The sequence below is a fragment of the Fundulus heteroclitus genome, chromosome 2, assembly GCF_011125445.2.
Source record: "Fundulus heteroclitus isolate FHET01 chromosome 2, MU-UCD_Fhet_4.1, whole genome shotgun sequence".
In the NCBI taxonomy this organism is placed as follows: domain Eukaryota; kingdom Metazoa; phylum Chordata; class Actinopteri; order Cyprinodontiformes; family Fundulidae; genus Fundulus; species Fundulus heteroclitus.
Window position 1 is genome coordinate 10950507 of NC_046362.1, and position 142390 is coordinate 11092896.

Consider the following 142390-nt stretch of genomic DNA (forward strand, 5'->3'; position numbering starts at 1 on the left):
CCGAACATAACAGCTGGACAACAGCTGGGCCGGTTTTTAGCATAAAACGGGCCAAAAGTTGCCTTTTAAAACCAGAGCAATGACAGCCGGCCGTTTTGGTAGCAGCAGGGAGCCGCTCTTTAAGTACAGAGAAGCTGTCTCCATTGTTGGCATGCAGGCTAAAGAATAAACAAAAACATTAATAAATATACATATATATATAAATATATCAAGATGGATTGATGGATGGATATTAAATTAGCCTAATCTTGCTATAAAATGTCAGAGAAATTCTACCATTTTTTCAGGATATATATATGTATATCTATCTAAGATAGATAGATAGATAGATAGATAGATAGATAGATAGATAGATAGATAGATAGATAGATAGATAGATAGATAGATAGATAGATAGATAGATAGATAGATAGATAGATAGATAGATAGATAGATAGATGTAGCCACGTACATTTTCCTCCTCCTCGTCGTTTTTCTTTCTACTTCTCAGTAGTTTGGCATTTGATCAGGGTCTGTGTCACTACTGGTAGCATGAGGCGATACCTTGACCCTACAGAGGTGGCACAGGCTGTCAGTCAAACTCCACCAGGATGGCACATCTATATGTGTCATTACCAGAAGGTTTGCTGTGTCTGCCAGCACGGTCTAAAAAGCATGGAGGAGATTCCCGGAGACAGGCAAGTATTCTAGTGGAGCTAGACAGGGCCGTCGGAGGTTCTTAACCCATCAGCAGGACCGGTATCAGGTCCTTTGAGCAAGAAGGAACAGGATAAGTACTGCCAGATTCCTACAAAGTGACCTCCTGTTGGCTACTGGTGAGAATGACTCTGACAAAACCATTTGAAACAGACTTAATTGGGGTGGCCTGAGAGGGTCCGATGTCTTCTTGTGCTCACTGCCCCACACCATGAGAGGAGGTTCACTCTGAGCTCATATGCCTGACCTGAAAGGGTCTGGACAAGCTGCTGTGAACTTTGGGCTGCCAGTAACATTGTTCAGTGGGCTCAGTTTGTTGGTGAGTTTGGGGAGGCATATCTATTGAAAGACACACAGACCTGTACAGGATAAGCTATGGTATCCTGACTGCCATTGGCTAGTGAGATGAAACCCTTAGAACCATTGTCAGACCCTTCACTGGTGCAGTGAGTCCTGGGTTCCTCCTGGTGCATGACAACACCTGGCCTCATGTGGCAGTTCCTGACCTAAATCCAAAATAGCATCTCTTGAACATCGTGTTTAGGTCCAACGCCACCGGGTTACGGTTCAGTGATGCCCTGGTCAGAATCTGAGGGGGGGATACTCCAGGAAATTCTCTGTTATCTCATAAGGAGAATGCCCAACGTCGTCTGGCATGCATACAAGCACATGGGGTCATACAAACTACCGAGTACCATTTTGAGTTGCCAGTTGTTCAGTTTCTCTTTCTCTATGACTTTGGATTAAGTCCTCTATGGGTTAATACATTTAATTTTCATCAAATTATCTGTCATCCTTCTGTTCCTAACACACTATGTCATGGTCCCCAGGGGTGTGATTGCTTAGATTAGATCCTCTGGGGATTCCTTATTATGTTTATTCTTCACCCCTAGATCCTATTGTTTGCCACCTGTTTAGCTTCCTGTTAGTTGTTAGATTTAGTTGTTCTGTTAGACCTTTATTTTATGTTTGCCTTCCTTCATTCAAATCCTGTCAACATTAGGTTTTAGACCTTCTTGATTATAAGATTCAGCTCCTGTTTTTGGTTACTCCTGTCTCTAGATCCTCATTTGTGTTACCTGTTTAATTATCTGTTTCCGATTTAGGTTTATAAGATTCTTATCTGTTATCTGGCTTCTGATTGGTCATGTCTTAATATTTCTGTAGTTCTGTTCTTAGTTTAGTAATATTCTTCCCCATGTCTGGTCCATTCTTGATCCTCCCTGCACCTGCCAGTTCACCACCCCTCCTTTCCTTCAGCCTGATTGTATCCCTCGGTTCACCTGTGCCTAATTACCACCCTATTGTTTCCCTTCTTGTCTTCCCCTTTATATTCAGCCCACGCAGTCAAACACATTGACAAAGTGAGACCATTTTGTCATGTTTTATAGGTTGAGTTGAACCAAATCACAGGCACGAACTTGGAAAGAGCATGTTGAAGATTTTGATTAAGAAAACTAAATTAAAAGGCTTGAAAGAGGAGATCAGACATGAAGCACCTGCAGAGCAATGGGAGGAAGCAGTGAGGAACTGTCACTGTCACTAGATTGTGATGCTGGGTGCAGGTGAGCTAATCAGGGGCATCTGGAAAAGCTGTGGAGGAGAACAAAAAAGGGATACTGAGGAAAGGTGATTAATGAACGCAAGGGGAACTAAACTACAGACAAAGACAGAAAAGGAAGGTGTGGGGGTGGTAAGTTAAGCTAACACTTATTTAGAGGATAAACAAAAATACACAGAGAACAGAATAAAGAACTAAGAAACCAAACCTCAAGGAATTACCTTATATGGCAACACCTAACCAAGGATCATAACGTATTTACTTAGCTAGCACTGTTCATGGATAAGATAAGATAAGATAGGCTTTATTGATCTCAAATTGGAGAAATTCATATGTCACATGAAAATTACAAAGTGCTTCACTAAAAAAGCCCATAAACATTAAAACACGATTAAAAAGCCAATAAAGGTAAACGAATGGGCTGATAAAAAAATCATAGTTTTTAAAAGTACCGTAATGAAGACACAGTCACCAGGTGCTTGATCATTTTTGCATTCAGCAATAAACATAACTTACAGATAATGATCCTTTGGGCTTTGGCTTTGTGGCACGTGCTTATCTCGTGTTTGCTTTTGTACTTCAACTCCTTGTTGAGATAGACTTTATTGATCTGACAGTGGAGAAATTCACTTGTCACATCAGCTCAGTAATCAAAAGAAGGAGGAAAAGGTGCATGAGGTATATACAGTGCGTCCACATGTATACAGTGGATCGAAAAAAATAAAATAGAAAAAGGAAATAAAGCAGATATTTAGGATGACTTATGTACATTCAAAGTGACTTATATACATATGGATTTGACGTTGTACATTAAAGTGGTACCAGGTAACAAACAACAGTGAGGTAGTCACTTTTTTACAGGATTATTGCACAGGTTATTGCACAGGGTATTAAATAGTAATTGCACATTAGTTATTGCACAAGTTATTACAGTTATAGTGCAGCTTTGCAAAATCTGATAGCAGCAGGAATGAATGACCTGCGGTAGCGCTCCTTTTTACAGACAGGATGTCTAAGTCTGGCACTAAAGGAGCTGCTCAGCTCCTCTACAGTCTGGTGCAGTGGGTGAAAGGTGTTGTCCAAGTTTACATACATCATGGGCCTGATGTATGTAGCCTCCTGAGCCTCCTCTCAGCCACTTCCTCCACCCAGTTGAGTTGTTTAAAACTATTTAGCTGAGTTTTTGTCTTTCTCCGTCAGCCTCAGTTCTTGTTTAAGTTTGGTTATCAGAGTTTTATTCTCATATTTTAGTTTATTGTTTGTCTTTTTTTTCATTGATATTGTTTTCTCTGTGTTTCACCAGGCATTAGTCTTGCAGCTTTCCTCAGTTGTCTCTTGATCCCTGCTTGTCTCATAGCAGCAGCCCGGTGGTCCTTTCGCATGTTTGCATTCCAGTAATCGATCTCTCTCTTGAGCCCCACAGGCACCAATTTTTGGGAAGGAATTGAACCCTTTTTTAAAAAACTATTTTTCTAAATTCATTACTGTAAGTTCCCTTAGTTAAAGATAGAAGAAATTGGTATCCACAAATCCTCCAGATTTAAGCATGTTATTTTGAACTCAAATAATAAAAAAAGGGGGTCTTTGGGGTTAATGGTTTCAAGAATTTTCTGCCTGCAGTGTACGCCTCCCTCGTACACCCTGTTTTTCTTAATTTAATTTAAGAATTTAATTAATTAAATTTAATTTTGTCTGCCTGTCTGCATTTGTGTCCTCATCACACTAGGAATATTACAAATTGATCATAATGTTCATGCATACACATGACGACCACGTGCGGATGCATTATCTTCCCCTACGGGTCGAGTATTTCCTATAAGCGGGCTCACTAAAGTAAACACCCTCTAGGGATGACTCAAACTCAGAAATAGACTTTAATGCTTTAATCTAATGAAGGCAGAGATATAATTTCAAGATTCCAGCAATGGGCACCCCTTGCTGGAAACCACATGACTTCCAGGAGCAAAAAGAGGAAGAACAAAGGATTTATCTCCTCATCCCCATTCTCCTTCTTCTCCTCAGGTTCCTGGTCGACCCCTAAAATTAGGCAAACCCCCCAAAGGGGAGGGTGCCTCCTCACGTGACATTAGTAGGAAAAATGTGTCATCACTTTATCTGTTTATCTGTATTTGGCATATGAAGCCTTATGTGTGCCTTAAGCGTCTAAATAAATGCATGCATCTAATCCACACCATACAAATGATCAAATACACTTTTTCCCATGATCAGTTGAACCGATTCTTACTTTTAAAAGCCAAGTAATGCAAACATTTAATGAACAAAATATTAATATGACAGATTTGTTTGCTTTACGGTCACTTCGGTTGCTTCACACTATTTATAAAATCAACATAATCCTCACTTTTTCACATTTAATTTTCACTGTACTTTCAAAGTAAGTTTTCCTCAGCTCAAAAGATAACACTGGGTGCTGAAAATGGATGAAAATTATCATAGATCCTCTCTGTTCTTTGCTTTAATTTTCGGGAAAAGTTGTTTTTCCAAACGTTTAAGTAAAAAACAAAATGTGCAAATTATTATAATATTATAATTTACTTAATTTACTTCCTGAATATCAAAATGAGCAGCAAATTATTTAACAAAAGCTTTGTACTTCCGGATCTATTTACAAGCAGTTACCATGTGCAACCAATTTGGCCCTAGCTCAAGCAGTAAAAATGACTTTTATTAGGTTAAATTAATGTCTCTGTTATTAATTCAATAACGACTACCTTGGGTCATCCCTGGGTTGGAGCATACAGAGAAAGAGATCTCCAGGCATATTTAATAAATTAGAACATCCGTCCGATGAGGCTCGTTTGTCAGATCAAAAGTTCCTGAAGAAAATAACAACCTTTTAGCTGATATCAAAAGTAGTTTTCACTAAGCCCACATTTCTGTGCTAAAATGATTCTTGTTATAGATCTGAAGTAATAATCCAATCTTAATTGTTGTGTTTACCATAGTTGTAAGCAGAAAATCATCAAAATTAATAGGAATGAGGGCTTGAAAACATCTGTCTGTGGCTAATTAACCTGTATGATGTGTTTTCACTTAGTGAACTGAGTTCACTTTTCAGTGATGTTCTAATTAACTGAATTTATACATATGTTCCTCCTTTGCTCATCCAGAGTCCTGCATGGTACGGTGGCCATTGACAGGCACTATTTTTTTCAGCTTGTCCCACAGTTTATCTGTAGCAGCAGTCTCCATACTTTTCTATTTCAGTCGTGCAAAATAACAGCAGAACACAGAATAGATTCAAACTGTTGGTTGAGTTTCCAAGCCCTGCTGCTAAGTCGGAAAGCAAAAACATGCGGAAAATGCAAACACAAACAACAACCAGTATATTGTTCATATCTAATCATAAGCACTGCTTTTTTTTCCAATAACATTCATAACATAAATATCCATTTTGTTATTTAATTGCTTGTTGACAACCCCAATTGGGCTCCAGTTCTATAAGCTTTAGATCTGGGAACTGAGATGGTCATTGATTATGGTTGCTTTGTAATTTGTGTGTTGTTGTTTTTTTTCTTGCCATACATTTTGGATCATTGGCAACAAGCTCTTTTCAGATTATTTTACCTCCTGATATCCTACTTTCTCAATTACCTCATACAATCTAACAAGATTTTCAAGGCCGTTAAATTACAAAAACACCCAAAGCATCACAGATTCTCCACCGTATCCAGCAGTGGATATGAAGTGCTTATTATCCTTATATTCCTGCTTGGCTTTACATTAAAAAAAAAACACTTGGAGTGTTCGCTGCCTGCAGAAAAGCTTTAATCCCGGCCTCATCTGATCTGTTATGTTGTTAAAGTAACTGCAGTATTTTGCAAAATCTTTAAAACTCCAAGTATACAGTACAGTCGCACGAGGTCTCTCATCTCTCTCTCTCAAAACTGATTTCGCCTATGATAATTATATCAGCTCTCGCTGAGAGCATTTATAATCACATATCAGCCTCAGGGATCAGCCAGGTTCTGTTAGATCGGGTCACGTGACCTCGAAGGCATATGTTCCTTCTCCTAGTTAAATCAGCAAGCCGTCCCCTGTTCTTTTCCTGCCTGTGCCTCACACTCCTCCATTATCTCGGGCTCAGCGCAGGCAGCCGATAGCAGCCACGGCTTCAAACAGCGAGAGAGCAAGTGAGTCGGTTATAACTGCGAGGATAAGCCTGGTTTGGCATGGAAGCAGGGTCTGTGGTTTGAGATGCCTTGCAGTAGCTGGTTCCCCGAGATAAACAAATTAGGCCGAGATATGAAGCAAGAGGAGAAAGGGTTTATGTTCTGGATGATGATTCATCTGGGAGCAAGCAAAGGGCCGGATAACAAGACATCTTAAGGGCGATAAATTAGCTTCAAAAAGGCCCAACCTTTTCTACTCCTTTCCATTCTGTGACCTAAAGTACATGTTGTTATAATCCACATGTGGATTTTACTCTACATGAATCGAATAATGACGGAAAACCGAGGGAGAAAAAAAACAACCAGACCACAAAGTCGTGTTCTCAACCAGACCTCGGGCTTCTCTCATCATGTCTGCCTTCTCACCACCACACAGAGAGATGCTGCAAGTGTCCTCGCATCTGTTTTCAGTTTGCCCCTGAGAGAAATCCGAATGTGACTTGAATCCCATTAAACCATCCCCATAATTCTTCCTGTGCAAATGACCTGTAAAATACTCTGGGGGATTTTCTCGGGTTCAAGGATTTCAAGCACGGAGATTAAGTGCGGCGGTTTCCAAATTGCATACTGAATGTCATCAAGGCATTTTCTTGAAATGCAAAAAAAAAAAAAAAAAAAGCCATTTAGAGAGGACGGTGTCTTCACTTTGGTGCGTCGTCAATTGTGGGGGGCCCCTTATTGCACCCGGTGCTTCAAGTGCTCAGCGAGGTGCAAAAATGTTCTATATTACATGGTGAAGACATAAAACCGTCGTTTGGCATGTTTCCTCCTCCAGGTTTCTATGCTGCCACTTTTGGGAGAACTTGCTGACTATACTAAGCCATGAAGCCCATTAACTCTCGTTAAAAGTGATCATTAACTACAAACCACAGTCACATTCTGGATTTGTTTTGGCTGGCATAAAAACAAATTAAAAGTGAGGTTTAGGTTTCACAAAAAAAAAAAAAAAATACAGTGAGCAGTTCAGTCTAAAGGTTTGCTAAAGTTGTCATACCCCTTGTATTTTACATTGTATTACATGATTTTATCACAGAGTTCAATACAATTGACCTGGATTGGGTTGTAGTTCTGGATTTATGTCCTGCTGCACCATATCCAGTCTGTTGCAGCCTCTAACGGGAATTCATTCTTTGCTCCGTATTTAGCTTCATGCATCTTTCCATAACTTTGACCAGCTTCCTCCCACAGCATGATGCTGCCACAACCATGTTTCACAGAGTCTGTTCGAGTGGCGTGAAGCGCCGGTTGGGTTCGACAAGATCACCTTTTTTTCCACGTCTCTGCTTCCCCCTGGTTGAAATTTATCCCAACCTTCCTCTCTGACCCCTCAGTTGTGTTCCTTGGTTTTTTTTTCTCGTCGACGTTTACTGACAAACCTCCGAGGCCTTCATAGAACAGCTGGATTTATACTAAATTGCATATGGGGGGACTTGAGTTCTGAAGGTAATTGGCTGAACTGGTTTTGAATTTATGAAAGGTAAAGGGGGCTAAATACAAAGCCTCGGCACATTTTGTTTTGTTTTTATTTGTAAAAAAAAATAAAAAATTAAAAAAACATTTCTCCCTTTCTTTTCACTTCACAGTTCTGTTAATCTATCAAAACAAAACAAAAGAAAAACAACAAAGTCCATTTAAAGTAAAAGACAAGATGTGGAAAAGTTCACATGCTATGTATGAATAGGTCTGCAAAGCACTGTAAATTATGTTGCAGTAGCACTTTGGGAATGAAAGCTTTAATATATTATCTCATTATGAGTCGGTGCGCTCCAAAACCAATTACGTGGTAACTAGTTGGGTGTCTCTGCTGCCGTTAAACCTGAGCTGTAATTGAGGAGCAGCCAGCCTGAGGATAAGCGGCTGCGGCACGAAAACAAAGGCGAGAGAACGACTCCGTGACACGCACGGTCCCGAGCTTAAACCAAGGAGACGTGTTGGTGTTCGCAGAGTGGATGTTTTGCCGAAGGTGCAAAAGAAATGAAATTAGTGGCGTGATTACTGCTGGGGGACAGGTTCATGAGTCAAACCTGCTTACATCACAGGGCAGATGCATTTCCTTTCACAGGGTGGGGTCTGTAACTGCATTATGACTTCTTTATATTGAGTGGGGGCAGCCTTTAACGTCTAGATAACCATGTTAACCACAGGGGCGGCTAACCTGGACATAATTAATTTAAAAACAACCGATGGGCCACCTGTTTCTCTGTGATGGGTGGAAGATGTATACGTTTTAGCAGGAGTAATAGAAGCAGGGCCACATTTCAAAATGGGTTCTCCGTCTTTGACAAGGTTCTTGTACGTAGAAAAATGTAAAATCCAAAGAACTACAAAAGGACCCGTGTTGATTTACAGATCATTACGAAGCTCAATTAAAAGCATTCACATCATCATTGTCACACACTAATAGGATATACCTTCTGTCACTTTTTAATTGACGGATGATTTATGACCCTAATCATTTCCGGTCCCCCTTTGATTTCCGGCCCCTCCCCATTTCCGGTCCCCTCCCCCACTTCCGGTCCCCTCCCCCACTTCCGGAATCCATACCCCTCCCCATTTCCGGTCCCCTCCCCCACTTCCGGAATCCATACCCCTCCCCCACTTCCGGTCCCCTCCCCCACTTCCGGAATCCATACCCCTCCCCATTTCCGGTCCCCTTCCCCACTTCCGGAATCCATACCCCTCCCCCATTTCCGGTCCCTTCCCCCACTTCCGGAATCCATACCCCTCCCCCCATTTCCGGTCCCCTCCCCCACTTTAGGAATTCGAAACTGACACAGATTCAACAAATAGGATCTTCTCACCAACATGACAATCAAAAACGGGGCTTACCGGTCGATGGTTTCTTCCGCGCAACTCCGAGACAGGCTCAAGATAAAACAACTCCGGTTATTTTTCTGCTTAACGCATGGTGTGACAAGATGATAGCAGACCGGATGTCAACGCTGTTCTGCAACTGTTGCGACTGGAGAGACGTTTTGAGGATCAAGAAAGTGGTAGCTTTTTAGACCCGCCCTCCTCACAACACCCGATAACGCCCCCCTTCAACGTTAACCACACCCCTTCTCAGTATAAAAAAACAACCGGGCAGACCGATCGGAACATCCATGCAGCTTCAGTGACCAGACTTTTAGCATCTGAAACCATGAACAACTACGCGGTTGAAAGAACTACCGCTTCAACATCACCGCAGCATGGCTCCCCGGACAGCGACAAATTCTTTCCGGGACCGTACCACCCTCCTTCACCCTCGCCAACCCCTGAATCCTCTTCCGAACTCGACAGCGACAGCGAGAGTCTCCTCACATCGCTGCAGAGGCGTATCGACGACTGGGCCAATGCCCCTGGAGGTGTGAAACTACGGCCCGAGTACTTTGTTTTACGGGATGAGAATTCCATGCCGTCTCTGTCAGAGACCCAGGAGAAAGATTCACAAGTGCTGAATCTTCCACCCTCCCCGGACCCTTCTCAGTCTGAGTACTCACAGCTCCAGGACTCGCAACTTCCCTCCGGCCAAGGAGAATCAGCCTCCCCACCCCCATCACCGCGTGAGGACGTGCAGATTCCATCCGGGGAACCAGACGCTGACACCGGCGCCGATGAATACGACGGGTGGATCCGCTTCGGCTTCATCAAAGCGGTGAAAACTGTGGTGCACCATCTTTTGAGCACCGCCATCGAAAAGTACATGCGTGGAAAGTGCTACGGATGCATCAATGATCGTCCGAGTCAGAGAGACCATGAATGTTTGGAGCAGCTTGAGGACCGGTTCTTTGAAAGTAATTACTACGGTGTAATGCGAATGCTTTATAACGAGCGTTTCATCGATGCCGTTCAACGGTTTTTAGCCGCTCGCAACATCCATCAAGACAACGACACAGTCAATGCCGTCGCACAGGCCTATCTGTACGAATTGACGCTATCCAAGCGGGTGCATGACCACATCAGCGAGGTGTATAATCAGCTGGTTCAAGAAAACTATGACTTAAAAGATCAACTTGAAACCATCACGCAGTACTGGCAGGGGTCTTGAAACCAAAGCATGCATGTTTTGTCATATCTTTCTGTAATATATATATTATATGAGTGTTTTCTACAATGAGTCTGTGATATATGAAATGATTGTTTTCTACAACTAGATTGTGATATATGAAATGAGTGTTTCTTTTACATTGAGTTTGTGATATATTAAACTAGTATTTTCCGCAATTAGTTTATGACATTGTATTAAAAGAATGTCTTTCTTTTTATCTAACCAATGAGTGTTTTTTTACATTGAGTTTGTGATATATTAAAGTAGTATTTTCTGCAATTAGTTTGTGACATCGTAACAAAATTAATCTCTTTCTCTAAATATGAAATGAACTTTCTCTACAATTAGTTTGTGATATAATAAATGCATATTAATAATAAAATATATAAAAACCCAAATACAGACCTCTTTTCCTTCATTCAGCATCACTACGTGCGTGGGAAGGTATGGCTGAAGCAAAGTTAATGAAGCGTGTATATTACACACCTGCTCACCCAGGTTCTTTTGGTGGAGTAGATAGATTACAGAGGGCTATGCAGAGTGAAACCGGGAAAAAGGTTCCGATTGAAGTGGTCCGAGACTTTTTATCAGAACAAGATGCATATTCTTTACATAAACCGGCAAGAATAAGATTTCCTAGAAATAGAGTGTTTGTCACCAGGCCTCTGAGACAGTTTCAAGCAGATCTTTGTGATATGCAGAGTTTATCCGAAGAAAACGACGGCTACAATTATTTATTAACCGTTATTGACGTATTCTCCAAAAGAGCCTACGTCAGAGTTTTAAAAAGGAAAACAGCGTCCGATGTCGTAACAGCTTTCGAGTCTGTTTTAAGGGAGAGTGGGGTTCCAAAGAGGCTTCAAACTGATGACGGTAAAGAATTTTTCAACAAATCATTCAAAGCGTTAATGGATAAAAACGGAATTGAACATTTTTCCACGGCTAGTGAAATAAAAGCGTCGGTGGTTGAGAGGTTTAACCGTACATTAAAATCAAGAATGTGGAGATATTTCACAGCAAACAACACTCTCCGTTATGTAAACGTGCTTCAGGATCTGGTCAAAAGTTACAACCACTGCTATCATTCGAGTATTAAAATGACCCCTGTGGAAGTCACCGCTAGTAATGTTTTTCAGGTGTTTCAAAATTTGTACGGAACTAATTCCAAACGCTGCACAAAACTCAAGATGGCGTTTAAGCAGGGTGATCATGTCAGAATATCGAAAGTGCGAGGGGTGTTTGACAAAAAATATGAACAGAGTTTCACGGACGAAATCTTTACAGTTACAGAAGTTATACAACGATCTCCACCCGTCTTCAAGCTGAAAGATTTAGACGGAGAGCCCGTCCGAGGTTCTTTTTACGCAGAAGAGCTTCAAAAGGTGAAAATATCAAAAAACAAAATGTATCAAGTGGGTGACATATTAGACAAACGCACCGTGCGGGGGGTCAAACAGGTCTTAGTACGTTGGAAAAACTGGCCGGAGAAATTCAACAGCTGGGTGAGAGTCGACGACCTGCGAGACGTATAAAAGAAGACGCTGCTCTCTGACGGTTGACAGTGCAACATGGACCACTTAACTCAGGACGAAGGATTTTACCTGACGCTACCCTCCAACGCTAGCCTGGATGTCTTTAAGGATAATAACATATCGAGTTTCCGCGTGGATTTAGCCGAGCATATCAATTTACAAGGAGAATGGCAAGTGGCATTGACGGAGGTTTCTTATCCACACACATGGCATAACGTTCCTTCAGAAAATGCTTTTTTCGAATGGCGGAAAGCGAGCGAGGAACAAGTCCATCGCATACAGATTGGAAACGGATACTACAGTAATATGAATCAGCTTATCAAAGAGATCGAAGCCCATCTGAGAAAGATAGATTCAGATGTTTATTTCAAGGTTAACAAACTCGCAAACATACTCACCTACCAGGCCGGCGCTCAGTACCATCTACGTTTTCACGCTCCACTGGCCTACATGCTCGGCGCGGAACCCGGAGAATGGATCAAATTCGACCACTGGCACGCCCCTCACCCTATAGATTATAAAGCGGGTTTCTACCACCTCTATTTTTACAGCGACGTTGTTGCGCCGCAGATAGTGGGGGATGCATACGCGCCCCTCTTGCGAACAGTTCAGGTCCAGGGCGTTTTTGGAGATATTATCACGCAGACCTTTCATAACCCCTACTATCTCCCCGTTGCCAAGAAACATATTGAAAATATACAAGTTGAAATTAAAACGGATCAAAACACCCCGGTGAAATTTACATACGGAAAGTGCATCATGAAACTACATTTCAGACCCGTTGGTTCACGCAGAGCGTTCAGGTGAAACGGCTCATGCTTATAAAAACACACGATTGTGGCCAGAATCATTCATAGCTGTGCAACCAGTCACAACGACAACGTTGCAGCGTTCTAAAAACGTGAGGAAGAAGCGACGACAATCGTGAAAACATGGTTTTCTTGAGAGAGGATCCGCACCGTTTTATCCCTTACTACCAGAACCAGGTAGGGGGAGAATTACCCGGCTTCTATGGCGCCCCTGTTATGTACGGCCGTGGGATAGGATCCATATTTTCAAAATTATTTCGTTTCGTATCACCCTTATTTAAATCCGGCTTCGCTATTGCTAAACCGCATCTGAAAAAGGCTGCCACAAACATCGCCTCGGACGTCATAGGTAAAGCTATGACGAAAATAAGCGGCTCGCACGAGGGTGTGAATAACCAAGAGGGGTCGGGTGTTATGGTTTTGTCAAGAAGAGCTAAAAAGAGACCTCCGGGGCAACGTGTTGGTCGTTCACAAATAGTTCTGCAGCGCAAAAAGAAGAAATCAGTCAGCAGGAGCAAAGCAAGAGGGAGGAGGTCCGTTGCGAGCAAGGATATATTTAGCTGAATTATTATTTTTCAATAACAATAAAACATGGCTCTTTTACACCGGAAATCATCAGAATGTACGCTGGCGGAACTGGACTTGTTTTCCGCCCCCATGACACAACTTTCTATCGAAGATAAGCTCTACACAGAAATATTACCCGTGTCAGCGATTACAGACACCGGGCCTATCGAGTTCTTTATCCCCGGAGATGGAGAGAAATACTTGGATTTGAACGATACGTTACTTCATGTCCGTTTAAAGATCACCAACGCAGATGGAAGCGACCTGGCTAACGACGCCGCTGTCGGGTTGATAAATTACCCGTTGAATACAATGTTTAGTCAATGCGACGTTATTCTGGGGGACAGGTTAATTTCACAGAGTAGCGCAACTCACCCGTACAGAGCAATGATTGAAACTCTGCTCAACTATTCAGAAGACACGTTAAAGAGCCAATTTAGCGCGGGCCTCTTTTACAAAGACACAGCGGGAGCTATCGACTCTATTGTTACCACCGACGGTCCAAATTCGGGGATGAACAAGAGAGCCGCTTTCACCGCTAATTCCAGAGAGTTACACCTGATGGGGCCTCTTCACGCAGATATTTTCTTCTGCGAAAGACTCCTCTTGAATTCTGTCGATATGAGGGTTAAACTAACCAGAGCCAGCGACGCCTTCTCTCTCATGGGACCGCGTGATTCAACCTTCCGACTGAAAATTCTGGGGGCTTCGCTATTTATGAAAAAAGTTTCAGTCTCCCCGGCTATCCGACTAGGGCATGCCTCAGCATTAATGAGAGGAAACGCCCTCTATCCTCTTTCGCGCGTGAATGTGAAAACGTACTCTGTCCCTGAAAATTCCAGGATATGTACTCAGGAGAATCTCTTTTTGGGAACGATGCCGAAATATGTCGTTTTAGGTATGGTCAACCACGAGGCATTCACTGGAAGGAGAAGCATGTCGCCTTTCAACTTTAAGCATATGGATGTGGAATATTTCGCGCTCTGCAAAGACGGCAGACAGGTCCCCGCCAAAGCGTTTCAACCCCAATTCAACAACGGTATTTCAGTCAGGGAATATTACAACATGTTCACCTCTACAGGTCGTCATTTAAAAGACCTTCCTTTAAGCATCGCTCGTGAGGAATTTAACGAGGGTTATTCCCTGTTTGTCTTTAATCTCAATCCGAGCGAGGACGCAGACGCTCTGTCACCGGTGTGCAACGGCAATTTGAGACTGGAAATGAGATTCAGAGTTCCGCTGCCTCACACGACCACCCTGATTGTGTACGCGTGTTACGACTCAATTTTGGAAATCGATTCAAAAAGGCAGGTTCTGGTGGATTTTTATTAAAACATGAATAACCACGAGATCGAGAGTCTGATGCATCACCTGTTGGGGGACCTATTTTGCGGCGTTTGGGCTTGTGATCAGCTTCCATTACTCAAACGCACGTACAGTGGCCCGGCCTATTTTATCGTCAACACTCATCCTTCACACATGCCTGGTGAACACTGGCTAGCTCTGACTTTGGAAGAGAATGATAGAGCCACCTTTTTCGACTCTTACGGATTTCCTCCGGATTTCGAATTTTATCCCTCGAGCATAGTGACATTTTTGAAAGAGAGATCCTCGAAAATATTGTATCATAATCGTCAACTTCAAGACACTCTATCAGTCGTGTGCGGTCATCATTGTGTTTATTATCTTTGTCATAAAGCCTGCGGGCTATCGATGCATGACATATTGGCTACCTATGATGACAGTGTTTATAAAAATGATGTCATGGTATTTGATTTTGTGAAAAAATATCAGCGTTGTGTAAAAAATAGGGTCTCGTGCTCGTTTAATCACGGAACGTGTTCTTTACAAATGTTTAAAGATTGTTACAAGTTGTAACTTGTCTAGAAGAAAAACACTGTATACACGAATAATTTGAAACAATAAAAGTATCTTTATTACAAATTTATTTCTCCAGTTTTTTTTTCATACAGAGTTTTAAGGAGAAAATTTCAACCATGCAGGGTTCTTGACTCTTTTGCTCTTGACTCGTTCGTTGTAGGGGGTTGGATGCTCAAAGTCTATTCCGGAGAATTTAGGGGACAACACAATTTTTCCTTTTCGTTTTGCAAAAGGTTTAGGTCCGTTCTTCTCCGATACGTCCGTTTCTGCCATGCCTCTGTATTGGTCACGAGCTTGCGGATTGCTGACTGAGGACACAGGGATGTTTAGCTCCTTCAGGGCGGTCATGAACGGGGTCCAACCTACAGGTTCCTGGGTCTGTGTTTTCCGCTTAAATGGGAGCAGAAGGTTTTTCAGCAAATTGACCAGATGTGAGCCTCCCATCACACGATCCCGATAAACAAATTCCCCTTTCGACGTCCAACTCGTACCATGTAGGGACAACTTTTTCAATATGTATTCAGCATTTTTGCGATCTCTGTTTGGTAGAGCTTTTAGAACTTCGCTGGCGGTTTTATCCAATTCCATAGGAGAGGGTGTAGAAGCAGTAGAATCAGAGCCAGAGTCCGCCTCACCGTCATTATTGTCCGGGGTAGGGTTACGCTGCAAAGTTAAAGTCACTCTGGGTTCCTCCAGTTGACTTTGTTTGATCAGAGTCAGATATCTCTGAAGAAGAGCGTTGTACCTTTTAATTTTTTCATAAGAACTTAGTCCCTGTTCATTCAGTATCTCTCTCATTTTAGAATCCAAATCCTCTTCAGCCGTCTGTCTGATAGAAGGCTCTGACGGAGTCAAACGTTTGAACTGATGCGGAGAGACGAGATACATCTTTTGCGCCGTCCTAAGAGACATTTTCTCATCTCCTGATGAGACCTCCCACCAGCTCTCCGATTAAAGGAGCCACAACGCTTAGCAGGGGTAAAATAAACCCACCTGTTTGATTTTTCAGAGCCAGCTGCTTACGTTTTAAACCCGTTCTTTTATCAGCCAGCAATCTGATGATTTTTTTCTGCTTTTGCAGTTTTTTATGTTGAGCGGGAGATACTTTAACGTTACCTTTTAAGATGTTCAGAGCTATTTCACACAAGGCTTTGAGAAAATCCGGCGAGCAGTGAGCGAGAATGTCTTTCCGTTTCTGTGGGGTGGCATGATACAGAGCCCTAAAAAGAGGTATGTTCCTTTTTATGCGAGCTGACATGGTAAATTAATTTACTTGGGTACATACACAGCCGGCCACTGACCAGGGAGCATCCCCGTTCTCAGTCTGAAACGATCTGGGCAAGTGGGAGTCAGATCGACAATTAAATACCCGTGAGGTTCTCTGGTGGCGTCTTGAAAACTCTCCATAAAGAACGTTTTCTCTGACGGGAACATCTGACGGGCTAATATATTCAGCTGCAGTTTATCTCTGGGGTTCTTAAACAACACCATATAATTAGTATTTAAACTGATGGTGCGGCTGTACTTGCCTTGATGAAACACATTCTGAGTCAGCATCATCACGCTCATATTTCTGTGATGTCTGTATTGCGTAAAAATCTTGACCACTTCTGGATGCTCCGAAGCCTGGAAAATTACATCGTCCAATATAACCAGATGATTCTGATCAGGAGGAAACAGATTTTCATCATCAAAAGAATCAGGTAGTCCTTCGATGAATTTAATCTTTTTATTCATTCTCTGCAATTCAGCGTACATGGGTTGAAGAGATGTATAAATCCATACAATATTTACAGGTACAACATCCATAACATGGTTACAATTCTGCAAAACACGTTTAACAAAAAAAGATTTTCCACACCCGCTCGGACCCACTATCAGACATGAAAAAGGGGTTTTGAATCTAGGGTCAAATTCAATCTCCTGTGTTTCACCAGAGAGCGACATTGTTCTCGGTTAACCTTTTTAGTAACCAAAAGGGAGAGTTGTTCCGTCAGGAAAAAGCCTTCTTTTGTCATACACCAAGCGGAACTTTTTCTGAAATGTGGCATTTTTAAGTTGGAAGTTTCTTTTATCCCTCCTGATGGTATGCTGCGGAGCTTCTAACACACCCCCTGTAGACCCCTGCAGATAACTTTCTACCAACTCTTTCACACTGTCAAAATTCACCCTCTCACCTCATTCCTGAGTTTGAGTGATGCCTTTACAACGCATCACAACTTTTTTCTGGTTTCTTGTCTGGTAAGCGTAGCTTTTGGGGCCTGTTGAAACAAATTGCTGTATGGTATCACCTCCCAGCTCATCCGTTAAATCCCCCAAATAATTTCCCAGCTCGAGGGAGGTCTGACCCGGTTTAACCACGTAGATCAGGCTGTCTGTGTCAATGTACAAAACGCGCTCCTGAAGTGGTTCGAGACAGGTGAATAGTTTCAACCGTGCGTGTGCTGTGGTAAACGCCGCGATAAATACATTATTCACCTTGTTAGGCAGGGAGATGCATCGCTTGTTGTATTTCCACTGAATCATACACATGTCATCGTTCAGAAAGTGAAAGTAGCACACCGTGTATTTACCTGAAAACAGGAAGTTAAAAAACTCTGCTGAGTCTGTCACAATGGTAGTTTTAGCCAGATCATTTCTCTGGGCAAATTTTCCCCAAAAACTGTTCAAACACAGTTTAGCCACTTGCCTTTTAGCAGGATTGACCTCAATCTTCCGTACATCTAGCTGGATGCCTTGGTTCAGTTTGTAGTCTGCCACATACTTTAACCTGCTCTCCTCATCCGTCGCTTCAGCGGGGAAACCTGAAGCTTCCTGCTTACCCTTGAGAAAAGTGTTGATATACGGTTTAAAGATTGAACTGCTCTGGTTCTCAAAATGCCAAACCTCTGTGATTTCAGCGACGGTGTAACCGAGTTCCAGAGCTTTGTTGAATTCGAGGGTTACCCAGACCCCCGTCAACGCTCTCTCTCGGTCAGTGTGGCTGCATGGGCCTGCCTGGTAGTTCATTTCGGCGCAAGCACGGCAGAGAGTAAAAACAAGTTTACCGGTAGATGTCTTGTACGGCAAAACAGGAAAAAACAGACCGCGGGGTGGAAACACAGTCGCCCTGATGAACCCGAAATAGTTACATGGATCGTCAAAATCTTTGCAGATGATTTTGGGGTGGCCGAGAGGATAGGGACAGTTTGCGTTCACGTACGGGTACAATGAGGTAAAATCTACATAATGCACCGATTCCTCCTCCTCCGCCGTGTACCGGAGTCTGAGAGCACAAGTACGGCCGCCGTACAAAGCTTCTCGCGGGGAAAGAGGCTCTGGTGCGTTGAAAGACTGTAGAAACCTTTTGAGACCCGGGTGCGACTCCTTCATTAGGATCCAGTCGTGTTCCCATATAACTTCTAATTGCACGCCGTAAACCGATTGCAATAACCTCGCTCTCTCCATGGTAGCAGAGTGAAATGTTTCAAAGCAAACCCCCCTGAGAGGACAGGTCTGGTCGGGTGGAAAGCAAGTGGGACACCCATGAAAAAAACACCCGTTGAACTCAAATGCGATTTTCACCCGTTCAACCTCCGCGTATCCATCGATGTGATAAGGGCCGATTTTCTTTTCACCTTTATTGAGCGCATGCTGAATGAAAATGCCGCGTTCCTGAGCTACCCATTCTAACCATTGAATAGACGCGTTCGAAAATGTTTTACATTGACGTCGGTAATCCACCGGGGAGGGGATCGCGAGAGTGTTAGGAGGGAGGAAATTGGATGTGAAAACTTTCATACAAGCTGATGCAATGGTGATTGACTTTAAAGGATCCACGGTTGTCTCTTTAAAGAACTCTTCTCTGAATTTCACACAAGCCTTGAAAAGAATCTCCACATCATTTTGACAATAATAAAGAGCTTCTTTCTGAAAGTCAAAGGGATGTTTACAAGCCTCATTGTACCAAATGTAAAACCGTTCCTGTTCGGCGGGATTCATGCGGTCTACCGCGTAGAAGCAGGGGGGAGGAAGCGGACCCACGTAGTTTAAAGTCTTCTCAGAGGAGAACAAGTGAGGGAAAAACCCTTTACACTGATCGGTGAATCCTAATGCTTTTGGCATTTGGCTGAGTTTCATAGTAAGGAATGAAAGACTGTCGATGAATTTCAGAGTGTAATCAGGCTCGGTAAAACAGAGAACTTTACTTCCCTGTGTGATGAGGTACGGTTTAATGCCCAATTCAACCATTACACTCAGAACCAAGTAAGAGTCAAACCCACGACTGTTGTGAGCTAGGAAAGTGTAACCTTTATAACAAGGTTTTCTAAAATGGAGCAGAAAATCCCTAACGCAGTTCAGACCGTAAGAGTACCAAACATCTCCCGCCAAAGTTTTTGTGTAGACGAGGAATGGGATGTGTCTCCCGGTTTGATCTGTAAAAGTTTCAAAATCGTAAAAAAACAGTTTATTGCCGAGTTCAGGGTCTGTCAGTGTGGGTTGAATGTAACACTGATGCTCGTTTAACGTTACATCAACACCGCTAGGGAGTTTCTGACGACAGACTGTACATTTCATTGAACACTCGTGAGGCTTGCTGTCTCCGCTTGCTGCTAGATCATATAGCTTTTTACACACAGGACAGAGTTTAGTGGTTTCACAGTTACTCACATGCTTTCCGAGGTAAGGTCTCAATCTGGGCTGTTTGTGCCTATCGAGGCAGAATGAATTACGACAGATTCGGTTACAATCTGTGCATTGTACAGGGTTGTGCTGTTGCAGAGTACATCTCGGATCGAGACAAACTGAGCAATGACCTTCGCAGTTATGCCTGTTTATGTTTTGGAAACCGGTAAAACAGTAGTTGCAAATGTAGTTAGAACCGGTGAACCCTGCCAGGTTTTTAATGCCGTAATAATGGTTTTTGAACAGAAGCAGAAAAATAGGATTTGAACGATCGGAAAAGTCAGTCTGGAATTTACGAAGCATTGCGTCCTTACCGTCTTTATAGAAAACGAGAATTTTCCTGTTGACAATCTTTTCAAATTTTTGCACGTCGCTGAAAGTGACGGGGGTTTGCTCTGTGAGGCCCGCTGTGCGTTGCCAAAGTACAGCTTGCTGCACGGCTTGGGCATCTGTAAAAGCAGGGTTACACAGATGGGCAAGACTGATTGAAAAACAAAGCTGATCAGAACGATTGGCAACGATATACAAATGTTGACGTTTTTTACGAATCAGTTCACTGTCCAATGTTTTTTCGGCTTTACGTTTGCCACCTCCATGAGGGTTTCTTACAACCTGAACAATCATTTCTAAGTTGTTTGGATCCGGCAATTCCGCGTTTGACTGCGTTAAATCCTCTAAAAATTCCAGAAATGCAGGCAGAATTGAATCACGTTCATCATTTACCTGAACGATGGCGTGATGAGAAAATCCTTCTCCGCTCAATTCTAGTTGAATAATATCGCTACGAGAGGCAAGGCGAGCAGCTGACTCTGCGAGCTCGGTGAGAATATGATACACTTGTGTGTAAAATTCGGCGGGGTTGGGAGCGTCGCCGGCTCGCGAGGCAATGACGTTGAAAGGACGTCTTATTTCTGTAACATTGAAACCTTCTCGCTCTCTCTGAGTTTGTTGGGTATGTTCAGAGCTGTTTACAGCTGACTGTCCATGACTGGTGCAGGGTTGATCCGCTCGGTCGGGTGCAATGAGAGATGGCTGTTGAGGCTGGTTGGATGTGGGATTTGGCAAAGCAGTATTGGAAGAACCAGTGGGATTTTGTTCACCGTTTTCTACAAGACCCCCACCGTGTTGCACATACTGAGCGTTTGTAGGATTAGGGCTAAATGTTTGAGAGAGAGAAACGTTTAATTGATGGATCGCTTGTTCTAACCTGGACGGTGAATGTGGAGCTACATTGAAAGAACCAGGCACATGTTGAACAGGAAGATTTTGAAGGTCATTAACCATTTGTGTGATTTCGTGTAAAGCGTTTGTAACTTGCTGTTGAAACTCTAAGGAATTATTTTCAAGTGAGTATGGTTGAGAGAAAGAATCATTTAATCGTTCGATGGCTCGTTCTACAGATAGTAAACGTTCAAGATCCAAATCTGGACCCTGAGTTCTGAGGGGGGAATTTGGGGTTAGATTGAGAAATTCGGTTGCAGGGTATACAGGGAAATTACGGAGTTCATTCACAGCTTCAACAATTTCATACAATGCATTTCTCATTTGCTGGCCATCCATTTTAACAGAGGTCACAATTTAAAAGGTTAACTCTACTGTAGCGTTGAGATCTTGGCGATTTCGTCCATCAGACACTTGCAGCTTCTCAGAAGTTCAGAGCATTTCCGGCTGTGGAACCCTCCTTTGCGACCGGAAAGTGGAATTTTCTGAATACTCTCCACCGTTTCTGTAATATGAGAAAATAATTATAATTAGGAGAGAATACAACATTGATTTATTATACGAGAAACCAAATTGTAGAAAAATAATAATTATAATAATGATAATAATATTAAGTGATAATAAAAAAAGAAAACAGTCATTGATTTATTTCGTCATACACTAACTGTACATACAGGTTTTTAATAAAGAAGGAGGCTGTTTTTTTTTTATTCATTTTATTAAAGGAAACATAGTTCTTTGAAAGCTTTGAGATTCACATTTACCTGTGATAATCTTCCGGGCTTTAATTATTCTGGATAAGTTTTTGTTGATGGCTTCTTGAAACCTCAGGGTGGTAGAATGTAGCTTCACCAAACTGGATAGTTGCCTCTTACGTTTTAAAGAGGGTGTTCCCCGTCTGGCAGTTGGGGCTGCAAAATAAAAAATAAAAATAAAAAATAAATAAAAAATTATAATATATATATAAATAAGTAAATACAATTAAATAAATGAGTAAAAACCAGCATATAGGTGAAAAGTGAAGAGAGGCCGAGGAGCAGAGGTGTGATTCGAACACACACACACACACACACTCTCACACACACTTTAAGACTTTAAATAAAGAAAAAATGAATTAATTATTAAGTTAATTAATGAAAAAAAACTGTATTACTAACCCTGTGAAGAGGTTGCTGGCAGATCAGTTTGAGGTGCGTTCGCGGGTTGTATCTCTGCACCTTCAGCAGCGAAAGGGCCTGCTTCTGTTAAGAAAGAAAGACGGAGCTTTTTAATGGAGCGAATTACACGCATACAATGATTGCAGCAGAAATAAACACACACACACACACACACAATGAGAACATGAAACTGGGCTAATTCAGAAAAATAAAATCGATATATAGTTTCAGAGTTATAAAGAATGGTAAACTTACGAGGCGTTGGGTTTACTGGTGGAATCGTTCCTTGTGGTACAACCGTTTGGACCCTGTTGGTTTGCGAGGTGGGCAGTTTTGTTTTTTTTTATACTGAGAAGGGGTGTGGTTAACGTTGAAGGGGGGAGGTATTGGCTGTTGTGTGGAGGGCGGGTCTAAAAAGCAACCACTTTCTTGATCCTCAAAACGTCTCTCCAGTCGCAACAGTTGCAGAACAGCGTTGACATCCGGTCTGCTATCATCTTGTCACGCCATGCGTTAAGCAGAAAAATAACCGGAGTTGTTTTATCTTGAGCCTGTCTCGGAGTTGCGCGGAAGAAACCATCGACCGGTAAGCCCCGTTTTTGATTGTCATGTTGGTGAGAAGATCCTATTTGTTGAATCTGTGTCAGTTTCGAATTCCTAAAGTGGGGGAGGGGACCGGAAATGGGGGGAGGGGTATGGATTCCGGAAGTGGGGGAAGGGACCGGAAATGGGGGAGGGGTATGGATTCCGGAAGTGGGGGAGGGGACCGGAAATGGGGAGGGGTATGGATTCCGGAAGTGGGGGAGGGGACCGGAAGTGGGGGAGGGGACCGGAAATGGGGAGGGGCCGGAAATCAAAGGGGGACCGGAAATGATTAGGGTCATAAATCATCCGTCAATTAAAAAGTGACAGAAGGTATATCCTATTAGTGTGTATTGTCTCCTTAAATATGATGGCTTTTACATTTCAAGCCCAAAGACCATGACAAATTTCTCAAAGCAATTAGTTATTAATTGAGAGAACCAAAAAAAATTAAAATCAAGGCATCTAGACTGCCTTCAATTGACATTTTAGACTGGACCTGTGTGTGGTTTTAAAATTGAGTCTAGTTTAGAGGTTCAACAAAGCACTGAAACGATTCATATTTGAACATGTATAAGCAGCATAGTTGTGCCAGATATTTGAAACCGTGATCCAAAAATCTTTTCATAACGTGGAACAATTCAGTCCAGATCTAGCGCGGGAGGCAGAGTTGACTGAATTTGCCAGTCAGCAAACAAACCTGCACTTTACCAAAAGGATGAATTAGCCACAGCATTGTGTTGTTTCCTGCTTTATGGAACATAAAGAAAGTAAAACCTAAGTACGTCTTTGTTCGTTTGTGCATAAATGTTCAGAAAAATCTCTAGAATTTTGAAATTAAAATATGTAGAAACCACTGAGCTATATTATACACTGGAGTGCTGATTTTGCCAAAAAACTGAAGTCACTGGCCGCCATCTTACTACTCCCTACTCTCACAGAATTCCATAGGATTTGGTTGCAACAACAAACAGTTTTCTGGCTGTGTGAAAACGTTTCACTGGTAATTTTACAGTCAGTGGATGTACTAACACTATCAACTACTAGGACTTTAGGTGCTGAAATATTTTACATGTTATTCATATTAAATATATATGTATATAAGTATGTGTATATGTATATATGTATATATATGTATACACATATGTAAATATATGTTTTTGTATATTGTTATGTATATATTTATAAATGTTAAACATATATATTTAAATGAATTAAATGCAAAATATTTCAGCACATGACTTTCTCAGTACTTGATATTTTTAGAACATAACATAAAAGTATATGGCATTTGACATTTTAAAAGTCTTAAGCCCCCCCCTGAACTTGAGAAAATCCTCGTTATTCGATGCTGCAGCGCACATATTCCCTAGTTACTGAGGGGAAATAGGGAGTACCAATATGGCGGCTGGTGGCTTCAAAGTGACTCGTTCAAACAGACGGTGATTAGCACTCCAGTGTATTATATAGCTCAGTGGTAGAAACCCTGAAGGTTGGCTCTTAATTTGTTCTTGTGGATAGAGGTATGGATCGAGGCAGTTAACAGCACCGTGGCCTTGCAGCATGAAGGTCCAAGTTTGAATATTCTCTCTGTGCATTTGTGGTTTCTCTCTGGGTACTCTTGCTTTTTCCCACAGTCCGAAAACTCGATGGGTAGCTGGTCTCCCTAAACCGTCCTTGGGTTTGAGTGTGTGTCTGCATGGTTGTTTGTCCTGTGATGGACTAGCAATATTAAGTCCAGGATGTACTCCATGTCCAATGACTGCCGGCGCCAGCTCCCCGCCACGTGACCCTGCAAGGTTAAACAAGCATAAATCTAAAAGCACCAGAGTGTTCAAGGAACAGGTCAATAACAGCCCCCGCCAGTGCCGCTGGCCACGGAGGAAAGGAAAGGAAGTTGGATTACTTTTGGCGGACTAGCAAGGCGGGAAGGAAAGCATGGTAGGACGCAGCAAGAGAAGAAGAAAGGTAGGAGTGTAGAGGTTAGAGAAGGGACGTTGAATACAGGGACGGTGAAAGGTAAAGGCGGAGAGCTTGCAGGCATGACGGAGCGAATGAAGGTACATGCTCTATGTGTAGAGGACACCAGATGGAAGCAAAGATAGGCCAGGAGCGTCGCAGGCGGGTTCACTTTGTTCAAAGTTCACAAATCTGTTTTTTTTATAAGAAAATTTAACAACAGTTACTAATGTTAGAAAACTCCAAAGACAATGGAAGGAAGCCAGTTATTTAAGTTACACAGTAAAATTATTCATAGACATAAAACATCTCATGCTTACATGAAATTGAATAGGATGTTTTTTAACAACAAAACGTATGACGTTGTGTTAGCTGCAACCGTTCTAGCCACAGTGATAAATGGGATAAACTTGCCCCTCTAATCCCAAACAGCCTACAAAAGTAATGGATATTTTGATGCTGTTTTGTTCCTATTTGAAATGTATCTAATAACCTATGACTGTAGTTATAAAAATGAAAAGTTAGAGAGAATTATGTAGGTTGTTCAGACTAAGATACATTCTGTGACCGTGCTCACACAAAGTGCAGCGCCTCTCGTCACTTTGCTTATCCTAGAACAGTAACGGGGCGCCAACACTTTCTGTTCATTAAAACAAAAATAAAGAAACAAAAAAAAAGAACAACTTTTTATTTCTCCAGTTTTCACTGTTGCGGAATTCCAGGCAAAACTTTGTTTGTGAAAGCCCCGTCTCCTGCGAGCATCGCTGAAGCCGTTTCTCACATCCTCTGCTTTCTGAAGCTGTTCTTGTGTTTTCATGTGAGAAGTTGGTGAACTGTGTTGGTGTGCAGAAGTTTCTGCTTTGTTGGGGGGGGGGGGGGGGGGGGCTTTAGCAGAGCCTTTCTGCTCACCTTTCTCCATTTTATGACAGATCCAGGATGACTGGGGAACTCACACTCCCCTGACAAACAGACCCCTACCTCTGCAACACCCATTTGAGTTAAAGCATAACAACACACTTATTTGGCCCTGGATGTGAATGTTGTATATTTTTAAAAAAAAATTAGATCAGCTTTGCATCCTGAGTCCAAAGGGCCGATCACTTCAATAATTAGGCAACTGCGAGTACACGTTATGGACTTAATATCTACGCTTCTCCTGAGATGATCCACGAGCCGTTGGTGAAACCGCCGCTTTACTCAGATCATAATCGGCTTATCTTGAAATAATTAGAGGAGGCGGGACGCGTTGTGGTTCAGTGATAGGTTTTAATTGCATTATCAAACAGCATTTATACTGGACCAACCGGAGATGGACGGAAGAACTAAAACAATCAGGACGATATCTGTAGGCGTCTTACTGCGCGTCCCTCTGGGAGTGTCTGCCAGTTACACAGTGCTTGACCCGGTCGGGTCTGGAAACGGACAACCCGCTTTAAATACAGCAGCAAACAGAGATCCCCCTTTTCCCACTGTAGCCAGTGAATAACAACAAAAAAAAAGCCTAGTCTGTTTTAATACAATCCTTCAGGAACAACCTGCATCGTTTCAGAAAACATTACAGCATGGGAGAGAGGAAACGCCAACAAATGTAGACAGAGTGAGAGAGGCATGAAGGAAAAGAACAGGCAATATAAAAGTGTTTAAAACAAGTTAACTTTAAGTTGAAACAACACATCGACATCATGACAGCTACTTAGTTTGGATCTCTGTTAAATAACATTTGTGTGATTTACATCTCTACAGTATCTTATATTAATTTATATATTTGTAATACTTGTAATGCCTGAAGTGAGCCCTCATCTACTAATTGTGTGACACACACAGTTCACCTATAGCTGCATTGTAAAACGTGCAAATTTGAGTCATTTCAACTGGGAAATATCACATGCAGTATAGGTGCACGACTCGACCCGGATTAGATCATTCACAAAACTTTACCACAGTTAGGGAGCTATAATTATCTCCTTCTAAACGAATCTAAAGGAAAACAAAACGCAATGACTATTCTGAGCGACTGCAAACACGCGTTTGTGTATTTACCGTCACAAAGAAACATTTTAAAACACAGCTGCACCGAGGAATTACCTGAAATGGACGATTTTTCATCTGTGGGCTTCACGCTCAGAAACCCAAAGTTTCAATCATGTTGTGAGCAGTGAGCGCAACACATGCTACCAGTCCGCGCTAACCACAACGCTCTTCGGTGTTGCCATAGTTACAAAGGGACGACGACTCTAATTTAGCTAATTTCAGAAAAAGTGTTTCGCTATGAAGTCAGGGCAAGCAGAGAAGCTGCTAAAAGCCATTTCAAAAGGAAAGGACGTTTGAAAGGAAGCTGCTACAACAGCTAGCTTGACGTCGGTCGATGCCGATTATTTCACCTCTTTGGCTTTTTGTACTTTTACGGTTTTGGCTGAAAAAGCGCAGTCTGCTGCAGGATGTCACTTTACACTTGAGTTTGCTAGTCTTTTTGTTAAATTGCTGAAACAGCGAATTGACCTGGAGATGCCTTCTTCAGACACCAGAACGGCTGAACATCTTACAGCCAACTTGCTCCATTTTATCCTTTAGAGGCTTCAGTCACTGTCTGCCAGGGGACATGCTGCATCTGGAAATGTTAGCAGCCCTCTGCAAATCTCAGAGTTAACTGTATACCTTTTAAAAAGGGAAAAGACACAGAGAGTGCCGTTTTACGAATGCTTGACATGGTAATCGCTAATAGAAGATGCTAACCACAGTTGAAAAGGAAAACCTCAAACCATCAGGTCTTTGTCTTAAATTGGTAAAAACTCATTTTACAGCAATTGCTCCCCGGCAAACACATGTTGAGGAAACCTTTGCAGCTGATATATAACTCATTAATAACTGCTCATAGCTGTGAGACTTGAAAATGAATTGAATGCCGGTAATTATGCTTATGAAAGTGAAATCGGACTGAGCTAAAACTGGACACTGGAAACTGGCAGCAAATCTCTGATCTTAAATCTTTCATTGTTAAAAAAAAAAAAAAGCTCACAATTAAAAACTGCTCACTTGTGAAATCTCATAATTCTTGGAATTAGATGTTGCTATGAATATTTTTACTGTTAAGGCTTTCTTCACTCCATGGAAAAGAGGAGACTGACGTTGATGTCACTCATCTTTCTGTCTCCAAATATGCAACAAGTGACATCAGTATGTTAGCATTAGAACCAGAAAGAAGTAAAACTATCAAGCTTTGTAATTTCTATGCTTTCAATTTCACCAGGCCTTTATCTTGAATCATGGCAGCTCTCTGCTAGCCTTGACTTCATATCCCTTAAACTAATAATAGCAGGAAAGTCAACATGCTCAACACCTCTAAATCTTATTGACTGTGTTGTTTGAATACCATTCAGCAAGATCCTAAATCTCAACATTTTTAATTAAAAAAAAAATCACGCTAAAATAAGCAAGACGCACATAGTAACCAGATAAAATGTTATCTGCCAAAGTAGCTGGCAGTGAGGATTGCTTACGTGGGAAGTGCCAAAGCTCTTGGCACATTAACACTAAGAATATCTGTCAAAGTGTTGGTGAGTGGAGAAGGCGGTTGGCATTTTAGATGCATTTCACACAGGTTTTCTTCTTTTTTACAGCTACTGGTCAAAAAAATAATAATACATTAACTATGCTACAGTAACCACGGTAACGTGACAATGTAAATGTGGATGAAGGAGAGAGCTTGGGCTGGGGAAAAGTCACTTCTCTTTGTTGCTACAGCTTTGAAGAGAGGCCGTTGTACATGTCGGCCCTGAGCCTGGCCCACTCTGCCATCCTCTGGACGGAGCTCTTCTCTCGAGTGAGGATGCGAGCGACCTTCCTCAGCTTTTCGTCATTCCTCTGCAGGTAACGGACGCCCTCGGCCTGCAGCAGGTTGAGCTTCTCCAGCCGGCTCTCGTCCATGGACACCTCCTCGCTCACGAAGGGGTTGAAGCGGAAGTAGGTGTCGGGAGGGAGGAAGGCGTCCAGCATGGCGTGAACCTCTGGCGGACAGAGAAGAACGCAAGAGAGAGTGAGTGACAAACTAATAAGCACGCAATTAACCTGGCGATGGCTGTAGCACGTACGAACATTCAGCAGCTGTGTTTGGTTTGCGAAGAGGACACGCGAAGCCACAATGTGTCGGGACAGTGATGGCGTTACACGTGTCACTGAGGGAGCGCTTGGAGCTGAAAGCCTGAGGTAGGTCCAAGAGAAACCGTCCGACTTATCTGCCTTAGCTGTCTCCATCTGCCTTGCATGACTGGTTTTAAAATCAACAGCTTTTCAGTTCAAGCAAACAGACAGCAGGAAGAAAGGGGAAAGAAACTGGTGTAAATACACCAAACTGATCCAGAAAGATCTGTGTATTTTTTTCAGAACATGTGAAATGTTTGGTCCACTTACTTTAAGTGTCAAAACCAATCAAGGAGTCTTGAAATGTTTAACCCCCCCTAAGAAAAATAAAGTGGAGACGACAGAAACCAACGTGGTGGGCGGTCACAAACATTTCAGCTTGCTAAGGTCAAGGCATGTTAGTTTGGACTGATTAATACCAAACACTGACAGCTATGATCGGGGCCAACATTTTGCGTCCTTACAGACAAAATGTTGTTGTTGTTTTTTTAACAATTTGCTTTAATGAAAAGAAATAGACGGCATTGGATTTATTTCCCCCCCATCTGATAAATATAAGCCAGTGCAACAGATTGAGTCACCTAAGTGGTAAACCTACATTTTATCCCAATATAACCACATCTGATCTGTGAAGGCCTCAGAGGTTTGAAAGAGAGCTTTGATGAACAAACAGCATCATGAACACTAAGGAACACCACAAACAGGTCAAAGCTGTGGAGACGTTTAACGGAAAAACAAAACAGTATCCCGGGTTTGGACCTGTCACTGGTGTTACTACACATTTCAATATAAAAATCCCATCATTCTTGAAAATCTGCATGTAAGGAGGGAAGGAATGAAAGCAGGACACAGAAAGGAAAGGAAGGATGGACACAATCAAAAAAGAAAGAAAGGAGCTAAAAAGGAATGAATGGGGATAGGACACAAGGAAAGAAGAAGTGAAGGAAGAAGTACACAGCTTAGGAAAGAAAGGAAGATAGGGCAAACAGAATGAAAAATGAAAGGAAAGGCTGAAGGAAGGAAGGATGGGGAGGGAAGGAAAGAAGGGTACAAGAATGTAAGGAAAGTAAGACACAAAAACGAAGGACACAAGCAAGAAAATGAGGAAAAAGGCGCTTGAAAAGGAAGAACACCGAAGAAAGAAAAGAGAAACAGCAGGAGGAAACCAAAGGGAGGCCATTGGTCACGGAGTCCTGTAGGCTGGCCTTTGTGGAAGGTGTCGAGAAGAACGCCAGTTTTGCAATATATCAGAAGCAATCTTGTTTACCACAAGCCGTGTAGGCGAAGCAACAGACGTGTGGAGAGGCTGCTGTGATCAGATGAGACCAAAACTGACAACGTATCAGACACAAATGGCACGTCAGCTTAAAGCTTTGCAGTCAGGTACACAGCGACAAGAGTTCCCCATCAGCAGAGAAGATGACAAGGTGAGCACTGTGGCATCCTATTCTATCCATAAACATGCACACACCAGCTCAAAAAAAAAAAAATAATTAAATTAAGTCGGCAGCCAGGGAGCGGCGATCCTTTAACAAACTACACACAGACTCTAAAATGATGGCATGTTTTCCCCAAAAGCATTGGTCACAAAACGCATTACAACCGTCTCCAATCCAGGATTTGTTATGCAGAATGCAGGACACGGTGAGCATCCTAATGTGTTCACAAACAGGTTACCTTCACTGTGCTTCGGTAGCGTAACAAAGAATTTGTAAAGGGTTAAGAGTGTGCAGTGGTCTCAGGAGAAAACTGACCCAAGGTCATCTTTCCAAGACATGTTTAACATGCAGAGCAACGCCACTCTACGCTTAATCTGTGTTTCACTGTCCCGAAAGTTAAAGCCCATTCCATGAAAGGCTCTGATCACATCTTAACTCCAGGTTTACCCTTATCTGACCATAACCAAACAAATACATGTTATGATTCAATGGCAAAAAGAGAGCCAACTGACAAGATGAGGTCATAATTTCTTATATAGGAGGAAACAATTGCACCAAGAAGCAACTGGGTCACCCACGGCACCGGAGCATCGACAGGGAGGGGGAGAGCCCAGTTCAGGCACAGTACCCACGTCGACAGGTGATAAGGACATGAAAAGGCTGCAACCACACAGGGCCACGCTGGAATCCATCAAAGATAGAGTGAAGTACTTTTTATGGCCACTAAACTTATGAAACCACAATGTTTTATTTAGAATTCATTAGGGGAAAGAATGTCTTGTACAAATCTCCTGTTGGTCATTCCTTTTATTTTCAAGTTTAGGCAAACTGACAGAAAAATGTACGGCGTCTCACAGAAGTATTCAGAGCCCCCAAACCTCCTCACATCATGCTGTAACCTCAAACTTCTAAGCGTTTCTTGGAGGTTTAATGGGTTAAACCATAAAACTATGAAAGGGGCAAAGTAAACATGAAACATGGACTTTGTCCCGGCAAAACGGGATTCATATTTATTGAAAAATGTGAAATGCACAGATCCGTTAAGAGTGGCTTAGGTTATCCTGAGCCATCTCTGTACTACTTTGGTGCAGGAGCTAGGAGTTCATCCTGTAACCAGTGGGTTGCTGGTACGAACACCCGCTCCGACTGTCTCAAAGACACTTCCCCTGCTTTACCTGCTGGGAGTGGTCAGTCTGTTATGGCTGCAATGTAGCTTACCACAATCAGCGAGTGAATGTGTGAATGAATTGGTGAATGACTGAATGTAAGGGAAATCGCTTTGGGGTCCTCTGGACTTGATAAAGCGCAGGACAGACCATTTACCATTTGACTTAGGCTGGTGGAAGACAAACTGATCCTGCTAAATTCTCCTACTACTTTCCAATTTTACATTATTTGCTGTTACTCCAGCTTTTACCTTTAAAGTTGCTCTCTGTTTTTTCCTCTTCATGGTAGCTATACATCTGGTGTGACATTTTGTTTAGCTGTGACAGAAGGGGGGGCATCGGCTGAGCTACTGCTATAGATGATACACTTGGCCCTGTCTTTCAGTGTTTAACCCTGTCTCTCTCCAAGACGTAGCTACTGGCTGTATGTGTTCTCTTCATCATCTAGAGTTGAAAACTGAACTCTGCTTAGCTGTGTTTCTCTCCTAAATGAGGCCACTAAAGTAGCTACTATTGCCATTATCCTTTTACTTTTCTCTCTCACATAGAAAGTATTCCTGGGTCAGAGCCTCTCTGTTCTTTTCTGTGTGTGTATTCTGTTTCGTCCTGTTAAAAGACCGTTTCCCTTTCCACTGAGTGAGGGAAGGCTGTAAAGTCAATGACAATACAAGTGACTGTCCACTGTCTCTTCCTGCTCATCCAGGAGGAGTGAATGCTGCAAGTTAATGACTCGATGTAATCTGCTGGGCTTCCTTGCCGGCCATGTTGCTCTGATGTTTTCTGAGCAGGTGCCACTGCCAAGAAACTGGCAGTTTTCCTGTAAAGCAGGTTGTTTGTCCACACAGCTGCAGCCCACCGGCAATCTTGAGCTTGAATGGCGGTAGCGCTGTGCAGGGGAGGGTGTGTGTGTGAGCAGAGCATACACAAGAGTGACTGACACTGCTAACAACCAATCAGAGGCAGACATTCTTCCGGGCTCTGATTGGTTGCTTTAGACCGGGAGCGGTGGATTTATGCAAATGGCATCAGGCCCACAGGGAGAAACCATTTTTTTTCCTCCACAGATTATCTATTTCATATATCATATGTCAGGACATAGCTTTAACAAATATGTTAAAAATATGTACTTATACAACAGTTACCTACCGCAGCTTTAATGTTTGGTGTCAAGTTCTGAGGTGTGGATACTCTTAAAATACTTTGAGTGCTTATCAGACCGTGTGTCGTCTAGTTCCACTTCCTCGCAGAGAGTAGTTGTTCTCACGGGTATATGCTGCCAAACAGTAGCAGTTCTATAAAAGCCCCATAGGGATACTAGACCGGGGTGCTCTCTCAATATCAAAAGAGAAGGGATAAGAGAACAGCTCCAGATAGTGTTTCAAAGTAAGAAGTGCCATATAAACTCTGTAAACTTATCAGCAAAATGTGCACTTGGGAACCCAGCGAGGCTGACCTGGTCTGTCCTTACTTGGCAGCGAGGAAAGTGCTGCAAGTTTCTTGAGCTGTGGGCGGCCGTTGTGTTGAATAATGAGATATATATATAGTGTGATTAGAGAAAACACTCTGTAAGCTACTGGCGAGCCGTTAGGAATACATTTATGAAAGGATCTTGTGGGCTGGATATCATGGGCCAGATGCTTCCCATGGGCCTTCAGCTTAACATGCCCGCATGGGACAACATCAAATATTCCATAACTGTGAAGTGGAAGGGAAAATATACAGGGCCTTCATAATCTATTTTGACTGAGCTCACATAAGTCCATACTTTGTAGAACCCTCTTATGTTGCAATTACAACAGCAACCCATCTGGGGTATTTGTCTTCCCAGCTTTGCACTTCTAGAGACAACTTTTTGTGCTATGTTTCATTGCTAAATAGTTCAAGTTTAACCAGACTAGATGGAGAACTTCAGTAAACAGCAATTTTCAAGTCTTCAGAGACAAGAATAAATGTTAATCCAAATGATTTGGTGGTAGCTCTTGGTGTTTAGGTTTTCTGTCCTGCTTAAAAGGTTAGCCCCTGCACCAGTCTCAAGTCTTTTGCAACATCTACCACAGAGGTCACCAACATGGTGGCCCTCGAGGATAATATGTGGTGCTGCCCACAAGCCTGTTAAAATATATATATATATATATAGCACAACCCTCTAGTGAGCTGCATCTAAAATGTTATTTTATTTAGTTTCTCTTCCTTTTTTTAAGCATGCTTGTATTAACATAGATTTAAAATGATAAATTCCTTTTGCTAGGCACTGTGTAATTTGTACTTTTGTATTTATTGACCAGATTGGTCTGCCAGATGTGGGCACCCGAATAATATTTGTTATTAAATTTGCCACAAAGCAAGAAGAATGATTGGAGAAAACAAGTATTGTCCATGTGTTCTTTATGTTTTACAACAAAAAACAAATAAATTGCTATTATTCTAGAGGACATTATGTGTAAAAACAAAATAAAGCCATGGTGAAGTAACATTTTGGTTCAATTTAGATGTACATGTGTACTTCCAAGCCACCATGAGCTTTCATGGTAGAGTGGAGGAATTTTTCCAGAAACGTCGATAAGAAACGCCCAAGTCACTAGAATAACTACGCATGGGCAAGACCATCTTACCAGCTCTTCTGCTGCTCAGAGGGATCGCGTGAACAAATCTCCCAAATCCACACTTATTTCTTTCTTCTGAGGCCTTCCCCTTCTTCTCATAAAACTTGGTAAGACAGTTTGCTTCTCGCGGCTCTCGGCCATGTTCAAAGAATATAATGAGAGCTGAAACCGAAGCTCACTGAGTTCATTAACACTAGAAGCGCGAATATTCAGCCAGGAGAGGAGCGAGCACGTCACAATGATGTGGGACAACCAATTAGAGAAGATGGCCCACTATACCTTTGGACATCTTGTTCACCTACCCTCAGTATCTGTAGCGCTGCTGATGACGTTGGTAAGCTTAGTCTTGAGGCTCGTATACGTGGTGCTGGTCTTGCCGGCGGTTTCGATGCGTCCTGTGCCGAGCGAAACGACACACTCCAGCGGCGTGTCGGGCCACAAGCACTTACTCTCGTGGATGGCGAGCGCTGTTGGGTTGTTGATCAGCAGACCTCCATCCTAAGCGGAAACACAAGCCGTCTTATGTTAGAGACTGGAACCAATTAATCAGTGTTTGAAAACCAAAAACTGTTAACCGGTTTTTAAAGTCAAAAGATTTTTTTTTATTTATTTTTTTTTAAAAAGCATCATTGTACAGCCGAATAGCCGCTTTCAAATCTGCAAAGGACGGAGCTAAATTGTTGAGCTTTTTCATCCCTTCGCCGCATTATCAGCACAGCTAGCTTTGATATCAAACGGCCGCCCAGGAGTGCTTTTGCTTTGGATCCATACTGTACCCAAGGCAGTGGGGGAGTCACTGTCGAGGGCCGTGGGGATTGTTGAATAGGCATGAGGCTGAGGGGCCGCGGGGCTGAGAGCTGGCAGCAGGATCAAACACGCCGGGGACAGTCCTCATTAAAGAGGCCCGGCTGGGGGGTGAGGGGAGCCGCAGGGGCCCCCCTAAGTGTCTTGGGACGCAGCAAAGGGAAGAGTGCTTGTTTATGTGACTGGGTGTACATGGATGTTTGATCGAAAGAGCATTTTTGCTTTGAGTGGATGTGTATAATTATTAGGGTGTAACCGACATTGCACTTTTAAACATCTAACAGGCACACACACACACACACACACACACACCTCTGCATGCCGTTGCCATCTAAAGGCAATTCTGTACAAATTTGTAAAGGAGTACAAAATAAAAGAGAATATCTGAACTGCCTGCAAAGACAACAGTGCATGATTTTACAGAGCTGGACCGAGAAAATTCCTCTTTAGTACAAACATCACAAAATAGCACAGATGGCTATGGATGCTGTGGAGAGAAAATTACATGACAACAGTTTTTTTTTCTGCAAGACGAAGTAGCTTCCCAGAGAAAGGATGTGTTAGAAGAACAGTATTATAATAACAGTATTATAGAAAAGCAAAAACAACAAGTAATGGCAGATGTTGGGCTAGTAAAACTGACCCAGACACAGGGGTCTTGGATTATTTGTTATTGTTTACATATTAACAATTTCATAATGGTAATGAAGGAACCGTAATATTATCAGCGTAGGTTTTATAAGGCTTCATGTTTTTAAATGTTCTTTTAATTGTATTATTACTGTGACTATTGTCTGAGAAAGGTGCTATATAACTGAAATCTACTTACCTTCAATACCCTGCATTGTTTTGGATCAACAATAATTTATGGACAGCTATTCTGCAAAAAGTTTGACTACTATGTTTCATTAAATTGTAAATGTTTAGTACATTACTGAGCTGATCAAAATAAAATAATAATAAAAAAAATCACAGTTATTGTTTTTCAGGGGTTTAATTAAAATATAAGGTCGCACTTTCTTTAAGAACTCTGTAACAAAATGTTAATACGGTTGTTACAACTACAATAACTAACATTCACAGCATTTAATTACTTAGTAGTATCAGATAATAATAATAATAATAATAATAATAATAATAATAATAATAATAATAATAATAATAAACTACATTGTTTATAGTGAAGAAATATGATACTTTACTATTATTAAATATTTAGTTCCTTGTAATTGCCTGGAACTTATTATTAGGTTTATCTAGTTTAGTTATCTAGGAACACATTCTCGTGAACAAGGTAGTTGCCTTATAAATGAAGACATAATGTTGCAGTGATGAAGTAGCTGTTTCTGTATTATTGCATGGTAATATTACTTCATAACGTCCTGTTTCCCTAGAGTATAAACATGATATAGTATAGATGCTTTTTTTTCCTCAGCCTCAAAATGGGAGGGGCAAGAGAGAATGCTTTTAAAGTAAAGCAGATGTGTGCTGATCTTTATAAATTAGGATATGACTACAAGTGAATAGACAGGAAAATGTTCAGTGTCGATTATGCTGAATAGGCAATAAAAATGATAATGATGAATTTATCTTTAAGGCTCCTATCATCTTTACCAGGGATAACAATAAACACAGAGGGCACTGTAATTTGGTGTTTTGGTCTCTTAAAAACACCAAATGTTTGTTTTTATCTGCAGATGCAACCTACAAGGTACATCTTACTTTTCAGAATAATCAGGCCTTTGTAAAGATGGACCATTTCAAATATAAGGACACTTAGTTAAGCTACTTGTATATTAAACAAACTACTGGACCCATTGGCTATATAATATTTAGATGGTGCACTGATGAAGCCAATAGCACAGGAAGAAAAACATAAATGTTTTTTTTGCAACTTTTTATTTCCTGTGTTGAAGTTGTAGTGTCTAACAGGCTACAAGTCAAAAGATGTCCTGCCTTATAAAAATACTGTGAGTCATTTCTGAATACGCCTGTAAGTTAGTTACCGCTTCTAAAGCAAACCAGTCTCACAGAGCATTTGTCTAACTGGCCGATATGGAAAACTCCCACAAAGAGGGCTTAACTCTGTCACAAAGCACAGCAGAACTGCTGAGGTGGCCATTTGTCCGAAGCAAATCATTATGCAGCAGCAGCTCGCCTGGCAAAGAAAAAAAAAAAAAAAAAGGAATTGGAGAAAGGAAGGGAAAACGGGGAGAGAAAATGCTTGGACTGGAAATGCTCCTGATGGAGACTAAAGCGGGACTTACAGCAGCGGGCACCAGGAAAGCCCAGCTGGAAACAAAAAACAACTGAGCAGTTTTCTTATCGCTAACTCGCGCTCTGTGAGGCTCCATTTTCTGAACTGTGTGTCAATTAAGGCAGCAGCCTGGGTCCAGTTATGGCCTCTCTGTGCTGATGGCTGGAGGGCAGTTTCACAGGAACAGTGTTTTGTTTGACACCACGCACCAAGGCAAGTAACATTACAGCATTCACGGCTGAATGCGGGAACTTGTCTCCATTTCAAAACATCTGTTTGGGCAATTCAGAGCACGACTGACAGCAAAAACAGATCTTACTTACCACTAGAAAATAGGCACAGATTTCCTTTAACAAATAGGTTACACACAGATTCACATATTTCTTTTTTCTTTTTATTAACTGCAACGTGACGTAACGAGCGAACTTCAAAGATGCAGTCCTACAACGAAAGCTGCTTGTAATTCTGTTCGCTGAATACGCTGCATTTAATTAATTAACAATAGCATCTACAACAATAATCGGTTCTGGACAAACAAGTTAGAAAATTAGCTATTCTTGCAAAATTCAGAAAGTTCAGCTGTCTGTCAAAGCGGCAGCACGACGCGGGCCAGAGGTTGCTTCCATCTGTGAGGATTTGCAGGACTAAAGCGGCTCAAAGTGCAATTTGCCATGTGTCACAAGATAAATGTGCTCAGAGGGTCCGCTCCTGTCAGATGTTGCTCTCTGATGGATGCGTTGCCCCCTTTGAGGTGAAATGAAGAGAAATTCCCACTTTGAAATGCAGCTTTCTGAAACACCCAGTGCTTTGTCTTGACTGCATCTCTTGACTTGTGTACGAAGTTGGTAGTTATTGTTCAAGAGGATCAAAGCAAGGCTGGCATATCCTGCGGCCTTCTAAACACACTGGGCAATAGCTAAAACTGCTCTCTTATTTTAAAAGGTGCATAGCCACGTTATTCTACTTTTTTATTTATTTGTATGTCAGTAGCTCACTCTTGCATACACAGTTTTTATGTAAGATTATCACATCCTGCTGGTGTTATTTTAGTGTTTTATGCTTTGTTTTGTTCAATTTGTTAGTAGATAAAGCCTTTCATGTTTATTTACGATATTAACAGAAGTACGTCCTGCCCATACGCAGCAGTGGATGAAACAAGGAAGCGGCTAACGGCTATTAGCATCTCAGCGAAACGATTAAAAATGGTCCAAGATCCAGAGAAAAAAATGCGCAAAAAAATATATGATTCCAAGAGGGAAAAGACTGGAATGTCACTGGGAATACAGTATGACCGTTGGTGTTCACTGAAGCAGACGCTAAAGCTGCCGAGGCTCAGATGTGACGGCAGAGTTGATTGACGTGAGTAAATGTTCTGATATGAGGCTCTTAAAGTTGCTGTAGATCGGTGTATTTAATTATTAAAAAGTTGAGCTACGATCACGCCAAGCTGCCGCTCTATTGCGAGGCATTGCAGAGGGTCAGGCTCGAACCTGCAATATTTACAATTGATTTACAAATTCAGCATTCCCGCATTATAAAAGTTCTGCAATACTGTCGCTAGATGTCGCCACGTCTGTTTACATTTATTAATCGTGCCCGAGAGGAAATTGTTTTTCGGCTCAAAAGGACCATCAATCACCATTAAAACACCTCCATCAAGATGGAGGCTTGATGTATATGACCTTATTTTATCATGATCAAATGTTTTTTTGGTTCCACTCTTAAGTGGGAAGTCTGCTCTTAGGAGACAGCGTTTCACCCGCTGTCAACAATTATAGCAGGTATGAGATTTTTAAAGAACACTATTGCAGTGACATTTAAACACCAAACTTTCTCATCCATTTCTTTATGGACATGGTCATTTCGGAAGAGCAAGGGTCTATCTCCAGACTGGGGATTGTATCTTGGTATATAGAAGCATTCAGAGGTGCTTTCACTAAAACTAAGGGAACAAGGCCAGGTCCTGAAAAACAACCCACACCAGAATCCCGTTTCCACATAACTGGACACTTGGCACTATACAGTCAGACAAGTACCGTTCTCCTGGATACGACCAGACTTGTCTATCAGATTACCAGATGAAGAAGTGGGATTTGTCACTTCAGGGAACACGCCCCCACTTCTCTTGAGTCTAGTGGAGCCGTACTTTACACTGCTGCATCCAGCACTTTGTACTGCACTGATGTATGGCTCGGAAGCAGCTCCTCAGCCATGGAAACCATTTCCATGAAGCTCTCTGCTCACTGTTCTTGAGCTAATCCCAAGGCCTCACAAAGCTTTTTTTTTTTTTTTTTTTTTTTTTAAAGACAGCATTTTTCCCTACTGGACATCCAATAAGCATTTCTCAAAGAAAAAGTGTTCTTTTATTTTATCTGCCATAAATCAACTTGAACTCTCAAAAAAGATACACAGACTTTCCTTATCGAAGGATTAATGTGAGTAAAACAACTTCTCACACAGCAAACATGTCTGATACCTAAATGATGAGTGCAGAGATATCAATTAATTTTACTCCTATGTTAGAATTCTGTACATTAATTTTAGCTCAAGTTTAACGTACATCGTTCTTCAGGGAGGAACAGAGAAACTTCTGTTTGGCCTGAACATTGCAATATGCTTCAGGAATGAAAACTCCCTGACTGAGCAGCCACAGTAAAGTACCAAGACACAGTGTTTGCGTCCAAAGGTCCGCGCTCCGAACATATTCTATTCCTGACCGACTGGCCAACCCTCTGTAGAGGGTTCATCGCATAAGACCATGTACCAAAAACTCCGGTAGCATAAATAAGCCGGGCAATAAGCGTAAAGGCGCAATTGCTGCTTGAACAAAGTCAAAGAAGATCGCCATTTTACTTTCTTATCCATTTCTGTGCTTCTCAGCTCCTACCATGTGTAAGTACACCGTTTACTGATTATTGAGCTGCGTGTTTCCAGGACAAACCTATATGGAGATGAACCCGGCCAGAAATTGCATACAGAAATTTTATTTTGTATTTTTTCCCAAACCGGATACGTTTTACTTTGCCAACATGCCTCTCGTCCTGTTCAGACTCATGATGTAACAGATGTAATTGCTACGACGTCATACCATCCGTTTTTCAGTCGGATCGGACGCCAATTCAGATCCGGTGTCTCAGACTAAAGTCTACATTGGAAGAAGTTCTAAAGTCCATCATGCTGCACTTTGGAGTCCCTCAAGGCTGTGTGATCAGTCCACTGCTGTTATAAAATTGCCTTTAATAACACTCTTTGTTGGAAATGGTGAATCAATGTACAGGGCGGAGGGGGGGAGGGTCAAACAGCTAGAGAAATGATGAAGAGACAATTATCTGGTCCGTTTGGAGGAGAAAACAAAGCTGATGATCAATGATCATTAATCAGGTGACAACCTGAACACAACGCCCTCAGCAACAATAGCCCTGCAGTAGAGGGAGAAAAGAGAAGGGAAACTAAAAAAACACTCCCTACCAACAAACTTCATTCAAAGTGGTCATTGATAGTTTGTTGACCTATTGCATCTCAATTTTGTACTGCCGCTGCGATATTTCGTACAAAAGAGACTGCAGAAAATAGTGAGGAGTGCTGAAAATGTCATTGGAGAGACCCAATCTTTTACCCAGGACCTGTTTAGCAGATGATGCAGGAACTACAGCACTGAAGGTAGATCTCTACAGTCAACATCGCAATATCATTAGATTCAATATCGCAATTATATGCCATGCATGGAAATTATAATTAAATAAACATAAACAAATAACTATTCATATTTAAATATTATTTACGCCGACTGGATACACATTCACTGCCCTGGATGCCAATACTTGAAGTGTATTTTTAGTGGCTGAGATGCTAAAGCTCACCATGTGTGTTGAAAATGTTGATGAAGGGGGAAAAAAAAGTGGTTTAATCAATATCATACTAAGTATTTAACAATTGTGTCAAAACATTTCTTCATCAAAATGCACAAATACCAGACTGCTACATGGCTGTCTGCCTCCGGCTGTAGAAATATTGAACTGACATTACAATTATGGACCTTATATTAAAGCACGTATTTTATGTTTTAATATTGATTAATATTCCACATCGATCTGCTGAATGATTCTGGAGAGAGATTCCCCTTTTTTGTGAAAAGTTACAATTCAAATGAAATGACAACATGTTGATTTGATTAGATATTAGCCAAAAGGTTGAGAACATGAAATGATTAAGTGAGTAAGCGACTACTACTTGTAGCTTTTGTCCTAGTATAATTATTATTTCAATCTAATTTTTAGTAAAACTAATGACTGCCGATTGTTGTCATAAGATTTTATAATAATTCATAAAGTCCAGGAATGTGCATTTCATGATCTTTTCAAGAAGTATGTGCAAAACTATAGTCCTTACAATCTAATAAAGAGCTAAATCGGCTGTAGGAGCACAAACATTTACAGCATGTTCCTCTTCCATGAAATACTACACAAATGGTAAAGTTATGAAAAGAAGGTTTGATTTTGAACTTTTTGACTTTTGGAGATCAGCTCAAGCTCAGATAAATCTGTAACCCTGCCCTGCTAAGATGTCCAAGAGCTGTGGCTAAACGTTTGCATAATGTCACATAAACTCCTGTTAAAAAAAAAAAAAAAAGTATTAGTTCTCATTAATTTTGTGGAGCTTATCTTCATTGTCCCCATTTAAGCTGTCTCCGAGCTGAAGGCCTGATCTGAATGGGAAAGAGGTGCTATCTTCAGGATCAGGGAAAGTAATTTCATGCCCCAGAGTATGTCAGCTCACATTAGCTGGGACAGAAAACTTCATCCTCTCCACTCGGCTTGTATTTCTCGATATCTCGCTCCCTCTAAACTGCGGGTAAACTCCAAAGACTGGCCGTCTTAAAAGGCATAAGAAAAAGATGAAGACCACCTCTTGTTTAAGTCTTAATGAGGTGAAACCTTGCTATACGTCTGGCGTGGCATTCATGTCACATATCCACTGAGCGACTGTGGTCATTATTTTTTTTCTCCTTTAGGCTTCTTTGACAGGGACAGGCCAGCGCACTGAGCTCTGCCGACGACGCTATGTAAATGAGGTCATTTTTCTCTGTTAATTAGGGAATTATTAGGGGAAGCATTACAGAAGCCTTGCACATCCGTTGATATCTCTCACAACCCGACCGTGTTCCACTGAAGGCATTTCAAATTCAAATTAGATTATAAAGTCTTCAAAATAGTCTCTGCTGTGCTTTAGTTACGCCGCAAGAAATCGTCAATGTCATTAAATGTGGTTTAGCACAAGATTGTTGTGGTTGCAGTAGGGCTGGCAGTATATTGAGGTTTTCTGAAAAGAGATATAATATGAGATTATATCCCTTATATCGAGATGGTCTACGGTGGATTTTAATTATACCGTTCTGCAACCCGGTGGGTTATTTTTCAGCCATTTCTCATTTTTATCAACAGCAGTTTGTTAAAAAAAATTTTTGCCTGTGAGACATTTGGGATAAATATTTGATTCAGAGATGCCATTTTATATTTACTTTATGAGCAGAAAAAGATATTGAGCTAAATGCATTCAGCCTAAAAATACTGAGATAGTGTTTTTGGTCCATATCGCCCAGCCTTAAGTAGTAGTGTGAACTCACTCTTTATTTTTGACCTTTTCATTTCCAAAGAGAGTCTGCTTTGCTGCTGACTTCAGACAGCCTCTGAAATGTAACATGCTGGCAAAGACAAAATATGCAATATTTATCTTAACATATTACTCTAGTCTCTCTCAACAAAGTTTGACAATCCACACTGCTGCTTTGTTCTGTTTATATGGAAGGCCCCTGAAGCTGGATGGGACTCTCTCCTAGGAGAGACAAAACAAGCATTTGTAAAGGTTAATGCTGAATGCTCATTATGTAAAATGTGCAAGAAACTCTAAGCAGAGTGACCAGCCTTGGCGGACCTGGTCTGGGTAAAACTCTGAATACGCAGGAGCAGGAAAAAGCTTTAAATGCTGGACTGGGCCGGGTCAGCCAGGACTGCAGTGACCATTACTGAGCATTTCCTGATGCGTGGCAGGTGCCGTGTTCTTTGCTCCCAACTAGAACAGCAAACGAGAGTCGCACAAGTACAAATATAAATGAGCTCTGACTGCATGCAGCGGAGGAAGGTCAGATTCGGATAAGGCGGGAGATCTCGGGCTCATTATTTATCTGTGAATAGGTGTATAAATGTTTAGGTGCCTAAAGTTTCCCATACCCGGCTTTTCTGCGTGTAATCAGAAAACTACATCGGTCCACTTTAAGAAAGAGTAAATTCAGGAAATACCTCTCGCCAAATGGAATCCAAGCCACAATGAAAGACGCCATTGTGAAGAGCAAAGATGAGAACACGATCTGTGGGAGCACCAGTCCTATGCGGTGGACAGGTCAAGTGAGAGGTCTTCATGCCATATTATACGATTACGCCGACCAGCTCTCCACTTCTCAGACGCCAAAGGTCAGGCTAAGGTTCAGCTCATCCTCCCAAGCTCTAAAACAGGAGAGGAATCCATTTGTAGATGCTCCAACTTTGCCTCGGGGAGACAAAAGAAGTGAGAAATGAAGCTTCCTTTCCTACATTCTCTAAATACACAAACACCTTCTGATGGAACCATCAGCTTTGCGGGCTGTTTTTTTTAATCAGCTTTAACTTAAAATCCATGGAGTGGATTCAGACTTATTTGGCTCAGTAACTCTTTTGTGCCCTTACTCCATAACAGCACCAAGAGCGTGTAATGACTTTTCTAATTTACAGTACAAATGTACTCCATACTCTGCTCATATTGAGAACGGACTTGCATCTCAATAAACTTCAGATTGGAGATTTAAAGCTGTGAACTATCTTGAAGAGTTACATCAGGAGGCACAGCTGTAAAAGAAAAAAAAAGAAAAAAAAAAAAGAGAAATTCTCCTCCTCACAGCCTGATTTACAGTCAGAGGATAAGATTTGCGAGAGCTATTAAGCAGCAGACTGTCTGCATAATCAGTGGACCAGTCTAATCCACAAACATGTGTCTGAACACGAGCAAAAACATCCTCATGTGTGCGGCTGATAAGGAGCCCAATTAGAGAGGGAAACAGCGTTAAAGTCACAATGGGAGAATCTGAGTGTGTACATTTTTAATCCTGATAAAGTATCGTAGCTCTCCGTTAGACAGTCTTTAGGCATTTTCTCAACTTTCTAAATTATAAACCAATCCAGAGCTAAAAAAAAAAAAATTCTTCAGACCTTACGTGATAGACAAGAAGAAAGCGGTGCATAACCGCTGCGTTAATTGGTAAAGTGGAGGGAAAAGTCTGGAGTGTGGCAGGCGCATATTTTCACAGAATTATCTTTGACAGGGCAATTCAAACAAGCCCATAGTTGGATTGAAAGCATTCCCTCAGGGATCGGGCCGCTGTTATGTTCATCCCCCACCGGCATGTAAAGATCTGTACACGCGACCATATACAGGAGAACCTCTAAGAGACCAATTTTAGATTTTCTTTTTCATTCCAAGTTTCAGGGGGAAAAAAATGTATTCAACTTCAACATTTTCTTACCTTAAGGCATTTTTGGGGAAAAAAACAACAAATGGTCTGGCTTTAGATCAGGACATATTAACAGAGACCGCCTTATTAGGTACTTATTGGTATGTATACGTCTGTTGATCAAAAGTCCCCTGTGCCTCGTTTTGTTGAATCTCACAGCAGCCTTTGACTCAGCGGATCGTTCTGCACTGCAAAAATGGATCTAAAAATAAGCAAAATGTTCTTAAACATAGTGTTTTTGTCCTTGATTTGAGCAGGTAAATAAGATCATCTGCCAATGGAATGAGTATTTTGACCCCTAAATTAAGATAATTAGACATCCTGCACTTGAAATAAGACGATAGAGATGAGTTGTTCCTATTTTAAGTGCAAACATCTTATTTTATTGGCAGATCACCTTATTTACCTGCTCAAATCAAGGACAGATACACTAATTTTCAGAAAAGTGTATCTGATTTTGCAGTGTGTTCTCTTGTCCCGACTGAACCACAATGATCCGTGGCACAGCAGGTTAATCTCTTACGTATCTGACGGACAGAACTTTCCCTGTTGTGATTAATAATTTTACCTTTTCTCCTGTTCCTCTATCATGTGAGGGTCCCGCAAGGCTCCTCTCTTTACCCTCTTTTATTTTCGCTTTATGTGCTCCACTTGGAGCGATTATAACTCGGCACCAGAAATCCTTCTGAAGCTACTTGTCTCTGAAGACCAGGCCGCAGTAATGGTCTCCATTCTCTACTGGACTGCATTACTGCCTTTGAACGGTGGTTAGGCCAGAATTTTTTATTTTTTTTTAAACAAACAAAAGACGGAGTGTATTTTATATGGAAACCACACCACTTCAGATGTTAGTGCTTTGACCTTTAATCTAAATAGCACTGTCACTAATCTAGGTGTAAATTGTTAAAGATTTCACAATTAAAATCAAATGGACTCTGTGGTCTGGACTAGTTTTTTTTTTTTCAAATTAGGAACATTTTTTAAATCGTCCTGACCTGGAGAAGGCCATTAATGGTTTTATTAGCTCCATGCAGGACTATTGTAATGCTCTCTATGCCAGTCTCTCCCGGTCAAGCCTAAATCGCCCTCAGCTCGTCCAGAATGCAGCATTTTAACCAACACCTCCCGACCTGCAGCTGTTGTCTTTTGCTGACCCCAACAGATTTTCTTGAAGGATCGCCCTGTATTTAGCTCCCTCCATCGTCCCTGAAGCTTCCTTGTTCTTCCGACAGTACGATGCAGCCATCATCCCTGCTTTTTACCGTGAGGTCTGTTCTGGGTCAAGTGCAGTGTGAGCATTTCCTCCCATATAAAATTTTAGAAGGACGCCAAAAAGTTACATTTTTTTGCACCAATCGGACCATAGTACCGTCTTTCTCATGTTTGCCGTCTCCCTCGCAGCGCTTGTGCGAAACCATAAACTGCACATCTGATGTCTTCTTGCCTTTTTGTCCCATTATTGCCAGATGTCTAGAGTACAGCTTGTTTTTCTGTCCTGTTTCTCCCGCCTGTGGTGTGGACATCTGCAGCTCCCCCAGGGTCCTTACCCGCCCTGTCGGTTTAGGTGGACAGCCGTGTCTTGGTGGGTTTGAGGTTGTGCCGTACTCTGAATATCTCACAATTCAACCCTTCAAAGATTGGATTATTGTTTTAAAATCTAAGCGCGTCTTCACAACTTTACCCTTGACCTGTCTGCAGTGTTCCCTGGTCTTCCTGGTGCTGTTTGCTCGCTGATGTGCTCCAATAAACCCCTGAGGCCATTAGAGAACCGCCTGATTTATACTGAGATCAAATTACACACAGGCAAATCTCATTGACCAATAAGTTGTTTGCACTGAATTTTATTCACTGGTATCAGATTGAATGGAGATGAACACCTATGCATCGCACACCTTTCAGATTATTAGTAAAAACTTTCTTCCACTTCACAGCTATGCGTGAATTTATTGGTCAATCAAATAAAATCCTAACAAAGTAAACTGAAGCTTCTGGTTGAACTGTGACAAAGTAAAAGGGCTGGAAACACTTTGGCCATGAACCAAATGTTAGTTTTAGTGAGATAAAAAGATGCACAATAGCATCAAAACCATGTTTGGTTATTTTTTGTTTTTTTAAGTCAATACTTTTCCTTTGGACACAAACAGAGCAAGATCTCTAAAGCAGGGCTAAAACGCTTAAGTGCTATCCTCAAGCCAAGTTCTTAAAGAGTATTACAGAAGGACAGCTAGGACACAGCAGCATCCAGGAGGATTCTCTCCTCGCTGTGGAATTGAATTTGTAACTTATTAACAAAAGCGTCACACTGAAAGGCTTTAAGAGTAAAAGAGTAAAAACAGAGCTCCAAAAAGGTCCCGATTTCCCCCAGCTGCCCTTTTAGAAAAGCACTTCATTATGCAACACCCGCTTCTTTCTGCTCCAAGCCACCAGATTTAATGTCTTCTTGAGCTAATGTTTAAAATTTGCTCTTCATTAGTAAAAAAAAAAAAATGAGTACTGATCTGACCTACTCCATTTACAGCTGTGTAAAGTCTTTCTGCTGAGCATGGTGGCATGCTGGGGCTCTCATCAGGTCGCGCTGGGGGGGGTCGGGTGGTTACTTGTCTAATGCCTTCAGCCGAATGCTGGCAAAGATGGGTACAAAACAATCTCTTCATTCCTCTCCATCGCCTCAACAGATACCATGGTAACTAAGTGGAAAGAAAACCGGGTGCTTCTCGCCATTCCAGGCATGCCGTGGCATCCTTTGTGAAACGCCTGAGGTCTTCTACTTCTCTGTTCTTTAGGGCCGAGATAACGCAAAGACTTAATGTGGAACATAGTCCTCCCTCCTTCCTTTCGTCACCGCTTTTTAATCGCTCTCTTTTTTTTTGTTTGTACTTGTCCTTTCAGAAGGCACCCTTTCTGAGGAAACGGCATCCGAGGGTGAGGCTTTGATAACGCCACAGCTGCTCTGCTTCAAATTCCCTCGCCCCGAGTTACAATTTCTCCAGCGCCACTGATCGGAAACTACAGCTGAGGCTCCGGCAGATTTACATCTCAGCCTGCAGACTCACAGAAACCCCCGAAAAAAACAACCGACTTGCTTCAGCCAGAGGGCCAGATTCCCGACGGTCGGCCGGCACATGGCGTATCGACTCCTGCACAACAGGGGGACTGTTTGGAGCCTGAATTAGACGGACGAGTCTGTGGGCGATAATGGAAAAGACTAGGATGACTGCCTCTCTGAGGGAATCCTGACATCATACTGAAAGCATGTTGTGTCCATCAATGGCTTCAAGTAGCCAGTAAACAAACTCATCCGACTGGATGCCATTTAAAGCTGGCAAGACATAATTATGTGCATTTAAACTGGGGGAATCCTTCATTAACTGCTAATGTCTTGAAAAAAAATGTATTGTAGTGAAGCTAAACTGTTGATTTAACTGCATAAAGCTGTATCCTCTGTAAACTGTATTCAAGATAATCATTTTCTTATTTTTTCCCATTTTATTCACCAATTAGTGCATTTAAGACAAACATTACAGGCTAACAAACAGAGGTATTGATCTGCAAAACAATGAAAAAATGAATTACATAAAAGAACGAACACAGGAGAGACAAATAAACACTCAAAAAAAATCTTAATCTTGGCATCTGTCTTTGGATTTGCATTAAGTGTTGGTTGCACTTTGCATTTTATGTTCAACAAGGACTGTTGTCCAACTCAATTAAAAGCTACTCTATGGATTAGTAATATTCTGATTAATAAAAACAGTTGAATTCCTTGTTTTAAGTAGTCCTTGTTTACAGACATCTTTATCTACAGGCCATTTTTATTGCTTGTGGTTAATGCAGAGAAAAGTCACAATTCAACCGCAATTACGGTTGAAATATATCGCAGTTTAGATTTTTGGAAAACTGGCACAGCTCTAGGTGATAGTTTTGAAACTACAAAAGAAAACAACTAAGAATTTACGAGTTAATCTGCTTCAGATTGTCAAAGCGTACATGAGATAAGATAAGATAGGACATTGTTAATCTCACAATGGAGAAATTCATCTGATATATCAGCTCTTGTAAAATAGTTAAGAAATATAGAGCAAAATTAAAGACAGAAGCAGAGATATAGAGATAAGATCAAACAAACCGACAAAAACAAATGAATATGTGCAGACACATGCATACACGTATACACAGACATGCACGTCTATGCGTGTTGTGATCACGATGAGAACAGGCTAGGCTATCGTTGTAGGCATGCAAATATCGCACACGTTGTTATAAAGTAGAATTGATCAACCTAACAGCAGTGGGGATGCAGGACATACGGTGGCGCTCCTTCCTGCACAGAGGGTGCCTCAGTCGGCCATGAAAGGAGCTGCTAAGCTCCTCTACAGTCAGGTGGGTGAGAGGTGTTGTCCATGATGGATGTGAGCCTGGCTAACATCCTCCTCTCCCCCACCAGCGGGCAGCCCACCACACAGCTGGGACATTCCTGACCTCTGGCTTTTAGTCAGCCCAACAAAGTGCATCAACGTATATGCTGTGGGCGGATGAGTTTATAGAACGGAAACAGTTGGAGCTCTTATCTTTGTTGCATTCATTAAATACAAATGAAAAGCATTTACACAGGAAAACAAGCATTTGCAGATAAAAAATGTGCATCGCTGACGCCCACGATAAAAAAACAGCAGGTGCTTGAATCCGAAACTTGCGCACATACAGAGAGAAGTGGAAGCGTAAAGTAGTTTGGTCTAAAAGCAACCCAAAACATTAACATTTTCTTCATTCTTCAAGTCTGACTGACATCCAATGAACTTGTAACCAGTGTAAATGTCAGGTACCTTGCGCACAGCGTAAGCTACCGATGCCGTCTCAGGGCTCCTGGCATCTGTAAACGAACCCAGTTTGCCAAAGCGATCGCATAATTATCCGTTCCAGCAAAGCAGGTGCAGTTGCCGGAGTGCGAGCGGCGGTTCGGGATAAATTATGCATCTCAAAGTAGAGGGAGACCTGCAAGACGGCGTGCTGGGGGGAAATCTCCCGCTATATAGGTAGGTTTTCATCAGCGAGTCTCTTTCATTCCCTCACGCTGCACTTCCCAACTCACACGTACAGCGAACACAGCTTCCAATTAAGCGGCGAAGCTTGGCGAAGCTTGGCGAAGCGCGATACGGCCTTTGATGCAAAGATTACATCTATATTGTGAACGACAGCTGGATGAGGTACCCAGAGTGGAGTTGGAAACAGTGATTCATGCGTTTTTTTTTTTTTTTTTTATCTCTAGCTGCGACAACTTAAATGTACAGTTTTGACTAAACTAAGCAACACGTTTAGAAGTCTTCGCTGATGTTTTTTTTTTTTTTTTTCGTTTTTTTTGCAAATGCCATCCCTGTTTAGTAGTAGTGCATATTGATCAGTAAAATGCTAAGAGGAGAAAGGTGCTTCGTTAGGCTTCTGGTGGCTAATGCATCCCACTTTCCTGCAGATGGATTTAAGTGCTCCTCCCAGCGGCTCGGCAGCCTCGCTCTCCAGTCAAAAAGCAGCTGACTGGAAAACGCCGTCAGACGGGGAAGGCAGTTCATGCTTCGCTCTTTATCGTGCCGAGGATTTTTCTCATTAGGCGGCTTGAAATCCTTCCATTTCTTCACCCTCAGCCCCGAATGCACAAAGCATTTTTAATTCAGCGGCCCGACAATAAACTCGGCGGCGTGTGGCGGAGGACTGCTGTAACGATGTCTCGCAGAGTAAAAAAGAATACTGTAAGCTGGCTGATCGTGAAATGAAGGATTGCTAAAAATTAAAGCTTTACAGAAACAGGAAGTGGAGGAAACGGAGAAACGGTTTCGGCCGGCGGAGAGCGTTGTGCACAATGAGGACAGCTTTCGTAATTACTCGTTTTGCATGAAAATAAATCAGCGCTGGGCCTAGAGTGGCTTCGCGGGAGAAAATATGTTTATTCCAATTATAACAAAAGAGACAGCATTGAATTCACCGAGGTGCGAACCCTAAATTTATGCTGGCTGAATTGATGTAGAGCCAATTAAACGTGAAACCATCTCAAATGCACTGGTGGAAAAAAAAAAAAACTATAGGTTTCACATAAATATTAAAAGTATTTATGAATGAGAGTGGACTTTTTATGCATGTCTGTAGCGACACGGGCGGCGTTTTAAGGATGAATGCGCGGTATTTTCCTCCGCTACCTCCCGTGACTGACCTGGTGGAGATCATTTCCCAGTCTGAACTCCTGGAAGTATCCGGGGGCGGCCGAAGTGGCACGGATGGCCTCCCACAGCTGGTACTGGCAGCCCCCCAGGTAGTGGGAGCGCACCCCCGGCAGCAGGTTGTAGTTCCTGAAGACGTGCGCCTTCAGTGGAAGGCCCTGGTTCACTATGGTGCTCACGGCTGCCACCTACAGGTTGGGCAAATGACAACAGCGGTGACCCTCGGTGCGAAGCTGCGTTCATAGTGAAAGAAATTAAAAACATGCGAGGCAAACAGGAGAGGAGAATTAACAAACTAAAGCTCACCTTGGGGCATTCGGGGTTTCTTGAAGTCTCCACTAAGATGTGGGAGCCCACTTTCTCTCTACAAAGGGTTAGCAACAAGAAATTATCTTCAGTTTCAGTTCCGTTATATACCGCACTGCTATCTTACAGGTTTCTTCTGTTTATTTTTCCTTTTTTCCCAATCACAAAGACACACAAATCAGACAAAACTAAAGCGCAGTAAATAGGAAATGCAGTTTTCAAATTATGGTAAAATGGTAAATGGTAAATGGACTGAACTTATATAGCGCTTTTCCAGTCATGTTGACCACCCAAAGCGCTGTACACTAAAGCCACATTCACCCAGTCGCTCTCACTAACGCACACACATTTATACACCGAGACGCAGCTCGGTAGGCAACTTGGGGTTAAGTGCCTTGCCCAGGGGCACATCGACATGTGGCAGGGGGAAGATGGAATCGAACCCACAACCCTCAGATTGCCAGACGACTACTCAACCCACCAAGCCACAGTCGCCCTATTATGGTACCATTTCATTTATTAAAGGAAAGAATGTATTGAAACCAGCCTGGCCCTACGTGACAAAGTAATTAGTGTCATTGTCAAATCATAAATTAACTAAACCCGTAGAATAGGGGGTTTTCAGCTGACGTCACGCTCATGTGACTACTCAGCGCGTCCGCCATATTGGGTGGCAGTCGTTTCGCACCGTTGACCTGCATTGTATGACGCCTTAGGCAGTATTGGAAGTGAACAATGGGGAAAACGTGTTTAATGGTTGGTTGCACGGCCCGTGGAGGTGGAGATCAACGCTCTTTCTATCGCCTACCAGCCGTAATAGTGAATCAGTGTGAAAAAACAAAACAGCTGTCTGAACAACGCCGTCACCTATGGCTGACACGGATATCCAGGTCCGATTTGGACGGTGTTAAGCTGGAATACGCCAGAGTCTGCGGTGCTCACTTTGTCACAGGTAATTAACTGTTAAGTATTTAAAACATGTAAGAAGAATATATTAATAATAGGGCTTGGGCGTTATGACTTATTACTTTCCGCGGCTGTCGTGTTGACTGCCTCCGCCGCCTCTACTGCCTATTACTACCGCATACTGTACTCCCTCTCTCAGCCGTGTTTTAATTTGATTAATTTCACCTTAACTTGATTTCAACCATGGTAAACCGTTGCTGTATTGTGGGCTGTAACAGCGCAACACATGATCGCCATGGGAAAAACATAGAAACAGATTAATTTTCCACCGCTTTCCTGCCTGGAGGCGCAACCACGGAGAACAACTGTTAGAGATAACAAAGAGTCGGCTCGCTTGGATCGCGGCTGTAAGTCGACCGAACATAACTTTCCACAGTATCCCGATGTCAATGAGAGTGTGTTCTAAACGTTTGAAACACATAGCAGCAAGTTAAAAGTACATTACATGCGCGAGTGGTTGTTAGCGCTAACGGTTAGCATGAGCCAGAGCCCGTCTGAGCGCAGCTTACCTTTGAACGAGTTACAGAGATAAAGAGATCGTCGGCTCGCTTGGATCGCGGCTGTAAGACCGAACATAACTTTCCACAGTATCCCGATGTCAATGAGAGTGTGTTCTAAACCTTTGAAACACATAGCAGCTAGTTAAAAGTACATTACATGCGTGAGTGGTTGTTAGCACTAACGGTTAGCATGCGCCAGAGCCCGTCTGAGCGCAGCTTACCTTTGAACGAGTTACTGTGTTCCCACTGTTTGCTGGCTTTATGATCTGCAGCTCCTACCGGCGCCAATACGGTAAATACAACTTAATTTTGCACTGGTCATTGTTCTGCTTAAATAATTAAAGCCGCGAGCGGCGTCGATCGGCCCTGCAGCCAAGTGCCTTCGCGCACCGCCGGCCGCCAGCCACCGCAGAAGCATGCGACACATTTGCGTCGGATTGTTTACATTTTTACCATCTTATTAAAACTCACCCGTCCACGTATGATGGCGATTTCCTTGATGTACATAACCAGATGTGAACTGGTTGTGAGCCTCTAGACCCTTGTAAGCTCTCATTTCCTCAAGAGTGTGCAGAGGGTTTTCACCGAACACCAGGTAATGCACTATGTCGCCGTGCTCTACATTTGGCCAATCATCTGGATTACGGCTAAACAAGGCACCGTGGAGGGCATACGGGTCCATATGGTCGATCACGGAATATTTCCTCAGATATACGTCCTTATCTGGTCGCTCTAGCGTGCTGGCGTACTTATCCATTCGCGATACGATAATACGTGTACGACAACTAGAGATAAGGAAGTGTACCACCCAATATGGCGGACCGGAAGTTGGCCAGTGACGTCAGTGAAAACCCCCTATTAAAACAAATCCCTTCGATAGAATCTGCCAGAAAACATGAAATATGCTAAAAGAGTTCACCAAACAAGACATAACGCCCTGATCTATAGAACTTACATAAATATTTGAGAAAATATGTAAAATTTTCCATGATTAAAAGGCATGAATTTGTTATATTAAAACTAGGATACTCTCTGATGTTGCAAAGTCAGAAATCTGAAAGAAAATAATGTGATTAAATTTTATACATTACACTTCTTGTAACACAAAATCAAATATAACGATATGGGCAAGAATGCAGCTGTGTAAACTTGAAAGATCGGCTCAGTTGATCAAGATGTTGCTTAATTGCAAAAGTGCTCCAGCATTTTCACACATGTCATCTTGCATTGGGTTTCGTGCCGCCCTGGAGGGGGTCCTGACCCCTGATTTGGGAACCCCCGCTCTAGAACATGTGCTCTGCTATCTGGAACCAGGATGATCCTTTATAAATACTGAAGTGAAGCCTCCATAGCTCGAACACATCGGGGGAATTTGGAGAGAATAAACCAACACCTCAAACCTGCCGGCTTGGATCTCCGACCATCGCCGAATCCCTTCCTGCCTTGTGGCTGACGCCTTACTCAGCTGACAGAGGCCGCCGCCCCAACGTCTCATCATCAGATGTTTGTCGTCGGTGCTTTTGGTAGCCGACATGGTTCGGCATCGGCACGCTACGGGATCTGCAGCCACGCAGCCCAACACACTATGACGCAATGACCTTTCTACCAGCACCAGCATTAACTTCACCCGCAGCCTTCACCTCCCTAATGAACCAGAGAGCCTGTGATCCTGTCTCCAGGGTGACTGCTCTCCCTCCTTGGACCATTTTAACTGATGCTGACCAGCGAAGACCAAGAGAGCTGCAGTTTTTGACTTGCTCTGACCCGGGCGTGTAACCAGCATAGTTACTCGCCTATTATTTTTACCCCTTCTATCAAATCAACATCAACAAAATGTTGACTTGCTGCCTAATATATACCAACCCACTTAAAAGGTTGATTAAGAGATGATCAGTATCGTTCCCTTTTCCTTCCCGTAGTCATGTCATCGCTGAACGGTGTAACTTCTGTGATTTACTTTGGTTTCCAAAGATCCCAAGGCATCAGAACTGCTTACTCGCGACCCCCTGTTGGGAACCCGCTGCCTCCGATAAGAGTTTGAAACACATGAAATAGTATTCTGGCGCCACTCTTCTGAAAATAGTCCCGAGTACGCCGGCCGAAAAAAAACGTTTCAAAAAGCCGCAGACGTTCAAGGAAAGCCGTTGAAAGGACTTCAGAAAGCCCAGAGAACTTTTGATCAAGAGCGCTTTGAAAGATGTTGACTCCTGGAGCGCATAGCACAAGAGGCTGTGGATGCCTCAAGCCCTTTGTAAAGCACCGCATGTGAAAAGAATTCAAATATTTAAGTCAGGATGCATTTCATGTCTTCAGCTGTTTAGAAAGATGGATTATAAGACCAGATTTTGCAGCTTCTGGTTAAGGAATCGTTTCCATATGTTCCAATTAATCTTCCCCACCAGGTTATTCACTTCCTAATCACAAGGAACCAGAATCTTACCAGGTATTTCGTATTTCTAGGGTCAATCAAAAAAATAAAAATGGAGAAAAGACTTGCAAAGATAAAAGCAGCCCTAATTGTTTCAGATTAACAAGCAGGGCATATTCATCTGACAATAACGACTTCATTGTGAGCAACAGGGACACTGACTTGAGGATGTTCTCCCAGGCTTCGCTGTCGTAGAAGGCGTGGCTCCAGCCCATCTTCACCGTGCCTAAAATCACGTTCTGCTTGAACACGTCTGAGCCCAGCTTCCGGTACAGATCATCGCACTCTTTCACCGGGATCTGGATCACGCCCAGCATGAACCCTATGACAGCTCCTGCAGCAAAAAAAAAAAAAACGATGAACACCAAAAATCAGACTGAAATGTGCTGGTGGAACAATTGTATAATAAAAACGCTGCCGTTGGCGGGGCTGGGGGGGAACGTTCAATCATAAATAAAAGGAATGTGTATAGTATAGTCAAGGTTATTACATTTCCTAGAGTTATCAGCTCTCTCCACTACTAAAGGATCACTTACACTTAGTAAAAAGGCACAACAGTGCTGTGAGAGCAGGGATTAGACCTACAGGAATAATGCGGGGGGCTGAGCAGATGCAGTCAAGATGAGTTTTAAATGTGCGAGCACAGTTTTTATCTGGATTGCATTATTATTTGTCAACATGCATTACCTCCTCCAACTGTTGGAGATTAAGCCTGAGAGAACCTTAAAAAAGTCCAATGTGCTCAGTTTACAAAAGGCTCATTTTTAATCTGCTGCTACATAAAAAAAACCGGCAGGCCAAAAGAAGCAGGTCCACAGCGCCCTCTGGTGGCAGTTTTACTTATTACAGGGTCGTAAAACTGCCTCAATGGGGGATCTATTTAAAAAGGCTTCCTAAAAAAGGGAATTCAGAGCATAAAATATATAAAATAGATCTGTTTTATCTGTATGAACCACGGTTCATGAAACAGGACAATGCTGAAGTTGGCCTACACCCAACGGAGATCATAGCAATCATTAATGCTGAAAATGCTAAAATGTCAGACACTGAATAAAGATCGTTTAAAGCAAAGAAGAAGTGTGCCTGCGCTTTATTTGGCATTTGGCCAAATCTAAACAGAATCCAGCTGAAGAACCAGTTTGTAACCCTGGACACAAACAAACAAAGAAACCATTAAAAAAAACTCTGTGAAACAGCTTTTTTTCTATCGTTTTTTTTTTTAGCATTTTTATTTGTGGATGTTCGGTCAGTGACTGAAAAAAACTAAAACACCACTGAGCTGGACAAAGATGTAAGCTGGGATGTGGTAAATCATAAAGGACATATCCAATATAAACCTACATTAAAAAAAAGTTATTCTCCAGATCTTTATTTTTGTATAACAGAATTACATATAAAGAATTAAATCTGGAAACTCAAACCTATTTTTACACTCACTTTTGTTTTTTTCCCTACTTAATCAGAATTGTAAAATGATAGGATCAAATGTCATACTTTCTAGGAACATGTTTCTAATTGTACAGTTAAGGCCATACTTATTAAAAGCCAGAACGGATTTAGATCAAAGGGGAATTTTTGATTTTACAAACAGGTTTCTTCTGACTGGAAATAATGTGAATGTTTAGGAGCGGTAAAAAAAACAGAGACCCGACTTGAATGTGATCGAGGATCTTTGCAGCGGAGCTCATCAACAAGGTAACTCATCGGAATCCCAGTGGGAACTTGCAAAAGCCCCTTAAAGCAGTTACAAGAAGGGTTTTATGGCTGCAACGCTAATAAAGATTCTTGCAAATGACAGAAAATCTTACATTTTTAACATGCAACTTTCAGAGAGCTCACGCTTTAAAACTGATACTATTTTGACGTTGTTTTATAGACTTTTTTAGGGTCTCAGAAACAAAGTTCTTGGATGAATGAAAAGGATTTTACATGAAAACCTGCCAGGGTTTACGGATATTTTTGGGCTTACTTGTAAGACTCAGTCGATTTCTTCACCTGGTTTCTGTCAAATAAATAAATAAATAAAAACAAACTTTATATTTCTAATATAAAGCATGGAATGAGCGCACGTATTAACTCTCCACACTGATGCCGACAGGGGAAAATAGGTCAAAATAAAAGTCCAGTCACAAATGGGTCACGAGGTGATCCACGCTGCCAGTTCAGCCTGTCCTCTTCCTAGCGTGGCGCTGCGCTTTTATAACCCGCCACCATGCTTCAGCCGGCGCACAGAGAAGTAGGCCAGGAGGACAACATACCTGTGCTGACGCCGCAAATGTAGTCAAACAGCTTGTAGATGGGTTTGCCAGTCAGGGCTTCCAGCTTCTGTAAGGTCTGGAGGGCAAGAACTCCCCTGAAAGAATGACACGAACCACGGGTGAAAACATGCAGGATGACACAGGAGGAGGTCTATTCTAACAGGAAACACTGATCGATATGCTGCACAACAAAATACACACTTGAGCTGCTTTAAAACGATATCTAATGCATGCTCCGCAGCAAAGAGAAGGAGAAAAAATCTCCGTTTGTACCGTAAACCTCCTCCATCTATGGACAGGATGCGTATCCCCCGGCCTTTAACCGGCTTATGATAGCCGACTAAGGCGAGAGCTTCTCGGACTGCAGCCCTCAGGCCCGGGTCGTTGGCCTGCTCCAGACGCAGCAGACGAGGGATGACCTTCTCCTGACAAATAAGAGGATGCACACCAGCAGTCAGCAGCAGGAGAGAGACAGGCTGTTCTAGTGACAGGAATATAGACAGGCCTTTCACTAATAATTTACAGGAAGCCAGCACAACCTAGGCTCAACATTCAAACTTTGGTCTTTACTTGTTTTTTTTTACTTTTTTATCTTTTTTGCAACTGTGTTTTAAGCATAATTTTATTTCATTATAGTCATGCTAATTTTGTTAGATATTTTCATTGTGGTAGTTATAGTCTAATTGATTCTGTATCATTTGTTAATTTTTAGTCTTATTAGACATGGTGATGTTTTTGTATTTATATTTATCTGATGATTTTCAAAAAGTTAATGTTAAATAGTTCGGGGTTACAGACCGTTCTCTTTTTCCACCCGCTCTTTTGTAGCCCACGGGATTAGACGTCACATAATAACAACATCTGTTGTGCAGCATCACAGCATTTTGTGACGCTGCACAATACGTCGACATCACAATATCAGCGTGTCCAGTATTCACATCGCAAACGAAAGATGAATTTTACATGCTAACGTTATATTTAACCAGTTAAACAGCGTCTGGTGGCAGCAGATGATCCCACTGAACACGGTCGATAATGTCCAAAACGCTAAAGGTCACAGGGTGATGGAGGACCAGATGAGAAAGAGAAATAGGTTATGAATTATTTCGTCATTGCAATATTTACTGATAGTATCGCGATCGCAGGATTTTCTAATACCGTGCAGCTGTCGAGTCACATGTCTTAGGTTGAAAACATTATCCAGTGTGCTGGGTAAAATACATCATCCGACTCTGCTGATCACTCTGCATTCGACCCAGGTCTGGGTTCTGGCAAAATAACCCAGTTTGGGGTGTTTTTTTTTTGTTTTTTTTACTCAGCGGTCTGTGGAGTGCGTCCGTGGCACTGCGCCTGTGCTGCTCTGTTGTATATCAGAAACAAAAACAAAAAAACAGCTTTCAAGCTTCCGGGAAAAACAGAGCTTCCTAATTAACCGAGCTGAATGGCCTTCCGCTTCTTCGCTTTGCCTGAGTTTTGCAAAACAATCTGATCTTTTAAAAAGGAGAAAAATTAAAAGCGTATTCCATTTTTCAGAGTCAGAAAATGAATAAGAGGCCTGTCAGAATGGCTGCTCTCATACTCTGCAGTTTTAAACACATTTTAAGACTTAAAGTCATTACAATGAATTGCTGATCCCAGTGGCTCATCACCACACTGTTCACTGCGGGCTGAGTCTAAAAATAGACAAATTGTACATATGCAGCGGCTCAATTGCTCACAAACACAGAGAGCGACTTAGCCAATCGCATGGCAGCAACTCGATGCAGTTTGGACATTTCGAGGCGGTGAAGATAACTTGCTGGAGCTCCAGTGGAACATCAGAATAGGGAAGAAAGGGGATCGAAGTGAAACTTTCTGTGATTGTTAGCGCCACATGACCTGGTCTGAGTGTTGACATCAACGTCTACAGAAGCACCAACAGGGGCAGGAAAGGGCCGAAAGGAGACGGGCCGTTCTCACCGTGACCGCCACGCCGCGGGTGTCTGGAAACTCCAGCAGGTGGTAGCTCAGGTCCTCCACCCTGCTGATGTAGACCCTGACGTCTGACGCTCTGTGGAGAGCCTGGACCAGAGCCCGGGTCCGGTTGTCCACGCTCACCCTGGCTATGATCTGGGACAGAAGAAGAAAAAATGGCTCAGGTTTTGCTTTTAAAACATCATCGAGGGTTGTAAGTTGAAATTTGATATGCGTCATCCAGACACGTGGAAACAGAGCAGGTTCCTTCACTAAATCTGATCGTTTTTGATAAAGAATAAAAATAAAAAACTGTGTCTAATGTATTCGATCGGAAAACCCAGGTAACTCAACAAGCTACACTAAAAAATTTACATCAAGTCATTCAAGATTAATGAATCACCTGAGCATGTTACTACTACTTTCATTAATATGTAATAATCAATTAGCAAGCGTCAAAAAACACACACTGTTCCCTAATGTTTTTTCCCCCGCCGCGCTCTCCGGACTGTCTTTCTTTTACCTTCGGCGCTTTCCGTAGTTTCAAGAGCGCTAGAGACTGTAGCAAAACAGACCCGCGCTCAGTGTTGCCAAACACTGTTTATTTCATGTGACTTTGGGCTTGTTTTTTCTAAAAGCGCTTCTAAATTTCATGAGTCACGGGTTGCGTTTTTTTTAGCAGGTTTCTGAAAGTGAAATCGCTTATTTGGGCTCTAAAATAAGTGACGAAATAGAGGTTATTATGAGACCTGCCTGTACTAGACACTTTGTGTCTAGCTGAAATATCCCTCCGCCATAAGAGCCGACGGTAGTAAATGCAGACAGAGCAACTCTGCACGTATTTTCTGCAGTTTACGGAGCAATAACCGGTGATAACTGCTGAAAGTAGATTACATGGTGCAGATCACCATTTAAGCAGAGATTGGTGCTGAAGATGAATTTTTGCACATTGATAACATTGCAGAAACCCAACCCATAAACCGCACTTTAATGCTTATTAATTTGTTGTCTCTGTATTTGACAAACTAAGGCTGAATCACGTTGCCAAACGAAGGACCTGGAGTTACTAAACAGTTGCTAAACAGTCTCATTCAGGGTACTAAGCTCCTGCCCAGTTACAAGCAAAGTGTAAGACTGGAATGACCTGTAGATTTAAAACCTTTTTCCAGGCTTAAACTCCATGAATATGGATATAAACAGCAAGCAAAAATATTCAAAGAAATTATTGTTGTTGGTGTGAAAGCTCAGAATTAGATGTGTGTGAGAGTGAAAAAAAATTAACAAAACTTGTAATGAAATGTAAATTTTTTATTAATTTGTATGTTTATGCGTAATACCATGTCTATCTTTGTTTAAAAGGCAAAAAAATATATCGGCATGAAAACAGGTATTTATTTACACACTGTGTAAACATCAGTGCGTCATGATTAGTCATATAGCCATTATAGTCCAGAGTTTAACATTTGGCACTAGAATGTTTTCATTCCAATTCTGAAAATAAAATAAAATTATTTTTTGTACAAGCATGTATTTTATTAGTGTAATTTATTGCAAAATTGCATATTAAAATGCCCAAACAGGCTATTACACTTTCAGAAATAAAAGGATAAAATATGTGATTAATCTCGAGTTAACTATTGACATTATGCGATTAGTCACGATTAAAATTTGTAACCGTTTGACAGCCCTAATATAAATAAATAAATAAATATATATATATATATATATATATATATATATATATATATATATATATATATATATATATATATATATATATATATATATTCTTTTTTTACATTTCTGCTGTTTAACAAGAACGTTTTCCTGTGTTTTCAGTGGACAGCCTTTAATATGAACATGTGTGTTAGTTACTGCTAACCGGCTTCACGTCGCTGCAACCAGCTGCTGGATGTTTGCACACCGACAACATACGGGGCTGAAGCAGCTACTGGGAGGGGGTTATTTTTGAAAACGGATTCCGAGAACTGGGAGAGGATGGAAGCACCCTACCAGCTGGCACACAGCACAGGGTGATGGGGGCAGACAGCAGCAATGTACATATTCTACTCAGCCGCGGCTAAAAGATCCACCCTGACACAGATGGCATCTCATCGATGACTCCAATAATTTATAAATCCTTTTCCCCATAGAATAAAGTCACCACTTCTAACTGCTTAAGTGACAGCCAGCAGATAAGACACAGTACCTTTGTTGCTGACCTACCTTCTCCCGTTGGACCAGAAGCCTCTTGGCTTTCTCCTCCGCAGCGCTCGGCTCTTTCCCAATCGGCCCTTCGACCTGTGTTACCATCGCGCCTCCAGGTTTCTCCTCCTCCTTCGCGGCGCTTTTAGACTCTCCCGCTCTGAATCTAGGAACGAGGGGAACGATGTAGTTCCCGACAAACGCCTGCACAGTGGGGGCCGAGTAGGACCAGTACTGTCCTATGCTCTTCTTGGAGGAGGCCGGGGCGGCGGGGGCGGCCTGGTCAGACACGGGTACGAGGTTGGAGGGTGGCTGAGGCTGCGAGGGAGGTGGGCCGTCGCTCTTCTGGTCCTGGGCTTTCGCCTTGCTGCCAAAGTACGAGTTGATGTGATGGGACAGGTAGCTATAGGTCTCATCCAGGTTGGCCGAAAAGGTGCCGGGATGGAAGAGTCCTGGAGTTTCTTTGGAAGGTGTGGTCTTGTTCCCGATGGTATTGGCGTGGGCCGGCAGCTCCCCTGGCTTCTTGGTAGAACCGGCTTTGACAGCGGGAGCGACTCGTCTCAGCTTTTTAGGCGCAACGTCGCGCGGCGTGGCGATCGCAGGAGTGACGGCCCCCGGGGCGGAAGCGGCGGGCGGAGTGGAGGTAGTGGTCCTCGCTTCAGAGGCAGGAGCGGTGCGTGCAGAGGAGCCGGATGCAGTGGACGCAGCGGGAGCAGGAGCAGGAGCGGGGCCGACTGCCTTTTCCTCAGCTTTTGACATACATTCAACGTCGGCCTGGGTCGGTTTCCGCGCCTCCACGGCCTTCGATTTCAGCCGGGGGATCTTGGACAGAAGCTGTGCGTGCGTCCCACTCACAGCTTTCGAAACGGTGTCCAAGGTACTCCTGACCCGGGACATGTGTTGGCTCAGACCCTCAGACCACCTGGAAGCGGAGGTGTTCAAGCAGAGGGAGCTGGTGTGGAGCCCCAGTCGCTGTCTGACCTGGCTGGATCTGAAGATCCATCCCCTCCTGCCTCTAATCTTCAGGTGACTGAAGTGCCTCAGGCTGAGGTAGCCGACAGGTTGCTGCACATGGACCCCGCAGGGAGAGGTGCCAAACAGGAGGAGTAAAGCCGCTGACCTGCGAGAATGAGTCTGGCGCACTAAAGATGCTCGGTCTATTTTCACCCAGATGTTTGGAGCCCATCTGTGGTTCATATTGTGTCAGGGGAAGAGGATGGACACCTTCCGAGGAACTATTAGATCTACACGTTCTGTCATCAACCTGTTAAAGAACAAGGCAGAAAATAATATTGTCATGACAAAACCAGAAATGAGGCCAATAATGATGATAAAATAAAGCTAGTGTTTAGGGGATTAGTCGGCTTGGTCCGACGAAATACATCCGCTCTTGTTGCCCAATGCGAGTAGACTTCAGTAACTAGCTTAGCACAGCTTGCTAGTCCCATAAAGGCCTTTCGAAGCATAACAAGTCATACCTGTCTACTTGTGCTGCCGTCTCAGTGAGGAGAAACATCCCATAATTACTTCATTTCGTCGACGTTCTTTTGTTCGCCTTAGCGCTAGCGTTTAACCACCGTCTGTTTGCATGGGACGTTATTTGACCGGACAACTTCCAGAATGACGACAGGGTGACGGTCGAAAGAAAAACAACGCTCACGTGACCCTCTATCTGCTTCGCCATTGGCTCTCGGGAGCTTGGCCCATAAATGGAACGCGCCGATTGGCTGAGGAAATTCTCCCCATTGTTTTGCTTTTGAGCGGTGGCTGTGATAGGCTGGGAGGTTAAACCTTACAGCTCTGGAACGAGGAATGTATTTTTAGGTGATTATTCATAAGGGATGGTTCTTTTTATGTTCTGGTTAATAAAAAAAAAAAAAAAAAAAACAACAACAACAACAACAACAGGCGTTCGGGTTTTGAAGAACATTTATAGAAATGTGTTTCTTTACATAAGGAATGTAATCATAATTGTCTATATATATATATATATATATATCTGTACAATTACTGGCGCAGTAAATGTTTTTCTTGACAGTCATCTGACAAAAGTTATAGTGCAAAAAAGAAAGAAAAAAACTCTTCATAAGCGACATCTGCCCAACATAGTTCCATAATTAGGTCGCCAAACATACCTTTGATCCAATCAGCTGCAGCATTGCTTTTCTTTGCCTGCTGGATCGCATTCTCTGATAGTTAGTTCACATGTCAGATTATCTGTGTGTAAATCATGTTTATCTAGTTGGGTGTTCGTATCTATTCTTAATTTTTTTTTTTACAAGGAATATTCCCTACAATTTCTCACATTTTGACATCTGAAAACTACCTGTCTCTTATAGACTCACATTTGCTCCAGATTGCAGACGGTCGCACCATAATTTTATTTAACTTAAATTCAATTTTAAAAAAAATGTTATCCCGAAAGGAATTTAAGTGCTGTTGTAACTCACATTATGTGGTTTCTTCAAGAAGTTGTTGTAGATACTGATGGCTGCAGGCTGGAAGGATCTCCTGTACGAATTTGACTTACACCAGAGAAGCCGCTGACTAAAGACACTGTTTTTGTATGACAGTCTGATGAGGAGTGTGCTCAGAGTTGCTTGTTTATAAAGAATACATCTTTGACATCTCCAGAGGTTCTACAAGGTCCCCTGAACAGAGCCGGCCTTCTTTATAAACTTGTTGAGCTTCTTTGGGTCAGTTTCTGCTGCTCCTATCCAGCTGATGGCAGAGGAGATCACACTCACAGATTTAAATGCAAGATATGGTGTGTATTGATTACAGTTACCTTTTAATCTTGTTTTCATTGTTTTGAAAGGCAACTCACTTTGCTTGGCCCGTGTATCCTGAGTAGTCAGGTAAAAAATATATAATTAACGAAATTTCATTCTGTACGCACTCTGTGTATGCAAAATGACAATAAAGTTTGTCTAAGTCTAAGTCTACTGGGACTAGTCATAAGGGCTCTGCCTCAACTTTTTCATCAAAACGGTACACATTTTCAAACATAATAGTCACTAGTGTGGTGCAGAGTAAAAAGTATAATTTTACTGAAAAACGAATATACAGTACAGAAATAATTGTTTTAGAAATTTTGACAGTAAAAGTAGGAAAATAACCACACTCCACTCCAGTGGGTGGCGATAATGTCCCAAACGTTACTTGCCAACTGCCATTTAACAAAACCAGAAGAAGAAGAAGAAGAAGAAGAAGAAGAAGAAGAATAACGTCAACCGGTTTTTCCATCAGTGGCATTCATTTATAACTTTATATATTCATTATGGTTTGTGCTGGTTAAATATTTAAAGGCTCTGTTAAGGAGGACGCCACTGGACTCTCAGAAAGGTGATTGATGAGAGCCTTCACTGACGAGATACCGCGAGAACAGCAGCTAGTGTTAGCAGGTTAAGCTAGGAGAGACTGAATAATGATGTAATACATCGTTATGAAAGAATAATTCTGGGAAGTTTTTTTTTCACGAGTGTTACTGTTTCTCGACATTTATTGTGACCGATTTTTAAAAAACAAGATATTTTAATAAAACTTACCGAGCTGATAACGTTACAGAACGGTTGGTCTTTTTGTTCGCTTAAAAATGACGCAAACCTTTGTTGTTCTCGTCGTGCCGCTGTATCACATCTTTTCTCTTGAACGCAGGGGACAGTGCAACCATGGCAGCGGTGCAGTCCGTCCTGGCGTTTGCAGTGTGCGTCCTCATGATAACGGAGCTGATTTTAGCCAAGAAGGACTACTATGATATCCTGGGGGTGCCCAAGGGGCGCCACGGAGCGCCACATAAAGAAGGCTTTCCACAGGCTGGCGAGGAAGTTTCACCCCGATAAGAACAAGAGCCCTGATGCTGAAGTGAGATTCAGAGAGATCGCTGAAGGTAAGCAATGTGTGAAGCTAGACATATAAATGTTTTTCACCTTTTGTTTCACTTCAGGTGTGCAACCTTTTCTTTTCATTTTTCTTTTTTTGTTTGCAGTTTTATATCATTACAGGTCATGCTGCAGTGCCTTGCCGAAGTATTCCTACCCTTTGAACCTCAAAAAGATTGATACGATTGACCAGTGCATTGAAAAGTGCATAGTGTGAACACGGTATTTCAAAGATACATCTACAAATATGCAAATCAGAAAAGTGTGGTATGCGGTTTTTTTTAATCAGACCATCTAAATCAGTGTCATGTTTTGCTGAAATTGAGCTCCCTCTCTCTCTCAGCTCTCACCTAGGGGTGCATGATATTAGGTAAACATGCAATCCTATTGGTGAATAGTGTGATAACAATAGGATATGTGATAAAGTAACAATTAATTGAACAATAGGTGGGGTGCTTCTGCTTTGGGCAGAAAGACATCAATGTCATAGCAACAATGAGTTAGTTTTATGCCCACAGAATATTTTCATACAGGCCAGGAAGATGTATTTGTCCTCATCTGGCCAGAGCACCTTCCTATATCTGTTTGCTCTTTCCCCTACATGACTTGTCCTATGGGTTTCCTTAATTGCTCTCTACTTATCAGTCTTCAACAACCACTGAATTTATTGAGTGGGCAACTTTTTGAACTTGGATACACCTTCGCTCGCTGTGGATGTACTTACTTGTGATTTTTTTTCCCCCTTCTCTAATAGATACTCTCCTTTCTCATCCTGCCTGTTTAGGTGGGTTGCCAGACCAGTAGGGTTACTGCTGGGCTGCGCAATACATCGGCAGTTTACTGTTATCTCAGTAGGACTGCACGCAACACGCATATCGCAAAGAACGGCCTGGACCGCAATAAACGGCAGCTAATTATTGTGGTGTCACGCACTTAGGCTCCGTATGCCCGAACTATATTTGGTGACGCTTCTTGTTTAATTCAGCCCTACGTTACAGTTACTCACAGATCTCCATGACCAAAGCTGGGGATATTGTTTCGTAGCTACTGTCTACTGCCAATTTCTTTCCCCCCCAGGTCGTGTTCTCTTCTCTAACAAGACTCTGTTGCTTCTACAGAACAGCTGTATTTGCACTTGCACTACCATTAAATGTTTTAATAAGATTACTTTTTGATGGCAACTGGTTACGCAGGATTTTGTATTGGCAGAGTGCAAAATGCTCGCTATTCTTTGCAGATTTATGTTTATTAGAGTGGGAATAGTTTTGCAAGGCACTGCTTTAAGAAAAAATGGGGGGCAAAAAAAAACAACATGTTTTGGGTTGATATACCGTCTGCCCAATCCAGTTTTTAACCCCGTCGGTATAACGGAAGCATGACGCCCTCTTACTGTAATTGTAATCTGTCCCTGCCTCGTCGGTTGAATCGCTCGTCTCTTTGTGCGTGCAGCTTATGAAGTTTTGTCCGACGAGAGCAGAAGAAGAAGGTACGATCAGTTCGGCGACGGTGTGCACTTCGCCGGCGGAGACGCGCAGGACGGTCAGCCAAGGCCGGCCGGCCAGCAGCCGTTCACCTTCACCTTCGACGACATGTTTAAGGACTTCGACATCTACAGCCAAAACAGACACTCTCGCCACAGGAGACACTTTGAAGAACACCCCAGGCCCCACAAGGAGTCCCACAGCAGACACAGGAGACACTTCGGGGCGGGGGTCCTGGACGACATGTTCGACGACATCGATAGGATGTTTGCTTTCGACAGGCACGGCAAACAGACTGAGAGCAGGTTCCACGGTGCGACCAAGCAGCACTGCAGAACCGTAACGCAGCGCAGGGGAAACATGGTGACCACTTACACGGACTGCACCGTGTCGTCCAACAATTTATGACTGACCGTGTTGACAGTGTTATTCGGCTCAAAGTAGGTAGCGAGAGAGCATTCCTTTTGGAGATCGCTTTACTCCGAATCCAAATAAGCTTTATTGTGACTGAATGTAGGGAGTTGTGCTGACTCTGTAAGCTGAAAGAAAGTATTTTTGGGGTTCTCTTAAAGCACTTTTTTAGTTTTGAAATGTCAAAACTAATGCAATTGCTCATTAAGTCACATGGATTCATGTGTCTCGGCACATTCCCTTTAATGTGGGATCTGCTTTGTCTTCCTTTACAACTGAAGGAAGACACGTTAGCAGTCTGGATCAATTGAAGCTTTTCAAACGGAGAGCAGGGACCGCAGTGACCTGGCTTCCTCCACGTGTTTCTGCGTTTGTTCTACACTCTCCCCAAACACTCGTCCCCTGTATCGTGCCGGTAATGTTCTCTTACACGTTCGCACCGTTATATGTGTGGTCAATCCCTCAGTGCAGCGCCGTACGAACATCTGCGAGACAAAACAGTCTATAGCGTCACAGCTATGTTTGTAGTTCAGATTTTACAAGAAGGTCAAACTACACAGACCACAATTCAATTTTATTTATTTATTTTTTACTTTATTCTTTCCATCAGCCAGAGCTACCGAGAGCCTGTTTGAGTCAGGGGAAATGTTTTTGAAAACCTGGAAAGGATGTTACGAGCTGCAAAGCGTAACCTTGGCAACCACGAGGCCCGGATAAGTTCTGGGCACCATCATCTCCAGCTTGTGCTTCAGACTCTTAGATCATCTCTTCCCCTGTTAGTGCCACTGTGTCGTAAATGTTTATTTATTTTTTTCATACGTTGGTTTGTCACTGTACAATATCTGTAGTGAATAAATGATATGACAAAAGCTCTACCCATTTGTTGATTAATAGTGACAAGGTGCTGGCCGACTGAGTCCTTGATAATTGGCCAATTAACTGTAATTACAGCATTTTACTGTAGAGGTGCGCTCCGAACGCAGCAGCGGTGACGCTAACGTCATGGCTGGTTCACGGCCATGACGTAGTTTCCTCTGTTTTCTGAGGAAACTAAAGCAACCGTCGCTTCCTGGCAGCATCTTTGCCACACACTACCATACCACGGCAGAGATGGAGTCGATGCTCTGCGTTTCGGGGGGTGGCAGACACACAGGCCCCTGCAGTGGCTCATGGAGAGATTTGAAAGTGTTGTGTTTACTTCCCTCTGTCTAGTGTATGTTTGGGAGCCTCTACAGGAGAAGGGCTCCACTATCACACACTCCTCACGCTCATCTCCATACACGTTTTTGGGTCGTCTATCATCCAGCAATCAGTAATGCAGAACCACCAGGCTGGTAAATTAGTTTTTGCTTAAAGCCGACAAAACCCCTCACTGGCCTTAGTTTATTTCACTGGATATGTTTTGTCATTCATTCAATAAAAAATTTTAAAAAATTTGTATCGCTTAGATTTTTTACAGAGTGGCACATCTCAAGAGTGCATTGCTGTTCATTTAGCTGATTATGGCTTATCGCTAATAGACTAGATTTCAGTTCCTTAAGGAAATTGAAATACTGTGCAAGACAAAACAAAGTGTACAGAGGTATGTTATTGCTTACACACGGGGGCCATTTTTAGCCCTGGGACTGATTTTTTTTTTTTTTTTTTTTTTTTTGGGTGGCACCCGACCGCAGCCCTGGAGCGGCATCTGACCCGCCAACGCAGGAGGTTGATGCTGATGGAGATTTCATTTTTCTAATAACTAAGATTATACAGACAAACTGAAATCGTCCTATAATGTTCGATACATTACAAAGTTTTCATCTTTTAGGGTTAGGGTAATCACATTGCAAAAACATTCTAAACTAAAAAGTTAAAATTTTCTTGAAACGAGTGTATTTGTATTTTATTTGAGCAGGTAAATAAGATGATCAGCCAATGCCCTTAAAGTAGGAATAACTAATCTTCATCAACTTAATTCAAGTGCAATATATCTGATTATCTTATTTTAAGGGTAAAATTACTCTTTCCATTGGCAGATAATCTTATTTATCTGTGCAAATCAAGGACAAATACACTCATTTCAAGAAAATTTGACTAATTTTTAGTTCTGTTTTTACAGTGCAGGCTTTGTTTTCCTTCTTTTGTTTTGCACATTTTCTATAATTTCATAATAAGTGGGGCCACAACGTCCTAATTCCAAGGTCTCTCCGAGGGCAAGTCAAGACGCCTGGCTTAACTGGATGGACTGAATACTGCTGGAGTCGGTGCTTCCAGATCCTCCACCACACAGACATGTCAAGGACATGCTAGACATGTTACAACTGGGACGTTCCTTGTCTTAAGGCAATGGTGCTGCACTGTAGTACAAAGTCTTCTCCTTTCCAAATTAGAGTAAATGTTGCATTTCATTTGGAAATCAAGGTCCCGCAGACTGGAGAAGAACTGAATTAGAAGAGAATTCAAAGTTGCTGAAAGTTTAGTTTGAAGTTGACACAGTCAGTGCCATGTCACCAGCTCACATCGAGTCATTGTGTTTTATCAAGTGCAAAATCAACAAAGGTGTCTACCTGGACATTTTGGAGCACTTCATGCTTCGCTCTATTGACGAGGCTTACTGAGATGCTGATTTCATCTAACAGTTGCTTTAATGAAAATGGTAGGACATCAGCTTTGATTTCTCCCCGCACTTAGCTGACCTAAAGGAGAATCTTGAGAGGAAGACGAGAGATCCCAGACACAACAATGCACGCGAGCTATTTATTATCTATTATCTAACTATTAATAAAGCATGCTGAGCTTCTTTGAGACCTCGACACACCCACTGACTAATTACCTTCATGCTATGCTGTAAATTCATACAGGAGGAGCCCTCCCCAATGGTTGAGTGTACGTTGAACCATACATAGAAACGCTTTTCAGAAGACATCTGTATTTAGATTTGTGTATTTAATTATTTTCTCGGCCTTGTTAAGTGAAAACTTTTCTGTAAGCCCCAATCATCACAATTAAACAGAAATGACTGCTTGAAATGTATCTTTTACACTTTTTGAAAGGTACAGTATTGTAACTTTTTCATGTTATTCTATCTTACTGAGAGGGACATGCACAACGATATGAATAACCTTTGATTTCTGACACATTTAAATCTTTTATCCCCCACAACTGTGGCGTTCGCAGGTTTAGATAAATATTTTTTGTGCCTAGTTACTGTTACTGAGGGGCGGGGCCGGGCCGGGGTGAATTTGCCTTCTGATTGGTGCGGTAACGAGTGACGAAATCAACTCTGTGAGTTGTAGTTTAGCCAACCCTTCTGTTTACTTGAAAGGTGAGCGGGGGCGGGGCTCCCGAACTGCAACACCCACAATGCAACTCCGGCAAACTGCGCACTTGTGGGCAAATCCAAAGAGTCGAAAGCAGGTTTAGCTGAGGAAGGACATTGAATGACTTTGTCTCCGTGTGTGTTTTAGCGTGACGAAAAGTTGTGTCGAGGACAGTTCTGTAGCGGCACCCGGCGCCAATGGAGGCTCTCATACCTGTCATTAATAAGCTCCAAGATGTATTTAACACAGTCGGCGCGGATATCATTCAGCTGCCCCAGATAGTTGTCGTTGGAACCCAGGTGAGAAAGGCTAACAAGTTTTCCCAGCCTGCGTAAACTAGTTGTCGCGGCTGTTCCCGTCGCATTTGTCGCCCTGCTCGTTCTCAGCTCCAGCCAAGCAGCGTAATAAGAAGCTCAGTCGACCGTGCTCTGTAGTTTGATGCTGGATTTGATAAACCAGCTCTGGGGAGCTAAGTTAGCATTAGCTGCATAGGCTCTCCTGTCCTAACTGGTTCTGACAGTTGACACGAGCGAGCATCTCCGTTATCGCAGCCCTAAACAATAAAGCTTCTGTTCCTCCTCCTCTTAGCTCTGCTAGTTTAGTTAGACACGGTTCTTCCTCATGAACGATTCTGCTTTTTAACTTTTTGAGTTCACAGGGTACATCCGAAGGAAAGGAAAGGCGTTATAAATCATCGATCAGCCTAATAAGTAGCTATGTTTAGCTTTTTTTTTTTTTTTTTTTCGTAGACAAAGAATTGAATTTTTTTTATGTATTAACTGTTATCGCTACCGTGGGTAAACATTGGAGCCTAATTGGTTTAAAGTGTCGGGTTTTGTCCAAGAGATTTAGCCTCAGCGGTCGGCTAATAGGATGTGACTGTCCCAGACAGTTTGGCCTCTGGTTGTCAGGGAGAGATAAGACACGGGGGAGGATGTTTTACATGTCTGTGTTTTGCCCTGGCCTAATAAGTGTCCTCCAAACAGCGTTAGCCTGAGACCCACAGTCTCATTGATTCTTCTCCTACAAAGTAAATAAGGCATGGGCTTCAGTAAGTTAAGCTTCAAACTGTTTAATAATACCACTGTAGTTTTAGTTCAAAAATCTACCTTAATAGTAAAAAACCTAACCTGTTTGTTTCTCTTTGGTCCTGTCGTTTTGGAAAGAAGGTGGTTTTCTGGAACGTAACAGACATGGCTTGAATTGCCTAAACGTGTGCGTTCAAGTCAATAAGCTTGCTTAAAGAGAATTATGTTGGATGTTTACAAGGAATGTTTAAGACATGAGGACAAATTCCTCTGGATAAGCGCTCGCTGCTTCCCAGCGTTGAGTTTAGTGATGCGCCAATCAGGCTCTGACCAATGATAATGGTTGTTTATTCTTTCAGATCAGCCATGCTGGACTCTTAGGGTTGTAGCATGTAGAGGAGAACACGTGTTAATGGTTCTCTGACAGTGGTAGCAGTCTTGAAATGTACAAATTACACGATTGTTCTTACTTACGTGTCGAAGTAGGAGTTTTTAACCTTTTTTTATGACTGAGGTGTTTCTTTTCTAGACAGTAAATGGTGTGAATTCTTGGTTTTAATGCAAAGAGTGCTACTGAGTTATTGGGATCTGAAGTCCCCCCCGGCCAGAGTCAGAAATCGTGGAATAAACGACACCAACACAACGAAAAATATGATAGTAGAAGTAATAGATGAAGCAGCGTACAAATGAAATGTATAACTTTACTGTTTTACAGGCTTCATGTGGAAACTGTGGGTATATTTAAGCTTTTTTGAGGCCTAAATGAAGATGGTTCAGTTAAAGACATGTGAAAGCACAGCAGCCCTATATTAGCTCGTAGATTTTAGGCGACACCGACAAGCAAAGCGATGCCTTTCAGTACACTGCAAAAACGGATCTAAAAATAAGTCAAATGTTCTTAAAGTTAATGTATTTGTCCTTGATTTGAGCAGGTAAATAAGTTCTTTTGCCAATGGAATGAGTATTTTGACCCCTAAAATAAGATAATTAGACATCCTGCACTTGAAATAAGATGATGGAGATGAGTTGTTCCTATTTTAAGTGCAAAAATCTTATTACATTGGCAAATCATGTTATTTATCTGCTCAAATCAAGGACAAACACACTAATTTTAAGAACGTTTTACTTATTTTAAGTTTTGTTTTTGCAGTATAAAAATCCTTGCTGGAACGTCGTCACAAACCTGACGGAACAGTTTTGATCAACTCCACCCTGAATCTGGCTCTTTCCTGTCAAATGCGCCTTCGGTGCGAATCAGATGCCACACTAGGTGTGACCAGTCGTCACACGTGTGCTGCTCTGGATCTGCATCAAGATGCGACTGGTTTTTCCTGTTGCAGGGTGGTCCGTGTTTTCCCTGTAGCCACGTCGTTGTGACGCTGTTTTCTGGTGGTGTTTGTAACGTCCATCGCTGTTGTCTACAGAGCAGCGGGAAGAGTTCTGTTTTGGAGAGCCTGGTGGGCAGGGACATTCTACCGCGTGGTACCGGCGTCGTCACTCGCCGGCCCCTCATCCTGCAGCTTGTGCACATCGACGCGGAGGACCGCAGGAAAACCAACGAGGAGAACGGTAACGTGACAGTCATCTCTTCCTCTTTTTTTTTTCTTATTTCCACGCTGTGGCTTTGCTGAGTGGAATTAGTCTGACATTACTTATTTAAACAGATCTTAAGAAGCTGTTATTGCAGTTCACACAGTTACATGTCTCTGATGTGCTTCTGCTTTGGTGGATTATGGCTTTTTATTTCGCTTAACAACAAGAAAGCTCTTTGAACAGCCTTTTTTTTTCTTTCGTCTTTCTGTTGTTGTCTTCTTCCTCTGGGAAGTGCCTCAAAGCGACTCTGCATTGCTTCATCAGCATACAGATGTCGCAGATAGCCACGCTAACCATTTTGTCTCTCTTTAAACTCAGCATCCAGGAAAAATGGCCGCCTTTACAAAGGTCTCCTTTTCTGTTTTCTTCGTCTGTCTGTTTCTGTTGCACCCCCCACCTGTGAACCCAGCCCACCTGCTTAGCTCTTTGCCCTTTCTGCTTCATCCTGCCTCGTGTTTTTGCAGCTTTTTAAAGTTGGCCCACCATGTTTGCTCCGTGCAGGTGGATCTGCGAGTAAGAAAAAGAGAGGAAGGGTGTTTATTTCATTTATTTCATTCTGTATGTACTCTGTACATATAAAATGACAGATAAAGTTCTCTAAGTAATTTACTTAAGATAAAAATTAATCAATTGAAATATTATATATATATATATATATATATATATATATATATATATATATATATTTTTTTTTTTAATTTAAGATTCATGAATTTAACGATACCAACCTTTTTAACAAGGACAAATAACAGCATCCTTTGTGGAATTAACAGACTCCACCTTAATAGGCTTATTGTAGCCTGAATATATATACAGTTTTGGATGCATTTATTGGCAAATCTCCCACTGAACTTGTTTTTTTTTTTTGTTTTTTGTTTTTAACAATGCTACCTTTTAACATAAGGAGGTCTATTCAGTGGGAAAGTGCAATATTAAAAAAAGTCAATTTATACTTTAGATAGTCCTCAGCTGCCAATAGGACAGCGTTTGATCTTATTCCTAAACAGTTTCCATAACTGAAGCAAACAAAGAGGCGGATCTTTGTTCATTCCTCTGTTGGGTCCCCCTGGATCTTCCACGGCCCCATTCTTTCAGCTCGACAGGTTTTCCGTAGCATTTAAGTCTGGGAACACAGAGGGCCATGGAAGAAGGTTGATTTCCATCTCTGTGAAGCAGCTCTGTGTTGGCCAGATGTTTTTGATCAGAAATGTGACAACCATCGTTTAGTTTTCAGTTAGATACGTTGGTGATGCCGTTCACTCTTATCTAGGGTCCCGAGACCTTTGGATGTAAAGCCACCCACAGCAACAGCTTCATAGATCCTCCTCCAAACGTAACTTGTCGACGTATTCATCCATTGTTTTCATGCCAGACCAACCCTGGAGTGTTGCTGAAAAGCTCAAATGTATTCTTATTTGACCAAAGCCCATGTCTCGTTAGAGTTGAGCAAACTCAGTTGGTTTCACATTTGTGATGGTGAAAGGGTTCTTCCTGTCATCACACCCACAAAGCTATAGTTTCTAATGGCTGCTTTGGAGACTTGATGACTCTAGGATGGCAATTTTTCCTGCAGTTCTGAGACTTTTCTTCCTCCTCCTTACTATCCTGCATGACTGAAAGAGAAACTAGGATCCTCGTCCATCCCAGTGGCTTGTAGTAGTAAAACCACAGCCTTTGTGTTGCATCATGTTTGTACTCCAGACATGTAAGGATTAATAAATAAAACAATCTTGATCATTCGGATGAACTTAAAATTATAAATAGGAATGGCTTTAGTTTGGGATTGTTGGGGCTGCCAATAAAGGTATCCAGCAGGATACCTGTTCTGTCTTATAGAAGCCCTGTGTCTTCCCTGCCTGGCTTATTTCTCCTTTTGGCACTTTCTGCCTCTGCTCTCATTGTGTAAACTCATCAGATGTTGTGTTTTAAACCGCGCAGCCATCCGTGTTTGGTTTAGTTTTTCCCCACTCCACCCTTTGCTGTTGGGAGAAATCCTCCTGGGGGGGACATTTACCAGGGGACTGTTGCCATAGCAGCAGCCAAAGTTTCCATGACCACATGTGTTCTTATCTTTGTATTTCTGCAGGCATCGATGGAGAGGAATGGGGTAAATTCCTACACACCAAAAACAAGGTAGACCTCGCCAGCATTTCTCCTGGACTTCTTATGCTCTTTGTTGAAGTTTGCATTATTCGTGGCTTAATATGAACATTAGAACATTAGACTATCACATGCCTCTATTAATACACCTTAACGATTAGCTACAGGAGGGTATATTCTGAGTTTGTGCCGCATCTACAGCAGCAACATCTATAACCTGTAACGAGAGCCGCTGGGCCTTCTCAGCTGCTAAAAATATATTTGGCTGGATGGGAAACGTCCTCCGTGGTTAAGTTCAATGAACAGTGATGTTCTCACAGCCTCCTGACTCTGATAAGAGAGATCACTGGACGCGTGTTTCAGCATCCTGTTTTTATTTTGCTCCCTCCCTTCGTCTTTGTTAGCTAAAATAAGATGCCACTCATTCGGATGTCGCCTGATCATGCTCTCCTCACGTTGTGGGATCAAAACTCAACTTTCAGATCTATGCAGACTTCGAGGACATCAGGAAAGAAATCGAAGCGGAGACGGAAAGAATTACGGGTAACAACAAGGTGTGCTTAAAAAAAAAAAAAAAAACGAGCCGAACAAAAAGGTGAGGTGTGAAAATGTTGGCGTTTAAAGAAGTCCTGGGAAAACTTTTGCCTCTTTGTTTCAGGGTATCAGCGATGAGCCCATTCACCTGAAAATCTTCTCTCCACATGTTGTGAACCTCACGTTAGTCGACCTTCCCGGCATCACAAAAGTAAGAGCCGTTTTGGTTTTACTTCCAAAAAATCTATTGAGCGTTAAAAATCTTTAAACGGCTGTAAATAATTTGTTTTATCTTACGTGTTTAGCGTTTTTGGGCCGCATTTAGCAAAAAAAATAATTTTGGGCCAGAAATAACTGTACATCAAGTTTCATGGAATCCTGAGTCAAATTTTAAATTTGACAAATTTTACAATTTGGTTTAAGAAAAATAAGCAAGTGTGATTTGTATGACCAGCTGGAACATGTTAATGTTGGTCTCAGTTGTTAATTTTACTGCCTTACGGTTTGACACCTTTGTTGTTTATTCCTGTAAATAGGTACCAGTGGGAGACCAACCTAATGACATAGAGATCCAGATCAGGGAGCTAATTCTAAAATACATCGCCAACCCTAACTCCATAATCCTGGCTGTGACTGCTGCCAACACCGACATGGCAACGTCAGAGGCTCTAAAGGTGGCCCGAGAGGTTGACCCAGATGGTAAATGGCATCTTTGTCGTCTTTTCCCCTCCATGCCCCGTCTCTTTGTGGACATCTCATGATATTTCATTTCTGTTCTGTCTCTCCTCGAGGTCGGTTAGGTTTTTCTCAGCTCTCCAGAGCTCCTTATCTGCTATTACCCCTGCCCCCACTCTCCTGCTATTTGCTTCGTTTTGTGTCTTTTGTGCCATTTCTTCATAGCAACCGAAAGCTCTAAGGCAATTATGGATCTCGTCAGCTGGTCTCTCAACACTATTGATCAAATTTTTTCGACTGGAAAGCAAAGGACCGGGGAGCGTGCCTGTCCCGATGGAGCTTTTTTTGTGGGATACATCTTGGACCCGTGGCAGAAATGGTCCACGGTGTGCCTCTCAATTCTTTCTGTTGAAGATGTCTACTTATGCGGATTTACGATACTTGGATTCCTCTTTTTTTGGCCTCGGAGGATATTTAATGTATCAACACCTTCAAAAGCCGCTGGCGGTCAATATGGCCTTGATGAGACGCGATCACGAGGTCGTTGAATGAACAAAACGGACGGCTTGATAAGCTGACCGCGGTTGTGGTCCACAGAGGTGAGATGGGATAAAACCTGGAAGTGTGAACGTTACTAGCCCATCGATTGGATTATTGGAATATTGGATCCTGGAGCCAGCGGCGAAAAGACTCTAAGGCTGACAGAAAAGCTGGTGTCAGCTTGTTCTCATAACAAATTCAGTTTTTCAAATAGGACTCACCGCTATCAAATTCTCCCTGAGTTGTTATGACGACATCGCACAAATCCAGTACAACTGTCCCTCACTGTATGTGAGGGACGGTTGTACTGGAACTGAATTTTCGATTGTAATGCAAATTGCAGTTGACTAATAAAATTGATTGATTGATATGTTTCTGTGCTCTCTGTACACGTTGCCTCTGTGCTGTTTTTGTACTCATCAGTGCGCTTTTATGTTTAGGAAGGCGGACCCTCGCCGTGGTGACCAAGCTGGATCTTATGGACGCTGGCACAGACGCCATGGATGTTCTGATGGGCAGGGTCATTCCCGTCAAACTGGGTATTATTGGAGTGGTCAACAGGTATCACTGAAGCACGGTTCATTTAAAGGCAGCGACGTCAGACAATTGAGCTTCATTTTGACGTCGGCGCCTTCTGATGGCTGTTCTTGTGCATTTCTTTCAGGAGTCAGCTGGACATTAATCAAAAGAAATTGGTGGCTGATTCCATCCGTGATGAATATGCCTTCCTGCAAAAGAAGTATCCGTCTCTTGCAAACAGAAATGGAACCAAATACCTGGCCAGAACATTAAACAGGTATAAAGATAAAACATTCAATGTGGGCAACAGTATTCTATGAATTATGTGGTGGTTAAATTATCCTAAATAATCTGGATTATTATTACTGATCAAAATAGTAGGGATTTGGCCGAAGAGAGAAAGATTGAGGGTTTTTTTTTTTTTTTGAGGAGCCTTGAAAATCCTTTTAAATCTACCATTGCTGCTACAGGAAAGAAGCCCAGTGCTGTTACCATCATGCTCTGGGGCTGTTTTACGATTATTTGTAGCTGTGCAGGACTATTTCCCCAAACACGTCACAACTGGTTCTGAAGTGGATAAAGCAGCGAATAGCTAATTATGGAGTGGCTAAATTTGCTCATCCCTGCTGAATATATATATAGACTATGCTTAAAAATTGCTTTTGTGCCTGGAGAAGGACCAAATTAAATCTGACCTCTCGTATTATCACAAAAGGAAACTAGAAGTCCAGCCAGATATATTCCACTTGCTGAAGGAGAATTTAAGTTTGATAAGTTTGAGGGATATGTTGAAGAGTGCTTTTATAATCACCGTAAATAGGAGAAAATCCCCTGTTGTTTTAATCTTGGTTGTATATTGTTATATCTAAGAAAATTTTGATTTTCATGAAAAAGTTCCATGTTGTCACTCATTTAATAAAGTGAGACTCTAATATCTGATAATATGTAGATAATATGTAGATCCATCACAGTGAAGTATCTCAAGCTTTCATTTCTTGTAATTTTGCTGATTATGGCTCATACTTAGCAAAAACCAAAAATTCAGCATCTTAGAAAATTAGAATATTGTGTAAAGGTTCATTAGTAAGTTAGTTATTAGAAACTCGTTCCATCACACCAGATCAGCAAAACAGTCAAAGCAGCTGGAGAGGTTTTCTGAGCCTCTGAGTCTCTCAGTCTGGGTCTTTAGGCTACTAAGTCACGGGGAAGACTGCTGACTGGAAAGATGTCCAGAAGGAGGGAAAGCCCAAAATATCCCTGCTTTCGAAGCTGCTTGTTCAGAGTTCTGCATCCAAGCATATTCATAGAAAGTTAAGTGGATGAAGAAAGGGAAATATGCAACAGACAAATCTTACACATCGGCCCCATGTGTCGCGTTCCCTGGGTCTAGCCCCTCCTGAACCTGAGATGATATTAGAAGCATCTTACCCAGGCCAAGGAGAAACAAACTCGACTGTTGCTCAGTGATCCAACGCTTTTCAGGTGAAAGTGAAGTTTGCATTCAATTTGGAAAAGGAGGTCCCAGAGTCTGGAGGAAGAGTGGAGACACAGAATCCATGTGTAGTCTAGTCAGTGATGGTTTTGGTTGCCATGCTATCTGGTGTTGGTCCACTGGGTTTTCTGGAGTCCACTGTCAATGCGATCATCTACCAGAAACTTTTAGAGCACTTCATGCTTCCTTCTGCTGCCAGGCTTTGTAGACACGCTGATTTCTGTTTCCAGCAGGATTTGCTTCTGGCTGCATCTTCTTCTTTCATTTTCCATAAGCCATAATCATTAAAATCACAGGAAATAAGGGCTTGGAATATTTCACTCTGTGTGTGAGTTTCACTTTCTGAGACGAGTGACCAAAATCTTTTCAAACTTCTTTACGATATTCAAAAACTTTGAGGTGTACCTGTAAGGATTCCTCCCTGAAACCATTCAAATGCCTCCTTAAAGGGATTAAATGACAGAGATGCCAACGGTGACGGTTTTTAATCTCTTCGCTGGCACTGTAGACGTACGTCTCCATTTTAAACAGGAACAGTTTGCTAAGTTACCGGCTACGCTTCCAATGGCCATACTGACTAGACCTCTGGCCTCTTTTCTCCTCCCAGGCTGTTGATGCACCACATCAGAGACTGTCTTCCCGAGCTGAAGACGAGGATCAACGTGCTGGCGGCGCAGTACCAGTCTTTGCTGAACGGCTACGGTGAGCCCGTTGAGGACAAGAGCGCCACCTTGCTGCAGCTCATCACCAAGTTCGCCGCAGAGTACTGCAACACCATAGAGGGCACGGCCAAGTACATCGAGACAGCCGAGCTGTAAGCCGCACAACTCTGAGCCGCATTCACCTCTAACTCATTGCAAATCGTTCCAGCAATCTAAACTCTTCAAAGTTTTGTTTTGTGATGGTTTTCTAGATGTGGCGGAGCAAGAATCTGTTACATTTTCCACGAGACGTTCGGTCGAACTTTAGAGTCTGTGGATCCTCTGGGTGGCCTGACGACCATCGACGTGCTGACTGCAATCAGAAACGCTACGGTATAATCTACATAATCTATATAATCTGTATATTCTTCGTCCGAACGGGGATCTCTAGGCCGGGTGACAGTGAGAATCTCTCCGACAGGGCCCGAGGCCCGCCCTGTTCGTGCCCGAGGTTTCGTTTGAGCTGCTGGTGAAGCGGCAGATCAAACGTCTGGAGGAGCCCAGTCTGCGTTGTGTGGAGTTGGTTCATGAAGAGATGCAGCGGATCATCCAGCACTGCAGCAATTACAGCACACAGGTGACAGCCGCTCTCATTAAACATGCACGAGCGGGCTGGGAATATACTCAAAATACTAAACTCTGACTTTTCTTTCTGCAGGAGTTATTGAGATTTCCCAAACTCCATGATGCCATAGTGGAGGTGGTCACCTCTCTGCTCAGAAGGAGACTTCCTGTCACAAATGACATGGTCAGAGAGTTGTCTGATTTAAAACCGGGAAGCAGACGGTTAGCAGCTGCAATCTGATCAGTTTATTTATTTATTTTCTTTTTCTAATTCCTCTGCAGGTTCACAACCTGGTTTCCATCGAGCTGGCCTACATCAACACCAAACACCCCGACTTTGCTGATGCCATTGGCCTCATGAACAATAATATAGATGTAAGGAGACTAGGTTGTGTTCTTCTCTCTACGGCGTTTTTTAACGCTGCTGACAGCACGGTTTTGTTAACCGGACTCTCGCCAGATGGATTTTGTTCCGCAGAGCTCCACACATCCAGCTGGGATTGCTCCATTGGAGCTTTATTTCAGAAGGAGGAGCCTTATCAAAAATCCTTACATATGACTGGATAAACTACTTGTCCATCATCTTGGCTGACGTGCTGCTTCAACCACTCACATAGAGGCCGAAACCATTGTTTCCACTAACAAAAGCCTTCACAGCCGTTCTCTGGTGTTCTTTTAAAGAGTGAATATTCTGTAGATTGGACAACACTGATGAAATAGCAGCATCAATGTTACCAGTGACCAGATTTCTCTAATGAAGACCGGGGACGTCTCTGATTGTGCCAAGCGGGCGGGCGCAGAGTCTCTGTTGGGGGGGGGTTAGGTTGTTTTGCCTGATCTGCAACACCGATGGGGAAGACGTGTTGGGCTGAGCACCAGGTAAATACCTCTTGCTGCGTTAAACCTTTTTACCCCATCATGATGCACTGAAATCGGGGAAATTTTCAGGGACAGCTTATGGACAGGTCATCTAAAACAGGGACTCGGGGACGTCTGGTCACCGCTTGCTTCCTCGCTGCGAGCCGCCATTGTTGTCTGAATCCAAACAGTCGCTTCTCTGATACGTCACATCTATGAAAATCCCGCCCGGTGATTCTGATTGGCTCGTCCATTTAATGCGGCACTGAAATCCCTCCCAGTGGCAGCGAGTCCAGGTGGATGTGTGGAGCTCGGCGGAACAACATCCACCTCGCGAGTGAGGTTACACTTTTGTTGCTTTTATCTTTGATAAGTTCTTAACTTTTTTTCAGGAGCAACGACGCAACAGAATGAAAGACTTGCCCCCCTCCGTTCCCAGAGATAAGGTACACAGTGCCTCTATGAAAGTCTCAGTACTTCTGTTTTCCTTCTTTAAGACATTCACGCATTTGTTTGTGTTCTTTTACTAAAGCTTTTATCAATTCTGTGCTGTTTAGTGTAGTAATTCTTTCTACAGTGCAGCATCTGTTCCTCCTGAACGTAGCTTCAGCCTGGTTTCCATTTGCTTTCTTCTTCTTCTTCTTTGCTTTTAGTCCTTTAAAAGCCCAGTGGGGCAACCACTGCCCCCCACCGAGCCTCTTGCATTGGAGGGCGAGGCCACTAAGGTGTGTCCCTTTCTGCTGCTGCCCGCATACTCTGCATCTGGCCCCACGTAATCCATTAACTTTGGTTTTGTTTGTTTCCGAACCCATGCAGCCATTTCTAATATCTAATGGTTAACTGAGCTGTTGAGAAGTGCTTTAGATTTTAGGAGCAGCTTTAACATCTCCGAGCCAAACTGTGCCTTGTGTGTTTCTTTAAATTTAGTGACTTGCATACATATTCACATTTCCAGATGTTTAATGGATTATTTTGATAGTCCAAAACACAAAGGGTATAAATGGTTTACTAAATGATTTTCAAATTAAAAAGGTGAAAAGTGTGACAAGCATTTCTGTTTATTCCCTCAGTCCCGTCGACAGTGAAGGCCCCTAATGAAGTCCAGTGAAACTGCAGAAGCCACTGAAGTAGAAATCAGGCTTTCCTTGTGTGTAATTTAATCTCAGTATAAACGCAGCAGTTCTCTGAAGACCTCGCAGGGTTTTTAGAGAACGTTGGTGAACCTGCTGTATCACAAATACCAGGAGATAAAACAGGAATAAAGTTGTGAAGAAGTTTAATGCAGCATTAAAAAAAAAATACCCCAAACTTTGTACATCTGATGGAGTTCTGTTGTAACACCGTCTAAAAAAAGAAAATGGTGACGTGTGATCAGTAGCAGGAATGCAAAGATGCATGGCGCTGACCCAGAAACATGTTAGTTAGGATAGTGACGGCTTCACTGTTGCATCTTGTCATTGTTTTCAACCTATTTCAAATCTTCAGTCAAAGCGGATATCTTTTGCTTGTTTTGCTGCCAGGTGAAACCATGGGGTGCTGGAGTCTGTTCATCTAACCTCTCATCTCCTCACCGCCCTTCTGTAAGCGATCCTTTCGTTCCTGACAATCGTTTCCTCTCCTCTGTCTTGTTTTCTTAGGGAGCAGCCAGTAGCCTGCAGAGCGCTTCTGGTGTTGAGCAGGGAGATGGTGGGACGGGCAACTGGAGGGGCATGTTCAAGAAAGGAGAGGAGGGTCTACCTGGAGACAGGACATACCCCCAGCTCCTACCCTCTGTAAGTCCCCAGAGGGGCCATGCTGTCAACCTACTGGATGTGGTAAGTGCTCTTATTTAGCACAGATGCTCAAAGACTTTAATAACTATATTTCTTACAGCCATGTGGGTGCATGTGTTGTAGATTCAGAAGTGAGTACACATGAGCAAATCTGCTGTAGCCAATATCTGTTTTTGTTCATTCTTGAACATTATTCTCGGACGCAGTTGTATTGAACCCAAAGAAAATGGGCTCATAATCAACCTTCTATGTAGTTACAGATCGCTTCCTGATCTGCCAGTGATAAAATTAAGCCACTCGTGTTTATGTTGTTGCATTCTGCTGACACTAGGGGGCAGTCTCATTGTTTTGTGTCAGTGGTGCATGCGTTCATTTTACTGTGGAGTTTAGAAAAATACTCCAGTTTTTTCAGGTTTTTTTTTTAAACAAAAAATTACATTTATTCATTATTCCATTTATTGCCCCTCCTTGTCTTTATTCCTTCCACCTCTTTGAGCTAGAAGGAATAAAGATGGTGCTGCAGTTGTTGTAGTTGTGTATTTTCACTTGTACTCCTTTTTGATTTTTTTTTTTTGGATTTTTTTTTTAAATAGTTTTCCATCCTATTTTTCCCTCTCTCTTGTAATTCATCTCCACTTTCAGCCACATGGCATTCAGCTGACGCGTTGTGTCCAAAAGGCTCTGCCTCAGTTTTTTTGGAGGGCTGTACAGAAAAAGGAAACTAAACCAAGACTTATTGTTTTTTTTTTTTGGCAGGATAACAACTTGATGAACAACAGAGATGTTAGAGAAAAATAGGAGGGTTTGCTATGCTCTGAGACTAGAATACAGTCGTGACTTTAATTGTAAAGAGAGAGCGAGATGAAACAACTGGACGGAAAAAAACTACCAGCAGACAGGAAGGTTTGATATTCTGACCAAAATTTCAATTTCTAACATAGACAACAAAGTTTAATAAAAATAGTGTTTTGAAGAAGGTTGTGATAGTTTCTCTCCTTTTTATTTCTCACACCTAGGTGTGGCAAAACATATTTTGTCTTCACGTCTCAGTTTCTGGTTTTGTACAAACCTTTTTTTTGGGGGGTAAATCTCAGCTCCAGCCCCACGGAGCTAATTGTATGGCTTTTGTCACCAGCCTGTACCAGTATCCAGAAAGTTGTCTGCGCGGGAGCAGAGAGACTGTGAGGTCATCGAGAGACTCATCAAGTCATACTTCCTTATTGTTCGAAAAAATATCCAAGACAGGTACACACCCGCTTTTATTTTACTACGTTTATTTGCTAACCACTGTAAACAAGGGCTGACATTCTTAGTTACTCTGTGCACCATATTATGGTTTGAACTCAGTGTCCCAAAGGCTGTGATGCACTTCCTGGTGAACCACGTGAAGGACTGCCTGCAGAGTGAGCTGGTGGGCCAGTTGTACAAGACGGCCCTGCTGAACGACCTGCTGATAGAGTCTGAGGACATGGCTCAGAGACGCAACGAGGCCTCCGACATGCTGAAGGTGACCCATCCTTTTCATCACACTGCAGCGCGCAAAACCCAGAGTCAGAGTCCGTCATACATTGTCACTAAATGTACATTTCAGAAATTCGATATAATACCCAAATAACAAACTATCCTACCAGTAAAATCCTGTAGCCAGGGAAGGCTGTGGGGGTGGCATGTCATCTGCTGGAGTTAAGTCAGTGCAGCCATCTTTAAAGGAGCAATAAGCGATATTTCAACATTAGGTGGTGCTTAAACATTGTCTGTAGACCAAAGCGACATGTGTGACAAGCCGGGCGTGCTCCGATGGCGCAGGGGTAACGAGTGCCGCCCGTATACGGAGGTCTTCTATCCTCGACGCTGCTGACCCGGGTTCGATTCACACCTGAGGATCCTCTGCCACATGTCTACTCTCAAATGCCCTTTCCTGTCAGCTTACTTTTTAAAAGTGAGCCACTAGTGCCACAAAACCCAGAAAAAGAATTTAAAAAAAAATGCGTGACAAGCCGCAGCGCTCTACTTGCACTTCAGCTGCCACCCGGCCCCTCTTTTACCTTCTCAGGCGTGGCCTTCTATGCGCGTATTTGTAAACGATAAAAACACAGCAAAACAGCCTCACTGTTCGGAGGAACATTTCCCGGTGATGAAGTAAGTAGCTTTATAACATTTTGATCTGCCGGGCTGCTCTCCACCATGTTGCTCCAACACTGGGCTGCTGATGCTGGTATTTTAGGGCAGGAGGGGACTAAGCTTTGAGTGGCAGCTGTTCACATGCCTGTACACGCACACGCGGCCAGCAAGAGACTGGAGAACAGAGAGCTGCGGTTTGACGTCATACCATAGTCCATCTGAAATATCACCTTTAGTTCTTCACATCACTACTTTTTAGTTCTTTCTATCAAAAACAATGGAATTTCACTTATTGCTACTTTTAAGAATATTTTTGAGCTTTTCCCTCTGCCCCCAGGCTTCACAGACATGTTGATTTCCACCACAGACTTGTCTCCATGCCGCATTGATGCAGTTATTCATGCAGAACTTGGACAGTACATCGACATTGTTTATTTAATAAAATTTTATTTTCCGGGAAACTGAATTTTGGCCGTTCGTAAGCCACTTTTTAAAAAATACAAGTAACCTTTTTTAAAATACTATAGTTAATTTAGATTCATCGTGGCTGCACCCGTAAGATGTTTGTATGAGACAAATTTCCAACCTTTGCTAAACGTTGTTCCATGTAGGAACGTCACGGCGCACTTGGCGTGTGAAATCAAGGACAGTTTAATTCTCCTGGCTTCTTTTCTCCCTTTGTCCAGGCTCTGCAGAAAGCCAGCCAGGTGATCGCAGAGATCCGAGAAACCCACATGTGGTGAGCAACGACGCTCTTCAGCAAGTACTGTTCATGGCTTCCGGGAGCCCGATCCTCCCAGACGATCCACCTCCTGCGCCCCCTCCCACTGAGTCATGCTGCGTCCCGGAGCTCTGAGGCCACTTGAAAATGCACTGACATTTATAACCAGTATAAAATTGTAATGTACAGAACAGCGAGGACTGCCTATGAACGGGAGGGATGGCCTAAGTTAGTCCCTCCTTACCAGCATTACACATACCGCAGTTCCCAGATTATATTTTTCTTAATGTAATTAAAAGCAGAAACCTATGAAATGTTAATGTCACCACTGTGTGGAGCCTTGCTGAGAAACGTCTGCTCTTATTTTAGATTGAAATAAAAGCTGTAAAGTGTGATGAACGTCTCTGTTCTTTATAAGATGTTGCCTTAATGCATTTCCCTTAAGTTGTCACTCAGATCTAATAACAATTTTACAGGTTTGTTGCGTATAATATTATTTTTAGATGCCAAAGAAAGCTAAACGTATGTTGTAGTTAAACCTTTTTCTTAAAGTGTTATTTTTCTGACTATGTCGGACAAATGGGCTACGAATGATTCACAGAGAGGCACCAGAGTGGCTGAAGTGACTTGTTTTATTCTTTTAATCTCATGATGGTTGACATGTACCCCAAGACAACAGGACAATGAACACGATCCGCGTATCTGAGCAGGTCAGCTGCTGCTGTGAAGGTCTTCCTCGGCTCTGGCAGCAGCTTTACCTCACCCGGCCGCCCATCTTGCCTTTACCGCGACCTTTGGCACTGAAACGAGAAGGGAAACAAAATATTTGAATCACTCAGAACGGACTTGGTTTGCATTGTGTTACTGAAGCAGTAATGTTAATCATTAATCCCGTCTGCCAATTCCTTCAAGGGCTGAAATGTAAATATTTATAATTAAAAAATAAAAAAATTCTCCTTTGCTTCAGTGATGTTACAGATTTTAGTTGTTGAACAGTCCCATTATTTCTTAATTTTGACTTTGCAGCACTTTGAGGACAGATTTTAGGTTGGGGCAGATGTAATAAATACATTAGATGACTTGTCCTCATTAGGATATGAATAAAAAGCCTGCTGGTGCTTAGACAGGGATCCTACACTTTAATGCTTCTTTCAAAATGAGCAAAAGTCTCCTGTATGGGCTTTTACCCAGACTGGCTATATAAAAGAGGCCTAGAAAGCATCAACAATGTATTTGCTGTATTTATTGCAGTTTATCTCGCAGACAAAAACATATTCTCACAGCACAAAATTAAACTCCAGATTGAAAAGATTTTTTTTTTTTTTTTTTACACAAAAATAATTGATGGTAAGAAGCTTTTTGGCCCTAGCATGACACATTTATGTTGGGCTTCCTAAATGCAACTAGGACTGGAACTATGTGCTTTGATCAGATGAGAGTTAGACTGAGCTTCTCTAATAAATACTGGATGGTCAAAGATTCCTCTCTATGCTCCAAATGTGTGAAATGTCTAAATGTGACAATTTGTGCTGCTCTATTTCCTAAAGGAGATGAGCAAAATTGTAATAGTCCCAAGAAATGAAGTGCCTGTAATTTTCCCACAAAGAAAAATATTGAGAGCCCCCGACACTCCCACTGAATCAGTGTACTCAAATTGAAAGATAGCTCTTTGAAAGCTCTTGTTCTGTCTGATTGTTCAAGAGGAGATGGGGGAAAAAATAGCATGTAGTAGGTTAAGAGACAATATTTGAATGTTTCCAACAAAGATTCAAGATTGGGTCTTCATTATTACTAAGAGCTGAGAACCTACCTCTGGTGGTCCTGAACTCTGCAGAGAAGCTGGTTAATCTGCAAGGAAACAAACCAGAAAATCACTGAGGTGCAGCAGGGGTTCCCATCAGAGGGCCAGCATAGCCTGCATCTTATTTACCTTTGACGTGCAAGCAACACCTTAAATTGTGACCAAAACGTACTTAACATGTGTCTTCTGTTTCGATGAACTTACATCATATTTCTGTCTTCTGACTTTCTCGCTGAGATCAAACTTCTCCGACTCCAAGCCCCTCAGCGATTCCCACAGCTCCTTGGCCTTCTCCCTAAATCCAGACCAGACTTCATTTATCACTTGAATGATGCAGAACGTCAACATTTTTCACGTGCGGCAAAACAAAGCGCTGAACAAAAGAAGCCTGGCCGTGTCGCACTTAAGTTTGTCCTCATTCAGATGATCAACGCTGAGAGGCTTCCTGCGTTCAGCCAGGATCTTCTTCTTCTTCTCCCTCTCGGTTTGCTTCTTGCCTCCTCTCCTGGTGTCGCTCTGTGTGTATCAGATAAAGAGCAAGCTATTACCCAGGTGGGCTTCCTTCAATTAATGACTCATAAAATAACAGGACACACACACACATATACTGTATATGTACAGTATATATATATATACATATACAGTACATATACATATATATATATATATATATATATATATATGTATATGTACTGTATATGTACTGTATATATAGACACAAGATTTTTAGGCTGATGCAAAAATTGCTGCCATCCTATTACTAGATATTTACGGAAGAGGATTAGGGCCACTCAAAAAAAAAGTCTACTCAATTCTGACTTTTTTCTCAGAATTCTGACTTTTTTTCTCAGAATTATGAGAAAAAAGTCAGAATTCTGACTTTAATCTCAGAATTATGAGAAAAAAGTAAGAATTCTGAGAAAAAAGTCAGAATTCTGTGAAAAAAGTCAGAATTCTGAAATTAAAGTCAGAATTAAATAAAAAAAAATTTTTGAGTGGCCCTAATCCTCTTCCGTAAGATATCGTTTAAACAATATATATCTTATTATAAATGTAATGTTATTAAAAGATAACTGTTTATACTAACTTAAAAAAATGATGAATTAAAACAAATTCATTAAATTGTTAAAACTGCATAATTATTTCTGTTTTTAATTTCGTCGTGCTTTGCAGCAGTCCCTCATGTAACAAGTTACTCTGGGGACTGTCGACATGATTTGTCCGCCTCCTCGTGGACAAATGAAGGCAGCTTTAACTGCGAGTGGTACGCAGACACGGCTGCGCCTCCTCAGAACACATGAGTCAGCGAGCTTGGCTAGCAGTCACTGTGTCACAAACAAACTAACACTCTGACCTTTAAGACCCTCCGAACAGAACTTTCTGTAACACTGCACAGCTGCTCGGCCTCAGCTTTGTCTGTAGCCGTGTGGGCCCCCCCCCCCCCCCCCCCCCCCCCCCCCCACTGATTATGTCTGGCTTCATTTCATCAACCCACTGGCTGATTGATGAATCAGGGTCACGATAAGCTGCCACACTAACACATACTTAAATAACTGCGCATGCTTTTAACATGTCATCAATATAAATAACTTAAAGGATTCCTATTTAATTATTTGATTGTGTTTTTCATGAATTATTGAGATGGCAAAGTATGGATAAAATTATCTATTTTATGTAGTTCCTGTTTTTTAAGTTTTCACATATAGAAATGTTTATTTAATGACTTATGTATGTTTGGAACTGTGGCACTTTTAGCCCTCCATACTGGGAAAATACAGCCATTAAACATTTTGTTGGATTTGTGAACGTTTATAGAGATAGAAATTGTCATTAAATTAAGATAAGCAATGTAAAAGACGAATAAGCTCTTTAACTTTTTGTTTTTAACCCATCAATAAACTATAAGTGGAGCTCTGGTATGGTTGCAGTATTTTCAAGCTCTATTGCCAATCAATGTCCAAATGAAGACCTTTTGTCCAGCGCCGTACTGCTGGCTCATGTTTGAGAGGGCCTTCTTCTTCTTAGCGTCCTCATCGTACTTCTTACGCTGGTCCTCTTGCTCCTTGCGCTCCTTCTCCTCCTGCAGATAAATTTATAATAGCAGTAAAAACAAAAAAAAACTCTGAAGAAGTGAGTACATGGGCAGAGAAACCTTACAGCAAGTCTGGCCTGCCTCTCCTTCTCCCTCTCTGCCCTGATCCTCTGCTGTTCGGCTCTCTCGGCGCGACGCTTCTCCTGAAAGGTCCCGAACGCACAAAGAGGTGAGCGGGTAAAGCTTCTCGCAGAGTCCGTCCAGATCAACCTGACTCCTCTAAAGCTGAGACGCTCACAATTCTGTTAACAAGGGCGATGAGCTCCTCTTCCTCCTTCTTCCTCTGGACAAAGTGAGCTTCAATCAAAGCTTGCAGCTCGCCCAGGTCTTTCTCCTGTCGCTTCCTGTAGAAGTCCTGACCGCAGAAAGTGAAATAACGGGCCATCGGTTATTACAGGATCTAATGAATTCTTCAAACGAGTATGCCATAAAAGATGAGATAAACGTACATCAAAGTCCACTTTTTCACCTTCAGGCATCTTTGGGGCCGTCATATTTGACAGAAATCTGCAGAGGGTAAAAATGTGTTACTGCACAATGTGTCCTGTGTAGAAGTGGAGGGCTGACTGCTGAAACGAAGAGAAGGTATCCACTCACTTGGGCTTGGGTTTGGATTCATCTGGAGGAAGGAAAGCATTGCAGTGGTTAAGTAAGTTGGATGTTTTTGACCACAAAAAAGAAACGCAAATTATTAAAATCATTGTGTGTTGGTTACTGAAAACACTCAACTGTGCCTCGCACAGGCATTCACACCCTCTTTTCATTCTTCCCCCCCACATTAAAGCAACAAACAGCACATGCTTAGGATAGTTTTTGGGATTATCCAACAGCAAGAAGTACCAAAGTGACACCTGGTCAGGAAAACTGTGACCTGCAGATGTATTTTTGCCCCCTTTACTCTACCATCCATCAATCCATAGTGGAAAGGTACAAAACAACAGCAGAACTACAAAGACATGGTTGCCCACCCGAACTGACAGGTCACACAGCCATGAGGCCAATGGCAACTGTGGAGAATTCAGATCCATTTTTAATGGAAAAGTAGGAAGAAAGGCATTGCAGCCTCAAAAAGTCTTGTTTACAGTTACAGGGAAGCTGGTCCGAGTTGTTGGGGAGGTGGATGGAGCCAAATATGGGATGTTTCAGGAAGAAAAAATTAAAAGCTGTAAAAGACTTTAGACTGGGGCAGAGGTTCACCTTCCGGCAAGACAATGGTGCTTAATGTACAGCCAGAACTAAAATACTGTGGTTTAGATAAAAGCATGTTATGGCCCAGTCAAAGTCCAAAAAATAAATCCTGTTGGGAATCTGTGGCTTAAAGTTTGGATCAGAGGCAACCGAACTTTCGCTCAGTTCCTTCTGTGCGAGCCACCAGAATCGACAAAGACTCCCGGATACGAGTCGAAAGTCCGATTGCCTCCGATTTAAGCCTGTGTGCTGTTGTGATGACCCGGATAACTGAGAATTCGCACAGGCACTTTAAGTTTGATTTGATTCATGGTCAAAGGATAAGAGGAATCAACAAAATTATTGATTCAAAAGACTGTGAACAAATTATTTGGAAAAAGTTATTTGGAAAAGACAAGGTTTTACTTCCATTTCACTATTGTATATGCTCCTTGGCCTGTAGGGGGAAATACCTACAGATCACCACCATAGATTTATGGTTGTAACGGGACAAATTGTGAAAAATCTCAAGGGGTATGAAAACATTTGTAAAGACACAGCCAGAGGAAGAAAGTGAGGGAGTTTCTGGTATATTTGTGCTACAATCACAACCATTTCTATTATTATTATATTTATCTCTGAAGATGCCAGATCACAGAGTTGACTAGCTCTGCTGAATGGTCTAGGATGGTGTGAGAAAACAGACTTTTCCAAAAGACACCACTCTTCAAATAAAAAGAGAGCGACTTGTCTAGATTAGACACGAAGTTTTCCAGTACAATAATCTTAAACAGTGCAATTCAAAACACAGACTAATGGTCTCATTCGTCAGCACCGGACTGGCATACTGACCCGGCACAAGTAAAACCCCAAGCTTTGCCCGTATGTCCTGACCCGCTACATCATCGGCCGCGCTCGATTTATGTCTGACCATCTCTGTGTCAGCGTTAATTATGTATTTACTTTTCACAAAACAAGGCCACTAACACGTGTCAGGATTAAATCCTACAGCCAAAAATACCCGCTACACGGTACTGGGGTGTCCAAGGGGAGATCTGGGCTTAAAGAGCGCCTCACACCGATTGGTAAGACTGATGTTTATCCATGACGTCTCAGATTGTGCCGCCGCCAATGGGCCTGACAACGTGACGCAGAAAATGTCAGATCCAGAAAAGATCCTTCAAAGTTTCAACGAATCTCAGCCGTTCATACCCATTCTAAAAACCAGGAAGAAAAGCACCACTGAATGTGTATAAATTTATTTTCAGCCATAGTGTGGCCCTTTTTCCAACAGCTGCAACAGCTGAAGTTGTAATAAAGGTTGATCTTCATTTAGGAATGATTAAAAAAACAGCCAGGCGTCTCTAACAATGGACATTGTTGAATGGACTCAGTGTGATAAATGTCCTAAAAATGTGCTAAAAAAGTAAAGAAAAAAGAAACTGGAGCTGATCAACTACAACACAAATACTAAAGTGTAATTATTTATATAGTTAACCACATATAATATGAAATTCATGGGGTTTGGGTGACTTAAAAAGAAATAGATTAGGTATGTAAAAATCCCAGTTTTCTTACCTTCTCCCTCTCTTCAGAAAGACAGAAATACACACAAAAACAAGAAAAAAAACAAAAGACAACTTCATTAAAAGTACATTTTCAGAGTTGATTGCTTTATTGTGGACAGCTGATTGGGCAAAAGCAGCTAAAGTAAAACTGATTACGTACTGAGCCTCCTCGCCCGCTACTTCCTCTGTGTCCGACATTTGGTTCAGGTTGAGCTCTGCAAAATGGACTCCCATCAGACTATATTTACACTGGCAAATGTTTCTGATCATTAAACCACACAACAGAGCTGGCAACAGCTCACAGAGAACTAGATAATGGTGTCAGCGGCGGACGGAGCATCAGAGCGGTGTTAAAAGCAATGCACCGTAAAGTAAAGCCCAATATGCATACAAATGTCTTAGAATGATGACAAAAATGTTAAAAATGTGTTAAAAACAATGAAATCCCACAGACTGGTTGTAGTTTTAGATAAATAGTTAATCACTCATTTTGTAATGTTTTCTCAACAAAAAACATAAGCAAGTAAATCAGTGTGACTCCAGAACTCAGCAGGCAGAATAAAGCTGATAATGGCTAACCTCGAAATCACTAATGAGGATCACAAACCATACATATAAAATACTTTTACAAGCAGTAAAATAATAAATAATTCATAATTAAGAGCTAAAGATGTTTTTTTTAATGTTCTTTTAACTCGCTGATCATTCTTACCTGTGACCCAGACAGATGGAGGTCAGTGATGAGCAACTTTCAGACTTCAGCTCCTTGAGCTTCACCAGCAGGCTGAGCATCAAGGAGACAAGGTCCAACCCTTCAGGGGTCATGTGACTGCAGCACCCTATGGCTACCCAGTCTATTGTTAGGAAGCTGGACAGCAGAGCGCGCACTCACACACACACACACACACACACACACACACACACACACACACACACACACACACACACCTTCAGGTATATTCCTGCTCTGGGTAAATATCATGCTGCCATTGAAACTTTCATCACCTCCTCAAGTATCAACAAGCCATTATTTCACGGCACGGTTTGAAGGGTTAAGATTTTTATCTGGGTGGTAAAAAAGTGACGCAACGCAAACAAAACATCTTTTTTTTATTTTTTTTATTGCTAAAGCCATTATTGTCAAATAAATCAAACAAGGCAATCAACCACTACAACATTTAGAAAACACGCAGCCGCTGTAATTTGCACTGCTGACATTCGCTGTGTATTTGATCTTCAATACAGGCTTAAGAGGGAAAACAAAGCAGGTTAAATGGTGCAGATCATAAACTCATAGATCCATGGATATCCAACTTATCACAGACTGAGTTACAGTACAGCATAAGGTGGCGTGTGAGGATAGCAAAAAAAAAAAAAAAAAGCTGGGTGTTCACCTGCTGTCTGCACAAACAGTGGAGCGCTTTGTACAACCAGTAGCAGTAAATGAATAAAAAAAAAAACTAAACTCAGCAATCTACTTGATCATTTTAGAAATTGTTCTCACTTTAATATAAAAACTGATCTGTTCTGCAGCAGGAAAAGATTTGTTAAAGGTAAACACATACTCTAGTAAACAAAGTAAGCGACACAAACAGATTTCAAACACTTGGGGAGCTCTATAGCTCTGCAAACCCACGGCCAGTGACTGATCTCCACAGCGCCGTAGAAGTTACTACCAACTTTACAGGCTTTTCTCTCGACGCCCACATGACAGGCGCTGTCCCCAGAAGCAGCCCAGTTAAAAGAGTTAAGACTAAGCTGATGTTATGTTTAGCAAGATAAAGATCACATAAGTCATAATTAGGCATGGGCCTGTTTCTAGCATGAAGGTATATTGAGGTTTTAAAGAGCAGACTTTTCTCTGGCCATGTGGGCCTGAGGTAAAGCAACGGCACTCTCCCCTGTTTCTACACACTGCCGGATGAACTGTTACCTTCCCTCACAAGAAAGACAAATTTGAAAACATTCTGAGCCAAAAAAAAAAAAAAAAAAAAAAAAAAGAAGAGTAATCTTCATCAGGCGGCGGACAGCAGGCTGGCTACCTGAGCAGATAGCCTGGCTAATCAAACAGATATAACAGCCTTTTGTACTCCCGCTGTTACTCTGTGAAGGGCGAAATAACAAAAAGATCCAATGGTGTGTGCAATGATGGTAACAACAATAAATCTGACTGGTCCTCCTTCCATTCAAAATAATAATTATTTCACATTCAAAATGATAAATGATAAATGTTGCAGATATCATTGCTGTAAATCTAATTATCAATGTGGGTTTTTTTTATCAGCAGTGGATATAATTTTTTTTATCAGCAGTGGATATAATTTAAAATTATATATATATTATAGATTATAGATTATTATAGATATAATTTATTATATCTATCTATTATTATTATAGATATAATTTAAAATTTTCTGTTTTAGATCATGTTTACGTTTCTGCTCAAATTCTGTTGGCTAATACCATCAGACCTTGGTGGTTTTGCTCAAGGTCATGTAGGCCCATGCCTATTTATAACATCAGTGGCAATGTTGTCATAATATTTTATGTCATAACATGACGTGTTGAACTGCTCCAAGGACTTCCTTGTGTTATATTAAACACAAAGGAGAGCTGAAAAGAAGGCAAATCACAAAAGCAGCGTATTGTTAAGCAGCAGAAATATGTAAGGTTTGGCTTTGTTTGGTTTCGCCTTTTTGTGTTTGGGATGTTTTTGCGTGAACCATCAGGAAGCTGAAAGCGGGGCGGTGAAGAGCAGAGCCGGTCTAAGGCTGCATGGGGCCCTCAGCAGATTTGGACCGGGGGGCCTTAAAACTACCATCCGGCACCAAAGCTCGACTGATAGACCCTTTATTTCCTTCATGTTCAAACTATAATGCATTATTATTGTTGAGGACTACAATGGAAAATCAGCAACGCAATAACTAAATGTGTGTTCCTTCAAATCTAATTCATTTGGGATCTCATCTTGGGATTAAATGTTCATGCTTAAAAACATCAAAATATGTTGAGTCCTTTTGTTTTGATCTATAGAGCTAGAAATTTGTACTACCTGAGAAGACGATGGAAATCATATAACGCAATGCACATTGGCTTAAACAGCTTTTAAAGATCAATTTTCGTGACAGTAGCATTGTTTTAAACTGCTGCTCCTTTCTTTTGCAGTTTAGGTCATTATACAGCATATTAATGTGGAACATAAAACCGCTAGGCTTCTTTTAACTATTTAACTACGAGACATTTTCTTTACTGTCTCAGTACACCGGTTAACATTTTGAAGATCAAGGATAGCAAGTGGTGTGTTGCACAATTACTACTGGTGTATCCCTCATGCAATAAAAAAAAAAGAATAATTTGTAAACCTGACTCAGGATAGTTGTAGTGCTGTTGGGGGCCCCCTGTTGGTTTGGAGGCTCTTAGAAGTTGCTCCGTTCACTTATTTCTCATAATTCCCCCCAGTAATGATATTTTAAGGTTACTGTTATATATTAATTAATATGTCATGAAATCTTTTGCTTCTTATTGCAACATCTGTATTTCATATTATAATCAGCTAAATGAGTGGCTATGGGTCTCCTCCAACAGTCATGGCCGTTTTCTAGACCTATAGCTGAAATCAGGTTTGAGCCTTTCAACGTTTCCTTGATTGGTGTCGAAAGTAATCAAATATGCAACAGTGCAGAATTACAAATACTACAGAGAGCAGATGGTAGCTGATGCTGACGATGAGCCGCCCGGATCTTTTGTCCCCGCTCTGGTGGGACCTACATGGGAATTTGAAGTGCGGTGAAGGGTAAACGGAGCACGAAGGAGACCAGAAACCTCTTCAGTCAGGAAGCAACTTAAACGTGAAGTCACCGCTTTGGTTTGTCCAAGCCTGCGGAGAGTGAGAGATCAGATCTATTAGTCATTGCATCTGTCAAAGTTGCTATGTATAGATCCTGGAGGTTTAATAGGTGTCAAACAGCATTACTCTCAAGGTTATATAACAAAACCGTCACGCCCCTTCCCCTTTAGCTTGTCTAGGTTAAAGCAGCACTTTTGAAACACTTTGAGGACAAAGTCAATACAAGTGTCTTTGTTGTTGAAACTTGGCCATTTGCCCTTCGCTTTCCTCAGCTGTCCATTTCTCACGAAGACCCGGGGAGGGAACAAACAAGGATCGCTATTTATGGCCGAGGCTGACACCTGACAAACCGTTCTCCATTTACAGTGCATCCAAAAAGTTTTCACACCACTTCACTCTATCCACATTTCACTACGTTACAAGCTTATTACTAAATGATCTACTGCACATCACTGTGACAAAACAAGTCACACATGCATTGGTATTCAAATTCTCTTGTCGATACCTTGTCGAAGCAACTCTGACAACAATTACAAGCAAAAGTGTTATTGGATATGTCTTTACAGGCTTAGCGTACCTGTTTGGGGGTATTTTCTACCATTCTTCCCCACAGATCCTCTCAAGCTCGGCCAGTTTGAATAGACAGTGTTGGTATACAGCCATTTTTAGGCGTCTTTTCTTATGTTTTGTTGGATTTCAGGTCAGACTTTGATTAGGCCACTCAAAGATATTAAGAGAGAGGTCACTGTCAGATTGGAATATGCCCCGGTCCCTCTATATGGTGCCTGGTTTCTGACGTGAAAAAATAAAAAAAACACCCCCTCAGCATGATGCAACCACCACCATGCTTCAGAGTAGAGATGATTATACCTGCTTTTTTCCAGACATGACAGCGTTAAAACCACAAAGTGGATTGACTCTATTGGTTGAATGTATTGTTCAACCTTCCCATCAAATTTCAAAGACTTAAAACAGCAAGTCTTGTGAATTTAGATTTTTATGGAGGAAAAACATATAAATATCATATTTTTAACAAATTTATGGCAATTTCACAGGCTTAACCTGGGTGTGTGTGGCTGTTCAGCAAAGTTAAAGTCTTAATCATTAGCATGCGAATAAGCCTGGTGAAAAGGGAAGACTCGCTGCTCAAAGTGTTAGTAATGCGTCCGGAGCACTCCGTTTTAATGTGAAAATCAAGCAGCTGCACTCTGGTATGCCGGACAGCTTAGTGGGTCTCTGCACGTCACAGGGCAATCCAGGTGGCACTCGCTGAACATTGTGGTTCGAAAACATGACAGACACGCCGGGAGTCTGGAACTTTCTTTATACTGGGAAACAAGGTCATGGTGAACGATTTTAAATATAGACCTCGGTGCCACAGATCTGAACTTGTGCCCAAAAATCCCCTGCAGGAGATCTGATTTACAGAGAGCGGCTCCTCTCCTGCAATGTCCGGGAGGTGGGCCGTAGTAGTTATGAGCTCCCAATGGGGTATAAATCAGGCTCTGCCTGCTCGTCTTACCAAGGATGTGACAGAGAAACATACTTCAGCAAGACTGATAATGGTAAAAGCTGGTTTAACATGGACTGGTTTACACATTAGCAGACAACTAAAACTAATCTGGCCCCTCATTGCACCTAATTGGCAAAGTGCCTTCTATTAAATCAACACTGACAAGTAATAGTCCTTCATTTAAGCCCAGTAATAACTCACATCATCGGCTTTTACCTTTGCTTTTTTCTCCTCTCCCCCACCCCATTAAACAAACAAACAATTGAAAAACTAGCATAACGGTGAGCAGACACAACATGATACTCGATTTTCTAAATGTTTTTCCAATTGACAATCTGAGAAGTGTGCCATGCATTTGTATTCTGCCTCCTAAATCATATGCTTTACATAACTACTTTTCACTGCAGTCATAGCTGCAAGGCTTTTCTGGGGTGAGCTTCTACCAACTTTGAAGGTTTAAAGTCTGAAATGTTTCTGGTTCTTTGCAAAATGGTTGTAGGTCAGATTTCTGCTGAAGCGCCTCCACAGCCTGAGGCAGCCGCCACAGTGGTTCATCATGGTGATGATGGCTTCACAGTGATGTGCAGTGTTGCTGTCTTCCCTACATGGCTTGTAAAAATTGTTAAGCAGAACTTTCTTTCAGCAATAACATTCTTCTATCCACTCTTCTATGAAGGTTAGATTTGTGCTGCGCATAACTGATTGTTTTATAATGTCTGCTGGGTTTCTTGGCCTTGATGAAATTGTTCAGGAAAGTTTTTTTCAACAAACCTCGGAGCCCTTCAGAGCTGGATTAATTGTAATACTAAAATGAAACACTTCAACTCTATTTGCTAAGTAGGTGAAATCTTAATGCAACTGTTGCACAGCATTACATTGAGGGGTATGAGTGTAAATGGGACAAACTACAAATGCACACTTATTCAGATTTCTACTTGTAACAAAAATCTAAAGCTGAGTCACTTTTTTCCACTTTACTGGTTCGTTTTGCTTTTATTCTATCACATAAAATAAAAGTGAAATACATTGGGATTTGTGGTTGTAGCATGACAAAATGTTCAAGGCTGTGAATACTTTAGTAAGGCACTGATACAGACAGGGCGTCTGACGGTGAGACACTTTTTGCTCATTAGCAATCAACACTTGAAACCGACTTTCCATTTAATGCTTTTTAATGGATGGTTTCATTGTTGTGCTGCATTTATCATGCTGCAGCTTCATAATTTTTGCCTGTTTTCTAATACAGTGCTAAAGCACTTGGCAGATGAAGTTAGAAAATTAATTTGAAAAACCAGATAAGGGCACATAAATAAATTCTATGGGTCAAAGGAAAGCACTTTGTGAACAGTGTATGTTACTCACTGTAATGCAGCTTTCTAATGAAACTTGCTTTTTCCTCCGACCGCCACCTAGAAACAAGAATGACAGTAAGAACTGATGACGTGGGCTTGCGCTTTACGCCTGCTTTCAAGGATCATCATAAGCTAAAGGAGTTTGATTCGGTTATTGACACGGCGCCGGCTCACAACACGTCACTTGAAGGAACTTTGCAAGACGCAGTGGTCCAATTCATATCCAGTTTTATGGAATCCAATCTCGCTCAAGTTCAATAAATATATCAATCAATCTATTCCAGTACGAACATGCAGCCAGATTTGATTCCAACTACATCCTCTAGCATCATTAATTAAGCCTAACAGACTTTGCTCGTTAATTGTGCTGGACTAAGCATTACGTAGTTGAAATAGGTGCACACAGCTTCTAAAACCAGCACCTAATGCTTTTCCTAATAGCTATAACTTAGTTACATTTAGGATAGATGTTCACTACTGTACGCACATTGGATGTCTCAAAAGGTCATATTTAACCAACATGAAGACTGGTTTATGGTGTATGGTGCAATTTACTACATATTTTAGGGAGACTTAAGAGAAAATAAGCAGTTTTAGATCAATTATCCTTAAAAATATTAACATAAAGGGTTCCTGTGTGTACTACCTTGGCCGGTGTGGAGGCTCTCTTGGTTTCCCACATGCCACGCTTGCCGGCATCGCCTGGTTTGGCTTCCTGTTACAATGAAGGACCAGAAAAATGATTGTCAAAGAAGTGGATCTGAGGAAGAATGTGAAAACGCATCAACATGAAATCTTGACCACAAAAACTGCTTCACACAGAGCCAATCCCCAGGTGGCACTGGACTCTAAAGGCAACGTGATTCAGAGACCTTTAACTCCCATTGCTAGTCACAGCTCAGCTGATTTCCGCTGTAGATCAAAGAGGACCGGGATCAGTCTAGCCGTCAGAGTGTGAACGACGTGTGGTTGTGATGTTACAGCATTGGGCTGAATTTAAAATACAGATGATGGACCAGAATGGATCGGCGCACAGACATACGTTGTAATTTAAAGCCCTGTTTTGCAAGCAGCATCAATAAAACAGTGTTAACATGAGACTGGGAAATTAAGTTTGATTACTATTACGCCCAGTCACGTCTAATGTGGGCGTCCAATGTTTAAAAATTATATTTGAATATTAATTTGTTTCAATAGGTTTAAGAATCATTTAGCGACTGTTTGATGACAAAATAAAAAAAATCTAACTATTTTGTTCACATAATAGTAAGTAAATTCAGGCAGTAAGGGAATAAATCCAAAATGCAAAAAACAACCACCCTGTAATAACAATAAACAGGAAATCTACCAAACGAACCACAGAAATAGTCCATGACGCAGCCATCCTCTAGGCTGCTGTGTACCTTTTTCCCATCAGGGGGAGGTGTTGCTGCAAAAACTGCAGCGCGCTTAGCCAACAAGTCACAGCCTGGCCAACACATTTGACCCCAAAGTTATTTTGCCCATAAATTGCGCTGTAGAACAATGTGACACGTCATTCAGAAATCACTGCTGTAAGGGGATACAGCAGCGATGTCTCCAGAGATGCTGGTGGGATTAGCAGCTTGTGTCCTACTTCTGGAAAAGAACACAATGTCTACGGAGTAGCAGTTCAGATGTGACCCGATTTATGTATTCACGGGCGCTATTTGGTAATAAAGGATGTGGGTCTGTCAGTTTTTGATTTTCTTTCATTTTTCTTGTTGCTTTGTTTGTTTTTATTTAGTTTTGTCAGCGTTGTGGTGAAGACAGAAGATAAGTTCTCGGTTCAAAGAAAATGAGAACTAAAATTATGTTGTGCTCCTGGAGCAAGTCAAGTCTTAATAGTTATGATAAATCTAAAATACAGCGTTTTAAAAGTAAAAATAAATAAATAAATAAACAAAACAAGACATAACAGCTGCCAAAATGGTTTTTATGGCTGTAATGCTTGCAGTGTTGGAGGTACGTTCTTTTTCTACACGGAACCTTTTATATGTGGAGATAAAAACTCAAACTGAAGCTTTAAAAAGGTGAGGGATATAAAAGCAGCAGTGACAGAAGATGCTGTTGGCCAAACAGCCCACACGGGGACACCAGACGCCTACCGGCTGCACCGTTCACTGGTGGAGGTCCAATGCAAAAGCTGCAGCTCACAAAGGACCGATATGTTGATGTGCAAAGGAATAGATTAGCATGCACAGAATATCTGAGGGATTACTGGTACAAAGCAACAATGGTGTCTTGTTATAGTGGTTGCATGAAGACACGGATGTATCAGGTCTTACCGCTGGCTTTGCAGCTGCTGGTGGTGATTTTACCGCTGCTGGAGATGGAGCCGCTGCTGGAGCTGGAGCTGGAGCTGGAGCTGGAGATGGAGCTGGTGTCTTCTCTGCTTCGGCAGGCTTTGCCTTCCAGCTGTTGACGCGTCCCGCCACGCTTCCTTTGATACCAGCCACATCCTGAAAAGAGGTGGGAGGGATTCTCACCTTTAATATTGCTTCTGATATCAGATGATCTATCTAATCCTGGCGGGCATCCCGCCTCACCTTGTTTGCAGGAGCTGGACTTTCCGGGGGGCTGCTCACGGGGCCTTTCTCCCACATGCTTTTCATGTTGCGCGTGCCTCCTGTTTGAATATCAGCCAAAGGAGACTTGGGGGGTTTTACCTCTTTGTTTCCCTGTAGGACAAAAGCAAGGAGTGCTATTCTTTCACATCCATGTGCAGCTGCACACTGCACAAGGGTGCAACTTTTTGGATATTTTTAAATGCATTGTGCTGCATATAGCCGGTGGTTCTTGGTGTCTTAATTTCTCATGCATTTTGTGAAAAGACCAATGTGGTGAATGTTTTTTTCTGTTTCTGTTTAGAGGGATTTTCATTATGTTAAGTCTCACCTGAACAGCAGAGGTAAACTGTTCCAATCTGTTCCCAATCTTAGGCACGATCGGAGTATGTGACACCCTCGCTGGGCTGTTGGGTGGATGAAAAACATCCTATATGTTAGTGAGGAAACTGTTAGTGGTCCATTGTTTATATTTATTCATGTCTTGTTGAGCGTCTGACCCACCTTTTCTGGGCTGACTTGGTCAAAAATTCCACCTTTTGCCCAATCTGGACAAGAGAGGGATGTTCAAAGTTAGCAATGTGTGCCAACAAGCAGGACTTGTTGACACATACAGAAATAAAATGGACAAACGGAGCAGGCTAATGAAGACAGAGTAATCTGCTGCTGTTTGGTGCTACCTGAGGGCCTTTCCTGTGGAGTTAGAACGTCAGCAAACCAGGATACGTGAACAATGTTCCACTTTAACAAAACCAGATCATCTTTCAGAAAGCTTCAGTGATCTTAGACTTGCTGATGGTCGCAGCTTTCACTTCTTTTTCATTAATTTTCAATCAGTTAACCAACCTAATTCTGAGCTATTATTTAAAATTATATTTAACTTTAGATATAAATGCAAAGAATTTAAATAAACAGGATGACCAAAATGGTAATCATGTTAAAAGCCAATGAGAGGAAGTATATAAGAGCACAAATCACAATCCTTTAAATCTACATTTTGTTTGTTGAAAGGAAAATGTCAGCATCTGACAAAGGAGTTTTTGCACTTTAACACAGGGACGTTATCACTTATTTGTCTATCAACAACCGAGTGAGGAAATTACAGTATCAGAGGATAATATAGGCAACTTCATTGTCTACTTTGTCATTTATGATAGGGTGAGGGTTAGTAAAATATTGCAAAAAATCCAGGGTGATGTAATCAGTTGAATCTTTTATTTTACTTTCTTTTCAGTAATCTCGCCTCTGGCTCTCCGCATTGTTGGCTTTATGTTGGGGTGACAGACACCATAAGGGTGGAAAACTACTGAAAATAAGCATTTGCAACTTTCTCTCAGTAACTGTGTGCTGTGTGTTTTGAATCAATGTTAACTCCTGGAGTCTCCTTTCTCCAAATCTCACCTTAGAGGAGCCTTTTGGAGTGATGGCAAAATCGGGTTTTGCCGCTTCCTCCCCCATTTGTTTCTTCTTTTCTGCAGCCTCTGCTCTTCTTCTCTCTATCTCCTCCTTCATCCTCTTTCTCTCCTCCTGTTATAAAAATCCCAGGCATATTGTTAAACATAATTGCATTGCATGAATTATAATTTTGTCAGGTTCTGGCCTTTCCTCAATCCTATCAAAAGGTCTTTGCATCAAATCAATAGCAAATATGAATGATACCCTGTGCAATGTTAACGGTATTTGAATTTGGTTCATATAAATGTTTCTCTTTTTGTAACGGTTTTTGACCTGGGTTGCCTGAAAACACGACAAACTATACTATACCATAACCATGCCACACCATGCCACGCTACGCCATGCCATAACTTTACTATATCATAACCGTGTCATATCATATTATACCTTTGCCATGACATACCATACTATTGCTACGTCAGGTCATACCATTACCATGCCATACAATGCGATAACTTCACTATACCATAACCATGTCATACCATATTATATCTTAGCCATTCCACTGCCATACCATACCAGGCCCTGACAAACCATTGCCATGCCATGGTACGCCATGCCATAACTTCACCATACCATAACCATGTCATACCATATTATACCTTTGCCATGCCATAACATGCCACTCTTTGCCATTCGATGCCATACCAACTTTATTTATAAAGGGCTTTAAAGCAACCACAGCTGAAACAAAGTCCTGCACATAACTGCAAATTATAAACATTCATTAAAATAAAACCGTATGAATATGACTTAAAAAATTAAAATTAAGTACAACAAAATCAACTCAAAACAAAAAAGGACAAACTAGGTCTCGCTGATGCTGAAAGCTAAGAATAAAATTGGGTTTAAGACGATGGTGGTTATTCCTCTGTAGGGGGGCAGCAGTAGAGAAAGCTCTGCCCCCTCTCAGCTTTCTCTTAGACCTTGATATCTATACAGCTGAGGGGCTGAGAAGGTAAGTAGGGATGAAGAAGCTTTGAGAGATACTGCAGGGAAAGATCATCGAAATGCTTAAGAACACAAATAAGAATTTAAAGTGAACTCTAAAATAAACAGGCAACCGTTGGAGAAAGGCTAAAAGAAGGGTGATGTGTTCTGGTTCTGAGTACTAGCTTAAAGACGTGCAGCAGGGTGCACCAGCTGCAGAAGAGAAAAAGCCTGACTCACTACAATATGTAGTCCATTACAGTAATCTAAGAGGACCACAATAAAAACATGGGTCACTGAAGGAGTTGCCTGGACTGGAAAATTTCCCTTTTGGCAGCAGCCCTAAAACATAAAAGCCAGACTTTACAACTACTCTAAATGGACTCTCCAAGATAGAATCGCTGTCTATTTTAAAACCAAAACCAGCACAAAAGGTCTAAAATATGCTATCAGGGGTCCCATATCAATGATGGTGGACTCACAGGGGTCATTTGGTCATCTCTGTTTGTTTCTTTATTGACATTTAAGAGGTTTAGGACTAGCCAAGCTTTAATATCCTCCAAACAATCCAATAATGCTTCAGTTGAAAAGCAATCCTTCTGATTCAATGGCAGATAGATCTGGCAACAGCTTTAATCATTAAAAAAAAAAACAATGTCGGTGCATCCCAATCCACACTGGTTTGAAATTACACACACAACCTCAAAATATACACATAGACCCTCATTAATTTGAATATCCTTTAATAAGTTGAACAGAAATTGCATAATGCTTTGACCCTATCATCAATGTCTTGGTATACTTCTGGCTGGATATTTGACAATTCCTAATAGGCAGAATGGGTTTAGTTCATGGATCTAACTTTTTAATATAGCCCTTAAATCTTCAACTGGCTTTAGGCTTTGGGAAGTCCATTCTAAAAGCTTGATGTCTGCCCTCTATCCATTCTGAAACCAGTTTAGATGCGTGATAGGGATAATTGTCCTGTTGTCCTGTCGAAACAGCCTACTCAGCATGATGCTGAGGGGCTGTTTCGTGGCCATTTGTACTGATACATTGGGCAAAGTTGAAGGAATGATAAGGATGGACTAGCTCCATATTCCTCAATTTCACCTGAAATGCACAGAGAGATGGTTGCTACTTTGAGACAGTAAAGTGTTTCAACAGGACCACGCCTGCCTGCAAGCTTCTGATTAGAAGCCTAAATATTTCCTTCTCCAAGAAGCACGCCTTCACCTGCTCTTTGGCTTTCTTTTCCTCTTGCTCCTTCTTCCTCTGCTTCTCCTCCTCCTCCAGGATTTTCCTCCTCTCCTCCCTCTTCCTCTTCAGCTCCTCCAGCTCAGCTTCTGCATCCTGCTGCTTCTGCTTCATCTTCTCGATCTCCTCGCTTTCCGCGTTGTTTCGTCGCTGCTTCAGCTCCAGCAGCTTGCGCTCGGCCTCCCGGCGCTCGGCGTCATCGGCCTTGCTGGAAGGAACGATGTCCCTGCTAGAGCAGGTTTGTAGATCATTGAATTACAGCTGGCCCTCTGTTTAGTTAGCTCTAATTTTGTGTCATTTCACCGACTCTGAGAAAAGTTCATTTACATGGAGCTCAGAAATATAAAGTGGAAAAAATGCTATTGTTCCCAGGTACAAATTTGCTCATACAGTACATTTTCTTATTTGTGTCCCTCCCATGATACCAGGCAAAGTGGGGGAGAGGAAAAACACATTACCTTGCTGCTTTCTCTGTTTTCTTCAATTTATTCTCAAAGATGGCACAGTTTAGTTTGGAAGGTTCATTCTTGAATAAAGAGGAAGAACAAGTTAGACGTATTAGCCTTAGCTGAAGGAAAAAGCACATAGAGCAGGTGAGAAATGTGAACACACTCATCATACTCACACTCATTTTATCCTGCAAAGTTACTTTACTATCCTGCAAAGTTACTTTACTATCCTGCAAAGTTACTTTATTATCCTGCAAAGTTACTTTACTATCCTGCTAAGTTACTTTAGTATTCTGCAAAGTTACTTTATTATCCTGCAAAGTTACTTTATATCCTGCAAAGTTACTTTACTATCCTGCAAAGTTACTTTATATCCTGCAAAGTTACTTTACTATCCTGCAAAGTTACTTTATTATCCTGCAAAGTTACTTTACTATCCTGCAAAGTTACTTTATTATCCTGCAAAGGTTCTTTATTCTGAAATCCACTGCAATTCACTGAAATTCTCAAGCTGTATGCAACGAAATTACGTTCTGTACGCACTCTGTGCATACAAAATGACAAATAAAGTTTGTCTAAGTCTAAGTCTAATCATAGGCATGAGTAGTATGCAATACTGGGCTATATCTGGGTTGGTTTTCTGGGTGAAACAACAACACAAAAACAAATGATGTGATTTTTCTTTTTTTAAATTCACCACTTTGAATGAGTTAATTTGACTGACGTTTCAATTTCCTCTGATTTGCTCTGGTTCAAAGTTATACCTACAGACTCATTATTACTGAAATAAAAGTCCTACTGCAAGTTGCAGATTAACCGTGCTCTTTTTGATAACCATCAACAAGACCCTACCGGGTTTTATCGGAACCAAATCACACGGGCTGAGGTCTATAAATAACTGGAAGATCCCAGAACTTCAGTATCGCCGTCCATACGCAGAAGCCAGTTTCAGTTTGCCGGGACTTAAGAAGGAGTGGGTTGAGAGTGAAGCAACTAAGATGTACAAATGTCAAAATGGACATGCCAGCTGTCCTCTGGAGAAAAGATTTATGATGAGAAAAAGATGGCCAGACTGATGAAGTATATTTGCAGGTATGAAGCTGAAGCTAAGCATGGTGGCGGCAGCATTCTGCTATGGGGATGGTTGTACATTGCACAAAGTAAATGGTAATGACCTGGTAATAGACAACAATCCCTAATACCCAGTGGAATTGGTTTTGAAATGGGAACAGCAACCTAACCCAAAACGTCTCAGATAGCCTTAACCCAACAGAAAACTTGCTGGCACCGTTAAAAGCCTCGCTGAGGCCAGAGAGGTAACCCGTTTTAAAAGCCCTACCTGGCCTGACGCAGACCTGAAGCGTGGTGATGGCTGCAGAACGTGTGTGGTTCCTCTGCAACTTGCTGATGGACATTTATCCAGATTTTAGTGCAGGTGGTTGTGTATATTTTAAGCCTGTATGTATAATTCTGTCTTCAGAGAATCCAGAACACATTTCGACTTCCTCACCTGATTCTGGTCATGGTAAAGTTAGCCAAATTATCTTTGAAGCAGCCATTCATATAGTCAGATATACTTATACTGCCAAGAAAAACTACATATCAAAGAACTGCCGGTTTGTTTTACCTTCTCCTTAAAGCCAAGTTTCTTTGGTTTCTCCTCCTTCACACAGAAGAAGAACAGAGAGAGAGAGAGAGAAATAATGTCAGTGACCAGAGCTTTGTGATTTCAGGGTAAATGCAGCTTTTCTATGAATTTGACAACCCTGAGTCCTCAGACCTCAGTATAAATACAGAATAAATCTGATGAGCCATGAAACCCAAACTGCATTCTCATGCCACTGTTCATGATGTAAAGACAATCCCACCTCTTCTCTCTTCTTCTTCTCTTCTGCTTCCCTTGTTTTGCGTTTATCCTCCTCCTCTTTTTTCTTCTTCTCCTCTGCCTCCTTTTTCCTCCTTTCCTCCTCCTCTTTCTTTTTCTCCTCCATCTCTCTTTTCCTCCTCTCCTCTTCCTTCTTCTTCTCTTCTGCTTCTCGTTTCCTCCTGTCCTCCTCTTTCTTCTTCTCTTCCATCTCCCTTTTTCGCTTCTCTTCTTCTTCTTTTTTCTTCTTCTCTTCCCGCTCCATCTTCCTTCGCTTCTCCTCCTCCTCCTGCTCCTTTCTCTTCTTTTCCTCAACTTCTTGCCTCTGTTTTTCTTGTTGTTCTTGCTTCATCTTCTCCTCCATCTCTTTTCTGTGTTTTTCCTCCTCTTCCCTTTTCAGCCTTTCTTCCTCTTCCCGTTTTTGTTTCTCTGCCTCCTCTTTCTCCTGTCTTTCCTCCTCTTCGTCTTTCATTTTTTTCTCTTTTTCTTTTTCTTCTTCCTCTTTCTTGAGCCTCTCTTCCATCTCTCTTTGTTGTTTTTGCTCCTCTTCCCTTTTCTTCTGCTCTTCTTCTTCTTCCTTCAGTTTCCTTTCTTCCTCTTCCCTCTTTGCTTGCTCCTGTATTTCCCTTTCCCTCCTCTCTTCCTCCTCCATCCTTAACTTTTCTTCCACTTCTTGGTGATTTCTTTCCTCCTCCTCTTCCCTCTCCCTTTCTTCTTCCTCCTTGTTTTCAACAGGGACAGTTTCCTCCTCAGTATCTCTTTTCTCAGAATCTGGCTTCTCAGACTCTGCTGCTATTGTAATCATCTTCTCCTCAGTGTCCTAAACACAAGTTGCACATGAACATTCTATTAATATCTAGATACCAAAGAGATAAAAGCTATTTCTTCTTTTCTATTATTATCTGTTCTTATTCGTGAAAAAGTAAAAAAAAAAAAAAAAAAAGACTTTTTATCTGACCTTCTCATGCTCATCTCCGTCCTTCTTCCAGGAGTTGCTTTCAGTATCTGTGACTTCCTCTTGAGCGGACCTCTCCTCTGTTTTCTCCTCTTCCTCCTGCATCTGTTTGCTGCCGTTGTTAATGGAGGATTGCTCCTGCAGGCTGATTTCTGTGCCGTTGGTGGAGATGATTGTGGGATCGAGTTCCTTCTGCCTCTCCATAGCCTCCTTCATCCTCTTCTGTCTACGCTCCTCCCTCTTGGCCAGGCGCTCCAGCAAAGCCTGGTCATCCTCTGCTCCTCCAGTAACAGCTGTAGAGGATTCGGTCTCCGTCACACTGAAAGAACATTAAATACGTTTTTCATAAGACTTGGAACTTTTGACATAGGTGCACAGTTCTGGCATTACAGAGTGTTATATCAGTGAGTAGATGCTTTATCAGCTTTGTTTACATAAACTGCTGCTGCATTTTTATCCTGAAATTTACTGCAATTTACTGTGATTCTTCATAACAATTTACTGTGATTTTTTACATTGTTTTACATTTCAGTTGTTTACATAAACCGCTGCTGCATCTTTATCTTGAAATTTACTGCAATTTACTGTGATTTTTCAAGCTGTACGCAAACGAAATTTCGTTCTGTACGCACTTTGTGCATGCAAAATGGCAAATAAAGTTGTCTAAGTCTAAGTCTTATCAGCTTTGGACAAACAGATCAAATATAAAGCAAATGTTATGTCATAAATTCCGGAGGCTCAGAGGGATTTTTTTTATTAACATAAAAAAGTCCTTTTGAAATAAATCTTTACAGAAAACCTTTTTGGTAGCACTACGTAATGAGGCCCATACTTTTCAGTAACTCAGAAGTTACTTTCTAGGATATTCCTGGAAGTTACCAGGTACTTTCAGGGATTTTTTTGACAATGACCAGCTAGTTTCCCCAACCTTTACAAAGAAACTTACAATGTACTTTCATAGAACTTCATTAAAACTTACGAGGCACACTTGGGTACTTTTTGAAACCTATTATTACTAGGCACTTTCCATGAACTTGAAAATTTAATGGAACTCTCTTAATAGGTTGATCAAAGTCCTGGGAGCTAATCTTAAGGTTTCTGGATTGCAAATTCTAAGTTCTTGGAAAGTTCCTCAAAAGTCATGAAACTTCTGAAAATGTCAGATAAATTCCCTGAAAGTTTTAGCGAGTAACATCTGAGCTCTGAGAAAGTTCCATGAAAGTTCCACAGAAAGCCCAAGCTTGAAGCTCCTTAAATCTAACCTTTACGGTACCAGTCAAAAGTTAGGACTTACTTTTGTTATTCAGTGGCTTTTCCTTATTTCTATGACTTTCTAAATTGCAGATTCATATTAAAGACATCAAAAATATGACTCAAACGTATACAGAGTTATGTATCAAACTCTGAATTCGGAAATAACATCTTGTATATTGTAGCTTTTTCTACAATATACAGCTGACTTGAAGGAGTTCTCAGAGGTAGTACTGAAAATAAAGAATAACGAGAAGGTGAGTCCATACTTTTGACTGGCAGTGTACGTTCCTCCATAAAAAAAATTGTGGAAAATGTCTCGCAAGTTCCTGAAGTGATCTATCAAATTCACAAACGATATGGTATGTTCTGGAAAGGACCCAGTAAGTTCCTGGAAGTTGCGGGAAAGTGATCTCTGTTTTCCTTCAAAGTAACCTGAAAGTGCTGGGTTAGGGTTATGTTTAAAACAAACAAATAAAATATACCTTTCTGTAAAAAGCAGATGACATGAGCAACTGAGGTGTGGTGGCTTATATCCCACAGGAAGTTAGAAAAGTAGCCTGTTAAAACTGTCAAGGACCAATGCCTGAACAATTGTGGGATTTTTTTTAAATGATCCATTTAGTAAATTCTCCAAAGTGGCCCCATTTAATTAGATAGCTATAGTGAATGCACCTAGTGTTTTTTATTATTGGTGTTACTCAGGATGTTACCCTAACAGGGTTGAATAAAGGCAACCTCAATGAACGTTCCTCAGCCTATTTGTTCTTTCCATGCCAGATATGATGAAAAAGCAGAGGTCTTCGTGCTCTGCAGCTAACATGTCATCAGTTGCCTTGGAAATACTGGAAACAAGTTTTAATTACACATAAATATGAATCCTCTATCTATCTCTAAAGCCCTGGGAAATTAGCCTCCTCGTGGGATTGTCCTGTACCTGTTAGTATTGATAATGTCCGTGGTTTCAGGCTCCTCCGAGTCTCTATTTTTCTTTCTTTCCTCCCTCGCACGTCTCCTTCGCTCCCGAGCCTCCTCCTCATCGTCGTCATTAGCGTAGCCCCCCCTCAAATGGCACACAGACAGAACGTGTCTGGATTAACAGCATAGCAATAAATCTGTTTGGTTTTCTTTTCATTAAGGGGTAGTTTATTCCAAAACAGGGCCGGTTAAAAGTTATGGAGCGGAAAGCAAAGATTTATATCCCCTTATTGACGTTTTCAATTTGTGAACCATTAATTAGATCAGAGAATCTCTACGGAGTCGATTTCTGAAAAACACTAACAACAAGTTCAGGAAACCACGATCGTCGCCTCCTTCTGTGAAACAGAGATACAAGACCTGAATAAGGTGGAAATCCATGGAATCGGAAAGCAACCGCGCAAATAAACATTTCAGTTTTCTTTAATTTCTTTGCTGTTTTTCTTCTTCCTTCCCTCCATCTTCTAGCAAGACATGTATTAGGATGCTGCAAAAGCCAAAAGCAAAGGCCCTTTGACACAGAGAGGGCTCAAACTCATGTTACATCTATATGACTCACCAATCGGACTCACCAATATAAAATAGACAGAAACACGATAAATGTTTTTGCTGGGAATGGAGGAAGAGAACATGTCAGAGCAGGTCATTGTGGGCTGAAATAGAAAGGCAGTGGAAACATTCCAGTATGTGCCACGTTTAGAGAGAAGGGCAGCCATGGGGCTGGAGGGCAGAACTGGGAGAAAGACTGTGAGAAAATAGCTGAGAATGCTCCATCTTGCAAGGCTCTGATAACACAGACGGCTTCTGATCTGGAATCAAGTCAACCATATTGACTTTATTACACCGTTCTCCAAATAAAGTCTATCATTGACTCAAATCTTTGGAAAAGTCAACCTCGTACTTCTGTATTTTTAAAAAAAATGAAATGTCATTTAAATTTATTTTAGAGCTATGTGCCAAGAAAATTCCCCATCAGTTATTTGTCATTGGGATGCCTTTTTTAAACTCACATGGAGATAAAGTCGTGAATGGTATATTCCTCAGAGCTCCGCAGCAACAAAATCACGGGAGAACACTTGTACCTGCCACTGTGTTTGGAGCTAAACAAAAGTAGCTTTCAGTGTTATGACAGGAAAGCCTGATACTGCACGATAAAAAAAAGGGCTTAACTTTCCAAAACCAAATACTTGTTCATGTTTATATTGTTTTACTATGGTGACCATATTTGAAGTTTGAAGCTCACCCACACTTTATAAGGGACGTGGATATCTTGTGTGGAATCGGAGGCCAGCTCTGTTGTGTTGTGCAGATTTCCTTGTTTGCTCCAGAAATGTTTTTTTTTTTTTTTTTTGCGCACATTTAGAAGAAACCTGTGGCATTTCTTACTATAGAATAGATAACATGGCTCACTGGCCAGGGCAGCATCTGGGTGGTAGTGGCATAAGTGCTAAAGAAAAGCAAAAAAAAAAAAAAAACTGTGATAAAAACCTAGATAAAATGTTTGTAATTTACACACCAAGTGAGTTTTCTGATGCTTATTTCAATTTCCGGGGCAGTGGGGCATGACTGTCCTCCCATGTTGTGCACGTTTCCCTGTCTGCTGCTGATTAGTTGCTGCTTACATCTGCAGAAGATACTACCCGTCGTTTCACAACAAACAGGGAGACTGTTGCTAATCAAACAAGAGAAAAAAAGTCACGTCACTCTCTTGTCACTGTTTCAGCTCTCTCAGGCCACTTCCTCTTTATGCATGAGTCATATCAAATGGACAACATCAAATTTGCATCAAATTTGCCTTCTGCAAACTTATCCTACCACGCTAGCTGCATGAATAACACGGATGCTAAAAAAGGAATAGCACAACTATAAGTTTAAAGACAGGTTTATTTCCATGAGCATGTTTCCCTTATTGCTTACAGAAAACAATTACAGTCATATTCAGTAAATTAGAATATGCATTTCTAAAGGAAGTGTTTGTCAGATTAAAAGTACATTTTGAAAAAAAAACAGCAACCTTTAAGCCAGTGCTAAACATACTGTTCATTAGACCCCCAATTCTGCATGAAAGGCTTTGCTTCTTTATTGGTCTGATGCAATATTGTAATCTTAAATGTTGTGTTTTATTAGCGGGAGGTGGAAAAAAATCATAAATGACAAAAATAAAGGTTTTAAAATGTCATCCGTCTGCAGTAATCTAAATAATGTTGTTTCCCTTAGTGAAGTGAGCTATTGAAATAAATTAACTTTTCAATAATATTCCAATTTGTTGAATAGGCCTGTCAGTTGTAAAGATAAGAAGTTTTATCTTGTTGCATTGGTGATGCGTTATGCCTCTACAGAACAGCCAATCCATCAAGACATTCTCACTAAATTTGAGTCGAGCAGATTTCCATAAAAACACAAAATCTTACAGTACAGATAAAATAATAATACTTTATAATAGCCTATTTCACTCCAGGTGTCAGAGCAACTTCTATTTTTTTTTTGTAACTGACACACAGTTATGGAGCTAAACTTATGTGGTTTTACATGAACATCCTGGTTTGAAATTCAACTAAATTTTTTTTTTTTTTTACATAACAGTGAAGTCATATTCACATGTAAACATTCATATTCAGATAATTTACTCATTACAGCTGCCTGAGTTACAGAAGAGAGGAAAATGTGGTCAAGGTCATGCTGCTTCACGTTGGGACACACTACTCCCATCATGCACCTTGATCCCATCTGTCCTTGAGACTTTACATTATTCAGTCATCATCAGAGAACAGAGAAACACTTTCAGCTGCTGTCTGCAGATAGGCGCTGCGGACGCGGCTTGTTCTTTTTGGCCTGACGATCAAATCGAAACGCATAGTTGTTTTCTTCTTTAGCCATGAGTCTGACTTTTCAAAACTTATCAAACATTAAGATGATATGCTACAGAATGTATTTTTAAGCGTTTGCTTGAATCATTCATCTTATATCCCGGCTGAATTTCACTTGTGATTGATTCTAAGGTTCTAGTAAGATGATCACAAAGTTTAAATTTATTGTGGATTTTCTCTAACACAGGCTTAAAATCTACATATACAAGAGTTATCTAAATGTCACTTGGTCATCTGCTGAGAAGCCACTGCTGACTTGTGGTCATTACACGGATGGAGACCTTTCTCCTTGTCATAAAGAGTAGTTTATTTGATTGTTTAATGATAATTAAAGCATGGTTCTGAATTTGTTTTATAGAATTGAGCCCAGGATTAGTCCAGAAGCCTAACATTAGCCGGCTTTGTTCATATCAAGGCCAGTTCTGATATGTGATCGGGATCATTGGCCTGTTGAAACAAGTAACTTTGTCCAAGTTTGAATCAACTAGCTGTTGATTAGAGGTGTAGTTAAAGATTTTGGAAATTGTCTGACTTTGTCATTATTCTATCTATACCACTGGCAGCAAAACAGATCCTCACCATGATGCTATCGCCATCGTGCATCACAGCTGCTGCAGTGTTTTGTTTTCTGTTTTAGCCTTGAAGTCCTCACCTTGACACCTTCAAACATACTTCTTGTCATTTTGGTCAACAATCTCTGTGTTGGCAAAACACATTTCTGTTGAGGACATTCGGCTTGCCCCTGTGGGCTTCTGAAGCGTAGCCATTTAGTGTGTGTTCATTTTGATGAGGTATATTCCTTTTGCTGGGCGCCCTGTTGAACCATTTTGATGCAATACTGGTATTATTTAGGACATATGCACGGGTGTTTCAGGATCTGTAAGCTCGTATTAGGCTTTCGTTTAGCTGTTGATTTGAAACTGAAGGCATGTGCAAGTCTGCCCATCTTCCTTTTTATCCACTTTGCCGCCCCACACCATAATACCACCACCATGATTTATAGTGGCTACTGTTCTTGTCAGTGTGTGAACGTGTGAGTGAAGGGGCGAATGAATGGATGTAGTGTAAAGCGCGTTGGGGTCCTCGGGACTTGATAAAGCACTTTACAAGTACAGGCCACGTATCATTTACTATTCATCACCGCGCACAAATGCCCTGACTTCTGCACGTCTCTAAATTTCAGTTCAGCTTGAATTTAGAGGATTGGCTTCTTTCTTGACTGGCACCCACTCAGCCATGCAGGATTGTTCTCCCTGTGGACCCCCCTGTAGGGACTCTGGTGTCTCATCAGATTCCACATTTAAGCCATGGTGGTGCTTGAGCTGTTCTTGAGCATCTTAACCAATTTCTATTTATTTGAGGGGAACAGTTCAGATCAGACCAGATCAGTTCAGATTGTTGAAATTTCAGCTCAATTAGTGTTCTAAAAATGAAAAGGATCCTCTAGAAAACCGGCTTTGGGATGGATAGAGCAAACTAAGCCCTAAGATGAACCCAGCTAGGAATTTGTGGAAAATTATTAAAATCTGGGTCTGCGACTGGAGAACAGCCAATTTAATCTCTGATTAGATTTATACCAGCAGCAGGTTGATGGTGGCGAAAAGCATGCGCTCCAGTTGAAATGTTCTCTGGGAAATTTGGGATGAGGTTTAAATGCTTAAGCCTGCATGTATAATTTTGACTTTGTTTGGTGTGGGGAAAAACAAAAACACCAAATTCAATCATATGTACCCAATCATTTTAAAAAAGCACAAGGTATCATGAACTGTTATAGTGCCCCGCTAACAGAGCCATGTTAAAATGACCTTCATTCCTCTGACAGGACGTCTACATGTATGACTAAGTTCACATTTGCCTGTGAAATCTCTTCGATGCGTCCACATCTCACTAAAGGTCTACTCACTTCTCTGCTTCCTGGCGCATCTGCTCTCTCCTCTGCCTCCTCAGCTCCATGCGGCGGTCAAAGTCATCATCCATGTTGCCCCAACGAGTTTCCTCACTTTCTCACTGAAATGCACAGATATGATGGTCACTTTTATGTCTCTGTAAAGATTAAAAATGATGTGTTCTTTTCGCAGTCCTGTGGGAATTATTACCACAATCCCAACGTTTGAAAGAGAGAAAGCTTCATCGATTCCCGGCTTCTTAAATGTGGCAGAGAAGGCTCACAGACCACCTAAAAGGCTACTGATGAATGCAAGAGATAAAACGTACATCGCACAAGAGTTTACAATACCTTAGCAGCTCTCAAGTTCAGTCCATAAGCAACGGCGTCTCTTCCCTTGTCATGCATCAGCCTCCACAATCTGGTTTCTATCTCAGCTCTTCTGCAGCTCAAAGAAATTCTGTTTGTCCTTTCAGCGACTCTAACTACCAGAAAAGGAAAAGCTTGCCTCCCTGCTCTGCTCATTTCTTTCTCATCCTCCCTCCTCCTCATTTAGCCCGACTCCAGTTTCCCTTGCTCTAAATCAAAAGTCCATGTTCACTACTTTTTCCCCACATTATTATTATTATTATAATATTAGAATTATTATTATTTTAATCTGTCAGTTAGAGGATTTTCTTGTTTGCCCAGTGTTGATATGCTAAAGTCTCACTTTTGGAAAAGAAGACATACAAAAATTCCTCTTTATTTTAGTGTCAAAACAAAGGAAGAAAACCAATAGAGGCTAAACTGACATTATGTAGGAAACAGCTCTTCATTCATTATATCTTCCAGGAAACTGGGAATTTCATTCAAATCTGAGAATCTAAAACTCATTTAAATGATAAAAAAAATTCAAAATATGTCATAACATGTGTATATTATGATATATTAATTCATTCAACAGAATAACTTTGTACATACTGTGATATGAATTGGGTGGTTTGTATAATACAAATGTTTGAATTAAGTTAAGAAGCTTTATTTAAATTTAGTATTAAATGTAAACACTTGTCAAATAAAGTCAATTCAAACTTATTTTCTGCTGCTGAAGGCTCACCAGCTGCTGTGTAGCAATGTTAATTTAACATTTGCCTTGTTTGAAAGTCTCATGGGGATAAGCAAAAAAACAGCAAGGCAAAAGAGACATTTAGCCAAAGCATTCACTGTGCTGCTAAAAAGTTGTATTTCTAACAATACAGAAACACAAAATAAATACAAATTTACAAATCAACAGCTTTCTGTAGCTATTAACTTGTAATCCGCCTGATTTTGCACCTAAACAGGAAAAACTATTTAACAGCATAGAATCTTGGAAAAGAAGCAAATAGTATAGTATATTAAAATACTATATTAATTGTACTTAATATACAACTAGTATATTACAGTAAGTATCCCTTAGAATGAGAAGAATTGTGGCTTTCCATAATATTGTTTCCAACAATATGCAGATTAATGGAAAAGAAAAGCGTTAATTTTACATTTATTGGTAATAACTGAAGGTTTCTAACCTGGTGCTTTAGTGATGACGCAAAACCTTCATGACATGATGTAAGATGGCTAATAAAGGGGCCCTAAAAATGAACTATGACTTCAAAATGTGCAATTTTCTAAGCACTGGGTGAGAAAAATAAAATGTTTAAGAACAGTTGATGGAGTTTAGTGCTAAACTGTTGTTCTGCTCTGTGAGTATGTGAAATAACCTGTCTCTGACTCTTTAATCTCTGTCGGAGCCACAGTGTGTGGTGTGCGTGCTCTCTCCCTCCCACACTGAAAAATAAAAAATGGCAGTACGAATGGATGGATTTTATCATTTGATTTAACACCACGAAAATTACTTTTTGTCTGACAGAATATTTATTTACAGCCTGTTATGTACGCAATAGAAATGCAACTTTTGGGTTTAATGTCCAGATAGTTTTGCCAGATTCACAGTGGTCAAAGAAAAGTGAAAAAAAAGTAAAAAAACAAAAACAAAGATGGTTCAGGTCGGTCTGTTGAGTGCATATCATAAAGGAACGACTTCTATTGTGCCGAGGCACCGGATAAAACCTAACCTTTAGAAAAACGTAGCCGTCAGATATCTAAAATTAATGATCAGCGTTGATTAAACCGGCCTGCGTCCAGCAACACCTCTTCATCGCCAAAGTCATGAAAAGTTAGCACTCGTGGCAGCAATAGAGCTTTCCATCCACTTTGTGTTTAAATGTCAGCGCAAACACATTCGGCCTGAACGCCGGCGCTAACCTGGACCAGCTGTGCCATCAGTCAGCAGACAGAAGGTTTGTATGGATTAGAGTCTGCAGGGCTCTGTGATGCTGAAATACTCTAAGAGCGGACCCATTGCTTCACTTCGAGGGAAACGTATCATGTCGACTTTAACTCTCACATACGCGTTCAAGAAGAGGACCTTCCAAGAATGTCATGCATTAAATGATATTGCAGGATACAGAGCTGTCATAGTTCAAGCCAAGCTTTCTGTCACGTGAATAAACTGAAACAAATTGTATGCATATGGCAAGTCTAGAGGACACATTCATAGGGTGCTTCAAAAAGGTATTTTATAAGCGTTTCTGCAGTTTTCTTTTACTTTTTCTGTCAGTCTATCAGACAAAATAACCTAAAAAGTAATTTTAAAATTATTATTTCCCTTCATTAGGGGAAAAAAACACCTTAGATAATCCCCCCCACCCCATAATTTATCAGATTTTTGGTTTCATCTCACAAGCCAAAACTGGTGATATTACTGCTTGATTTGAACATTGAAAAAAGGGTTAAGGTGACTCCAGTGAAAGGCAGTGGGGGATGATTTTTCCACTAAGGGAATGACTGGTCCATTCAAACCCGTGCAGGAGTACATGTATGCCTGATTCAGGAGGTCACAGAAGAGCTATGGCACTGCAGGTCTGATTTACCTCAGTTAGGGTCAGGGAATCAACGATCAGACAAAGACACCGGGCAGAAAGAGCATCAATTGGAGGGTTTGAAGCAGAAAACCAACGTAAAAGAACAAATAGGCCTACCTCACATTTGGCAAAGATGTGTCCTGCTATGCTGCTTCAGGACCCGGGCGATTTGTCGTATTTATGGAAACATTCAGTTCATTTTTATTTATACAGCGCCAATTCACAACGCATGGTATCTCAGGGCCCTTTGCAAAGTCAAATTCAATCAAATCATACAAATTTGTCCAAGAGTTTCCTATCTGAGGAAACACAGAAGATTGCATCAACTCTGCTCTGTAGCAGAATGTTGCAGGGGACTGGGCTTAACCCAAAGGGGACTTAAGCCCAGTCCCCGTTGGGTTGTGCAGCAAAGCGATGATCTAAAGCGCATCAGTAGATCAGCTTCTGACTGGCTAAAAACAGAAAAAATTTAGAAAAGGATTCCATCGTTAATGTTGCCTTATAGGTCCTGGGTTTATCCCGGTCTGGGGTCTTTCTGCACAGTTTTTATGTTCTGCCCTTGCATGTGTGGGTTCTCTCTAGGTACTGTGTGTCTTTTCCACACTCCAAAAACAGGATTCTTTGGTTGTTGTTGGTTACTTCATGTTTGTTTATCCCACACATCTCTGCATGTGACCCAGAGAGAGTACAGTGTCAAAGATGTAAAAGCCTGTGTTTTTCTCTTCAGCGTATCACCCTCATCCCTCTCCAACTCATCAACCTCAACCACACCTCCTCATTCTTTATCCTCCTTGCTGTAGGTCACATTTGATTCCTAGCTGGGTTTACAGAGTCACAGACCTCCATCCGACTGTTCCCTTTAAATAAGAGGTGGTTGTAAGTGTCTCACCGATCAAATCCGACGGTCAAAAAGTCGTACGAAATGCATTAATATGTAGACACCCAAGAAAAACAACCAGTTTGCATTATCTAATTAGCAGAAATGTTCCAATAAATACATGCAGTTTAATCACTTCGTTATGTACGAATAAATGAGCCATATTGAAACAAATTCACGATAGAGTCAAGAGTTCAAAATGGACATTAAAGGAAAACACCCAAATGCAGGAGCAGAAGTCTGAAGGGTATAAATCCAAAAAGCCTCGTGTTGTTTGAGGAACCAACCCCGTGGTGGAAGACTATCAAAATCATAGTGAGGAAATATCATGAAGAGCCTCATTAAAGTCACACGGGGAGAGGATAATCCAGATCATTTGTGTGCAGCGTGCTTTTCTCATCATCGCTGACATTAAGGTTTTAAACAATAAAATAAATATTTGTATCAAAGTGTGCTGATATCTGCCACTTGACTTTTACTGCTTTTTTTAGTTTAGGTTTCCACCCTAACAGATTTGCTTGTTTCCCAGTTAGACTGAACACGAGGATATTTGTGAATTCAAGATGAAAAATTATTCTATTTTTCTTTTAAGATGAACTTTTTAGGCTTAGTTACAGTTACTTATTTCTGGTCTCGTTTTGTTGAAGATGGTTCCCTTAACAATCTGATCGTAAGTCATCAAACACGCTAAAGATGGAAACATGGAGACCTTCAGCATGCGGTTAATCAGCTGAACTTATTCCATAACCAGATGAGATTCTCGGTTATGGAATAAGTGCTTTCACAGACAGCGAAAGCACTTCAGCATGCTTATAGATAAACATTTGCCAGAGAGGCGTTTGCAATCAATCAAGGAGCTGCAGGCCGTTACTCCGCTTGACCAAACATGGTCACATACGAACAAGGTCCCCGACCAGGACAGAAATTCCTCACCGTTTACGAGCCACAACACGCTGCAAGTCACCACGACCTTTTCCCGCTCCGTCTTGGATTGTTTGTTTACAGGTTTGGGCCCTCAGTTCTCCTGTTTGGGCTCTTTACTGTATTTTTTGCTTTAAGGGGAGTCTGTTGTCAACTTTTTCGGGGGATTGTTTCTCCGTTTTGTCATAAAACCTTTTCTGAAGATAGATGCACGCAAATCTGGGGTCAGATGAGGGTCTCACGTTTTAAACTGTAGTTCCCTCCACGACGGCGGGCCGAGCGGACATAAACGGCCTGCTGCGACGTGCCTCCTTTTATGGAGGCATGCCGGCTCTGACGGCTGGACTGTCCTGGCTTGGTGATGCACAAAGCCACAGGATGAGTGCAGCGTTTACTTTGGGACATACCTGCAGCCGTGGAAGGCGGCAACCTGGAAATAACTTGTTTGCGGTCGCTATCCCCTGGAGATAGTTTCCCACAACGTTGCAGTTTGGCTCACGGTTAACAAGACAAGATAAGATAGACTTTACTAGTCTGGTGAAATTCACCTGTCCCAGCCGCTCTTGGTAACACACAAGTAGGGCGCAAACTTTGAAGAAATGTAAAACAAATAAACTCACGGAGGGAAGTAGAGGTGTCTAAATCTGAATAAATGAATTAAAATCAAAACAAAAAAAGACCAAAGAAAGACAAAACAGGTGCTGCTGTCTATAATCAGAATCCGTTATTGTCATTGTGCAAGAACGCGCATTGGAGTTTAAAAAATAGCTACTCTCAAAAACAGTGAAAATAAGTTAATGAATGTATTTAATTCAATATGAAATATAAATAGTAGAATTAAAAACGGGCAAAAGCTGGTTTAATATTTCTGGGCAATCCAAACACAGGACCAGAAGAACAGATTTTATCTTTCCCTGATTTTATTTTCCAATGATGAATCTGCGATGAATGACTCTGTTTACATCAAAGCATCTTACAATCATCTCTACTAATTTGCTGATGTGTAAACGGCCCTTCCACCCTGCCGGTCTCACCAGGTCCAGGTCCCACCAGCACCTACATCCCACCTGTACTCACCTCTCACTCGCCATGCATAATTAACAGTTTCTTTCCTGCAGGCACAATAAAATAAAAGGAAACCAATCTCCATTTGGTTTGTTTCTCACACCTGCCCCATGCTGACACTTGCACACTTATTGTGCTAATTCACAGCAGCTGTTATTCCCCTGAAACGTGTCACAAACAGCAGAAGATGCTGTTAGGAGGAAATGTTAAATCTGCATGGAGGATGAAAGTAAGGAGTGGGATTACTGTACCTCACTATCACAAACGTTGCTGTATTTGTTTTTAAAGTTTTTTTTTTGGGGGGGGGGGGGTGGTTGGAAGTAAAGAGATGCATTTATTTCACACCTAATTTTACAAATAAGAATCTGGTCAGAGTTGCGTGCATTTATATTTTTTTCTACCTGCGTCTGTGTGTTTTGTTGCTGCCACTCTGTTTTAGGTCAAGGTCATCTTTCCACATCTAGAAACTTATATTTTTTGCACTTCCTCCTTTGCAGAATAGCTTAGGCATGGTTGGATTTAATGGGGGGTGTCTGTTAAGAGCAATTTTTAAATTTTGCTTTGTATTTGATTGTCATTTGGATCGTGGTCTGGTCTCAGACTGCAGGGAGTACATGAATGTGCTTCTATGTTAGCCATGCCAGTGTCGTTCTGAGCTTCAGGGTTTTGGTTGTTGTCCTACTTGTTGGTCCAGGAATATTTAGCCGTATGAGTCCTCCCAACGACTTTGACCAGCTTCTCTGCCCCATCTGAAGACACTCATCCCCAGATCATGATGCAACCACCACCATGTTGGAGTTGCTCTGTTAAAGGTGACTGCAGTGATAATTTTGTGCTCAGTGTCTTTTTTTTTCTGGTTTAGCATTAGAGATCTTTGTATGTGGTCCCATAGGTGCCTACGTGGCTTGTGGCAAACTCTAAATTGAACTTCTCATGATCTTCTTACATAAATAGCTCTTTGTGGAGCGAACAGTGACAACATATTCTTCCACCTGAGCTGCGGATCTCTGCCTCTCCTCCAGAGTTATCAGACTTACCACCAGGCTCTTGGCTGCTTCTCTGGTTAATGCTGGCAGTTAAGGTCGAGCGAAAAGTCTTGAAAAACATTTTTCCAATTCCAAATAAAGAAAAAAACCTCTGTGTCATGGATGTCCAAACTTTGGAATATTATTTAACAACCTAACCCTGATTTAAACATCTCCACAGCTTTCTCCCTGAGCTGTCTGCTGTATTTTTTTTATATTATTTAAATTTTTTTTGCTCTTCATGATGCTGTTTGTTCACTAATGCTCTCTAACGAACCTCTGACACCTTCACACAACAGTAGCATCGGATCAGATTACTCACAGGTGAACACTGGTATACAAATTGCTTGACTTCTGAAAGTAACTTTGGATCTGATCTTATGTAACGGTAGCCCATCCAAAAGGGCTGAATACAAATGCACGCCACACTAATCAGATTCACTGCAAAAAGGGAACTAAAAGTAAGTAAAATTTTTCTTGAAATAAATGTATTTTTCCTTGATTTGAGCAGGTAAATAAGACTATTTGCCAATGGAATAAGATTTTTGCACTTAAAACGACTCCACCATTATAAGGCAGTTATCTTGATCTTCTTTTAGGCATCACATACTCTTGTATGGCAGATATTATTTCCTCCAACGGAAAATACCTAATTCAGAACTTTACCACTTTAGTTCCCTTTTTGCAGTGTTGTCAAACGCTGTCGGCCAAAAACAACCTTGTATCTCCGTTTGAAATCATTTTTTTGTGTGTGGGTGAAAATGGACTGTATTGATCTCCTTCAGCTTCCCATTGTGGATTTACTAATACTATTGCAGTAAAAAGGTACCAAAAGAACCTGTGCCTTTGACCTGAAAGTATGGATTTAGGCTTAGAGACAAGATGCGTTTTTCATTTTCCAAAAACGTTTCTGTCAGACAGCAGCGAAGTGTCATGACCCCCATGCAGCATACAGATGTTGCTCTTTATGCACGCGTACATCCACTTAAAGTAGCACACAGTCTAGCTTCAGTGATCAGCAGAAGCGAGCGAGCAGGCTCTTGAGGTCCAGACACGTTTTCAGTCCCCAATGAGACGAGCCTGGGCTGCAGCTTTTATCATCAAGACCATCTAAGGAATAGGAGTCAGAGTAGACTTGGCGTGTCCACCTCTGAGTGTCCGCAGCCACACATCTGCTCAGTGTATGAGAAACAGATTTTAAAAACAAATGAGGGTTCTGACTCCTGTTTTGGGCAGAGCAGAAGTCTGTGGTAATAATTCAGATCCAGGGGAGAAGAAGAAATTCAGACTTTCAGCTTTTGTCTCTTCTTTTAGTTTTTCGTGTTAACGTTTAACAGTTCACTTCTAATACTTTTGAACGCATTCTTCTTCACAAATAAAACCTGCTGTCAAAGGATTCTTCTTTTTAAGCTCAGAGTTGAAGTCTTTCTGCTGAACTCTCATATTGTTTTTAAGTCCTCCTGTTACAGTAAACTGAATACAGCAACATTTTATAGTTGGTTAAAATCAAGTCAGTTTCTCCGGTTTCCGGTTGTAAAGGGTAGAACAAATCACAGTTAAATGTAATTATTGCATTTTGACACAAATGAAACAAATGCTCCTCACATATCTCGTTTCCTTCCTGTCTCTGACCAGCCGCCTTTTTACTATCTTCAGGTTACGTTCAGATTCAGGAATCTTTTTTTTGTCACTGCGAGACAGCCGCCGGCTTAGGATGCACACAAACAATATGCACAGGTAGACACAACAGACAGACTTTTTTTAAATCCCTATGTTAAATGAGAATTAGCTCTACCTAGTTTATATATAAATGTTCTCTATATGGGATATTTGTGAACAGCCAACTTGTATATTTCAGAATAAATCAAGCTGTTTTGAGAAGGATAAGCAGTTATTTAAACTCTAATTTGATATAACAGTTTACCTAAAAATCAGATCCTCTGTAAAACCAGCTGTTTCTCATGTCTCCCATTCAGGGTCTACGTTTCACGACTTCTGCACTGGTCATCATACAAAGACACAGATGTCCAAACCTTTTCTTACTCTGACTGCAAACCTTACATCTTTATCGAACGGATCTGTTAAATGTAAACTATAATGTCCCTTATTATTCAGACAGATAGCGTTACAAATCACTGCGCCTAATATGATGATCAAACTTACCAGGGATGTAGACGAAGGGATTGTTCCTGCTGGAAATCAGCTGATGAAGAGCAGTCGGAAGGGTTTATAAGCAACGCACAAGGCACCGAGCCCCGCCTGCTCAAGCTGCCATACTTTATATCAGAGGTCTGCAACCTTCACAGTGCAAGGAGCCACACTTTGCTCTCGGTCCAGCTAAATTAAACTTGTTTAGAGCCATAAATGTTATGTTACCTTTTTGAAAAAAGACAACTTCTAATTTTTGATAAATATCTACTGGAGGAAATGATATGTTGTCATTTAGGAAAAACAACACAAATGTGTCTGTAGTTTTAGGTTTTAACATAAATAAAAACATGAAACCTTTGAAAAAAAAGAGGACGGACACATTTGGTTGCTGGTGCTTGTGGAAGATTGTGAAAAACTGTTTAAAGAAAAACAAAAAGCACTTAGCTTTCAACCCAATGACAAAAAAAAAATAGATTTATAAAACATCACTGGTCCTTTAGAGTCATTCTGTTGTGGAAACTGAATGAAATTATTACATGAAAAAAAAAATGCATTTCATTATTATACCTATCTTTGAAACATTAGTTTATTCAGTTTCATTTGAAGCCAAAGTTATCAGGAGCCATAGCGGAAGGTCCTAAGAGCCACACAGACCCCTTGCTTTAGATGTTGCACAGGACAGATGTATTTGTACAGGAATAATGTTTAGGGTTGTAGATGCATTCACAATGCATTCCATATCTCCTAAATATTTTCACATTTTGTCAAGTTACAACCAAAACAACCAAAAACAACTTCATTGCGCTTTTTCACTGTGATTTTATTTGTTACACATAGAAGTGTAAAGAAAAGGACGTATCATTTTCAAATCTTTTTTACAAATAAAAGTGTCAATAATGTGGCTTGCATTTGTATTTAGCCCCTTTAGATTTATACGTTTATATAAAATCCAGTGCAATTAAATGCTGTCAGAAGTCGGCTAATTAGCAAATTTGTAAACCTGGGACTCTGAGGACAGAACTAAGCGCTCCCCACTTCTGGACTTTAAGGAAGAGTGGAAAGAAGAGAGCCACTGTTGAAAGAAAGTCATAAGATCAGCTCACCACAAGCTGTATGGGGGACACAAACCTGTAAAAACCTGTAAAAGAAAGCAATTTGGTCCATGTAAGGCCAAAACTGGAACGTTTTGGCCTTACATGGACACATGAACAGTCTACTGTGTATATAGCTTCTGTATATATATATATATATATAGCTTCTGTATATATATAGCTTCTGTATATATATATATATATATATATATATATATATATATATATATATATATATATATATATATATATATATATATATATATTCTATTTTATTTTGTCTGCACCATCAACACCACGTCAAATTCCTTGTAAGTGCAAACCTACTTGGCAATAAACTTGATTCAGATTCAGATTCTGATTCTGGTTTGTGTGCGGTAGTAAACTAGCAACGCTCACCACCTTCAAACACACTCCATCAAAGCGGATGAGAAGAGAGATGAAGTACCTGATAATACTAAAAGAAGGCGGCAAAGACCTGAGACTGGAGCAGAAGTTCACCTTTCAGAGCCATGGCTACAGGGAAGTGGCATATTCAAAAAGTTGAAATGTTTAAAGACCCGGTCTGTCCGATCCAGCTGAGCTCGAGTCATTTTGTATTTTTCTAGAAGTGCAAAGCTGGGAGAGACGTCCTTTAAAAGACTTGGGGGAGTCGCAACTGCAGCGAAAGTTGGTTCTGACAAAGTAATGACTAGGGTGGGCTGAACGCCAACGCACGTTATGCTTTCCACTGTTTTATCTGTAGAGTGCAGGTCATTTCCTTCCAACTCGCAGCTACGCGCTGCTTTGTGTCGCTGTGAAAAACGTCAGCGTCTGTGGTTGTAGTTTGACCAAACGGGAAACGAATGAAACAGGACTGAATTTCTCTCACAACTTTGTTAAAAGGCACTGTGTGTTGTAATATAACCAAAAAGTCTAGTTCATATAGATTTAGGGAGTTTCTCTTTACTTGATCAGACTCATGATGAGTCTGTTGTTTCAAATGCCATAATCTACAAACAAAAAAAACAACGCTGCATCGCTTTTTATCACACTTATCATCACACAGTTGGCCGAGATGCACGTTCAATGGTTAGCTGACAGACACGGTGCATGAATTAAATAAGAATCAGCAATTGAAGACTTTGTCTTTGCCTCAGTAACTGGTTTGTTTACAGAAAAATGATTGCAAAAGACCCACTGGTCTGGGTCCCCCATAGCTGGTAATTCTGTAAGCAACTAGAACCCAATGTATGCATGGATAATTAAATACAGTTAGATACTGTATATTGGCGTTTTTGTTTTTTTTGTTTTTCTTAGTATTATCAGCCTTACCTAAATATGTCTCCGTGTCTTAACATAACTTAAATTCAACCCTGATAGGACAAAGCTTAGCAAAACCCATAAAAAAACAGGCAGGCATCAATGAAAATTAGCAGTCTTTTATATCCATTAAACAGCAACCTTTCAAATAGGGTTAAAATGACAGGAAATGACAAACATCAGTGTTGCCTACCACCTTCAAGTATTTGCAAATCCTCAAGTATTTGTTCATTGACTCTCGTGACGCCGCAAGCCGGCGCGCAAAACAACGGCGACGGTGAAACGCAACACGAAAACACAGCTATTGCACAAATTACATGGACAAAACGGGAGTTCTGCTCGCTCACCACGTTTATACAGCTTGTACCATTACTAACATTTTTGACCTGAAAGCAAGAGAAAAAAAATACAATGATGCCAACATTAGCCAATTAAATAGACCGTACCTCTACAAAATAAAGTTAACCCGTCCAAGTTGGCACACGTAACCTAAATGTTTAAAACGTTCTCACTAAAAGTGCAGATCACAATCAGTTGCCATACCCATAGGCACAGGACCGTAGTTTACAGCTTGTTCCTGTGCCAGAGGTGATGCACGGTATAAACAATATGCAATTCAAATGCATTAATATTTTACACATATGTAGGATTTTAGTGGCACGTAGCTCATATTGAACAATATACTGGAATGAGCATCCCAACCTTTCATTTTTTAATGAGGTAAGGCTTGTTAATCTAGTGCTTTATTCGATAAATAAGCAGACTGTTGGAAGCTCTGTAACAAACGTATGAAGCAGCTAAAACACTAAAATCACAGGCTTAACATGAAGGGATAAAGCCCTAATGCAACAAGAAATTAGACTTTACCAGGACTAATATGAGCTTTATGGGGTTTCTTCCCCTCCGTTTCATTAATTTCTGCAAAACATTAAAGCAGATGTGAGTAAATAAATAATAAAAAGGTTCAACATACAGGCAACTAAGACAATGACCAGTGTTTTCCTCAACATTTACACACGAAACACAGTCCAGCGCCTAGCTAAAACATTTGGAGCACAAGTTTTTCTTGATCTCCAGAACCTCCAGTGCGCAGAAACCTGATCCTGCTTAAGCCAACAATCACACGCGCAACTTATCAGTAACGATTAGACCTAACCTTAGAGATCCAACGACTGCAACGCGTCGTTGTCACTGGCTATCGTTATACAGAATAATTCAATCTGTTTAAGACGGTGGCCTTCACCGGACGTGTTAATGCAGTGAGCGGGGCGGTGGGAGCGGCGCGCACGTAGTCAGGTTGCTTGTTTGGCCTTTCCCTGGTCCTCCACCTTCTTGATGGCCGCCTGGATCTTAGCCTGGTCTCCCAGCAGCTGCCGAGGTTTCACCGGCTTCAGGTTGTCGTCCAGCTCCAGTTGCACAGGTATCCCCGTAGGTAAAGTCACGTTGGCAATGTCTTGATCTGAAATACCTGTTAAAAGGAGGGACTGACTCAGATTATAAACATAATGAACTGCTGTCAGACCACTGTTGATTTGTAACATTGCCTCCTCCTCTGCTACTGTTGAATTTAGATCATGTGGAAATTAATTAAAAATTACTTTAGTAGGTTACCGACTGTAAGAAAACCTGTTTTTATTAGAACGTACGTTGACGTCTTTATATCACCTGTCTAGAATTTTTATTATTAATATATTGTACCACCATAGTTGATCACCTGCTACTACCATCTAATGTAGAACAGATTACTAGATCAATGTGTGCTTCTGTGCTTTTTTGTCTCTCTTGTTGTGTCTCTGCTCTGTCTTCTCTAACCCCCAGTCGGTCGAGGCAGATGACCGTTCATACTGAGCCTGGTTCTGCTGGAGCTTTTTCCTTCCCGTTAATGGGGAGTTTTTCTTTCCACTGTCGCTTCATGCTTGCTCAGTATGAGGGATTGCTGCAAAGCCATGGACAATGCAGACGACTCTCCCTGTAGCTCTACGCTTCTCCAGGAGTGAATGCTGCTTGTCGGGACTTTGATGTTATCAACTGGCTTCCTTATATAGGACATTTTTTATCAATCTGTTTAATAGGATTAAATTTGACTTTGTAAAGTGCCTTAAGATGACATGTTTCATGAATTGGTGCTATATAAATAAAATTGAATTGAATCTGTAGCATTTAGCAGAAAGAAATTCACCATTTAAATTTTCATCCAAAGACCCTACGCCACTTTGTACATTTAATGTTATATATAGAGCTATTATTCCTATGAATGCTTTTTACTTTATTGATAATGTGCTTGTTTTCGTGCTGCTGTAACACCTGAATAACCTGGCCAGCCAGATTGATAATGTGTAGCACTCTAATTCTGCACGTGTGTTTGTGAACGCACAAATACAGAGAGGATTTATCTTGCAGGAAATGTTAACGACTGAATTTCCCCCATAAGGATCAACAAAGCAGCATCTTATCTTGTTTCTAAATGTAGAGCGGGCTCAGAAAACCTAACGATTTTGTACTTTTAAGACTAGGAGCGGGGCGCGGGGTGTAGAGCACATGACCCGTGTTGGGAGGCCTCAACGCACAACGCGCCCTTCCCGGGTTCAAGTCCCATGGAACTTAGATAGATGTCTTTGCCCTTTCTCTCAACCCCATTTCCTGTAAGCCTGCTGTCAAATAAAGACCACCAGTGCCAAAAATAAGAGACTTTGTGATAAATCTTTCAGAGAGAGTGGCTTAGATTATCCTGAGCTAGCTCTGTAGTTATGCTGCTGTATGCCTAGGCTGCTGGAGGACATTATGACTACCTTCCTACCTCACTCTGCTACTTTCTCTTATTATCATCTGAAGCGATTGCTGCCATGAACTTTAGGTTTTCTTTTGTTTTTCCCTCTGGTCAGCTTCTCTTGGAGGTTTCTTCCTGTTAGCATCGAGTTTTTCTTTCCTCTGTCGCTACATGTGAGCTCTGTATGAGGGATTGCTGCTAAGCAAAGGACCCGATGCGTTGAACTGTCCACTGCTGCCACGTCTTAATGCTGGAGGGAGGAATTGCTGAAACTGTAGTTACTCGATGCAGTCGGCTGGGTTTCCTTACATAAAATATCAAGCAAAGTTCACTGCATTTGGCCCTGTTAAATAAATAAAATGTATACAATCAAGTTTGAATCCATCTTTATGACTGGATTGAACTAGATAGATAGATAGATAGATAGATAGATAGATAGATAGATAGATAGATAGATAGATAGATAGATAGATAGATAGATAGATAGATAGATAGATAGATAGATAGATAGATAGATAGATAGATAGATAGATAGATAGATAGATAGATAGATAGATAGATAGATAGATAGATAGATAGATAGATAGATAGATAGAAAAAGTGAACTGAGCTACATTGAATTGTCTGGTACTAATACTTTTGTGTCAGACAGCCGTCCCCCACACACTCGCCCACTGACAGCGTGACTGCAGTGGGCATTCACTGATTCATTGGTTAAAACGGTGAAGTGTCCCACTAGATGCAATGATTTAAAAAGCAACATATCACCTGCTCAGCAAACTAGATTAAAGCTGTAGTTGGTAATTCTGTTCAGAAACACTTTTTCTTATACTGGGTGAAATGGTCCTTCCATCCTGACAGCAGTCAATACATTAGATCTCTGGGAACGCTGCAGGACTGAAACAACTCTGCCCAATCCCTGCCATGCGGACCGAATGGCAGCCACTGAAGCCACGCCTGTGCTTAACCTTCAGAAACAGGAATATATTGTGGGGTGCCTATATAGTCTTGACAACGAATAATAATTATATTAATACTCCTTATACTTTGTCTGACATTTTGTTACATTCCAACCAGAAACCTGTAAGTTATGCATTCACTGGGGTTCTAAGGCACAGACCAAGACAAAGCTGTGATCAGATGGGCTGAAAATTGAAATGGCAATATGTGGGTCATATGTGGGGGGAGTGGTGCATCCTGGAGAGGCTGCAGGGTTTTCTGGTTCAAATCCTACAAATCCCTTAACCTCAGAATGCTCCACAGCTCCCTGGGGGATGGGATAAATGCAGAGGATGGATTTCATTGGAATGTACGTTAAAATGACAAAGATAACTATCAATTATCAACACTGCACATCAACCTATACACCTAATCTTTAGGGTGTGATATGGTTGTAGCCATATTATGCTGTGGGAAAGCTGCATGGGGGGATACATTTCAACTGAAAAGATAGGTTATGTATTCTTCCGTGCATACTGTAATACATATATTAGATAAAGTGGTACATTTCGTACTATCCGACAACAGAATCTCCTGCAAGTCCAGTCGGATTGGCTTCTCTGATTTCCTCTTATTCTGCATTAATGCCAAATATTTGGGGACGGTAAAAGGTGAAGGATTTTGTAAAAATGAATGATGACCACGAATATTTGCCAAGCTGCTGAGTGAGGCATGGCCCACTGAGACCCTGAAGGCTTATAAGTGTAGTAAAAGGTCAGCCCGGATTTCATATTACAGTGAAACGTAACATAAACTCGATGACCTTTTTGCACAAGTTCAAGCTGCCATTTCTGGATCTGAAATGCCGCATGTACTTCCTAATTCAGCGGCTCTGGTGAGAACCAGCGGCCTTTAAAGAGGAGAAGTTACCTGCTGATTTCATTATATGGGTCCCACACAAAAAAACAAAAGACAGCAGCATACCTTCCAGGTGTTTGAGGAGGGCCCTGCAGCTGTTTCCGTGAGCAGAAATGAGCACAGTCTTGCCTTTCTGAATCTCTGGGGCCACAGTGCTGTTCCAGTACGGCAGCAGCCTGTCCAGAACCTCCTTCAGGCTCTCTGCTCGGGGGAGATTCTCCCTCGCCACATCGCAGGTGGTGTACCTGCGGTCGTTGTAGATCTCCAAAAAGTAAGGGTGGGACTCCTCAATCAGAGGTGGGGTGACGTCGTAGCTCCTTCTCCACACCTTCACCTTTTCCTCTCCGTGCTGCCGGGCCATTTCTGCCCGGTTGAGCCCGATCAGGCCTCCGTAGTGGCGCTCGTTCAGCCTCCACGACTTGACGACGGGGACCCACTCCTGGCCCATGGCCTCCAGCACCAGCCACGCTGTCTGGATAGAGCGGCTGAGGATGGAGGTGAACACCAAGTCAAACTTGTAGCCCTGCTGCTTGAGAAGCCTGCCGCAGTCCTGGGCTTCTTTCACGCCGTCCTCGCTCAGCTTCTGGTCAACCCAGCTGCAGAAGCGGTTCTCCTTGTTCCAGGCGCCCTCGCCATGCCTCAGCAGAACCAGTTTGTACTTGGACATCCGAAGAACTGGCGGCAGAAAATCAAACACACACACATTATTTAACAGAAATGACACAAATAAGGGGTGACAATAGCAGCTATGTGTGTGTGTGTGTGTGTATATATAAATATATAGCCTATATACACACACACACGGATGCATGTGTGTGTGTATATGTATATATATATATCTATATATATATATATATATATATATATATATATATATATCTATATATATATATATATATATATATATATATATATATATATATATATATATATATATATCTATATATATATATATCTATATCTATATATATATACATATATATCTATATCTATATCTATATCTATATATATATATATATATATATATATATATAGATAGATAGAGAGAGAGAGAGAGAGAGAGAGAGAGAGAGAGAGATAGCCTATACACACACACACACACACACACACACGCGCGCGCATGCATGTGTGTTAACACAAGTTACAAGTGGGTGATCTCAGTTCAAAAGTATTGTGTACGTTTTGAAACCTTATTCAAGCAAAAGAGACCTGCTGAAGGCGGCTGCGTCAACAGCACTTAGCCTCAAAACAACAGCATCAGTGTCCACAGCCGCTATCTATGCATTGCTGATCTCTGCTAAAGGATGGGTGACCCGGCACAGTTAACGCTGCGCATTATCACAGCCCTTCATGCAAAAAAAAAAAAAAAAAAAAGAAACAAGGCTGGTGCATACATGTAATCAAGGATCTTTCTCCGAAACAACCAGAACGTGTCACAAAAAGCATTACCTTACCCTGGTTGAGTTTAAAACCCGGTAGAAATGCAGTCGACACTGTCGTCAACGTTGACGGGACTCGCCAGGCCGCAGCAGCGTCCGCCCCGAACGTTGCTAGCGAACGTGGCGGTCGTCCAATCGGAGAGCCGTATCTGCCATCGGAGCGTTCCCTCCGGTGAACGTTATGCCCATATTAGGAACGGTCCGGGCAAGCTCGCGGTGGAGGAAGGAGTATGGGGGAAGAAGAGAAGGGGGCGGAACTTGCGCGCTGTAAAAGTGTTGTTTACGTAGATGAGCAATTTGTTTTATATTTAAATATATATATATATATATATATATATATATATATATATATATATATATATATATATATATATATATATATATATATATATATATATATATATATATATATGTGCAACCCTGTTTTTTCCTGAGTAAAATTTCAGCAGATATTTTAATGCTGCCATGTGAATGGCCATAACGGTGCCGCGAGTGAGCCCCACAAGGAAGACGAACCAACCAGTTACCAAGAAACAACAACAAAAAACAACTACAACAAAAAAAGCATGTGGTCAAGTATGTCATCAAGGCAGATGTGCATGTAAAGGCCTAAAAGAAGATGTAACAAGCATCTTACATAGGCCAACACATAATAATAATAATAATAATAATAATAATAATAATAATAATAATAATAATAATAATAATAATAATAATAATAATAATAATAATTGTGAAGATATTTGTTAGAAATGTTTTTGCAAACAAAAATTAGAAAACGAAAGTTGGAATGGCCGTTTGCTTTCAGCCCTCTCTACTCTCATAATCCTAAATAAAACCCAGCTTTGTATAGACCCAAATTGTATATAGAAGTAACCCTAATTATTAAAGTCTACCTGGAAGACACAGGGAAGAAATCTAACAGGATCTAATACCAAATGAACATAGAACGAACAAAGGAACAAATCCATAAACCAACTCTTGGATATCGTGACAGAGACAGTCTTAAACAACCTTTGATCCTTTTACAACAGATTCAGGCAAACACCAACAGAAAACCCTTTATTAATGCAGACAAAGTCAGAAATAATAATGTAGTTTATTTAGATGTTTGCAGAGAATGAAAAACTGCTTTGCATACTAAAACATTGGACATATCATGTTGTTCTAAAACAGTTCTAATATGTGAATAACACATTTTATGAGTGACAGCTAGAAAATACGATAAATGTATTGCGAGTATTTTTGAGCATACACAGACATTTTACAAGTGTTCTCCATAAAAAACGACAGCATTCTTGGCTCCCTTACAAATAAATCATAAGACTGATTCATCTGAATAATTCACAGTAACTTCCCATGTTTTCAAGGATAAGCACCTTCGTGTGATCCATGACGAGCTGATTCCGGTATAAACTGCTTATATATATAAGAATGTGAATTCACTGTCCTTTCAATCCAGAGTTAAGCTTTTAGGACAATCTTAAGACTGTTTAAGATTCACCTTTCTATGCCTGTTTGTTTTTCAACCCAATAATAAAGAAGAAAAGTTGTAATGCTCCAGGTAATAGTGGAACGGACACACACAAGTGGGTGGAATACACACTATGCATTAATGTGCGTTCAACAAAAAATGATCCCAAAGTCAGAATGGTCACCTTTGTAGCCTATAAACTCAAAACCGTATCACAATTCATACTTTCCCTATTTTTCACTGTCAGATAATAAAGTGAGTCTACAATATTTTAATCTTTCCAATGCAGTGGTTTTACAGTGACATTAGTCCCAAATCTACTGGGCGGAGTCAAACAGCTTCTTTCTGCCCTCCATCCCAGACATGGCGTCCACGTTCTTACGCCAGTCAGTCACCTCTTCTTTCTGTGGGCCGTTGGAACAAAAAATTTCAATCAGTTCACTCCAATCAAACACATGAGAGGATTTTAAGCTCAGCGAGGAGGCGGGTGCACTTTGACTATATTCCTTGCTGCAGATTAGGGTTTCCTTCATGACAATTTTAACAATACTATTTCTTATTCCTCTATTACAGGATTATATCATGTATGTACACGTGTTACTGCTTAACTACATATCTGACGCCACCTCACATGCGAGTCTACATCTTGCCCCCTTACCTTTTCCTCCTCTTTCTTCACAGTCTTTAGGTTTGCCTTGAAGTCCACTGACTCTTTTACCTTCGCCCCCAGCAGGGCTCCCAGCATGGCTCCTGCAGACACCCTCACCTTCCTCAGGTTCGGCTTCTTCATCTTGCCCTTCAGCTCAAAGATCTTTTGAGACAAGTTCTGTATCTTTGTGCAAAACAAATCAAAAGCCCACCTTTACAACTAAACACAATATTTTACATTTCCATAGCATGTTGTAATATTCTGAGTTCTGTTCTGGTTTATGTTTTAGTTTTCCTTCTCTCTCCTGTCTTTTATTATCTGGCTGTTTTTGAGTTCTGTCTAGTCTGGATTCTTGTTGAGTTTACGGGTGAGTCGTCTCCTGCAACATTCTTTGTATGTTTTGCTTTTGGATGTTTGACCCTGTTTTCTCCAGTAACCTGAGCCATCCTGTTCTGCCTGTCCGTTCATATTTTTACCTGTCCTGCTGGAAGGTTTGTTTTTCTGCCATCTTTTGGGTTTGACGGTGTTTGTTTGGCTTTTTCCCTGTTTTTTGATTTTTGTTAATAAAAATACTCATCTGAACCTCTGCTGGTCTGGTGGAATTCTGGGTCCCCTACCTCTGATCATTACACATGTAGTAGGTTCCGTGCGTCCATAACATATGTCTCCTATACTGGAGATGTTTTCTTTCTTAAAAAAAGATGAATGCAACACATGGATGTGAAACACTCTCCACAAGGATGGGCATCTCTAGAAAGATGTCCTCCACAGTCTTAAAATGAATGGTCAGCTGTATAGATTTCTATTCTCGTAGCCTTTTCTGACTTCTGAAGATGAATCCAAATTTAAAGGGCATGTTCTGCACACCTTTTTGTGACACAGTATTCACAAACCTGGAAATAGGAAGTCATGGAATATCATTCAAATTATTACTTTAACAGGACGGCCAATAGTGTGGATGGTGCTGTATTTATTGGAATAACTCACCTCTTTGTCATTTATTGCCACTTTGCTAGCAATGTCGTAGCGCTCTTCATCGATGACATCAATTCTCTGGTGGAGCTCTTTGCAAAGGGTCTGTGGACAGAAACGCCATGTTTCTCAGGCTCACTGAAGGACTTTAGCCCCTCATCCCTCACAGTCAGCTGATTCATCAGCAGATGAATTGGATGGTTAAAGCGTACGTCTGTTAGCTTGTTAGCTTTCGCCTCTGCCAATATGTACTTACTTTTGCAACAAGCTAACAGTCACATGGCATTGCTCTTTAAATACAAATTATCAATATTAGGCATGATTGGACATAGTTCTGATTGAGCTGCAATCAGCTGCACACACAATCCTTAGTATGTGTTGAATCTGCATAAACAGGTGTTTGCGGGACACATACGCTACCTTGGCTGCATTAAGACCGAAACTAAAGTGAATTTGAGCCAAAAAATCTTCAAGGGGTTTTATTTAACTGAGATATTTTTCTACTGAAAATTTTACCACCAAACATGGTTAAAAAATAACACATTGATGCATAGAGTTAATGTGACTATTAAGTTTTCAATTCTTTTTTTCATATTACGCGGCCGCAACCCTCAGTAGGCCTATATTAGAAATTTGTTGTTATACAACCATATAAAGTAATTAGAATAGTTATAACGGGGAAGGAAAATTGTATATTATTTTAAAATGGTTTTATAAGTAAAATTCTGAAAAGTGTGGCAGGAAATTGTTTTTAGCCCCTTTAACCTTTATATCCCTTTAATGAAAACTAGATTAACAACAGGCCTAGTCAAAGTCCAGACTTAAACTCAACTGTGAATCTGTGGTGTCAGATGCTGAACAAGCATGTTCAGAGACACTTTTTTTTTATCTTTCTAAGCTTGAATGCTTTTCCTTCTCCATTATTCTGCACTACTTTTGTTGGCTCACCAAGTAAAATACATATGAAATGTTTTTAAAAAAAAGTTTGGCTGTAACTGTCATAGTCTCTCAATATATACATTTCTAATTGGGAAAATGTGATTAAATTTTGCGACATAAAACTTGTTTATAAAATATCACATGTGGGCTTTAGAACTCATGTTAATTAATATGTACTGTCCCATCTCAAATAAAAATAAATAAAAACAAAAACAGGATAATATGTTAAAAAAAGTTCTGGGGGCATAAATATTTCCACAGTTTATGTTGTATATTCCATTATACCACAAATTAAATCTATAAAAGCCGTATGACGCATATGAGAATTAGTATGACAGCAGAGTAATGCACCGAGTGAGTTTAGATTTTCTGGAAAGTATGCTTTGTTCACCATTAAAGCTCGTGACAGTTATGTTTATAAATTGTTTAAAGAATACTTTTCTATGCTCAGAGTTTGCCAGGAGTTTAAATATGAAAATTTTTAATGATTTGGATGGGAGAAAATGTTGCCGTTACAGACATCTACACAAATTAAACCACAACGAATTTAATTCAAGTGTAATCACCAGAAATTAAGAGGATAAGAAGGAAGTGATACAAAAATATTTGGACCGCTCCGTAAATATATGATGTTTTTTAATATATTGAACCAAAAAAAAAAAGGAAAAAAGCATAATGTGCTCAATTGAAAGTTATAAGTGTACCTGTAATTCTTCCTTGGACAGGCCTGACAGCTGGAGGGTTGGGTGTTTCTCTTCCAGGACCTTCTCTCGATTCTCTTTTCTGCGTTCCTGTTCATTCTCCAGCATAGTCATTGCCCTCTTTAACAGTTTGGTCTGAAAAAGCAAAGTTTTTTTTTTTTTTTTTTTTTTTGCTTTAAGGATGTGGAAATTTCAGCAAAGTTGGGTAAATATTTACACAGGGCATACCTTCAAGAATAATCTGCGAGATGCAGAGATCTTTGGCTTCGGTTTCTGTAACAGAGTGAGAAAGATGACTTTGACGTTAGTTCAGTAATGCAACATTATCATGTGTGCTGGTAAGATTATTTATATATGCCGTGGTGGTCGCAGTGTTAAAGCACACAGACTAAAATATAAAACCAAACTGTTTTGTTGGTATGATTGTCCCCTATTTGACTATACGTTATTTCTTAATTGTCCCAATCTGTGTGGAGTTAAAGACCCAAGCTGTTAGAACAGATTGTTTTTAGTTGCTGACAGGTCTGTACCAACAGACAAAAAAACAACAACATGTAAACCATCTTGACTCACCGTATTGCTGATGAGGTGAGAATTTGTGCCCATGATGTGAAGGGGGGAAAAAGGATTAATGGTATAAAATATGCACTCACATACTAAATACATAAGAGCTTCTGCAGAATAACTTACGTTTCCGGCATGATCGAAGTTCCTATTTCCACCTTGTTAGGTCTACAAATATCAGACAGATGAGTTAAAAACAATTGGTAATTCTCTCCATGTTCACGATGAACAGCAGCAATCAGATGTGAATCTTAAACTTGAAGATTATTTAAGACTTTAACTAAAATGCAAAAATTAAAAAAGTAAGAACACATAACATTTTATTCTTTTTTTTTTTTAGGTTATGGAGCCATACAACGTATCTGAATGTGAACAAGTAACCCAATTTCTGTCGAGACAACAATAACTTTGGTCCGATGCACGTTTATGTCTCCTTACAAAAAAAAATCCTTACCTTTGGAAGTGGGTTTTAAATGCTGAAGAGTTCCCTTGTCTGTGACTCAAAGGGATGAAAGAGGGTAGATATATAGATTTCATGGCTCATGTGAGAGGCTCACTGAAATAGACTCTCCCATTCTTGGACTGCATCTCTCCTACCGCACGTGTGTGAGGTGTGAAATTCTTGGACGTTCTTAGGAGGGTTCACCTGTGATGCTTTCTTGGTGTGTCTAAAGAGGAGGCGGTGACATCCGATAGTGCTTTTTACACCTAAGAACGTTTCCATTGGGGACCCTGTGTTCGCTGTACAGATGCATCGCAACAAAAAGGAATATTTTCTAAAAGTAGTTTGTTTACTTCTTTGTATTTACCGTCTTTGAAGCTTTTAGTTCTGTTCATTTTAATGATCACAGCTTACAGCTGCCGAAAGTTCCAAGATTGTGATTCTCCAGAAGAGCTAACATAGAAATCAGAGGCTGCTGGCTGGCAGAAAAATGGGAAAATAGAGTGGAATGGGGAAAAAAAAGTGGTAGAAAAAGGCGCAGAGGCTACAGGGATAGCCACAACCTTGAGAATATGAATCAAAGACCACCGGAGAATATGAGAGACATTCAAAACTATTGGACTTACAGTAGGCTAAAGTCATGTGATATTTTCATTTTCTAAAGAAGTTAATTGTGGGTGTTAATTGTAAGCCATTAGCGTAAAAAATGAACAGAAATGCATATGTACATAAAATATATCCCTCTCTCTAAAATGACTCTACATAATAAACAAGGATCGCTTTTTAAGCTGAATGATAGAAAAATACATCAGCTTTTCAATAAAGTTTTGAGTAATTTTGATGAATCTGTACGACAGATTTAAGTAGTGTGATTTCGTACACCTGAGGTTAAGATCAAAAATAACTTTAAAACCTGATAAGGACCACATCATTTATAAATTAAAGGCCCAGAAGGGGCAGAGTGTACTTTCTTTTAACTGTGTGATGGGTCGAATTAAACTTGATCAAGTCTGGACGAAAATAGCAAAACAACAACGACAACGAGAACAACAACCTATAATTTCCTCTCTGTTAAGGGTCTGAATATTAAATACAGAAGCTAAAACTGACAGTGTTGTCTGTTTTTATATTTTAGACACATTTTTAATGGCCAATCCAGTTTTTTATACCACATTAAGACAGTTTGTTATAACAAAAATAAAACAGTTCATACAGATAAAACAAGACTGCTTTATTACATGTCCAAAAGTGTCTACAGGCGCTCACGCTGTAAAGAGCTTTGCTGCCACCTGCTGGAGGTAAAGGGATCCTTCTGCTGCAATATTTTCCACAAGCGTGAGTCTGTTTGCATGATGATGTGCAGATTAGATCCTGCTTTTTCAATCTTTTTTTTTTTTTTTTTTTGGAGGAAAAAAGTGGTACCTGTTACCTAATTTAAAAAAAAAATCACAACACAGAAAGCAAAGACTTTCTTTTTTTTTCTTTAGTTGCCAGAAGCATCAAAGAGCTTTTTCCTGCCCTCCATCCCAGACATGGCCTCCACATTCTTACGCCAGTCAGTAACCTCTTCTTTCTGTTGGGGAACAAAACACCATCGACAAATACGTAGAAAAAAGTGATTATTGGAGGAAAATAAGACGATGATGAAAACGATGAAAACCAGGTTCACCTTTTCTTCTTCCTTCTTGACGGTTTTGAGGTTGGCCTTGAAGTCAAAGGACTCCTTGTGTTTGGAGCCCAGCAGGACACTCAGCATCGCTTCTGCCGAGATCTTCACTCTCTTCAGGTGAGGCTTCTTGAACTTACTCTGGATCTCAGTAATCTTGATTTTCATGTTTTCAATCTGCCCAAGGGAGGGCATGATTATATATCATCATCCACCTCACCAGTCAAGTCAAATTTACATGTACAGGCAGTCGTATTACTCTCAGCGGTATTTCCTAAGACACACCAAATATACAGGCAGGCTATGAGATGTCCTCAGACCTCCTCGGTGATGCTGCCGGGTTTTTCCAGCTGATCAATGTGGCTCACTCAAAAAAAAAGAAGTGAACCAGGGCAGTTGTCAACTTTGTGTTAACGTTTCATTTTCAGTCAACACAAAAAAGGCGTTTAATTAATTTTTCTCGTAAACATTACATAATCGTCTGTTTTTAACCCAACAAACAAATTTTTTCACGTCTTAACTGGAAATAAAACGTTGATATAAAGTGAACAGCCGCCCTGCCGCACTTTTCCGAGTAAGGAATGGACTTGCGTTGCTCACATTACTTCAGTATTCTGAAACCATTATGTCTGATTTGTGAACATGAGACAGGGACGCTTCGGTAATTTTCAGCTGATTTTAAGCATGAAGGAAGTAGTGGCGTTTAGTGGCATAAATAACAAAATCCAACCCGGTGCCACAATAGGAGGAATAAGGCCCACCTTCTCTGGCATTAGTTGATGTTTGTGTCTCTCTCAGCTCTTTCAGTGACATTCATGTGTAGGATGAGTACACGGCTTTATCCTGTAGGGGGTTGAGGGAATGTACTTTTTGTGCTTTTTTTAAAAAACATCTTCTTTACATCTTTTCACATCTTTAAGGAAGGTGTGAAAAGGTGAATGTGTCTGTTTGACTCGTCAGAATATTCAAACGGCCGTCAGCCTCACGCCGTTTATTTCCATCCCACTTTTTAATGGAGGGCCAGAAATAACCTTTGTTAAGTGATGATTTTGGCCACTAGTTGGGAGTGTATTTGAAGAATAAAACTTAACTTGCAGCTTAAAATACATGGGACTCCCCTCCGGAGTGAGTGAAGTCTCCAAAGACAGGAATACAGAAAAGTAATTAGTGATTCTAAGACTCTTGGTAAGCTCTCATTTAAGGTAAAGAAAGCTGCTATAGATATTATTGTAGAATAGTTTTAGTCTCAAAAAGGCAATATTTATTGTGACTACTGTTCCTCTGGTAATGGTGTTCATTCGTGAGGACCTCACCTCAGTGTCATTTTTGGAAACCTTCAGGCCGACGTCGTACCGCTCCTCATCTACAACATCGATCTTGTGGTGCAATTCTTTGCAGAGGTCCTTTCAACAAAAGCAAGCAATGTTCTGGTCTATTTAGTGCTGAATAATCTATAACTAAAAAAAATATATGTTGGGATCAATCAGAGACGGAATGGCTTGGGATTAAAAGGCTTTACCTGCAGCTCCTGTAAAGACAGACCAGACAGATTCAGTGGAGGAAGTCTCTCCGCCAGCACAGCTTCTCTCTCCCTCGCCTTCTGCTCTTTTTCCTCCTGCAGCATCTGAGTGGCAACTGCCAGCAGCCTGATCTACGAGTTAAAACCCATACAGTGTTTGTATTTAAGCAGCATTTCTTCTTATGTTATTATTATTTTTAAGCTTTTAAATTTAAACAATATCTATGATACATGGGAACGCATAACTGGGAGTATGAACTTTTTACAAAAAAAAGTGTTTGCTGTGGACACCTT

The 142390-nt window shown here is 41.3% G+C and overlaps 8 protein-coding genes and 1 long non-coding RNA gene across 18 annotated transcripts in view; 2 read left to right on the forward strand and 7 right to left on the reverse strand.

The window, feature by feature from the left end:
* Positions 1–21079: 21079 nt before the first annotated feature.
* Positions 21080–22995, reverse strand: LOC118566172. 2 transcript variants are annotated; one of them, XR_004932865.1, is made up of 4 exons: positions 22568–22995; positions 22313–22396; positions 21920–22066; positions 21080–21660 (listed from the first exon to the last, which is right to left on the reverse strand). It is a non-coding gene; the product is annotated as an uncharacterized LOC118566172 (long non-coding RNA). The 2 variants fall into 2 exon arrangements; XR_004932864.1 differs by lacking the exon at positions 22568–22995 and having other exon boundaries at positions 22313–22404.
* Positions 22996–26099: 3104 nt separating this feature from the next.
* Positions 26100–63270, reverse strand: LOC105938509 (calcium-independent phospholipase A2-gamma). Its single transcript, XM_012880255.3, has 10 exons — positions 63100–63270; positions 61643–62885; positions 59423–59572; positions 57737–57888; positions 57464–57558; positions 55368–55539; positions 51312–51369; positions 50999–51193; positions 34501–34696; positions 26100–28857 (listed from the first exon to the last, which is right to left on the reverse strand). Exons 2-10 carry the CDS (start codon positions 62816–62818, stop codon positions 28589–28591), a joined length of 2463 nt encoding a protein of 820 aa, XP_012735709.2. The 5' UTR covers positions 62819–62885; positions 63100–63270; the 3' UTR covers positions 26100–28588.
* A 1712-nt stretch (positions 63271–64982) lies between these two features.
* On the forward strand, positions 64983–68830 carry dnajb9a (DnaJ heat shock protein family (Hsp40) member B9a). Its single transcript, XM_036147487.1, is given in 4 exon segments — positions 64983–65192; positions 65279–65397; positions 65399–65510; positions 66952–68830. Coding segments are annotated over 3 exon segments (657 nt in total). The 5' UTR covers positions 64983–65192; positions 65279–65292; the 3' UTR covers positions 67392–68830.
* Positions 68831–70756: 1926 nt separating this feature from the next.
* Positions 70757–86309, forward strand: dnm1l (dynamin 1-like). Of its 6 annotated transcripts, XM_036147515.1 has the most exons (20): positions 70759–70995; positions 73149–73293; positions 73636–73665; positions 75404–75450; positions 75900–75971; positions 76076–76162; positions 76488–76650; positions 77607–77727; positions 77831–77962; positions 79785–79991; positions 80091–80211; positions 80300–80455; positions 80537–80626; positions 80725–80817; positions 81693–81746; positions 81954–82025; positions 82938–83114; positions 84208–84317; positions 84420–84579; positions 85880–86309. In XM_036147515.1, exons 1-20 carry the CDS (start codon positions 70894–70896, stop codon positions 85934–85936), a joined length of 2196 nt encoding a protein of 731 aa, XP_036003408.1. In that variant the 5' UTR covers positions 70759–70893; the 3' UTR covers positions 85937–86309. The 6 variants fall into 6 exon arrangements, with proteins under 6 accessions (XP_036003401.1, XP_036003408.1, XP_036003384.1 ...); XM_036147491.1 differs by lacking the exon at positions 81954–82025 and having other exon boundaries at positions 81675–81746; XM_036147496.1 differs by lacking the exon at positions 81954–82025.
* A 218-nt stretch (positions 86310–86527) lies between these two features.
* tnnt2d (troponin T2d, cardiac) lies at positions 86528–93389 on the reverse strand. Its single transcript, XM_012880261.3, has 12 exons — positions 93255–93389; positions 92703–92757; positions 92553–92563; positions 90405–90426; positions 90257–90314; positions 90046–90162; positions 89873–89950; positions 89685–89795; positions 88119–88231; positions 87920–88010; positions 87725–87762; positions 86528–86714 (listed from the first exon to the last, which is right to left on the reverse strand). The coding sequence occupies exons 2-12, from the start codon at positions 92738–92740 to the stop codon at positions 86669–86671; spliced, it is 723 nt and encodes a 240-aa protein (XP_012735715.2). The 5' UTR covers positions 92741–92757; positions 93255–93389; the 3' UTR covers positions 86528–86668.
* A 1557-nt stretch (positions 93390–94946) lies between these two features.
* On the reverse strand, positions 94947–116336 carry cald1b (caldesmon 1b). The gene is made up of 18 exons (XM_036144933.1): positions 116082–116336; positions 115749–115852; positions 110938–111063; positions 108753–109068; positions 108282–108614; positions 108019–108188; positions 107799–107859; positions 107558–107593; positions 105940–106007; positions 105461–105710; positions 103241–103366; positions 102344–102387; positions 102171–102246; positions 101822–101953; positions 101561–101734; positions 99901–99969; positions 99265–99311; positions 94947–96419 (listed from the first exon to the last, which is right to left on the reverse strand). Exons 2-17 carry the CDS (start codon positions 115820–115822, stop codon positions 99279–99281), a joined length of 2088 nt encoding a protein of 695 aa, XP_036000826.1. The 5' UTR covers positions 115823–115852; positions 116082–116336; the 3' UTR covers positions 94947–96419; positions 99265–99278.
* Positions 116337–127210: 10874 nt separating this feature from the next.
* bpgm (2,3-bisphosphoglycerate mutase) lies at positions 127211–133422 on the reverse strand. Of its 2 annotated transcripts, none has more exons than XM_021307434.2 (3): positions 133181–133422; positions 131798–132406; positions 127211–128575 (listed from the first exon to the last, which is right to left on the reverse strand). In XM_021307434.2, exons 2-3 carry the CDS (start codon positions 132396–132398, stop codon positions 128400–128402), a joined length of 777 nt encoding a protein of 258 aa, XP_021163109.2. In that variant the 5' UTR covers positions 132399–132406; positions 133181–133422; the 3' UTR covers positions 127211–128399. The 2 variants fall into 2 exon arrangements, with proteins under 2 accessions (XP_021163109.2, XP_012735714.2); XM_012880260.3 differs by having other exon boundaries at positions 133186–133420.
* An 828-nt stretch (positions 133423–134250) lies between these two features.
* On the reverse strand, positions 134251–139021 carry LOC105938517 (troponin I, slow skeletal muscle). Its single transcript, XM_012880269.3, has 8 exons — positions 138924–139021; positions 138596–138637; positions 138479–138485; positions 138134–138178; positions 137909–138040; positions 136281–136370; positions 135303–135476; positions 134251–135048 (listed from the first exon to the last, which is right to left on the reverse strand). Exons 1-8 carry the CDS (start codon positions 139004–139006, stop codon positions 134962–134964), a joined length of 660 nt encoding a protein of 219 aa, XP_012735723.3. The 5' UTR covers positions 139007–139021; the 3' UTR covers positions 134251–134961.
* A 1100-nt stretch (positions 139022–140121) lies between these two features.
* The window catches only part of LOC105938515 (troponin I, slow skeletal muscle), a 3416-nt gene continuing 1147 nt past the window's right edge, over positions 140122–142390 (reverse strand). For all 3 annotated transcript variants that reach the window (XM_021307429.2, XM_021307430.2, XM_012880266.3), the window contains 4 exons: positions 142097–142228; positions 141891–141980; positions 140581–140754; positions 140122–140484 (listed from right to left, as the gene is read on the reverse strand). In XM_021307429.2, the coding sequence (XP_021163104.1) occupies positions 140395–140484; positions 140581–140754; positions 141891–141980; positions 142097–142228 (486 nt within the window). In that variant the 3' untranslated portion in view covers positions 140122–140394. The remainder of the gene's footprint in view (positions 140485–140580; positions 140755–141890; positions 141981–142096; positions 142229–142390) is intronic.

Bases quoted from the DNA above. Each gene is read 5' to 3' on its own strand.
- LOC105938509 (XM_012880255.3), bottom strand. From the start codon at position 62,818: ATGAACCACAGATGGGCTCCAAACATCTGGGTGAAAATAGACCGAGCA. The intron at 51,370-55,367 runs GTCAGTGTCCCT...AACCCTTTGTAG, and splicing joins GCCTGGGAGAACATCCTCAA to AGAGAAAGTGGGCTCCCACA. The intron at 28,858-34,500 runs GTAGGTGAACAA...TCTGTCCGCCAG, and splicing joins CAGCGCTACAGATACTGAGG to AGGTTCACGCCATGCTGGAC.
- dnm1l (XM_036147515.1), top strand. From the start codon at position 70,894: ATGGAGGCTCTCATACCTGTCATTAATAAGCTCCAAGATGTATTTAAC. The intron at 73,294-73,635 runs GTAACGTGACAG...CTTTAAACTCAG, and splicing joins GAAAACCAACGAGGAGAACG to CATCCAGGAAAAATGGCCGC. The intron at 76,163-76,487 runs GTAAGAGCCGTT...TCCTGTAAATAG, and splicing joins ACCTTCCCGGCATCACAAAA to GTACCAGTGGGAGACCAACC.
- tnnt2d (XM_012880261.3), bottom strand. From the start codon at position 92,740: ATGTCGGACACAGAGGAAGTAGCGGGCGAGGAGGCTCA. The intron at 90,163-90,256 runs GTACGTTTATCT...TTCTGCGGTCAG, and splicing joins GTGAAAAAGTGGACTTTGAT to GACTTCTACAGGAAGCGACA. The intron at 88,232-89,684 runs GTCTTCATTTGG...TGATACACACAG, and splicing joins AGTACGGCGCTGGACAAAAG to AGCGACACCAGGAGAGGAGG.
- cald1b (XM_036144933.1), bottom strand. From the start codon at position 115,822: ATGGATGATGACTTTGACCGCCGCATGGAGCTGAGGAGGCAGAGGAGA. The intron at 109,069-110,937 runs GTACAGGACAAT...ATGTTCTTTCAG, and splicing joins GACATTATCAATACTAACAG to TGTGACGGAGACCGAATCCT. The intron at 101,735-101,821 runs GTGAGGCGGGAT...ACCTCTTTTCAG, and splicing joins GTCCAGCTCCTGCAAACAAG to GATGTGGCTGGTATCAAAGG.
- bpgm (XM_021307434.2), bottom strand. From the start codon at position 132,398: ATGTCCAAGTACAAACTGGTTCTGCTGAGGCATGGCGAGGGCGCCTGG. The intron at 128,576-131,797 runs GTATGCTGCTGT...TCCTTTTAACAG, and splicing joins CCTCCTCAAACACCTGGAAG to GTATTTCAGATCAAGACATT.
- LOC105938517 (XM_012880269.3), bottom strand. From the start codon at position 139,006: ATGAAATCTATATATCTACCCTCTTTCATCCCTTTGAGTCACAGACAA. The intron at 138,638-138,923 runs GTAAGGATTTTT...TGATATTTGTAG, and splicing joins TTTAAAACCCACTTCCAAAG to ACCTAACAAGGTGGAAATAG. The intron at 135,477-136,280 runs GTGAGTTATTCC...TTTTGCACAAAG, and splicing joins TGGCAATAAATGACAAAGAG to ATACAGAACTTGTCTCAAAA.